This window comes from Sander lucioperca, chromosome 23 (assembly GCF_008315115.2).
Source record: "Sander lucioperca isolate FBNREF2018 chromosome 23, SLUC_FBN_1.2, whole genome shotgun sequence".
Classification (NCBI taxonomy): Eukaryota; Metazoa; Chordata; class Actinopteri; order Perciformes; family Percidae; genus Sander; species Sander lucioperca.
This window is the reverse complement of record NC_050195.1, coordinates 13840305-13963608: the sequence shown is the minus strand read 5'-3', so window position 1 is coordinate 13963608 and position 123304 is coordinate 13840305. Positions and strand designations below refer to the sequence as shown.

Genomic DNA, 123304 nt, shown 5'->3' with positions numbered 1-123304 from the left:
CATACCCTTAAAGCATAGGTAAATGTAAACTTTTGTAAAGCAATCTGAATCTGCATGACCAACCAGCTCCACTATGTATATGGACTCTGATACTCATAGTACACTGCATTTTTTTGCTTTAATTATTATAAGCACAGTCTCTTTAATTATCATGAGAGGACAGTTTAGATTGTGTTGGTTATGTTTTACCTGTTATCATTGTTATTCCTGTACATATTTATTTATTTATTGATGAGAAGTACTTTTTTGTTATTCAGCATTGCCCTTGGCTTTTCAAACACTGTCAGTGAGCTACTTGTTTTGTTATTATTATTATTATTATTATTATTATTATTATTATTATTATTATTATTATTATTATAACAAATAAATTGGAGTGGGAGTGTTAGGCTACAAATGTTACACTTTTATTTTATTGACAACCTTGGACAATTTCCGGTCTTTTTCTGTCTATCTTTGTGTCATTTGACGTAGCTTTTACCGCGCTCTCCTCCCCAGTTTAACCCTTCGGCTGCTGGAGAGAAATAATAACAATCACTCTAATATTCCTTCACTATCAGTGGTGGAATGCTACTACATTTACTCAAGTACTATACTTAAGTACAAATGTTGAGGTACTTGTTGTATCACAGTATAAAGTAAACTAGCCAACAATATAACGGCTACAAGTCCAGCTGAGATGATTAGACCATTAAACACACAACTGGTTGATCCTTTACACTTTCTACAACGGGAGGAGAGTTCTGCTTTGAGTACTTTGAGTACATTCTCCTGATGAAACTTACATACTTTGACTAAAGTAACATTTTCAATGCAGGACTTTTACTTATAGGCCTACTTCTTCCACTACTGCTTTTTATGATAGTTCAGGTGAAGTTAAAGTGCACTTGCTTTGCTTTATGTTATTTTTATCTCAGCATTTATGTGTTAATGTGTTGTAATATTGTTGTGTATATTTCCTTAAGGGAAAGTGACACTAGAGCCATTTTTTGTAAAGGTGCTATTTTAACATGAACCGTGGTTCCAGAAGTCCAAAAGAAACAGAATACAGCATAGAAAATCTGCTTAGAAATATAGGAAATATTGGACAGGATAGAACAACACAATGTAATTCTGCTAAATAAAACATTACATTCATTATTAGTTTGACTTGTTTTCATTTTAAACAAATTGTTTATCTGAATACAATACACATGTTCTATGGGCTCAGTCTGCCACTTTAAAAATCAAAACTATTCCAGTGCTGGTTCCATGGTATCAGAATTTTGGATAGTCGTCATGGGAACATGAATTGGTCATGTGACAAGGGCTGGGAAGATTGAAGATTGGCAGAACAGGCAGCCAAGTGACAGTACTCTGATCCAATGGAAATCACAGTTGTCAGATTGACAGCACTCTAGCCCAATGGATTGGGGGGTGGGGGTGCACCAGGGAGAGCCAATCATATTTCAGAGGGGCCGGTGCCACCCTGTGCCCCTCTTGTAACCCCGCCCCTGCACACATCATCTTCTGCTGCGTTTATAAAGCAGCCAACTCACACACTGGGGCCTCACTCAGGACTCTGCCACAGCAGTTGGTTTTATTACATATTGACCTGAAAATACTGCTACACATTTTTTTTTCTTATCTTTAAGTTGCATTGATATCACACAAAACATCCAAATGACAGCCTTTTGCCCGGCAGGACCTCTGCTGACCTACAGCTGATGGGATTATCAACAACATTTCAATGGATGGGGAAAAAAATGAGCGTCATAGCTGGAATCAATATGGGCACAAGCATACAACATGACACTGAAGTGCACACATCACGTAACTGTTATTTTTGTCCACAGTGCCGTGCTGCTGCTGAGAATCAATGAGGAAATGTCTTTGTGCCTTTCAGTCTTAGTCTCAGACACACATCTGTATGGTTTCAACACACATCAGGCCACACTGTCAACATCCAGCCTCTCCTATTGATTTGGTCAACAAAGCGTAGGACAAACAGACGAGAGAGACAGTAGCTTGCAGGCTGCAAGAGGTGAAAGGTTAGCAAAGACCAAAACTCAAGGGTGTTCTTGTCAGAGAATATTTGGCAGAATGTGTGACTGTGCATTTATTCTGCTTAAAATCAAAGGCCCCGGCTGCTGGCAGCTGAAGCCTTTTTGAACTCTGGATTATTTGGTAACAGGATTCAGGGTGTTGTTGCAATCAGCTATACGTAACTTCCTCCTCACGTTACACCAATACAACTTACGACAAGCCAGAGAGCAACTATTAGCTTTCAAAAGAAGTCAATACTTCTACCATACATCATGAATGCAAAAATGGTAATGGGACAGGCCAGCTGATGTAACTAACTTGTAAACATGAAAAGCATCATGTTCCAACACAGTCTCCCTCTTTTTTTTTTCTCTGTCACGCTCTAATTGAATCAGATGTTGGTATGGTTTGTTTGTGTGAGACAGATTGTGTCACCAGTCGGGGTCAGGCCTGTGGGCGCTGGATAGCTGATCATCCAGTTAGATAGAAGGGGAGGAGCAGGCTGACACCTCCCACAGCAGAGGGGCTGAAAGATAACCTGACAGCCTGCTGCAAAGAGAGATGATGCCAGTGAACTACAGGCCGGTAAACGTATCGCTGTGTCGACAAGCATTTGGAACTATCTCTCTGGACGTTGTCTGATACAAAAATGTGCCCATGCTTGATTTGACTCAGAGATAAACCTCTATATATCAGTGTCAGGCACGGAGCTGCAGATTGAAAGTGGTTTAAAGGGAAGGGAAGGCTTCCCTCTGCTGGATGAATGCTGTTCCACCAACGGGACTACGGGTCTGCATGTTCACCAGCTGTCCCTCACTTCAGTGGTGGAAGAAGAATTCTGATTATTTACTTAAGTAAAAGTACTAATACCACACTGTAGGAAATACTCTGTTACAAGTAACAGTCTAGCATCAGCAGGAAAATGTACTTGAAGTATTAAAAGTAAAAGTACTCAATGCAGATAAAATCCTCCCATTTTAGAAACTGCAAAACAAAAAAAAGCTTTGAAAGCGTCAAAAAAGCTTCAGAGGCGTCAATTAAAGCCTTAAAAACAACATCAAAAACATCGAAAACAAGCTTCAAAGGCGTCAAAAAAGGGTCAAAAGCATCAAAAAGAAGTTTCTGTGTTTAATGGTCTAATCATTTCAGCTGGACTTGAAGGCCGTTATATTGTTGGCTAGTTTACTTTAGAATAAAACATCAGATGTTATAAACTACATGTGTTTTGTGAGCAGGAATCTTAATGTGTAAAGTAACTAGTAACTAAAGCTGTCAGATGAATGTAGTGGAGTAAAAAGTACAATATTTCTCTCTGAAATGTAGCGGAGTAGAAGTAGAAAGTGGCATGAAAAGAAAAGACTCAAGTAAAGTATAAGTACCTCAAATTAAGTACAGTACTTGAGTAAATGTACTTATTTACATCCCACCAGTGACTCACTCAGTGTTTCTGAAAGACTCTGAGTTTGTTCAACTGGAATATACTGCAGTGTTATTTCCAACCTTTTTTTTGCATGTGACCCCTTAATCTAAGTTATATCTCCTTGTGACTACCTATCATATTTTGCATGTCTATGTGAGCAGTGCAATTGAAGAGTTATTTTCCCTTCTCAGATTGTTTCATATAAATCATTTTAGAGGTGTGAAAGGGTACAACTAGTGTTTCACAAGAAAGAAGCAATGATTTGAGAAAAGTCCAAATAAAAAAAAGCATAATTTTGTGTATTAAAATGTAGGTTTTTCTAAATCATCTCCTGACCCCTTGTAGGGTCCTGATCCCCAGGTTGGAAACCTCTCTGTATGAACAGTCTAATGTAAATGTGGCAATACGTTTGTCAGAAGTGGGAAGGAGGGAAAAGGGCACCCCAGATAGATTTCACAAATCCTAAAAAATCTGCAAGTAAGTCTAAACTATTCTATCTATCACTGGATTAATCTGCTACATGGCGCCCCATGTTTAAACACAATTTTTTTTAAAGGTATATTAATCAGTATTTTACTAAAAAAACAATGTATAGACTAATACAAATGCAATCCCTCTCAATCATAACTTATGACCCACTAGAAGTGTGTGGTGGGGTCTGTATCCTCAGAGACCCTGCCCTCTGCCTGGATTTTGTCTTTTCTTTCTTTTTTGCGGTGTGTGGGACGTTTATGAGCGTCAGCAAAGAGCCTTTGGGCCTCATGTGGGTGTGTCACCCCCAGCCAATGACAGGTGCAGGGTGTGCAAGCTGTTCTCATTCTCCATACTGTTTTACTGCTGCATCTTGCCCAATGGGAGACCTGCTGACATTTTAACTGGCCAAACAGAGTTAGAGACAACGAACCAAATGTTTTACTAAGGGACTGTTCGTTATTTAATTAAGGGGCCACCGGAGAGGTTTTGTGATCTCTAACCTAAAAATACGTGACCCTCCCCTCATCAGTAATAACTTTCCTATGACCCTCCAAAACGATTTGAAAAAGAGGCGTGACCCTCCCCTCACGTGCAAGTTTGCACTTAGCAAAGAAGAACAGATACCATGTAATTTTTACAGCCATGACATACATGAGTTAACCTCTGCATTCTCATCTTACACATCCCACTCCTCTGTTATGGTGTGGGGGCCATTTCAGTAGATTTACTCACTAACATTGTTGTGGAAACACCAATAAGCATGGAAACTAAATGCACACTTCATGCATTACTGCATTACTTCAAATACTAAGTTCCTCCTCTAGTAAACTAGTATTCATATGAAATAAAACAATAAAACATTGAGACCATTCAGCAAAGGACGCTGGGATATAACCAATTCAACACTGGCTGCTATGGACTTGTCACTAGGCTTCGTCATTGTATATTTTAGAACATAGGTAAAGCTGCCGAAGCTGAACATTATATTCCCAAACATATATCTTTATTTTTAAAGCAGATTTTAAGTTACATTGTAACAATTTAACAATTCGCCTTTCCAATCGCGGCACGGCTGTCTTGGAACGCGCCGATACTTAAATCTAACTAAAATGTAACAGTGAACACTCAGTGTTGGACCTACAGTCTGTTGAGATGCCTCTCCAAACTCACCATAAAACGTTAAGACACGTTGAGAAAAAAGATCCCTATTTTGCCGTAATCCAATGACACGAAAAAAAGTAATCCACAGCAATCAGTAGATCCACAAACAGAGTCACGGTGTATCCAGCAAGGCCGATACGGGCGTCACATTCACCAGCCAGCTCCAAACAGGTGAACGAGGCCTCTCCACTTCACCGTTTAAACAAAGTGGAATAAACGTATAAAAGTCCAAATCTACACAAAACCTGCAATCAATTAGTAAGCTGACATCACATGTATATAGATGGCATTTAGGAAACCTTTATTGCAAGGTTGGCACGGCAAGATGTCCAGACTAGAGCAACAGTAATTTCTTTTTTTGCGTCCTGCTGCTCCCATCATCAGCCAGGTAATATTTTTTTTACTAAAGCAGTATATGAAATCAGATGTATTACCTATCACCATTTAGTTGTTTTGTGTTATTTAAGATATTTATAAAATATCTGGTCATGCCAGATGTAATTATTCCACTCATTTTTTAAACAATGCAATTACCTGAGCCACCAGGGGGGCAGTGCTCCTCCTGCCCCCCCCCCAGCAAACTCCGCGTATGGGTCAGACCATCTGCTAGGGGGCCGAGACTGAGAGCTACATGGATAAATATGCACCAAACAAGCCACTTTGAAATTTTGCTCTTTTCATGAATAAAAAAAGTTGGGTGACCCCCCCACCCAGACTAAAAAATGTTGGATGACCCTCCCCTTAGCATAAAATAAAAAGACATGACCCTCCCCTATTTTCCTCCGGTGATCCATTCCATGAATACCGAACGGTCCCTAAATTCCTCAATATGCAAAAAGTTAAGACATTTTTTTTCACATTTTAATCTATTACTCACAGGGACGTTGTCACACCCCTCAGCGTTTCATACCGATACCGAAGTTTAACCGACACTAGAGTTTAGATTCTCGGCTGAGCCCGAGCCCGACCGGACCTCGGGTCGGGCTCGGGCCGTTATTTTCCGCCACATCCTCGGGCCGGGCCGGCCCGGCCGGACCCTTGATCAAGCAATCTTTTTTATTTTTTTTAATCCATTACCTTATTATCCTATTTGGGTGGGGAGAAAGCTATGCCATAATCAGAAATATTATAAATATATATATATAGGCTATATAAAAGTAACAAATGTGTACAAAAGTTAGGCTGCAGTTTCAAAATGCAGCACGTGTCATGCGCGGAGTCTCCTCCTCTCGCACGCATCACACCGGGAGTTAAGATGTAAAGAAAAAAAGAAAAACAGGAGAATTAACTTTGAGCAAGTGTGGAGGAAAGTCGGAGGTATGGAAGCAGTTTAAACAAGTCGTGGGCAGTGACAACAATATGTTGTTCATCATTGTTTCTGTTTTTTTTTACGTTTCTTCATTCGGATCCATTTGCGATCCGTTCCATTCTAAACAAACAGCGCAGTTTACAGGCTTCGTCCTTGTTGTATTATTCTAAACGTCAGCGGCCCACGTATTAAAAAATTGTCGGGTTTAAATCGGGCTCGGGCTCATAATTACAGTTAATGTGTCGGACCGGGCCGGGCTCGGACGCAACGTGCTCGGGCTCGGGCAGGTTCGGGCTTGATTTTTTGGGCCGATCTAAGCTCTAACCGACACACACAGAGACACAGACAGGATGAAGCTCTGCATTCACACAAAATCTGGCAATGTGGCACCTTCCAAATGAGGTGTGTTTAAATTTGGGCTTTAGAATATAACGGCTCTAAATCACGGCTTTGTTCTCAATAACGCTGCTCACTCTCTTCATTCACTCTCTACCTCACTCGACCACCGCTGCTCTCTCTCTCTCTCTCTCTCTCTCTCTCTCTCTCTCTCTCTCTCTCTCTCTCTCTCTCTGGCTGTTGAGGAGGGGCCAATTTTGAATGCTGTGAGTTTACAAACAGTAAGCATATATATATTATACATTTAAGGATATGTAGCATGTAAGCATAATATCAACTGAAATATTAAAAGTATTACACTTTGATGTAAACCAGGGCCTCGAGATCGGGAAAAAATGCAAGAGCCATCACTCATGGCCCTCGAAGGTCTGGAGTCCTGGGCAGATGCCCGGTTGCTAATCCAACCTTGGTCATAGTCTTTATGTACCTTTATGTACCGAAACCACACGCATGGACACACACACATTGTTTACAACAAGGCCAAGCAGGTGATAACCAGCATAAAAACAAGTGCCAGTGAGACAGTTAAGAAATGAATAAAGAAAACCCATCAAGAAAATACATTCACAAAAAAATGTGTGGTATCGTTCTATAGATTGCAATGTTGGTCCATCACTTTGGCTCGGATTGAAATAGTAGTAGTAGTAACAACGATTGGTTGGATTGCCATGAAATGGTGCTGGTTATTAGAATGAATCCTGATAACTTGGTGACTTTTCCTCTAGATTTAAATTGATTCAGTTGGGTACTTATTTGGTTTATGACCTGCAAAACTAATAACATGCCCATCAGTGTCAGATGTACTTGGTGTTTAGTGCTAGTTGGCTAATGTTAGCATGCTAACATGCTAAACTAAGATGGCGAACAAGCTAAACATACCTAGAGCACAAAGTACAGCCTCACAGAGCTGCTAGCATGACTGTAGACTCGTTCTAACATCCTAAGTTAAACCATGTCTTACATCACTGCAATGTGATATCAGTCATAGTGGCCACTAGCCCTTAATGGCTTAAATCCATAGTGTGTAGTTTCTGTCTCCCCCATGAGGAATTCTAAGTAATGACAACAACACTGTGCACATGATACAAGCCCCACTTCCTCCACACAGTTGCTAGTAGCCAAGGAGGACACGGAGGATTAAAAAACATGATGGACTCTTCAGAATATGGGTAGTTCTGGTGTGATGGAGAGCTTTTGTATGTCAGTATGTATGTATGTATGTTTGTGATGTATGATTTTCTTGAGGTCCCCTCAAGTTGTTTTGTTAACTGTCTTGTTGAATGGTGAATGTACTGTATAATTTTTCTTTTATGGACCCCCTCGAAAACGAGATGCTACATCTCAAAGGGTTATTCCTAATAAAGAATATGTGAATACGTGAAAGAGAAACTTGAGTTTCTGCGCGGGAAAGTCTCCTGACGCCACAATCTTCTGAACATAGTCATACTGAGAAATCCAGAGAGAGTTGTGTGGAGCTGATAGTCTTAATTAGCTTTGTAGCAACTCATCTGGCAATGGCTTGAATGTAACAGACGTTCATTAATATCAAAAAGTTACGCACTAAAGCTTTAAAATGAAATCATTAATAAAAATCCAAAAAGAATTCTTTGAGTAAATCATGATAAAACTAACATGCTCCTCGAATAATGAGGTTTTCCCTCAACCAGTGTGACTGAAGTGTGAATCAGGACGCAGACACATATTTGGTTTATTTCAGCACTTTTAATAATTACTCAGAGGCACAAATACAATTTACAGAGCTACCTTCCTCTATCTGTGCGCCCACAAGTGACTTCCTGTTCCAGCCTGAGGCCCGCCAGCTGAGAAAAAACAGCAGAAACACAAACAGCTTCACCTCACAACAGTGTGCACAGGGGGAACACACACACACACACACTTCTGCTGGTCCTCTCACATCACAGAGGCTTTTTCCCTTTCATGAATCCAGATGTAACATCAGCTCTGAAAGGGAGATGTGATCGAATAAGTTTTTTTATTTCTTCAGCCGAGCCTCAGTGACACCTTGAGGTAGATAATATTCTCCAGTCACCTCAAACATTAGAGCTGAGAAGCACACGCTGCTGACAATCCTATTTACCTCCAGAAACTTTTATTATTTAGCATCGTTCGTTTGGGGTTTCATGTATTTCATGTTCTCTTTAAGCACAGCTACTGCTATTCAGCTCAGTCACCAAATTCAAGAACAAAGAAACTTCTTTAATATTAAAGTTTATCTTTAAATTTATCTCTAATGTTTCAAACTTATTAAAACTAGACAATGTCAAGTTTTATTAATTTAAGTTATATTAAGTTATATTTATACAGGACTATGTTTTATCTTTGGCAGCTAAAAATATAAAAACTGAAATAGTTTGAACTTCATATAGTGAGAGTTATTTAAACCATTCATTTGTACCCTGGTTCCTTAATACTTGGAGTCCAGGGTTCCAGTCCTGTGTGTTATGTATGCTGTGTTTCTGATGGGTTGGAACAAAACACAAAAACTTGACATCTGCTGCCTTCTTCACACATACCGCCTCTCTCTGCCTCCTTCCATACAAATCACACTGAAAATTAACAACACAAAGTTACAGAGGATCAATTATAATGTAACAAACACTACATAGACCACAACTATATAGTTACACAGGCATACATGAAAAAATGGAACAAAACACAATAAAACACTGATGTTGCATAACTGACAATCAGAAGTCCTCATTTCCCTGCAAAGAAGTGCAGGATAATACAACTTTCTGCTTTACAAAATACTGCACAGCTAATTTGAAGGAAAAAAAAGAAACTGTGGAGATACACGAGAAAGAGTTGAATTTGCTTTTCCTCTTTACTCTTACACAAAATCTTTTTGCAGCATTTAGCCCATGTTAGATGGGTTTAAATGCACTATGAGTTCCATTGACTCAATTATTACTTTGCTGAATTTTAAAAGAATGCAGGCAGGGATGAGCACTATCAAAAGATTTAAAAAGAACTTGTGCTTTTCATTTTTTAACGATTGTCAAAGCTGTGGCTACTGCATAATACTCACACAGTTTCTTTTTTTTTTTTGTTGTTGTCATTTTGGCACTTTTAATCCTACACATGCTCATTACAATTAATCTACTCAGTCTGGGACTCAAAGCCTGAAGAGTGTTGTTCGGTAAAACATTATAAAAACAACATTTAAACACAAGTATTAGATAGAATGGAATTACTTGCTGTCTGCATCCTCTTTTCAGGAGCTCATTTATCAGTATCTCGCTCCACCTATGTAAGAAGAAAGTAGCGGCGTTTTGACCAGTGTCAAGTGTAGGCGATAGAACCAGGTGAGAGTACATGATGAATTAAATCCTAAATGATCGATAGTGCAAAGTCAACAGTGCTGTAACTACGCCGATAGGTGAAGAACTACACTAACTGACGTGTCAATTTGTGCTTTTACATTTAGCAATTTGTTAAATGCCAACAATAATTCTGAGGGCAAAATAAACATTTAATGTGCAAACCAATTAGCCAATCGACTATTTCATTAAGCTACTGCGTGCTGTCAAACAGCCCTTGGATTTAAAAACAAAAAAAAAAATCTATAGTTACTCCCAACTGAACACTACTTCAGTCACCATAAATATGTATACATGTGCGTTTAATATGTCATTCTATAAAGCTTACAAAGGGTCCTAGAATACTAACTATGGCTGTTTTCCCTAATAAAACAGTGTCCTTTGAGGGTGGGAGATGTTCAAGATCACATATCGGTACCAGATATCTAAAAATGCTCCCATCCACTTAACAGACGGTGATCCAACATGTGGTGCACGTTCAGCATCCTCCTGGACTCCTGGCCCTCATTGAAAAGGCGAACAACTACAGAACACTCCAACTACAAATGCTGCTTTATGGAGGACAACGTTGACGGCTCTGCAACCCCAACCAGGACGTTCTAGAAGCTTCTAAACAGACTGCCCGCCCTCTCTGTTAAGACTGAAGCCAGTTTCCTAATTATTTAAAATGAAAACATTCAGCACAAATGGTGATGCAGAACATATAGACCACCAAACTGTAATATTGATAATCCAGTACGAGTTGTTATGTAACTTGTTCTCTCTGTGCATGTTTTTTTCCTCAGGCCCAGTAAACGTCTCTGTGCACCAGACAACATAAAGACTACGAGGTTCATATCATCAGCACACACTTCTTTGCTTTTCTTTAAACAGTGAGTGCCAGTAGCATGACAACATCAACACAAGAGGGAAAGAATATGAACATGTAACAGGACATAATGTTTTTCAGAGTTAAAAGGAACAATATAAAGTGTCTCTATGCTCTATCTTCCACATGCAGGGCTGCTGTGGCCCAGCGTGTACACACACTGTGGCCGCTCTCTCAGACAGTCAACCGATTCAACGCTGTTTCCTTCATCCTGGGGTCCTACAAACCATCTGCCAATCACAAGTGGTCCCGCCTTCCAACAACCCCGCCCTTCATAAAAACGAAACAAATTAGGCTTCTGGCCTGGTGACCGGTATCCATGGCAGCAGCCCGTGTGCAGGGTGGGGCGTGAGAGGTTTTGTTTTTTGTTAAGAGTAGATGGTGATGACTTCGCGGCCGCCGCCTCGCACCAGGAGGACCCGGTTCAGACCCTCGAGGAGAACCTCCAGGAACTCCATGTCTGAGAAGAGCAGTCAAGAAATAAAACGTACAGAGAAGTTACAGTGAGCAACACAATTTCAGCCAATCTGGAATCTTCCCTTTATGAGGTCATAAGGGGAAAGGTTACCTCCCCTTTCTCTGCTTTGCCCGCCCAGAGAATTTGGCCCACCCATGAGAAAGAGAGAGACATCATGGCTTGAAAACAAGTGAAGCATGGCAGTTGGTCAAGGCCACACCCCCACCCTCCACCTTGCCCCCCCCCCCTCCTCCTCAATAGCATTTAAAGCTACAGACACAGAAATGGCACCTCCTAAGGAAAGCTCATTGTGGGACTGGCTCTAGTGGCTGGAATTCTGCACCAAGGCTGAATTTAGGGAAAGAGACTTCAGATACAGTATTAGGGGACCACTAAGACCTATATAAAAGAGACTTCAGATACAGTATTAGGGGACCACTAAGGTCTATATAAAAGAGACTTCAGATACAGTATTAGGGGACCACTAAGGTCTATATAAAAGAGACTTCAGATACAGTATTAGGGGACCACTAAGGTCTATATAAAAGAGACTTCAGATACAGTATTAGGGGACCACTGAGGCCTATATAAAATAGACTATAGATACAGTATTAGAGGACCACTAAGGCCTATATAAAATAGACTATAGATACAGTATTAGGGACCACTAAGGTCTATATAAAAGAGACTTCAGATACAGTATTAGGGACCACTAAGGCCTATATAAAATAGACTATAGATACAGTATTAGGGGACCACTAAGGCCTATATAAAAGCATCCAAATAGCAGCATGTCATAGGACCTTTAAGAAAAGATTTTCATTGCCGTAAACAGTAATGTTGTTGGCCCGACAGAAACTCACTATAAAGCTCTGTAAAGCTGAGGGGAGCTGCAGATTTAGTTGATAATTCGCAAGCCACGTTGCCATTTGATGCAGTTTTTATTGTAAAAGCATGTACTATAGCTGCTCTAAAGGATACAGTTTTCGTCTCCTCCTCTGTTCCTTGGCGGTCCAGGCATGTTGAGCAGAACCAGGTGAGCCCCCTGCGACTTGTTGACCACCACCTCGTTCATCTTGACAGCTGTGTGCATCCGGCGAACATTGGACTGGTTCCTAGTTTTGACGAGAATGTCACAGTGGGAAAGGAAAGCACTGAAGAACACTTTAATGACTAAACTTAACCCTACATTTCATTAGGGATAAGGTGGGAAACAGTGGTGATAGGTGTCTGCTGGGACTTCTCCAGTTCTCATGAGAAAGTGTACTACTGTACTATAGCCTTCAGGGGTTCATCAAAATGTGAAACTAGAGCTGCACTGTGCAAGACATTTCTCTCTGTGCACTGAAGGTTTGTAGAGATTTTGATTCAGGTAATCACGGAAATCGTATAAAACTACAAAAGGCCTTTTTCATGGCATACCTAGTTGTCCCATAGCTTTCTCAGTTCCATACTACATACTGATTAGATGGAGGGTTTGAGTATATTGTGTGTTGACAATAGAAAAGTGACAAAAGTCACTCTATCTTCAGTCTCTACTGTCTCTACTTTTTGGTGGTGGTGAAACGGCTCCAAAAACATCTTGAAATACTAAAAAATGACTATTAAGACTTCATATGATTGACATCCACTGTCACATACTGGATATTGTATCATTTACTGTTACTATGAACATAAAATGGTGTTCTAAAGTTATGCTTATTAACTGCTAAAATAGTATACAAACAAAGCAAGTATATATGATGACTGGTATGTAATACACATTGTATAGAAGTAGTATGTAGTATGGATTTGGGACACAGCTTTTGACTTGTCATAGTAGAAAAAGCACAGGTGATACTAATAACATTAGCTATGGCTCGGTTTTATTCAAGTGTCCCAGTAAGTCATGACAGTGCAGGAACCAAGGGTGTAACATTGGGGGGGGGTTGAGATCTCCAACTATCTGGGTAGGTCCTGGGACATGTATGCATGTATTTAAAAAAAAGTGACAAAAACTTTGAAAAATGCGCCAAAGACTTGGAAAAAAACTACAAAAAGGCAACAAAAATATCAAAAAAAAGTGTCCAAAAACTCTTGAAAAAAGCGACAAACATGTCGAAAAAAGCTGTCAAAAACATTGAGCTTGACCTCCACATCCTCCCCGTAAATTACGCGTATGGCAGGAACAATTACTCACCCATGTGTGCTTCTCTTTTTATACGTGTTGACTGCTGTCTGTGTTGTATTTTAAATTTGTATTAATGTCATTTTAAAACTTTGTGTGTCTGATGTACTTTATTTCCTAGCCCTCATTCCCTTCCCCTAAGTGGCTTTGCCACTTGTCAGGCTACCATCGTAAATAACCCTGGATTTCCACCGAATGCGGAACGTCTGCGGACCGGCTCCACTGCGTGTCGGCTCCGGGCTCCGTGCTCCGCTGTCCGTCAATACCCACTAGGTCCATATTAGTTGCAGTACGGCTGCGCCGTGACCACGGTGTATTTTATTTTGAAAATTAACCAGATTTTTATTTTGTTTCTGTGCTTGACTTCCTGTCCCGCACTATCTGCCGTGTGCTGAATTGCGGCAGAGCTCTCCGGCGTCCGGCAAAAATAGAAGCTCTGGTATCTGCTCCGGAGGGCTGTGACCGCCGGAGCTGTGCCGGAGTCGGAACGCAGCCGCTCTGCAGTCAGTGGAAATACACACACTGACTTTACTGGAAACCTAATGACTCCATCGCCGTTCCGGAGCAGATCCGCAGCCGTTCCGCAACTGGTGGAAATTGGAGGTAAGAACCTGTCCTTAATGAAAACAAAAAAGGTGAAATAAAAAAAAGAAAAATACCAGGATCCTGAAACTGAAGCAGCTAAATGGAATTCAGCCATGAATCATTTTATCATGTACACCTGTGCCTTCCCTACCGCAGCATGTCAAAATGTCTTCTGTGACAATAGCCTATTGTGGCAATATGGCAGCTTTCCTTGGGAAAAACAGGAGCTGCGCACTGGAAAACAATATTTTAAAAATCATAAACCTTTGAGCCAGCACTTGATTATACCTTCCTCTTTAAATGAATAATACCTTTATTTACCACGCTGCTGGAAAACTCAGCGAGAATGAGCTCTGCTTCTCAGGAGTCTTTCTATAACGGAAAAACTAATCTAACTAAATGTTTTTTCCGACTTGCTTATGAATTAAAACATCACCAACACAATGTGTACTTCTAGAGAAAACACCAGTATAACACATAACCACATTTTAGTTAAAGCATTCTGTATGTTAGCCAAAGACATAAATGAGAACACAAGGCACGGAGACTGAAGGGTATTGAATTCCAAATAAAGAGGCAGCATTTTAAGACAAAAGGGACACGCAGTATCACACCCTAAAGTCATTGGTGTTTATTATTGCTGAGTGTGTCATAGAGTCAATTATAAATGCTGTAGTCTTTCAAATGAATTGAATCCTGTTTATTAATGGTTACCATTGTCAAAAATAGCATCTCCCATCTCCTATCTCTTTAAACGTTGCCTCTTTATCGTCACCTTCACATTGTTAGATCAAAAGCGATAAAAGCACGACGTCGACTGCCAGAAGCCAACTTACATTAAGCAGAAAAACTAATTCACAAAATTCTGCTTTCCATGCTACTGAATGAGAAGAAAACATTTTAGATTTTCATGTCAACACCAAATTAAAAATGTTTTTTTGTATTTGCTCATGACTTTTAAAAAAGGTAACTGGAAAGCACAAAGTTGCTCATGAATACAAGCAATATCTTCAACAGTACATGCAAATTAAGTCAATGAAGGCTTTCCCGCCAACATACTGTTTGAACTGGAAGACCATGCATATTAGGACACACAAACAAGGACGCACGCACGTACGCACGCGCAAACACACACACACACACACACACACACACACACACACACACACACACACACACACAAGTGCGAGCACGAGCTGGAGGACACTGAACAAAGCTACAATCACCACAGCAGCAGCACACACATACGGCCTAGAGCAAAAACAAAAAAACTGCGACTTACAGACTCTCCCACTCTCTAGAAGGAGGAAAATGGGACAGAACAACAGAAACAGGCTTAGATGCTTCCTAGATCAGCTCTCCAGCTCTCTCCACCACACCACATGCTTCCACCTGTCCCAAGAGGCTCGTCGTGATACCAAAAGGTTACCCATTAGACCCCCCAAAAGTGACATGGAACCGTTTGATGTGTGTGGTGAGGCTTTATGAAAAAGTAGCCTCCATTTCTTTCTGTCCTGTGTTAGGCCTGTAACAAGTATTAATTCATAATAATTGTCTAATTGTCAATTTCTTTTTTACATAATGGCAGTTTCTTTGTTTAACCACAATTAATTGCTAACATTAGCTAAGGTCCTAAAGGGTATGACTGTTGATGGTAATTGATTTTGTTTAGATGTGCCAAATTGTAATTATATCAGTAATTATTGGTCGGAAAAAAATGTTTTATGATAATAAAGATTCTAAAGCTGTGTATTTGTGTTATTACATTATCTGGGTCACATAACAGTGATATACCCAAAAGAAGTATCTGGGATTCCTTCAAAACTTAATTCTTAAAAAAAAAGTAATAAATAAATGACTTTTTGACTGAATAAGACAATTATATTGTTAATTGCAATCATTTCTGAGACAATCGTACAGCAACATATGGAATTGTTACAGCTCTAGTCCTGTGAGATTCTCCGATGTGTTTACGATGGCTAATTTAAATTACAAACTTTATGAGCCAATATAAGTGGACCGGGACACACCTGATGAAGTCCACACATTGGTAGTATGGACAGTATGGGATGAGAAAGTGTTAGTCTGAACAGCAAAGGGGTGTGCATGTGGTCTGGCCATGCACTACGACTGAAATGGCTGAAAGTGTACGCACATGCACACCCACGCCAAATGCAGCCTGATTGCACACGGCATGCAGTGAGTCGTCCCATTTCACCCTGTCAGGCTCAGAAGCTTTGGCACCATCCTGAAGCATTGTCAGTACTCAATGTGATGTGGTTTACTCTGCACATTAGGGCAGTACTCGGCACTGTGCATTTAATCCAATTTTATTCGCGGGTACGATTTCCTAACGATCACAAAATACATGAGTAGTCAAGAAAGACAATTATTTTGCACATCACGTTTTGCATGTAAACTCTTATTTTGTCTTGTGTTTTGAATGAAAAAAAAAAAAAAGTTAAAACGGGAAAAGTATTAAGGGAAATTTCATAACTTAAGATGTCTTCATTGTTGATTTGTTTGACTGTTTCACTTGTTTTTTAAGGGGACTTTCACACCTGAAAGTCCGGACCAAAGTTCATGTGTTTGTTACATTGTATACATTTGATCCGGTAAGACTCATCCCTGATTGGCTCGCCCTGACATTCTTACCCTAACCATAACCAATCCCACTCCTCTTGCCTAAACCTAACCAACCCAACCAGAGCAGGCAACGAGTACTAGCCATTCAGGGATGAGTTCCCTAATGAATTTTCATGAGTCTTCCCCTACCATCCTGCAAAAAAATGTTTCTTATAACACGATGATATTCTGCCAGAGCTTCCTGTATTTGGTCCAAAAGTCTGAACCATCCAAAAAATGCTTTCTCACTAGAAACAAACTGCTCGATGGTTCAGCTTGATCCGGACCGAGACTACCTCTTTGGTCAGACCAAATTTCGGCCGTTTGGTGGTCCGGGGGAGGTTTCACACCTGGAATTTTGATTTGGAACAAATTGAAAACAAAATACCAAACAAAGTAGGTGTGAAAGCCCCCTAAGTTCAATAATTGCAACATCTTCCCAAAAGGCAATTAGTAATCATATTAAATAATTGTGATCTCAATTTTTATTTAATGACCAAAATGATTCGTGATTAGGATTTATTTTTCCATAATCAAGCATCCCTACTTTATCATCCTTTTAATACTTAAAGATACTAAATATTTTGACATTTTAAACTTGTGAAACGGTATTCAAAATGGTGCAAATGTCTCTCACAAGGCATATGCGATAACACATCCACAAGGCAAAACTTTCTCTTTTCCTTCTTTTTAGCCCCCTAAGCTATGAATGTACAGAGGTTGTCTTTTAAGTGGTGTTTAAACAAACAATATACTTACGGTTTCATGTTGAACATGTCGCGTACAGCCACATTGGCATTGTACTCGCGGTTACGATTACGCTCTGTGAAGAGCTTGTCCTTGGTCCAGGTCATGTGAACCCGATCGGGCCCAGCGTCGGCCTTGTCATTTATGGCAGCGTGAGATGCTGTGTTTCTGTCATGGATGAGCTGGGCCTAGAGAGAAGGATGAGGAAATCAAGTATTAACCAGGAGCTATTTCAGGGGAGAGACGACAGAATGGAAGAAGAGATATAAACAAGGAAAGGTGGTAACAAAAATATGGAAGAGGATTAGGGCCACATGTGAAAACTTTTATTGAGTTCTGAGTTTAAAGTCAGAATTCGAAGACTTCTTTTTTTAAAACTTCAAATATTTTTTTTTTAAGACTTTAAAAAAAGTCAGAATTACAGAACTGTTACAAGTAAAAGTCCTGCATTGAAAATGTTACCTAAGTAAAAGTATGTATGTATCATCAGGAAAATTATCTTAAAGTATTAAAAGTAAAAGTACTCAATGCAGAGTTTTAGAAACTGTAAACGATGAAAACAGTTCTGTCAATCAACTAAGTGTTTAATGGGCTAATCATTTCAGATGGACTTGTAGACCGTTACATTGCTTAATTTATAATATAATATCGTATTTTATAAACTACATGTGTTTTATGTGCAAACATCTTAATGTGTAAAGTAACTAGTAAATAAAGCTGTCAGATGAATGTAGTGGAGTAAAAAGTACAATATTTCTCTCTGAAATGTAGCGGAGTAGAAGCAGAAAGTGGCATGAAAAGAAAAGACTCAAGTAAAGTACAAGTACCTCAACATTTGTACTTTTTGTACAGTACTAGAGTAAATGTACTTAGTTACATTCCACCACTATGGTACAATATGATGTTATCCACGTGTTTAAAATGGATCCAGGGCTTCCAAAGATTACTACACATGCTTCAAATATGAAACTTCAACAAATATAAACAAGCCTATAATGCAGGGATAGTGCAGCGGTAATACAGCACAGCAGTAGCATGGCAGATTAGGATTAACATACTGTACATCATTATTATATAACGTATAATCTAGTTTCATTACACTGGTCACAACTTTCTTCTCTTCTGTTACTGTGTCTGTTACAGAGTACAATGTCAACATTTATACAGCCACAGCCAATGACAAAGGATAACAATAAATGATGGGGTTATTATTATCTGTCATCATAAAATATAAGGATTATGGCCTCTGTGCTCCTTGGTACCAGTTCACATTTGATAAAGGCATAATAAATCTTCATAAAACGCAGGCAGTGTTCGTAAAACAGCTGGCTGACTATGTAAACATAGGGCTTACTGATTCAAATACTCAGTTTTCAATGTCTTCATTGTCCTTCAATACATGTAGAAGGGAGGCTATGTGGTAGTTTCTGGAACAGAAAACATTTCCCATTATGCCAGCTGTGACTGTTACTGTACAGCATGGACATGGGTTACAGGTATGAGTGGCAGGAGGGTGGGAGATGACAGGGGGTTAAGCTAAAGTGCACAAAAGAGAGTACAGTATTGTCAAGTCAGAATGGTGAGTATAAACAGCCTGGGTCGCAGCCCTGTCAGGCTGTTATGCTCAAATAAAAAATCTAAGTTTTAAATGAATTCCTGGATCCATCGTTTGGTTATATCACTGTTATGTGACCCAGATAATGTCATAACACAAATACACAGCCTATAAAGTAAACTACGGCTCTTTATACATAAAAGAAACCATGAACGTGCCAACAACTAACAATTGAAATAATAATAAAAATAGTCTGACTAATAATCACTTATATAATAATTCATCGCGGTTAAAGAAAGAAACAGCGATTATGTAAACAAATTGACAATTAGACAATAATGTAATAATTGTTACAGGCTTATTTGAGACAATTCTGTCCACTCCTTCCTCTCTAACGTGGGGATGAGGTGGGATTATGGAGGTGATGGGAGGTCAGGCTGCAGTTTCAAGGTGCAATGGGCTGGTGTTCACAAAGCAGCTCTTAGTGACTATATAGCAGGTAGGACTGCTGTCGAGCCAGTCTGGACTTGTGGTTTTTTAATTGTCAGATGTACAAGATGGATGCTATCTGTAATCATGGAATAGTTTGGAGGACGAAATCAAATTGAGTAAAATGTCACACAGTGTAAAATGAAATACAAACTCATTTTTATTAGGAGTAGGAGTAGGAGTCCATAGCAGGACTCCTACTCCTCCATCCTTCCTTTACCCTCTGTGGGTTAATTATACTGTATCCATCACCGTCTGATGCACACACTAGAGTGTGTGATCTACTTTATGTATGACTGACCACTTGCACATCTATTTTGACATGTGCTAAATATGGGCGTACAAGTTTATATTCTTAGTCCAGATTTTAAACCATGATGATGATAAAAGTCATTAAAACTGTCAAAGGCCAAGCAAAAACTGTAGCCAGAGATCCAGCTTTGTGAAGACAGCTTTGGGTGTCTAACAGGGAGGGACAGTGGGGTTGACAACATTGGCTACCTCGTCCTCGTGAGTGTTCTCCACCGTTGAGGACTGCCTGCTGAGGTTCGTGCTCTGGGCAGCGCCCTGGTTCTTCCTCCGGATTGAGCTACGCGATTCGTCAGTGATACTCTGAATCTGAGCAGTGTGGCGTGGCCCAGACAGGTGATGGCAGATGTACAAGGAGAGGAGCCAATTGTCATGTAATGTAGCGGTAGGCCAGATTTACTAAAATACTGTTTGGATTTAACTGTGTTGTTATTTATGGAAAGAAAGAGCTCGTTTTACAGACTGTATTATCTGACCTGTATGATATTAAAGCTACGTACAGTAGATGTTTATGCTGTTACCACTAACACACTAAAGCCCAATTTATGGTCCTGCGTCAAACCTACGTCGTAGGTACGCGTAGATACGGACCCTACGGCGTAGCCTGACGTGCACCTCTCAAAAGATGTAACTACACGTCGCGGGTGACGCAGAACGCAACAACTGTGATTGGATCCGCTCGGCCATGGCTTGGTAGTGTTGCATTTCCTTTTACTCATATGCGGGTTGCCCTTCTCCGTAAACAACATGAAATCAAGGAGAGGGTTGACTTTTCCTGCTACAAATTTCCGACCGTGGTACCGACTATGCCTCCAAAGTTGGTACGCGTTTCGAAGCTAATCCCTGTCACTCTCTCACTCGCTCTACCTCACATTCCCCACGCATACACACATGCCGGCTCTGCTATTCCCTTAAAGAGATACACTAGAACGACGCAGACACCAGCGCACAGGTATAAACTTCAGGCCACTTACGTAGGCTACGGTGTAAACTCTGCGTAGAGCGAACCCGCAGAACCATAAATCAAGCTTAACAGGGAGCAAATTGCAAACAGCATTCAGTAACAATCAATGCCATCTTCTTGAAGATGTTTATGAGCTAATCGTATTAGTATCTAAGACACACAATACAAATCCTGCATTCACTTGTGTTGAATTAGAATGAAATGGAGACAAAGTGACTGTGAGTGCCGGGTTGTGTTCAGGTAGAGGAACATTACCTCTCTCTCCCTCTCAGTCCTGGAAAGTTGCATCTGTTTCAGCATCTGAGACCTCTGCTCCATCACCAGTGTCTTCTCATAGGTGAAGGCTGAGATGTCGTTATCATGCTGCACAGGAGAGGACAGAAAGTTGTCAATACAATTTGGAGCAACACCTCTGCTGATGCTGAACAGTTCTCCAATGTCAACGCCAACTCCTCACAGCAGTTTGTTACTGTTGTTTCTCTTTCAGGTTTCTCTTACTGTTTGGTATCCAAACTAAAGAATAAAGTCCCAGGTCTGGAATTAATAACATCTATTTACTGATCCTTGGTACAGGGTTGTCTTACAGTACCTCCAGATTGTATCCAAATCATAGATTTCTTGCAAACAAAGAGATGACAACATAAATAATAACTGTAAAAGAAATACTGTTCATTTATACAACAATCATGGATGGAACTTCCCGGACCTTTAAGAGTACAAAATAGGTGAGGTTTAACTTGTTCTGGCAGTGTTCAGCGCTATGTGACACACTCAGGTGCTCTCGTACTGAAACTGATAAATTACCTACTTCATGCTACAGCTCATGTAGTCTGGATCAACGGAAGTACATTTCCAGGATAAATGACTAAAATGGGGCGTGTGAGCCACACACCGGATGGTAGGCCTTGTCAGGCTCTGTCCCTCTCCTTCTGCTCTCTGTGTGTTGCCATTCTCAAAATCCCTTCACTTCAGGAAACAACAACAAACTTCGAGCTAGCGAGCTACACGCTGAAAATGGCAAGTTATGAAGAAAATTTGGATTGTGCAACAAGGCAGGCCTGCTTGGTTCTTCCGGTGAATGATTGTAAAGATTTACAAAGAATATGTTTACGGCATTTCCTCTCTAACTGGGACATTATTGTGGATTGCTGTGGACAAAGTACACTGATGAGAGCAAATGAGGTTTAACTATGTATCAGCTAATTTAAATAGCTCACAGTAGGGGTGGGAATCACCAGATGCCTCACGATGCGATCTCATCCCGATACTTATGTCACGATACGATATTATTGCGATTTTAACATATTGCAATATTCTGCGATATATTGCAATGTATTACCTTCTTCTTTTTTTACCAATTTCAAATGATGTCCCCAAAAGGAAACTTTGTCAACATCTGTTTTATCTAAAAAGATACATTTTTTACATTTGTTCATCTCACTTCAATTGTATTGCTGCAAAATGGGATTGTCAAGCAGACAAACTGACCAACACATATATAATAATAGATCGATACAGTATTGCCATGGAAAATATCGCGATACTATGCTGTATCGATTTTTTCCCCCCACCCCTAGCTCACTGTACTGTATTGTGTCAACAGTCAACTTCATTTAATATTGTATGTGGCAATTTTGAGGGGGGCAAATGTTCCACCAAAACAAGTTCCTTCCCGAGACCATTTAGCAGAGCTACTGTCGCTGCGTCTGGAGCTTAGCGCCGCCCAAGCCAATTGTGATTGGTTTAAAGAAATGTAAACAACCCAGAGCGTTTTTTTTTCTCCTATCCCAGAATGTATGTGTGGTTTAGCCAGACCTTACTCCACAGCGCTGTGGAGATAGGTCTGGCAATGCGAGACTACAGTTCACGCTACAGTTCTGTAGCATGAAGTCAAAGTAGTGTATTGGCAAACTGAATGCAGCTGATACAGAAACACCTTATTGATATAGATTTGTGTTATGAATTTTAAAAAAAACTACATCCTCAACATATGAAGCCACCGTATTAGAGGACTATGAGCCTGATTCCAATGTAGGGATGCATTATTACCATTACAGGATCTAATGCAGAGCTAATTTTATCAAACAAAGTCTCACCATCTCCACCACTTCCACTTCTGCATCCAGTCGCAGGTGGTAAAGGAACACCTGGAGATCTTTCTTCATTTGGATGCTGTTGTCATCCATCTGGGCCACGGTGAAGATACGCATCTTACATTTCCTCCACACCTAGAAGACGGAAAGACAGAAAACAAGATCGTCAGTCAGTCAGTTGTAGATGGAGAATTCTAGGATAGACAGATAGGTGAGTATGAAAGAGGAATTCTGGACATGGACATGAAAATAGGAATGAAAAAGATGTAAAAAGTATTTGTAGGGGTTAAATCTCAGAGATAAACACAACCTAAGACACACCAACCTTGTGCTGTCGCAGCAGGAAGGGCAGCAGCATCAGCATGCCTCCATCGTGAACCACCCACCACACGTCGATGGTGCCCTCCACTAAGCGCTCTTGGTTGGTGGGGAAACTGTCCACATTCTTGGCCACAAGCAAGGCATGATGGGTTGCTGTGGTCTCCCGCACCGTCTCTGGATGAATAGAAGGGGAGAGAGAGAGAGAGAGCGAGAGAGAGAGAGAGAGAGAGAGAGCGAGAGAGAGAGAGAGAGAGAGAGAGAGAGAGAGAGAGAGAGAGAGAGAATTGAAAATTGAAAGAGGTTGCCATTTTAAAATTGTGGAGACAAATATTTCCAACATTTTTAAAACGGGGCGCCCGGATAGCTCAGTTGGTAGAGCAGGCGCCCATACATAGAGGTTTACTCCTTGACGCAGCGGCCGCAGGTTTGACTCCGACCTGCGGCCCTTTGCTGCATGTCATTCATGTCAAAAGAAATTTGAAAAATGCATACCAGGCTTCACTACCTACACTGAGGACAAAAAAGCTTCCTTTTTTTATTAGGGGAGGATAAAAGCACGGCATGGCTAGCAGCGTAATATGTCTTGTCCTGCCACAATATAAGGCAAAATTATTAGAGACTTGTACATATTGGTGATGGCGCAATGGATACGACACATGCCTTTGGTGTGGGAGATCCGGGTTCAATTCCCACTGAGCTACATCCTCTGGTGGATTTCTGAGGACTATGGTTAACTGCTCCTCAGATCTCTGCAGGGTAAATCCAGACAGCTAGCTAGACTATCTGTCCAATCTGAGTTTTCTGTTGCACGACTGAAACTACTTTTGAACGTACACATGTTCCACCAAAACAAGTTCCTTCCTGAGGCTATTTTGCAGAGGCACCTTTGCTCCGCCCAAGATGATTGTGATTGGTTTAAAGAAATAATAAAATAATAAACCAGATCACATTTTTCTCCCATCCCATAATGCTGTGTGGACTAGCCAGACCTTCCTCCGCAGTGCTGTGGAGGAAGGTCTGGCAAAGCGAGACTAATCAATCAGTAACTGTTGTCTATGAGACATGATGTTATTGCCATCTCAATAGAAAGATTGCATAAGCAGCTGTGAAAATATGCAATGTAAGCTGTATTATCATTACTTTCTATGCATTTTTTTTTTTTTAAATCAATTCGGATGTCATTTTCTGTAATTACAATATTCGTCTGATTATGCATTTCTATACCTACATATGTACTTCAATTTATTTTGAACTGTCTACCGCTCTGTACCTATGAAATTCTTCCATGACTGCTGGTCATTGGACTGCCTCCAGTTCCCAGGCCAGGCCATTAGGACCGTGTTGTGCTTCATGCCTCCCAGCCCCGCTGACTGGATGAGGTGGGAGACACCATCTCTGAGGTTCGAAGACACCACGACATGGCAGAAACCCTTTGTTCGCTCTGCTGACATGGCAGACTTGATGTTCTGGACAGAGAAAGACAAAATGACAAGCAAACATGAAGTATGAAGGACATAGAAATTGATAGATGGATAGAATAAACTTTATTGTCCCTGAGGGGAAATTTATCTTGGGCATAGTGATACAATATGTTGCTTCACAACAAAAACATTCTTAAATCAACATAAAAACCTAAACATAAGACCAACAAAGCATCTTAGGACATAAAGGAAGGACACGTATGACTGTATAAACAATACGACATCATAATAAGTGACTGTAATAGTTAAAGCGCAAAATGCAAAAAGTGCTAGTGTATTAATGGCACTTTGCTTGTGTTGTGCTAAGATTTACTGTTGGAGTTCAGCAGCTACAGCATACATTATTGATACAGCACTGACTATTAAAAAAAAAAGATGCCAAAGCTACTCAATGGCAAAATATTCCCTGTTTAATTATGACCACTAACTCCAAATTAACCTCCAGCACTCTCATTAGTATCCTTCCAGGACAATTCATAATAGTGGGTCTCAACCATGCCCATGAATACAGCCGTTTGTGTAATATGGAAATCAGCTTCTGCACATGATTGATTTTGCAGAAAGAGTAATCCACTGATTAAAAATGCCTCTGAGGACAGTCATATCAGGTTGCAAAAAAAAGAAGAATCATCACATGACCTACTATATTTGGCCAGTAGATGGCAGAGTTCATCTGCAGTTCGGGTGTAAAATGCTTCCTAATTCTGTAAATCCTGACTGACACAACAGATTTGCTTGTGCGGCTCATTTGAAACCAAAAAAGAAATATACCATTCTGTTCATTTGACTGTAATGCTTAGCAATGGATGGACAGATAATAAATGAAGTAGCATAAAACACAATTGGTGTTTTATCAGCAACTGTGAAACCTGAAATCCCACTTTTGGTAGAACAGAGTTTTATGTGGAGTGCAGAGTTGTGGGCAAAGGCGATATTAACATAAATGACAATATCCTTGTGCCTGCATTTGCGTTTCGCATGTGTGCTTGTGCACTAAAATACACTGCATGCATACGCTGCATGCTGGTGTATGCTTTTCCAATATACCTGCTCAGCCTTCTTGGCCTCGGCATCTCTGGTGAGATAGGTTCCCTCTAAAACATTCCCCGCTATCGTGAGGCCTTTCCCCGCCTTCAGCTGAGTGGTGAGGGACAGCAGGCGGGGGTGTTTGACTCCTTGATCTGAGTCAACATTCAGGAGCACCAGCAACTGAGGCCTGGATACAAGAAGAGAAAAAGGAGGGGGGGGCAGGTGGTGAGGGACAGGAGAGATTGCTCGATCCTTACATCTCATAAGGTTCATAAACAGAAACACATTTTTTTATGTGTACAAATCAAAACAAATTTTGATTACTTTGTTGTCACACATTTTCGACGTCTGTCATAATTTAATACAACTACCTTGTAAAGTAACACCACTGTAAAGAAAAGGTGTGGCAACATTATTACAGTAGTCATGGTTCTCACCCAGCTATGCAGGGAGACCTTAATTGGATTTGAAGAGCAGCGGTGGAATGTAACTAAGTACATTTACTCAAGTACTGTACTTAAGTACAAATATTGCGGTACTTGTACTTTACCTTAGTATTTTCTTTTAATGCCACTACTTCTACTCCGCTACATTTCAGAGAGAAATATTGTACTTTTTACTCCACTACTGATAGCTTTACTTACTAGTTACTTTACAAATTCAGATTTTTGCACACAAAACACATGTACAGTAGTTTAGAAAATCTGATGTTTTATTATAAATTAAACTACCAAACAATATAACGGCCTACAAGTCCAACACACAACTGTTTGGATCCTTTACAATTTCTAAAATGGGAGGATGTTTCTGCATTGAGTACTTTTACTTTTAATACTTTTTTTTCCTGATGATACTCACATACTTTTACTTAAGTAACATTTTCAATGCAGGACTTTTAATTCTAACAGCATATTTTTACAGTGTGGTATTAGTACTTTTACTTAAGTAAAGGATGTGAATTCTTCTCCACCGCTGTTGAATAGGGACCTTACAATGCTCCAATACATACAAACGTGTTTGGCACAAGACTAACAGAAGAGGGGCAGAAAACAGTTGACTTCAATGAGAACCATCTGTACAACATCCAGTATCCACACTGAACCTGCCAAGAGAGTAAATTACAGTTTGGTTTTTGGACAGGCAGTCTACAAGGTCAGCCGGTGCGGGCCTCTGTACAGTATAAAGGCTCATCAACCTCTTCTGTCAGATTAGGTAGAGGACCAAGAGATTAATCAAAGTCTATTCCTGTCTCTCTTTTGTCCACCGCAACAGTGACTGGTGGCACTATGTCAACTGGGACCACATCCATATGAAACACACACACACACACACACACACACACACACACACACACACAGGCTGCATGATATTAAGGAAATATTCGATAACGCTGTTGAATATCGCAATAACAATATTACTTGAGATAATTAAACAGTACAATTGTACTCAGTTCACTATTTCTGCTGCTTTTAGTAATCTTAAAAAAAATTGCTTGTTGAATTTAAAACAAATAAAAGAAAATCATTTCTAACATTCTTTTTTGAACAAATTGAACATTGCACTAAAAAAGATTGAAAGTTACATTTTGAAGTGCAGATTTCTACTGAAATTTTTCTTTCAACTAACACAAAAGAATCTCTGAGTGTCGCGATATGTTGCAGCCTTTCGCGATATGTACAGCATATTGCTCCAGTTGATATTGCTATGACGATAAAAAAAACGATATATTGTGTGGCCCTAACACACACACACACACACACACACACACACACACACAGAGACAGACAGACAGACAGATAGACAGTACCTCCAGTTCTTTGTGTGTGGTGGAGCCTCCTCAAGGCGAATGAGGGCATAACGTGCAGCATTGAGAGACAGGCCCCGGATGCCATCTCCCCACTCCTTCTCTGCCCTAAAGCCAACAAATGATTGACCATGAATTATCAACATTACCAAGAAGCAAAAAAGATGAGAACACACAGTATGAAACTAAAGCCAGTGTGGGATTTCTTACAAAGTCTAACAATGTTTTCACACCTGTTGGGTGTGGTTTAAATGTGTGTTTTGCTGATCAAGTCTAGTTCCTTTAGATCTGTGAGAACATTTTGTGTTTCAACATATATCAGTACAAAAAGCATCTTCCTACAAGTACCTTTCTTGTTTAGCTTAGCAGGCCTTAATCTCACTGCTACATTTTCTTATTCTGAAGGAACACACTGTCCTCACTGGCTGAGAAAAACTGTACAACACATAGCTCATTTTAGAATCAGGTGAAGGATCCTAAAATGTATGCTCGCTTATGAAAGGAATTTACCCGCGACAGTAGCCATAAATGTCAAGATGTCTGATCACATACGTACCTTAAAGCATTTTATGTTCTATATATAATGTATCAGTTTGGTACATTGTACACTTTATTCCACTTTGATTCCGTTTATTTTCTGTAAGCACAGTTTCGCAGTCTAACTTCTGTCACATATGAACTTTCCTTGTAAAGGATTTACTGTACGCCTAGTCTATATCGACAACGTTTCATTTACAGGATTGCTCAGGTGCCGCTGGAAGATCCGCCAGATGTTCCTCATTTTCGGCCGGATGTCTGTCCCCTTCCTCTTTCTTTGTGTTGGCGTTCTAACCTCTGGTGGATTTGTGAGGACTATGGTTAACTGCTCCTCAGATCTCTGCAGGGTAAATCCAGACAGCTAGCTAGACTATCTGTCCAATCTGAGTTTTCTGTTGCACGACTAAAACTACTTTTGAACGTCCACATGTTCCACCAAAACAAGTTCCTTCCAGAGGCTATTTTGCAGCGGCACCGTCATTGTGTCCGGTGCTTAGTGCGGCCCAAGACTATTGTGATTGGTTTACAAAAATGCCAATAAACCAGAGCACGTTTTTCTCCCATCCTGGAATGCTGTGTGGACTAGCCAGACCTTCCTCCACAGGGCTGTGGAGGAAGGTCTGGACATGCAAGACTACTGAACTGACTAGAAAGAAATGATTGCAAACAAAGTAAATCTTACCCTCTGTATTCAATGTATTTGTAGATGCAGGTAGCGATCGCCATGGCCACAATAGCATAATACCAGGAACAGATGAACATGAGAGCAAGACACAAGCTCATTCCCAGGAAGGACAGAGCCCTGTAGGAGAAAACACACACTTTACAATTCCAGTTTATTAACTATATACCCAGCCATTTACAGAACTGTTGCAGTTTTTTTTGCATATTCATGGGAATGTCCTAATGAATGAAACCAGTTCAGATTGGACAGCTAGTGCTGTTCTGTATTGTGCTCAACCTTTGTCGTGGAACTGATCTCAGTAAAGGCTATTATCACACAAACCACACTAAACATGTGGGTCAGTGGTTGTGTTTATGTGTGATTATTGGCATGTGTCTTAAAATCTTCATAAGGAAAGCCGCAGTCATCTCGACAGTAGGTCCCTGACAGGTTAAATAAGCCTGACAAATTAGTAAAACTGTAGTGTTTTAAGACCCTCAGATGAACATTCAGATACTTTCAATATCTCCTTCTTTCACTGTGTTTGCTGCTACACTACTACTACTTACACTACGTACTACGTACTCTACTACCTTAATCTGAGCAAATTTTGATCTTGCACTGATACTCTGGCAGCCCTCCACCTGTGTGTTGCTGTTTTTCTTTTTCTTTTCTTCTCTTTTTTCCGTATGTTTCTGCTCACTTTTTTTGATTGCTGATTTGTCTAGGTAATTGTGTGACTGTTATGAGAAAATGTAACTAATAAAGTATATCAAAAAAATATATATATACAGTATATAGACTGAATAATTCATCACCCACCAGTGGTAGTATTTAAAGCGTGGTCTCCAGTTCGGCGTCCGTAGCAGGGTCTGAACTGCACAGGCCAGGTTGACAAACAAGTAGCACATGAGGAAAAACCTGTGGAAGAAAGAAAAATACTACTCACTTGTCATCTAAATCTCCACTTTATGACTGACCTTAAGTGGCTTTAAGGAGTCAAATACTTGAGGGATCATAGACTTTATCTAGTGATCCGATTTTATGGAAAGAGAGCACGTTATATTACTACGCAAACAGATACTGACATGGAGAGAATGGGAGCCACGGCGTCCAGGGAGGCGATGAGGATACCGATCTCACAGATCCCAGCAGTCAACAGCAGAGCCCATGTAGGTTCTCCATTAGCTTTCCCATGACCAAATACCTAACACACACAGTCAAATATGGAAGTTAGAAGCTAAGCAGATGATGATGAAGACAGCTTTGACGTGTGTGTATCTAACCTGCAGGAAAGGCACGATGCCATCTCGTGCGATGGCCTGCAGCAGGCGCGGGGCGCCAGTCAAACTCTGTAGCCCCGCCCCACAGCAGGAGAAGAACGAGCCAATCACAATAACCCAGGGTGAGGGCCATGATAGTGTGCCTATAACAAGGTTCCCTTTCACTGCGTCACCAAATCTGCAATGCAAAAACAATCATATACATTTATTTCACCATATATTTTTTAATAATATTGCATAGATAGAAGACAGACAGGCAGACAGAAAGACAGGCAGGCAGTCGGTTTCATGCACATGGCAATATACACGGGCATCATGTAGCTATGTTAACAGAATTTCAAATAGTTCATTTTAATTAACTTAAGAGTTCTAGAGATATTCTTCTTTTTTGTTGTTGTCAACAAATCTTATGAAAAGACCCAAACCAACAGTGTAGTATTGTGTGTGCATCCATGTAAGCATGTTTTACATCACCTGTGTACCAACTAAAAAGTGTGCATATTTTCTGTCTTCAACGGGTGAAGCTGGTGATTCTTTATTTTTGTTATTGTCAACAAATGACCAGAACCAACCATGCTTCAGTACATCTCTCAATACAATACGATCTATCCAGGCTATCCAGGGTTCTCAGCCCTGAGCCTGTTCGCTCCTATTGATGTAAATCTTAGAAAACGGGTTCATAAAAATACACTTTAATTTTTATAAGAGGCTGAATCTGTTGTCTTGAGCAAACAATCCAGCAAGAGTTTGTTGGGGAAACATTTCAGCCGCAGTTTTTTTGTTGAAATTGTGAGCAGCAGGACGGTGTATGTGGGATTAAGTTCAAATAAACCAAAGTGTGTGTGTGCGTCAGGAACATGTCACCCAGTGCAACAGTGTGGCTCATTGATGAGTTTATGGCCAACAAGGGCTCTTTTTCAAAATTTCATTTCATTAAATTACAAAAAATTATCTACTTTTCATGTCTCTGTGAAAATATGTTTGGAAGGGTACAGTGGTCTATTCACATCACATGAACGCAAAATATCTGTATCTATATCGAATCATGTGTGTGTGTATCTGTGTGTGTGTGTGTGTGTGTCTGTGTGTGTGTGTGTGTGTGTCTGTGTGTGTCTGTGTGTGTGTCTGTCTGTGTGTGTGTGTGTGTGTGTGTGTCTGTGTGTGTCTGTGTCTGTGTGTGTGTGTGTGTGTGTCTGTGTGTGTGTGTGTGTGTGTGTGTGTGTGTGGTGGGGGGGGTGATGGGGGCGACACGAATCATGGAAAGTGAAACTTAAATCTGTCATTGGGTGGTTGGATTATTTACTAACTTAAAAAATATGTAATAAAAATCTTCAAAGATTTGAGGCACAACAAAACTGATTTTATCTTTTTATTTTAAATTTTATTTTTTTTTAACAATGCAGGGATAAGTTGCAGCGGCCAGAACCGGCTTGGAGGTATATAGGTATATGGTCCAGTGACAGAGAGTGACTGAAGAGAGCGGAGTACAAAGAGTCATGCTATAAAGACGATACATTGTCTCATCTCGTCTCATTGGTGTAAACTGGCAGGTTTCAGAACGTTACAGACGGGCGCACTGCAAGTAGCTGCAAGTTTACACTCGTCTCAGCTAGAAGCTTTGGTCCGAGCTGGACTTTACGGCGTCGCGAGGATTCGAATCAGGCTCTTTCAACCGAAGCATCGTATATTCGACTATTCGGGGTCACCCCTAACAAACGCCAAATCTGAGCCTCTTGTGATGAGCCTCAGAGGGTAATACTAAAAGAGAAGAGGGGGAACAAAACCGGGTTACACTTTACTTGAAGGTATCTACATAAGAGTGATATGACACTGTCATGAACTTGTCATAAACATTATAAACAAGTCATAAACGTTTGACATAACGCTTCTTTTAGTAAGTGTCATTCGGTTCATGACAAGTTATGGTTAGGGTTAGAGTTCATGTGTCACGACTGTCATGACAGTGACATGTGTTTGCGACAGGGTCATGTCACTCTTATGTAGATACCTTCAAGTGTTATCCAAAACCCTTAATAATACAAAATGTGTACTGTTTTTCCTTCAATACCTTTATATAAAAACGTCTTTTATAAAAACATGTCCATGTGTACAGTATTTTACAATATGTGCTCTGTGTTGAAATCTTACTTGTCTCGTAGCAGAACTCCCTCAATGCAGCCACCGAATAGAATCACACAGGTGACGTCTGGAAAGCACTGTTCAGGAGGGTAAAGTGAATCCTTGGACAAAGTCTTCTCCTTTCCATGTTGCTGTAAAGCTTTAGACGCAGTGCACACACTACCCACAATCTAACTGGTGGTATCTGCTCTGTTGTGTTGGGCCTTTGGCAGGCTTGGATTATTGTTCCATTCCTGCCAACAACCTATACACTTAGCAACTTTGGCAACTGAAAGATAATCTTCCATCCATATTTGGCAACATTAGTTGTGATTTAGAAGCTATATACTAGTCCAGAGATATTCAACAGGGGGTCCGGGACCCCTAGGTGGTCAGAGTTACTGCAGGGGGGCCACTAAATTATTATTTTTTTAAAGTCTTTTCTAAATTTAATAGGTCTTAACATGTCTTAACGTGATGATAGTCTTACTGGCCCATAGTCACTAAGGTAGCCATCCACAGATACAGTTCATCCTAAGGATTCACTGTGCCACATGTATGTTTAACATTAAAATATTATTTATAAAATCATGCCAGCAATTAATGTTTTCATAGCTTAGTATTCTATGCACCATAAAAAGGTATGTATAAAGGCTTTAGGCCACCCTACACGTTATTGTAGGCCCAGTTTAATACGCAACTTAATTGTATACAATATATGTAGTAGGGGGTCCCTGCTCCGTCTCTCTCTTAGTTAAGGGGTCCTTGGCTTGGAAAACGTTGAAGACCCCTGTACTAGGCACCTGAACGGCCCAGCTGATTAAGCTAGAACAACATTTTTAAACCTAAAGCTCTAGCCTTGTGTTGGCTTCCCGCCCATCATGTCCTCACAGGTCAAAATAGAAAAATTAACACATTTTTGATGCTTTTTTCAGTGATTCAGACATTTTTTGTGACGTTTTTGTTCCTTTTTTTATTCCTTTAACACCAACCTACTACCAGTAGTTTTACACTTATTTTTTGGGAATTCATGGTCAATAAACCTCATTTAAATGAAATGATACCTAATTTTTGAGTTAAAAAAGCAGAAATTATGAATTATTTTGACTAATATTAGAGCGTATGTTGATGGATAAACAGAGACTTGTGTAAAAGTTTAGTTTCAGGATACTGTTATGAAACCATTTAAATGTTTTTGCTTTAAACATTAAACATACTATGAAATTGAATAAAACACTCAAAATTCAATGAAAATAGTGATCATTAATTGTACTTGCGAAGGGGATGTTGTAGGGAACTATCCATGTTATTTTTGGGGGTAATTTGCTTAAAAATTAACCCATATTTCTGTTTCATATTTCTGAAATCTGAAAACCCGAGGACAACATGAGGGGTTAAGGATACAGATGAAGGAGGTGGTAGCGATAGCCAGGATGGTCCCAATGGGGATAGACTTCTGGGCATCCCGCAAGTCACCTGACCGGTTTGAACCAGCCATGATACCTGGAAGGGGGTGGGGGTGGGGGTGGGGTGGGGGGGAGGGTCACAACAGAAGATCAAATCAAACATGGAATCTTAACAAAACACAACTATATTCTGTGGTTTTCTACCATACTGTGTGTGTGTGGGTGTGTCATAGTCTCACCAGTGACAGACGGGAAGTAGATGCCGACTAGCAGTGTGAAGAAGGTGGTGATGTCATTGACCACATAGGGCATGTAGATGTCCTGGGCAGAGTCACCTTCCCCAAGAGATAGCAACTTCTTGTTTTCTACCAACATACCCAGAGGGCCATACTCTGACCACAAATTTTCTACAATAGAGACAGGAACAGAGTAATTAGTAGCTGCGGAACAGCCAGTGACTCAAACATGTTTTGAAGAGGTTCATTCAGTTTTGTAGACCTGAGTCAATAAAGTACACTTGACTGGCAGTGAAGTGCCAGTCAGAAGTGATCCAACAGTTGGTGCTAAGAGAGCACTGGTAGTTAAAGGAGCCGACGGAGGCAAACTGATTACAGCTTATGTTTCCACTAGTCCAGACTTCTAAAGAGTCAAAAAGTAAAACTATTTTAAATCAGAAGAGGGGGGAATAATATTTCAGAGAAAGAGGATCAAGATACAGTATGGTCAAGGATACATTTGAGAGGGACTGTTGAGGAACAAAACTATAATTAATATAGTAAAATGAAAGCAAATGGAGATACAAGAGAGAGAGCACAGTAATCACATATGAAATCAGTCAGCACCTGCACACGCTTGCCGCAGATTCTTCACAAGAAATATGACAGGAATGCATTTGCACTGAAGGTTTGAAGTAAACCTAGTTCGTCATGGCCAACAGTTACATAACATGAGGAATGTTCGGAGTTTGCACTGTACTTAATAAACCATTGCAGTCCATGACGGGTACATTCCTACTGAGATGTTAGTATTTAACAAACATTGTCTGAGCCTCTCCATTTATCTCTTTTGTAATAATTTCAAAAGTTCAATTTGGCTGTCAGTATGATAGGTGAAAAACAAATTCTGGATAATTTTGACAAATATATACAAGTGAATTGTGTGTGATGCATTGGAAAAAGTTCAAAGTATTGTAGAGGAAATGGATCACTTTCCAATTTCACCACATTTGCCCACTGCTAGGCCTGTAACAATTAATACATCTTTTTTTTTTTTTTTTTTTTTTTTACATAATCGCGGTTTCTTTGTTTAACTGCAATTAATTGATAAGATTAGCTAAGGTCTTAAGGCAAATGCCAAACTGTAATTATATAAGTGATTATTAGTCTGACTATATATTTTTATTATTATTTTAATTGTTGGCACTTAAGCCTAAACACGTTCATAGCAACAGAAATGACAACAGTACAGTTAGATGTTCTATGATAATAAAGAGGCGTAGTTTACTTCGGTTGTGTATTTGTGTTTTTACTTTATCTGGGTCACATGACAGTGATATAACCAAAATATGTACTCTGGGGCACCAGGGTAGCTCAGCTGGTAGCAATTTCTTGCATGTCTTCCCCCTCTCTCCCCGTTCATATCTAAGCTGTCCTGATGCTTAAAGGCGGAAATGCCCAAAAAAATCTTTAAAAAAAAGATGTATCCTGGAACTCATTCAAAACTTTAATATGTTTAAAAAAAAGTAATAAATAAATAAATATTTTTAAATTTGACTGAAAGAGACAATTATATTGTTAATCTCATTTATTTCTGAGACAATTGTTTGTACAGCAACATTTGGAATTGTTACAGCTCTACCCACTGCTAGTCAAACCTCCAGAGGAAACACTGTGTTCCAACCTGAAATGACTCCGCTGGCCAGTCCTGGGATGCCCTGCACCTCGGTCACATTGTTTTGGACAAAATAGTCGTTGCAGGTGGCGTTGAGCTCAGGTCCGTCACAGAACAGCTTCCACAGCTTGGTAGTGACGGTCACGTTGTCTATAACCACTGTCTTGAGACAACTGTCAAAGTTGTGGTTCCGCAGAGTGCGATTCCCCAACATGCAAACACTGTGTGGAAGAAGAGAAGATAAGAGAAATACACACACTCTGAAGAAGGCTGTTTGTGTCGCTATGCATGGGCTGCTGCCCAGTTCTATTTTTTATTTGCTAAGATTTCGATATGAAATAGCCATTTAAATAAATGCTTTTTTTCAAGAAGAGTGCCTTGGACCTTTTTTCTCTTCCAAAGAGCACCTTCATGATTTGTTTGAACTTCTTAGCACTCGTGGGTTTCCTCCGGGTGCTCCGGTTTCTTCCCACCATAAAGACATGCATACTAGGACTACAGTTGAAAATTAGCCGACTGGCTAACACTGGCGCATTTACAGAAATGTTGATTAATGTGCATTGTCCTAATCAAATAAACTTACAAACACTCCTGACTTTTTCTTTTCTTCATAAAGCCGCCTACACATGATAGGCGGCAAAACAGCGCACCGCTCTGATTTGCCGCTTTGCGCTGTGCTTAAAGTTCAAATTATTTCAACTTTGACCCAGTTACTGATGACCTTTCGAAAGCGCTGCCAGTGAGATAACAGCTGCAGTTACCTAGCAACAGGAAGCTTCCTTGCCACCCTTGATGACGAATACCTGCGCTTTGCTCTGCGCCCTACCTAGCGGTGCACAGAGAGCAAATGGCTTATCATGTATAGGCGGTTTAAGAGTGATACATTTTAACCCTCCTGTTGTCCTCGGGTCAAATTTAACCCATTTTCAAAAGGTTTCTATATCAGAAATTAGTTTTTTCTTTCAAACAAATTGTCAAAAAGAAATAATGTGGATGGTTCCGTACAACGCTCTTCACAAGTAAAATAAATGATCAGTTCACTACTTTCATTGAATTTGGGTGTTTTATTCAATTTTATAGCATTTAAAGAAAATGATTGATGAAATAACATTACAAAAGGGCTTCAAAAACGTCGAAAAAGGGACAAAAACATCTGGAAAATCTTCAAAAACGTCGGGTATAGTGATAAAAGTGTCAAAAAGACGACCAAAACCCAGAAAACCCAGACCCAGAAAAACTGCAAACTAAAATGGCACGCTTATTAAACTGACAAAACATAACCGTAGCACATTGAAATGCCGTCTTTATTAGCCACTACGGCAGGCTGACAAATCTAATCTGATGCTATTTTTGCATCGTATGGTTCAACACAACATTGGAGGTTATTGTATGGACTCACGGAAAGTCTGGTGGCTCAAAGATGGTTTTGATGACTCCAGCATAGATGGCGAAGATGGAGAGAATGACACAGGCCAGAAAGACTAGAGCCAGCTTGTTGACATATTTCACCCCTACGAAGACGACCACGGACATCAGTGCTAGACAGCAGGTGCCGTAAACACGCATGTTATTCAGCAGGGCATCCACCTCGTCCTCCTTTCTCTCGGCCACAAAGATGGCTGCTTTAGGCACAATGTAGGTCTGAATGGGGAAGGGCGAGGGGAAGGACAAGACCAAAAAAAAAAAAAAAAAAAGAAGAAAAAGAATATGCACTTATTATTTTAGGTTTTTCTTCTTATAACTAGAGATGGTCCGATTACATTTTTTGCTTCTCGATACCGATACCTGAACTTGCGTATTGGCCAATACCGAGTACTGATCCGATTCCAGTGTGTCATATATTTTATTATGTTTTAACAGCTGTATACTACTATCCCTGTATGGATGGAGCAAGTTTTACCCCTGAGCCTGAATAACATTCATAAGTGATGGACACACAGTGAGTTGGAGCAAACGGTAGAGGATAGCCACTTTATAGAAGTAGCCGGCTCACAATGTTTACTCACCAGCAGAATCTCTATAGTACCAAGAATATACATGGAGCCAGCGAAGGTTGTGCCCAGGTAGAAACAGAGACCTACAGCTCCACCAAACTCTGGGCCCAGAGATCTGGAAATCATGTAGTAGGAGCCTCCAGCTGGCAGAGAAAGGAGGGAGCATAGTGGGAAAGGGTTTTATGAGAAAAAGAAAACAATCTTCTCTTAAGTCAGCTTCTCAGGAACTTGTGGAAAGAAATTGTGAATTTTGCAGGGTTTCTGCAGGTTTCACTAAGCCAAATTTAAGACTTTTTTTAAGACCATTATGAATGAAATTTAAGACCTTTATCACAACATCAACTAAGCCCTAAATTCAGTTTTATTCAAGCCAAGTATCTCTAAACTTGCACTTCCCCATAGCTGAAAAATAAAAACTGATTTATGTCTGTGGTACAGTCTAAAAGAGACTTGCACCAATAACATAAAAGCTGACTGGCTGCAATATAAGTAGCATGTTGGTCTCATTTGTAGTCGTAATTCAGTGAGATTATAATTGGAGTAGCGAAGGACACATAGACATAGAACACAATACTTCAGCAAATTTGAGACTTTTTAAGGCCTAACATTTTGATTTTGAATTTCTTAAGACTTCTTAAGACCCTGCGGAAACCCTGAAACAAGGTAAATTGTTGTCAAGGTTTTGGACAAGCTCGGGACTTAAAACATTTTCATGTGCCTGAAATTCTCAGCCAGCGATATCTGCTATCAATCACCATAAAACAAAGGTGGAAGGAGAAGGTGAATTTTATTAGATACAAATATCTTATCTATAATTCTATTTAGAAACCAATCAAATAGCAACACTCCAACTGCAGCTCGAGCACATCAGCCTATTCCTTTTATTCCCTTTCATCCCCATAACAATCTACAATAAAATAAAAAAAGGAAAGTGATTTGAGACATTTATATTCTTTTCTGGACATCCCTTGTTTAAGTTTGTGAATATCTGACTCAGAGTACCAAAGCGACTTACCTGGCACAACACCATTAGTAGCGATTGCACTCATGGATATGGCTGTCAGCATGGTCTGTGAAGAGAAGACCCGAATGAACGACATCAGAACAAAACTCAAATCTAAAGACCTTACACCTGATATTCCTTTGAAATGTTATTTTTTATAGCCAGTATTTACTGTTTAGTTCATTCTTCTTTCTTTATTTGTTGTGCATATAAAAAAAGAAGAAATATACAATAACATAATAAAATGCACTGGTGGGATAGAAAAAACCCCTGAGGGCTTGGAAAAGGAACCCGCCTAACATTGATATTAAAGACAGCTGTACATGCTTGCCACAAATGTACAAATAAAGACATATTTTAAAAAATATTTAAAGGAAAGAAAAGAATACAAATTCCAGACAAGGGGTACTGCAGATAAAAAAACAAGGAAGAAAAAGAAAAAATATTACAGTAACACATATCTGCACTGCGTTCATACACTGTATCATAACTAAATTTACACCATCAACAGAAGTTGTTTAAGATATATATATATATATAAATGAGGAGTGACTGCGAAGGGAAGCGGAAAAACTATTCCGTATAAGTGGACCTCTGTATCTGATTGACTATATAGAAGATCAACACATCTGGTGTGATGACAATGGATCTGAGACCTAGTTACAAAGAAATTGTGAAAGGAAACGGAAAGTGAATTGTTACAAATTTGAAACACAAAGGTACCTATCTGAAGTTTGTTGATGTCAAATATGTTTAACAACTCCAGGGTTTGAAATAAAGGGGCAGTGTGAGCTTTCCATCTAGAGTATACGACCGTTCTAACAAGTGTCTTTTTGTAACAAAAAGATGGGGTCTAGGCTGGATACTTGGAGGGCTTAAAGGAGAATTCCGGTCGATTCCAACCCGTAGCTCTGTTGTTTGTAAATTAGGAGTACTGTCAGTAGTGAGAAAAACGAAACCAATCGGTGCTGCCTACACCGAGTTATCCTCCTGCTAGAGTTAGCACTCAACAGGCTTAAACAGGGCTTAAACAGGGCAAGTTTTAAACGTGTTTTTAGCCTCTAAACATGCTCGAAATGCCATTACAAGTGCTTAGCCATGTGCAGTTATTCCTTCCAAGGGAACACAGCGAATTTGACTGCAGTAGATGTGACAGAAAGCCATAAAAGTTGTATTAATCCATACCTCTGTTTAATTTCTGGTTTATGGTGAAGCCCACACTAGTCGAATGCCGATCCCATACAAGCCAATATTCCAAAATGCATTTTTTCCACAAAAAAACGATTTGCCGAGGTTCTTTCCATAGTAACGCGTATGTATCAACAAGCTGTAACCTGACACCACAGTGGAGCGAGCAGAGCTGCAGTTCAAGAGTTCAACAGCTAGGTAACCTAGCAACGGCAGCAGGGGGAGGAGCTCACAGAGCTGACAGACGGAGCTTGGAGTTAGATCAGGACTAATATGAGAAAATGGTTCCAGTTTGTGCCTTTCCAAATTGCGGCAACCAAATGAAGAGATATTTGAGCTTGAGCTTTCACCGTCTACCCCTCCGCAACCGGGAGATTTTACAGTTGTGTGTAGCATGATTATGTATAAAACCACACACTGCACTGTACATACTTTACAGTGATTGTGTCTAGATTGTGATATTGTAATTTCCTTTTTGTTGTTGAAGTAAAGACACAAAAGCACAAATGTAATGTGTACTGTTATATTATAAACCACTGATAACAGACAGGTGCAGCAATATATTATAGAACTGTACAATGTACTTATTCTTACAATTTATTTATTCTTACAATTTACTTTACTTGTACAACACTTTTTCATAATAGAACTGTGCAATTGCTTTGTTTATTCCTAGTAATGGTAATACCAAGTATTACTAGAAATCATATTATTAGACTCAGAAAATGTCCTCTGCCTCTTTGAATCCCGTGTAACTTCCAGTGGGGGAGGGGCACTCTTGTCTGATCGCTGCTACAACACAGGTAGGCAAAGTTCTTCTGGTGCCACAGCCAAGGGTCTCTCCTCTCAGAACCCACTCCAGAATCACCCGGTAGGCCACGAGTCTGCATTGGCTGGGGGGGGGGGAAGGGCGAGCTTTGGTTATTTCACTAAAGAAGTGATGCATTTACTTATAATAAATAATACATTTCATTTATAGAGGGCTTTTCATCGTACTCAAAGACACTTTACAGTAAAAACCAGCACATATAGCACATTAAAAACAGATAAGTAATAAAACCAACACATACAACCAGCATATTTAGAAGCAATTAAAAACAATAAAAACAGTAACTATCAGGTGAGAAATGTAAGATTATTGTATGTGGAAAGCTAATCTGAAGAGGTGTGTTTTGATTAGTGTTTTGAATGTGTATTTACAACAAAAATCAAATGTATCTAAGCTAGGACAGAGTCACGACAGCCTGTTGTACTCACTCATTAGACAGCTGGCCATCAGGTCCGTCCGGTTTAGGCTGCTTCTTCCAATTTACTTTCAGGACAAACAAAAAAAACGCTTCCAGAACATCCTTAGAGATCAGATGGGGAAACCTCTCTGTATGGCCGAAACAATGCCCGTTATCTGGGGACCCATCCAGACCAGGCTGGATGAGATCCCATTCCTTACAGCACAGGCTTTCTTCCTCGGTGCTCATTGAGATACAGTATCCACACGAGCATCATGTACCCGCATCACGTGCAACCAGCCACAACTGTAAAATCTCCCGCTTGCGGAGGGGTAGACGGTGAAATCTCAAGCTCAAATATCTCTTCATTTGGTTGCCGCAATGTGGAAAGGCACAAACTGGAACCATTTTCTCATATTAGTCCTGATCTAACTCCGAGCTCCGTCTGTCAGCTCTGTGAGCTCCTCCCCCTGCTGCCGTTGCTAGGTTACCTAGCTGTTGAACTCTTGAACTGCAGCTCTGCTCGCTCCACTGTGGTGTCAGGTTACAGCTTGTTGATACATACGCGTTACTATGGAAAGAACCTCGGCAAATCGTTTTTTTGTGGAAAAAATGCATTTTGGAATATTGGCTTGTATGGGATCGGCATTCGACTAGTGTGGGCTTCACCATAAACCAGAAATTAAACAGAGGTATGGATTAATACAACTTTTATGGCTTTCTGTCACATCTACTGCAGTCAAATTCGCTGTGTTCCCTTGGAAGGAATAACTGCACATGGCTAAGCACTTGTAATGGCATTTCGAGCATGTTTAGAGGCTAAAAACACGTTTAAAACTTGCCCTGTTTAAGCCCTGTTTAAGCCTGTTGGGTGCTAACGCTAGCAGGAGGATAACTCGGTGTAGGCAGCACCGATTGGTTTCGTTTTTCTCGCTACTGACAGTACTCCTAATTTACAAACAACAGAGCTACGGGTTGGAATCGACCGGAATTCTCCTTTTAATGTGGCATTTTAGCCTGTTCAAATACTTCTTAGGGGCTTATGCTCTAAATCGTTCAGATTGGTAATGGATAGCAGCTTTTCCATGAATCATTCGGTGAAGTACAGGATATTTACATCAGCCTGTTACCTAATAGTGCTTAGTCTCTGGATGAGAGAAAAGGACAGAGCAGAGAGAAAGGAAGCGAGACAAGATAAGAGGTACAAAGAAAAGAAAAGAGAGAAAGACATGCTAAAAGAAGAAAGAGGGAGAGGAGAACGTGTGAAGGTGAGAGAATAGAAGACAAAGGCAAGAGGAGGAAAGAGGAGAAGGAAGAACAAGGACAAGACCAAGATAAACTTTGTGCTGGGCCCCCGGTTTAAAGTGGCAGACAAGCTGGAGTAAAGCCAATTAAGTGAAAATGTGACCTCCCGGTTTTGCTGAAACTGGAAGCAGCCAAACACTAGTTTGTGTTGACCACAAATAAATCAAAGATATTACAGCAAACGAAAGAACTGAGAGGCATGTCCTGACTGTTGAAAATAACCATACATTTTCTATAAGTCATATGGACACAATTCTAACAGTACTGATTTTCTTTTCTTTTTATGTCAAGGTTAAAGCTATAGTGCGTAGTTTCTGTCCCCCCCATGAGGAATTCTAAGTAATGACAACAAAACTGTTGTTGCATCCACATGACACAAGCCTTCCGTGATTGCGCCTAGTCCCCCCCCCACACAGTTGCTAGTAACCAAGGAGGACACGGAGGATTAAAAAAACATGACGTACTCTTCAGAAGAGGTCATTATCTTCACTTGAGTTTCTGCGCGGGAAAGTCACCGGACGCCACAATCTTCTGAACATAGTCATACTGAGAAATCCAGAGAGAGTTGTGTGGAGCTGATAGTCTTAATTAGCTTTGTAGCAACTCATTTGGCAATGGCTGGAATGTAACAGGCGTTTATTAATATCAAAAAGCTACGCACTAAAGCTTAAACAGTTATATGTAAATATTTGTTTCTGTATTTATTGTTTGGTTTTTTAATATGTTTATTTATAGTGGCTATATGTAACTTTTTAATGTTTCTAAAGCTCTGTCATTTTTCATACAATGATCATAAATTACCTGTAACAGCAAATGAGACTAACAGTGAAAAGAACACTATTTCTTTTTTTTTTTAACATTATTTATTGGGCTTTTCCGCCTTTATCTGACAGGACAGCTAGGTGAGAAAGGGGGGAAGACATGCAGGAAATCGTCACAGGTCGGAATCGAACCCTGGACCTCTGCGTCAAGGCATAAACCTCTCGTATATGTGTGCCTGCTCTACCACTGAGCCAACCTGATTTTTCCTGCGAAGTCAGAGCATGATTTACGGCAGGTAGACGGAGCTACAGTAACACATTCTGAAGGGTCACAGCATCGGTGTGTTTCATGAAATGCGCTATATTAATCTAAGTTATTATTAGGTTGGTTGCTACAACAATCTCTTAATGCTTTGGCTGGTGACCCAGTGACAGTGATACCTGGTTTAGCTCACGATTCATCCAAAGTAGACTAAGTTACCGTAGCAACACTGGAAATACAATGATGCTTCTGTTACGTATTATCTTATTGTAGATGAATGATTTTTTGTCTGAGCAAAATATTCATCGTGACTATATGACCTAATATACAGTGGCTAATACAGCACCGTAAAGAAAAGATCTTTATGACAGCAGGTGTGGTAAACACTAGCGCTTTAGTCCAAAGCGGCCGCTAGAAACAACACAAAGTGAAAGTTACATATAGCCCCTTTAATATGTTTGTTTAATATGTTTATGTATGCACCAACAACCAAGGGAAATTCCTTGTTGTAAGTGTTTCTTACTTGGCAATAAATCCCTTTCGCATTCAGATGTTCTGATATTACAGGACTTAGTGGAATGTAGAGGCCAATCCAAACAAGGTTCAACAACTGCATTAATCAAAAATCATCGTGATCCATGGACGTCAATCATTCACAGTACAAGTCATCACCAAAAAAAGCTAAATGAATTGGCTTTTGGTGTCTTTAATGGTCCAAATTAAAAAATGGGCACAACTGAAAAAATCAAATTGCTTGAAATGTCTAACTAAATATCTCAATATCAACTATGTGATTATCCTGATAAAGTTCCCTTGGCCTTTGGAATTAAAATAGCCCCACATCATCACATACCCTTCACCATACCCCACATCATCACATACCCTTCACCATACCCCCACATCATCACATACCCTTCACCATACCCCACATCATCACATACCCTTCACCATACCCCCACATCATCACATACCCTTCACCATACCCCCACATCATCACATACCCTTCACCATACCCCACATCATCACATACCCTTCACCATACCCCACATCATCACATACCCTTCACCATACCCCACATCATCACATACCCTTCACCATACCCCCACATCATCACATACCCTTCACCATACCCCACATCATCACATACCCTCCACCATACCCCACATCATCACATACCCTTCACCATACCCCCACATCATCACATACCCTTCACCATACCCCCACATCATCACATACCCTTCACCATACCCCACATCATCACATACCCTTCACCATACCCCCACATCATCACATACCCTTCACCATACCCCCACATCATCACTTACCCTTCACCATACCCCACATCATCACATACCCTTCACCATACCCCCACATCATCACATACCCTTCACCATACCCCACATCATCACATACCCTTCACCATACCCCACATCATCACATACCCTTCACCATACCCCCACATCATCACATACCCTTCACCATACCCCACATCATCACATACCCTCCACCATACCCCCACATCATCACATACCCTTCACCATACCCCACATCATCACATACCCTTCACCATACCCCCACATCATCACATACCCTTCACCATACCCCACATCATCACATACCCTTCACCATACCCCCACATCATCACATACCCTTCACCATACCCCCACATCATCACATACCCTTCACCATACCTAGAGATTGGCATGGGGTACTTTCCATAAAACCATCTCTCAATGCAAATCAAACCAGCTATTAGGTTAACTGAAATAAAACCATGCCAATCTCTAGGTATGGTGAAGGGTATGTGATGATGTGGGGGTATGGTGAAGGGTATGTGATGATGTGGGGGTATGGTGAAGGGTATGTGATGATGTGGGGGTATGGTGAAGGGGATGTGATGATGTGGGGGTATGGTGAAGGGTATGTGATGATGTGGGGGTATGGTGAAGGGGATGTGATGATGTGGGGGTATGGTGAAGGGGATGTGATGATGTGGGGGCCAAGGGAACTTTATCAGGATGCATAGTATCCTGGATCCATGAAATAACTGGCCTTTAAAAATAAAAGTCTGCCTGCCTCTATGGGAATTTAACATAGGGGTGTACTGACTTATGCCCCCTGTATTTTAAGGAAGAACATGTATTTATTTCCGATACATTATTCATTCACAAACAAAACTGGTGTCCTTAAAAGGTCGGATTTTCCTCATTTTTTTAATTAAGGCATTAAGATCAATTTCCAAAAGATGATTTTTTTATTCCTCTTTTTAGTCAACTTTAGCATGGGTGTCCTAATTTTTTCACATGACTGTATGTGTTAACATCATTACTGTGATTGGACGTAAAACTTCCTGCATCAAATGCAACCACTAACTTCACGCATTTCTTGACTGAAATTAACACACACTCCCAAAGCAAATGTAGACAGGAGAAGAAGCTCTGGCTGTCTGGGAGCTCAGTTAGCCAAATTGTCGGTAATAACATTGTATTTATTATATTTTTTTTAAAGAGTTTATTTGCAAAACATCTAAAAGAAAACACACAACAGTGTGTAAATTCTGCAATGTAGCGCTAACCGACACAGCTGGGACCACCTATATTTGTTATCTACACTAAGTAAGGAAGCATAAAGAAGGATAAGCTAAGTTAAGTGATGCTAGCGAAGCTAGCTAGCTAAAGTTATCAATCTGCCTCTGTACCAAAACTTTTCAGAAATCTCTTCACCTCTCACCCAAAGTGATTTAGTGAATATTAGCTAGTTGTGTATATACTGTATGTTTTAGTTGTTTTGGTCTTGACTCAGTCTCGAGACACTCTGGTCCTGGTAACTTTGTACATTTTGATCCGGCACTCATATCAATTTCTGTTCTCAATAAATTTTGGCCCATTTCCAAACTACGCAACACTCAATACGCTGATCGAGAATCAATGATCAACTTTGAATTAAATCATGACCTCAAGAATCAAAAACAAAATCATACAGTTCCTACCCCTATTCATTGAAAGCGTTTCTTTTGTTTGTGTTTTGCAGTGGATATCATGCTGATGTGGATACATTTTAGAAAACCAGGTGCTGCCAGTGACCTTTAAAACACAAAGCACCAAGTGTATACATGTTGTTGAGCAATACACCGCTCAAAGAACAGACTAATCATTACATGATGGAAAATATTTAGCATGCTGTGCTGTGTACTGGAGTAATGAAAACGGGTGTTTGTACTCTCAATATCAGTGTCATCCCTGGTCTCATCAGAGCCATTCTGACTCACTGAGCCTCTTTGTTTTCATCTGAAAAACCAAATTGATGTGTTGCTCCATTTGTAGCTCTTTAAGTTGCAATAAAACAGAAAACAGTTTGCAATGGCTTCCATGTCAACAGTAAAAGTAGGAAAGATGATTTAATCATGAGTGATGAATAATAAGGGATCATGAGAAAATTAAAAATACAGTAAACTGTTCTGAAGTGCACAGAGTAAATACTAACTGGTCTAAATTCAAGTCATCTGGATTTTTCTTTTAGAGTTATTTTTAGACATTTCTAGTGTTGGGTCTAGAGCACACAAAACATGACCTATAAACAGGTAGCTGATGTGGAACCATCAGTGCAAAGTCAGATGTGGTCTAAGCAGAGAAAACATTAATCTGTTTGACTAAGCTCTTATTATGTAACAGATGTGATGCAGTGGAGGGTAAACCCTCCAAACGCACTTTAGCCAGATTGTAATATATGAAATGGAGTCCCCATCTTTCTTGACAAACAGTTTGTACAGTTACAAAATCTGATTTTTTTAATTCATAGCTTTACAGATGCAGTGTACCGGGTTACAATTTTTCATTCATTCGTTTCATTAACTAAACACACAATGAACAGAGTTCTGGGTTTGATTGCTTCTTTCAGTTTACGGGAATTAACTTAAATCTCAGGTTTAATTCTTAACTTTGCATAGTCTGGAATGTGGTCGCTTTGCTAGCCTTGGCCATATTGAAAGTGAAATTGATGACGTTATACCATCAGAGCATTCCATTATCAAGCAAAAAGCATTCAACTGAGATAGTACTCAAGGTTTTTGTTTGTACTTTCCCTGATTAAGCTGAAGTAATCCATTGTCTGCCCTGGGATTGGCAAATATAGCCACTGTGTGGGTGTGCATGTCGCTATGTTTCTGACACTTTGGAAATGGAGGGATTACATGGCAAGCTGCCTGCCAGGTACCATTAGGAGCTAGGAGTGTATGGGAAATGGAGAGTCACAGTGACTAAATATAGGAGGGATCAGTGACCACTAAGTCAACTTGCCTGTCATTCATTACTGCTGTCAATCCAACATTTGCACCCGTCTGCCATTAAGAGTTGAGCTGACACTGTCCCCAGTGTCACCTCAACACTCAAGCACAAGGCCACATAGTCACTATTGTGTGCTAATGTATTCTTAATGCATTAAAGAGCTGGATGTGTACATTAAGTACACTTACATAATCGTGAATGCTCTAATGGCTTAAACTCTAAAACCTTGATATAGGACAAATCATCCTTTCACTTTGTACTGTTCATTTTCATTTTCATTTTTCAAAGCTAAGATGGATAAGAGTAAAAAAAAAAGACATGTAGGTCATAAGGGTTGAGTACTCACACAAGAGCAGCACAAGCAGACAATAGCCAGGGATTCCAAGATGCCGGCAGTGCCAACAATCCAGGTAAGACGCAGAAACAGGATGACCCCCAGTATATTCTGGAGGCAGGGGAGGTAGACACCCATGAAGGTCCCCATCTGAGGGCTCTGTAGAGGGGGTGGGATGTACAGTAGGGGAGGGGGTGGGAGGGGAAAAGACAGTAGAGTAGAAATGAGATTAATGAATGTGCATGAGTGTGTGTTTGGTGATTAGGGCTAAATAGGGGAGAGGAACATGAGGTGAGAATGACAGCAACAATAGGCAGCAAAAGATAAGACAGGAAAAATAAGACCAGAGAAGAAAAAAATGTGCAGACATGGTAATACATGGTATGAGTCAACTCAGTTATTAGTAAAAAAAAACCCCCACAAAAATCATGAAATCAAAATGTCTTTTCAGAATTGCAACAAAATGGACAATTGTTAGTGTTTTAATTTAAGATTAAATAAAAAAAAAAAAAATCTAAATACAATGCAGTCCATAACTTGAATCAACACTGCATCTGTTCTATATACATATATAGATAGTATTCTAATCTGAGAATCCGGATTTATTTTCCCATGCTTAATAATTTATAAGCTGTGGTTTTACTCAGGCAAAATCTTGTTTTAACATCTCTTTAATAGGGCAGCATCATAAGCATATGGGGAAATCCTCAGTTTGCAAAGCATAAGCTCCTACTCTTAGCAATATGAAGATTGCGCGATGTTCAGCAAAACATGAATGTTCGATGAAAATCAGCTGACATTTGATATGGATTTAAGACTTACATCTCAGTGACACAGGCATCATTTATATAAACCACTATACTATCCAGTAACCAGTGACAGAACGAGTGCAAAATCCTTCAATGCTTCCACCCCAAAAGAAAGCATTCCTTTCCCAACAGCATGTAAAAAGGCGCAGGCAACAGGAATATATTAAAATGTTTCTGACAAAAACACAACATTTTCAATCAATCCCCTGGTATTGACAAGCAGCTACCTTTTGAGCCATCTATCTCCAAATGTACAGCACTAGTCCCACTGGTCCAGAGAAAGAGGGGCGACAATTCTTTACCAAGATGTTCCTGCAAGCCAATGGGAGGTGCCCCAGGCCTATTTCCATGTAGGGTACAAGATGGAGCAACTGGCATGGGATTCAAGCTGCGGTTACACAGGCATCTATGTGCCGCATGGCAGCACTGTGGCTACTTTTAATATTTATTTTCAAAGAAACCACAACATGAGCATCGAAGGATCCTAAAGGAGAAACATCATGAATGTACTGTAGAGCAAGCGCAACACAAAGGCTGTGCTGACTCATAAATAGGAGAAAGTAGCTGCTGGACAGCCAGCGGTATATTTCTTATTACGTTTACTTTTACCATTGTTCAGTGACTCAATCAACAGGGTAAAAAAGACCTACAAGTATTTTGTAAAAATATATACTGTGCTCTATTTGAAATATAGTCTTTAAGATAAGATTGATGCCTCGAAGGCAGCTTGTTATTTTATATCTACAGATTGTATCTGTCCACTGGTAATACAGTAAAAAAAGCATTGTTTCTAAATAAAATTCTCTCTTAAGGGTCCAATTTTTCAAGTCTTACTTTCAAGCACAAAAAGCTTACTGACTGGACTTCGTAATAACTTCTTTGCAGTATTTAACTTGCAGAAAGTAACTGGATAACTATTATACACTTACAAATGGTAAAATTCTCATATTTCTATTTGTACAATGGTTTGACCTTTAGATTTTTTGCCAAACACTGATAAAGTTTCACGGTAAGCGCGAAGGGTGTGCAAGGACACCGAATGCTATGGAGAAGATAATAGGGTGCTTAGGTTTGCATAACCTCAGAAAGATTTGAGAATAAAACAAACGGCAGGGCTTCATTGGTCAAAGACCCTGTTATGTAATAGTTCTGGGGATTTAAAAGAACAATCGTTAATATTAAACTTTCCTTATGTTCTGGAGGCTTAGCTAACCGCCTGAGGTTCTCAAATTAAAGAGAAGTTGACAACTGTTGCAGATTTGGAAGTATTATTGTCCATCCCAAACCATGCTTTCTGCAGTGCAAGCAAAACATAATCCAAACTTAATTAAAGCTGCAAGCAGCGATGAACGGGCCCTCGCACCTCCGTGCACGTCAGGGGCGCTCAACGGCGGTCAGCGTGGCCATGCATTTCTGCGACCATTGGACACTGAGCAGAGTGCGAGGCGCTAAAGATGATGTATTATGATGAATCAAATTTTCAGATCACTTCCTGTGTCCATTATGTGGTGTTAAACAACACGCACTAAACATCCATATCAAGTGTAGACCACTCAATGCAAATTTCATATAAATCGGATGTTTGTCACGTACAGTAATTTACTTTGTCACATCATTTTACATGATTTACTACTATATATACATTGCCAGTGGCGCTATGACTATGACTCAATGCTAGCATGTAGATGTCTTCAGGCCGGGACTCTTATCAAGCATGAGACATTTGGAGACAATGTACATTCGAGTTACGACTTCCTGTTTCAATGGCCTCGCCTGTAAAGTGGACAGGAGTAGGCGGCAGCAGCCGGTGGCAGTGACAAAAATCTGCGGTCAAGTTGTACAGTTTACAGCCGTTACCAGCAGCCTTAATTCTGTACAGGAAGTCATAGAAACACTCACATCCTGTTAGGTCAGATTCCAATTATATCAGCTTGTACACAGTCTCCAGTTGTTTTTATTAAGACAGAGTAGCTGTTAAAATGCTCTACATGTGATCTGCTGCTGATGTTAATCAACAACAGACTGTAGATGATCCCTAATCTGAACAGATTTAGTCTCTCTGACTTCTAAACGTCACCATCAGCCACACTACATGTGCTCTGTACAGAATAAACCTTCAAATCAGACAAATATATATAAAAAATTAAACTGGTTTATATGAAACGTCATTGTGTTGAGTCGATTCCGAACCAATCAGCTGTTAGATCAGCTGAGAACTGCGCTGCCTGTGTCTCAAACCTGCAGCCGCCTTGATCTCGTGAGGTTACCGTTGCCCACGTGTGCATGACATCAGAGCAAGTCGGGATCAAGTCGGACACAAATCTAACCGGCATGCAATCGGCAGCGATCGATTCTGCGCGGACCTGGCTCATCTGGAACGAGCCTGTTTGGAGCAGATTGGACAATGAACATTCAAGTTACAACAACTTCCTGTTTCAATGGCGAATGCGCAAAATGGCCGACACAGCATTAGACAACGTGCTCTAAATATGATTTATGTTGCTCTATATATCAAGTTTAGATAACACAATGCAAATTTCAAGTAAATGGGATAATGTGTGTCACATCAGGCTGACTTCCTTTTGCCAGTAGGTGGTGATCACTTAATATTGGCATATCGATGTCTTCAGGCCCGGACACTTATCAAACTGTTCGAAAAGACATTTGGGGCGGGTTGGACAATGCACAGTCTAGTTACAAACCACTTCCTGTTTTGTGGAATTAAATTCGACGACACAATACAGCCACGCCGTTTCTACAAGGACTCAAAAGCTTCGCAATATAACTTTGCCAAGGTCTTTAGATTGTTTAAATTGCACAGTACATTCAAAATAGCTTACTGCCTCTTGGGTTTACGGTATGGCACCAAGAGACTTTTTTGTAATTCTGGACATGATACATATGCCCACAAATGTTTATACATCTAGGTAAAACATACTGTGAGCGCTACTTCTTTGAAATTTTGTAGGGGGCGCTATTGAGCCATTTTGTTACACCCAAGCACAATTACCCATAAAATATTTTTTAAAATGTATCGGTTCTGATGTGTGTGCAAGTTTTCAGGCGTTATAATGCATCTTTAGCCTCTCAAAAATGCAATTAGTTTGTAGAATAAAAAGAATCCTATCAAATTCAATAGGGCCTTCTCCAACCAACGTTGTCGGTGCTCGGTACCTAATAAGACAAACTTAATACTAATCAATCAAACAATCACCAGCTGGACTAAATTGCATCAATAATCAGCTTAAACTATTACAACAGATTAAGAAAGGGAATGTGAATAAATACAGATAAACCTAACATGCTTGCATTCTCAGAACACATGGAATGGAGGTTTGGTGGAAAGCAGAGAGATCTGCAGTTCTGAGAGCAGACCTTACAAAGTTACTTGAAATACACCTGTCTGCAATTGGCCATCAAGCAGAAGAATGATTGAGTTCACTTGTAACGCTTGTTCTGTCCATGAGGTTTACCATTTAGACAGCATGAGATAATTCCTAGTCGCGCATTGCCAGACCTATCTCCATAGCTCTGCAGGGGAGGGTCTGGCTAGTCCACACAACAACCCGGGATAGCCTCGTGAAGGAACTTGTTTTGGTGGAACATGTGCACATGGGGAGTCGAGGCCTGGAGTTAAAATGGCTGTCGAGTGTGGGATGAGAATTTTACTCAAAAAAAAAAAAAGAAGATACAAATAATTTGACTGTCGCTTCTAGCTCAGAGGATTGTTTTCCGAACCAACCGGAGTTTAGAACGCCAACACAAAGAAAGCGGAAGGTGATGGACACCCGGTGGAACTTCCAGCAGCACCGGAACAATCCCGTAAACGAAACGTCGTCGACATAGACTAGATAATTCACAACAGTTTATATGCAAATCTACAGTACCTTATTGTACTCCACCTTAGATCTCTGGTACAAACATTGCATTTAAAGAAGGCTCTCTGCTGTACCTTAACAGCTTTCTTCTTGGGCCCTTCATCATCATCAGCCTCCTCGTGCTCCTGGGCCCCCTGAGTGAGGTTGGTGTAGTTTGCCAGTTTATTGAGGAGAGATGACACCATGGGGTTGCTGTCCATCTCCTCCTGCAATGGAGAACATGTTTTGTTTTTTTTATATGCACAACAAGAGCAGGATCACACACTTCATTCTTTTCAACTTATCATTTTTTTTAAACTTCATGGTCCTCACTCAGGATAAAAATAAACTTGGATTTTTAAAAATCATATTTATAAACTTTAAAGTGCTCATATTATGCTCATTTTCGGGTTCATAATTATATTTAGAGGTTATATCAGAATAGGTTGACATGGTTTAATTTTCAGAAAACACCATATTTTTGTTGTACTGCACATTGCTGCAGCTCCTCTTTTCACCCTGTGTGTTGAGTGAGTGAGACCTCTCACTGCTGTAACATCTTTGTTGGGAGTCGCACATGCTCAGTAGCTAGGTAAGGACTACTAGCCAGTCAGAAGCAGAGTATGAGGGCGTGCCCTGACAGTACCTAGGTAAGGACTACTAGCCAGTCAGAAGCAGAGTATGAGGGCGTGTCATGCTAGCAGCTAGGCGAGCATTATAACGTGTGTTCCAAAGTGACCACGTTTGTCTCTGAAGTAAAGGCTGGACTACAATAGAGCTGTTTGGAGCAGTTGGTGAACAGTGTTTTCTGTTGGAGATGGTAAGTCCCTTTGGGGTGGACTTTGGGCTTTTTCACTTTGTAAACCTATAACATGCACAAAAAAGATATATAACACAATAAATGAAAGGGAAAAAGCCAAAAAGCAGAATATGAGCACTTTAATTTGGCCTTTGAGTGGTCAGTTACCATATGCTTAAAAAGGTACAAACTCTTCCAGGACAAAATTGAACAGTGCAATATTTAATTAACTGTTCAAAGCATTCTTAGAATAACATGGCTGGGTCAGCTTCATGCAGAGTGGGGAACACAGAAGCCGCAGTGCCTACTTGATTCTTTACAAGGGCCAGTGACCACTGAGTGGCAAGGTCTGCCAAATGGCAGAGCAAAGCACCTGGAAAGAGTTCAGCTGAATTTTCTTGAAGGAACGCACCAGCTTTTTATGGTAAATAAACTCTTTGACGCATTGTTGAGCTAAGAAAAGATTGTTACTTTTACCTCCTGGTGTATTTATTTAGTTCACCCACAGCTTACCCCGATGCTTTAGCATACTGTGTATTCATGAATGCTTTTGGGTCAGTTCTAATTTCAAATGCAGAAATAGTTCTGGCAGTGAATGTTTACTTGAAAAGGATATTGATGTATTTGCAACTTCTACCCCACAGTTTAATGGTTTCTCTTTCTATCATCTTGCCAAAACAAATCACACTGTCAGGTCCCCTTGTGCAATAAAACCTCTCCCTGCCCTGTGTATAAGGGCTATATCAAGCTAATGACAAAATTGTTACCTCAAAAAGGGCCATGTTGGTGCCATCGTAGCTGTTGCCTTTGTCATTGTCTGTGTTGTTGATAAAGGGACTGTTTTCCTTTGGGACACCATCACCTGTGGAAACACAACACAGTTGAGACTACAAATGTAGTGTAGGTTTAACATGTTGCAGGGCCAAAGCAAAATATGAGTGGTGGCTGGCAAAGAAATACACTCCACTGTTTCCACTGTCAGACATATTTGCAATAACCTGCTTCCTCAAAGGACAAGCCTTTTCATGGTCTCAAGTCTACAGGTCCTTTCGTTGTTTCACACTACTTATGAATCAAAGGCCCTGTTCTAACCTGAGTTGTGGGTTAGCGAGGTTTGTTGAGTCTAAAGCCAGGGTTATCCGTGTCTCAAAGGTGGCTCTCTTTTGACCTGGCTAGACTTAGTGCGCGGGCCTCCGTAGATGGCGCGTGCTACAAGCACGCACGGAGACTTTAATGCTCAACGCATCTTCGAAACACCAGAAGGCGTTCAGTCAAAATAAAAAAAATGAAAAAGAAGTATTAGAGAAGAAGAGAGCGGAAGTAAAGGAAAGCAGGCTGCCTGGCAACAGTAGTAAGCACATCCATGTTAAACACCGACGTACCGCCAAACATTACATTTTTCTACTCTAATCATTAACGTGACTGTCGTTTATCGCCAAATCTAAACTACTGTCTGCCTGTAGCACTGTTAAAGAACACTCTTTCCATGACGCCGTTTTTTTTAGCTCTCATGTTTTTCCACATTGTCCGGCAAAATGTTTCTTCTTTTCCCAGTGTGGTGTCTCTCTCTGACCACATATTTAAGGCTGTTTGACTCTCTGTGGTCTGTACACGATGTTTGTAGAGGCGAGCCTGCTCTTCCCAGAGCAAATCAAATGCCGATACTGCCCAAAAAACATCCGGGACAATCACACAGCACATTAACAAAAATAATGGAAATGAGGAGGTAACTTTTGAGCATGACATGAGCAACAATAGGACAAGGTGGATTTGAGAAATTACAGATCATTTCCATAACTGATTCAACTAACCTGCATGCCAAGCCACGCGCCGTCTAAAAGACGGTTAACAGAGCTACGCAAATAACCATCACTGTTGTGGCGCTTGGCTGTCATATTTCTAGCTTCGATGTGAAAGATGTGCTTTACTTTTTTTTAATTTATTTTCTCTCCCTAAAGAACCAAAAACTCCATATGACACGTAGAGCTGTAACAATTCCAAATTTTGCTGTACAATTAAATTCTGAGAAAAAAAATGTGATTAACAATATAATTGTCTCTTTCAGTCAGATTTAAAAATATATGTATTTATGTACATATAATATGTATTTATGTATTACTTTTTTAAACAAATTCCAGGATACATATTTTGGGTATATCACTGTCATGTGACCCAGATAATGTAATAACATAAATGCACAGCCTATGAAGTAAACTATGCCTCTTTATTACCATAAAACATATTCTCTAACTGTATCCCCACATGTCATTTTTGTTGCTATGAATGTGTTTAGGGTCAAGTCCCAACAACTAACAATTGAAATTGACTAATAATCACTTATATAATTACAATATGACATATCTAAACAAAATCATGTCATACGTCTCAAGACCTTAGCTAATGTTATGTAAAAAAATTGACAATTAGAAAATTATGTAATAATTGTTACAGGCCTAATGACACAATAAAGATTATTTCATGTATTTACACGGATGTTATAGCTTTGTTTTGAACCACACAGCCGACCTTCGTCACACAAAGCAACCGAGCCATCTTCAGAGACGACATTCTAGCACCAAACTGTGAACCACATTTGGTCTTTGCTGCTGGGGCCGGTAACCTACACAGCAACCGACTGAGCAAATGTTTTGAATGAACAGACAGCTTAGAGTGTAGGGGCTAAGTTACCCAACATGCTGCAGTCAAGTCCAAGTGTAAACAGGGAGGGATCTTATTTCCAGACGTATGTGTGAGCTAAAGATGATCTGTGGGCTTCCTTTTCCTCCATCATATGAAGGATGGAAAAGCTTCTCTTGGTTTTTAATTCACATGTGATATTACTTAGATTGAAAGCACAAATGCATTTACACATGTGACTAGGATTGGGCATCGAGAACCGGTTCCAACTTTAAATCGTTTCAAAAATTAAATTAAATTAAAAAATGTATTAGAATCGTTTGTAAAATCTGGTTTCGAATCTGACCATTGGTTCCAAATTTAACACACGCACATTTTGGTTTCCGTAGCGGTCGCCGTACATGCACTTGTTATGTTGCAGCCATGGAGCACAGTAACAAGCTCTAAAGTGTTGCTTTATTTAACATTGAAAAAGCTGTAAATCACCACTGAATCAAAATAAGATTTTCTTTTTATCTGTGAAATAAGCATGTGACCCGTTTCAACTCCACCCCTCAAAGAATCAGAATCGAGAATCGATAAGAAACGGAATCAAAAGGAAGAATCGGAATGTGAATGTGAATAACTATAATGCATTGTTTTCTATACACTAAAAAAAAGTAGTTTGTTTTAGGGAAGAAAAAAAATATCCAAATTAAGCAGGACGAAGATCCACTCATTTCCCATAATCATCTTCACCAGATTTTGCCGGTTCCATCTGAGGGTTCAAAATAAGTCAAAATAACATAATCTCCAGGCTGCTGTCTCAATGCCATAATTCTGAGTAGGAAGGAGTTAGAAAAAGTGTCAGCAGTTGAGGTAGATCCCATTTCTTTAATGCAACACGGGTGATAATAAAACTCTGCTGGAGCGAACATTAGAAAAACAGACGGAGCAGGGCGGTCGGAGAACACAGACCTCCGCCAAGGCCAAATGCCCTATGTTGCATTGTTAACCAAAGTGAAAAATAAATTGTGTATCTGCCCCTTGATTCGGATCCACTCCAAAAGATTATGGCTTCTTCCTTGGCCCATGCTACAACCTTTTGACCGAGTTTCATGACGTTGTTTCCGTAATCCTGCTGACAGACAAACGGAAAAACAAACCAAACCAAAGACCTAATCTCTTTCTCTCTGTGCTTCATAGACAAGAAAACACTAGAAATTAAAGCCAATAAGACAAACAATAAAACAATGAACATTATGTTCAAAAGGAATAAAAGAGTAAAAATATAACAGGAAACAAAACAGAGATGGTGAGTATAAATCTCTTAAACTGAATAGCAAAGCAGTCCATTGCCGGAGCACCAACAAAGAACTAACACCACACAAGAAAATTTAACTATTGTTGCATTCCATTTGCACTCGGAAGTCGGATTTTCCCAGGTCAAAGTCGGAAACACGCCCCCTGACCTCGGATTTCTCTGACAGCCTCGCAGTACCCCAAGATAAAAATCCAACATGGCTGCCTCGTACAGCAACAGTAGTAAAAGCTGTAGTAACATGCGGTTATTAGCATGTCTGTCTTATTTGTGTTTCACTAAATCGTAAGTTGTACACACAGACCTATCTAACTTCAATCAGCGGACATGTGTTAACATACATTTGTATGCACAAAAAAAACTACGTAATGCGTTGTTATCAACTGGTATTGCTAACAATCTGGGTCAATCTCGATCTGGGTTCCATTCCCACTGAGATACATCAACCAATGTGTCCCTGAGCAAGACACTTAACCCATCGTTGCTCCAGAGGCGTGCGACCTCTGACATATAGCAATTGTAAGTCGCTTTGGACAAAAGCATCAGCTGAATGTAATGTAATGTAACAATGGCTAACCTGGCTAGAGCTTACCCCACAATGAAAAAGCAACAAGGCTACTGACTTGAGTGAATGTGATGAATCATGTGTTTATCGATGGGAGCCGTCCTGCTCTTTGATTTTGACATTAACCACTCAAAGAGCATGTCTTCTTACTCTTGACACAAATCTCGCTCTATGCACTAAGGCTGCAAACAATTTGTTCCATTACGGCTTAATGTGTTGATTATTTTAAAGAATAATCCATCTGTAAAATGTCAGAAAAGAAAATCATCATCATTTCCCAGAGCAGGTTGACCTATTGGCTTATTCAAATTGATTTTTGTATGATGAACCGTTCAAACTCCAAAGATCAATGTACAAAGAAAACTGCCAGATCCTCACATTTGAGCATCTAAAACGGACATGATAAAATAACCATTTTAAGACTGAAGAGTCAAACAGTTATGTTTAAAGCTACTTGTTCCGTACAATTAAACACTGCAGTGCCTCAAGTAAGAAGCACTGACAACCATATACCAATATTTTTCTTAGTTTCCCACTATCTCACATTCTTGAGAGACCATTGTTGACCATGGCTCTCTGCCGGGTCTTCTTCATTCATCAGTGGAGCTGCCTACTGTGAACTCTGGCCGCAGTGGAGATTTCATGGGTAACTGTTACTGCTTGATCCAGCTGCAGAGGGAATAAGAGGCTTGCAGCATGGCTTAGCCCGGTGGTAATCACAGGGAAAGTCGCTATGTCCTTGTACTGTGTAGCTCTTTAAAACACAGTCTGATAGCAGAACATATTAGGTGAAGGCACAATGTTTCAATAAGCTGGGATAACGGGGAATGAATTAAAGATAATGGCCATTGTACTGCGAGGATGCAGCCAAGGGTAAAATCATCCCGTCAGTCATTGCTTAGCTTGGTAGGATCCTCCACACCACAGGTAATCATTGTCTTAAATGATACTAGCTAAATCCTCTTTGAGGTCCGGTGGCAGGATAAAACTGGCAGTACTGTTTCCAAATCAGGTGAGGTTTCTGCTTTTAGAATGTGCCGACATGTAAGGTGGTTTAGATGTCAATCAGGGAGTAAACAGAATCATTGAAATGTAATAGACTCAGGGTTTCCCGCAGCACTTTGCAGTTAAGGTGGCCGCCTTAACAACACACGCATGCCGCCTTAACTAAGTCTTCAAAAAAAAAAAAGAAATCTTACTCTGTCCTGTTTGAGTGGCTGTAATGTACTGTCGCATCAACACAGTCTGTAGGAAACAAGGTAACGGCCAGTTGTCAAGATACCACCAATCACAATGGAAAGAGCATTTGCTGGCGGTGAGTGTAACTGTCATTTATTCACATTTAAAGGGATAAATCGCCATTTCACCGTCGCGTGCGCGTCGTAGTTTGTCAACATGTGCGGCCAGCTGGGGCATGCCCGGGCAGAGACGGGGTGAGTGGACTTATCGGAGCGTTGGCATATGGCAGGCAGAGAGCATTTCTATATGTTTCTCTGTCCTGTTCTTCACATCAGTGAGGCTTTCTTCTCTTGTTTCAACAAAGTGAATACATGACGAAGTGACTGGAACTATCATCAGTTGCGAGTAGCGAGAGGTCGCGGTGGATTCTCAACGTCCCGGCTGTTGCCGGTCTTTGAGACACAGCTGTTATCGGTTTGTTTTAATCAATACATGCGGTTCACAACACACGGTTAGTTAGCGTAGTTAACACTACACACAGTGAAATGATGTGTCCTGTTTTTATTTCACGCATACTATCTGCTTGAGTGAGTGAAGCTATGGGCTGAGCTCTGTTATCTCACAGCTGTTGGTTTTAGAGAGCGTGTCACGGAGGAAATGGGAGCAATGCCAGTAAAACTGTTATAGCACATTTTTTTTTAAATAGTTTAATGAGCTTAACATTGCACATTGCAACTGTTATTTTAAAAAGCTGGTTATTTATTAATTATATATTATTATTTAAATTTAATATTAAGTGTAGTACTGTGGCAACCCTACCACCTTAACTAACAAATTTTCTGCGGGAAACCCTGAGACTTATTAGAATTATTGAGTGTGGACCTTGTTAGCGGTTAATCTTTACTCTTTGTCATATTTACAATTGTTTTTTTGCTTGGTACAATACCGAAAAGTTGCTGTGTGGCTTTCGGGGCCTCTAATAAATAAATAAAATTCCTGATCTTAAATTTTACATACTGCCAAAAAGACAAGAGGAAGCCAGTGTTAATTCCACTAACGTCGCTGCTACAGTCGAAACTGTAAGAGTTACATGGAATTTATTCATTTAACATGCCGAGCCATACTAGATAGCTTTAATATACAGTAGCTTTAATGAACGTGGGATAAAAGTAGACTGTTTGATGACCCTGGGATAACTTTACTGATAATACAGTCAGATTGAATAATCTAAGATTAGCAAGCTAACGACACCTCTGGCCATTCTGTTAGGTCGTTTGTCCAGTCACTTATAATTAGGGTTGGGTACCGTTTGGGTTTTTTCCGATACCGGTGCTAAAGCGATACTTTTAAAACGGTGCCAGTGGCTAAACCGGTACTTTTTAAGAAAGTTAAAAAAAAGAAGAAAAAAAAGAAGGGTACTTAACAACAGTCAGCGACATTAAAGAATGGCTTTATTGCTAAGGCCATATTGTCAAAATTAAATGATTTAATAATAATGTAATAACTATAACTTATAACAATAACGTATTTCACTAGTAAATTGCTGTTGAACGACAAAAACAACCACCAGATGGGAAAAGGGTATTTTACAATAACTTTGAATGCACCGCGAGGCTACCAGTTTCAAGTGAACGCACCGTCTGTGTTGTTTTTCAGACATGGCAGCTACAGACTGTTGTACGTCCCGCTGTTGGATCCTCTACAGTGAAATACAGTCATCCTTTACTCTGTTTAGCTGTCAGCATGTTAACCGTGTTTAATCTAGCTGCTAGCTAACGGTAGGCTAACGTTAGCTGCTGTCGAGTGTAGTGTTAAGTAGCGTGACATGCGCCGATGTTTCTGTTGCCTGTAACGTCCGTTTCGGAGCATCAGATAGCAGCGCAGGCATATCAGTGGCACCGAAATGAGGCACCGAAATCCACGTTGCTATTCGGTCTGGTAGATACCGGTCGTTAAGGCACCGGTGCCGTATTAGCACCGGGTCTCTGCACCCAACCCTACTTATAAGGTACGGACAATCCGACCCAATACTCAGTTTTTTGTTTTATGCATCTTGCTCTGTTAAGTGGCAAAAGTGCTTTTGAGTAGTCTATACTGGGTTAACGCTATGTTATCCGGTCAAGGGGAAAGGATTGTTTTCCCTCACGGCGACTCCGCCACAGCTCCAGCTATGACGAGTTACCGACCAAGTGTATGGGTTAGATTACACCTGCCATGGTAAGTCCAACAGTAAATTACAGTACTTACTGTACTCTTGAACACACAATGTCACGGTAGTACAAATTGTACTGGAGGTCTGCCTCTGGAACTCAAAGGCTCCCATTGTTTGACAAAAAAGTGATAAAAAAGACAATTCTGCATTGCCAAACATGATCTATAATGTTGTACATCACATGTGATTGTTTTTTTTTCTAAGGAACTTTTTAAGTTAAGTGTAATGCAGAACACGATAGATTCTCAAATGTAAGTATCTATGGTTATCTATGGGTTTTGGATTATTGGTCAGACAAAGATGTTAAAGATGTTATTTTGGGCTCTGAGAAATTGTTTTGGGCATTTTGGTTTACAAATGTCTAGTACTTTATAGACCCTTTCAATAGAATTCCATTGCTGGGCAACAGCCTGGCCCCTTGATAACTTCCTGTCAGTTGATGTCATTCACATACACTTCAACAGGAAGTCAACTTGGGGCCATTTAGAATGTGCATTTTTACAACTGTGAAATGGTCTATAGGCTAAATTATTAATTGATGAATCAAATGATTGATATATCGAGAATTAAAACAATTGTTAGTCGCAGCCCTAGCTTAATGTCTACTAAGTTATTTAACAAATGGGAAACTTCAACTTGAAAATCAAGGTCTACCTAGGGACCCACAGTTATTTCTTAACAACAAGTATTTACTATAAGGCATAGGAAATAAAAAAAAAATATAACAGGAGTTTCTGATTGTTGCAAATACATTAGCAAACTGAGACTTTTCATGGTCATTTATGACAACTGAAAAAACATCATAAGGGTATTATGCTTATATATTATTTTCTGCTTCATTTTATGCATCACTGTGTCTTGTTTTTGTTTGCCTAATGTGGAATTAAAATGTCATGGGATCTCATGCCCCTTTAAGCTAGAAAAGCCTAAAATCAAATGGTGATGTGTGGCAACAGATTGTGTCACACCTCCATGTCATTAAATCCTCCAGTGACCTCAAGTTGCACATCACCATTCTTAACAAAGGTGCCAGCCACCACAAAACCCTCCCAATAGATGCCAAATACTGCAACTCCTGCAGTCATTTTTGTAGATTGTGTCCAAAACAAAAAGCAAAAATGGAAAAAGAGCATTGGGGGATGCTATAGAAGATGAAGAAGGTGTCTGTACATGTCTGTCAGTCTGTCTACATATTATCCAAACTGTTGGTGTGTAAATGTCAACGTGTGTGTGTGTGTGTGTGTGTGTTTGTGTGTTTGTATGTGTGTGAGTGAGTGAGTGAGTGAGTGTGCTCCGGTGTGACGTCGAACAGTCCTGGGGGACATGGTCCAGATACATATACAGTAGCAATGACAAGACTCTGGCCTAGTTAACAGATGTTAACCTCTGTGCATATAACACATTTATCTTGGACTAATTCACTCTGCTACCTGGAAATTCATGTTTTTTTTTTTTACCAAAAATGAGACACACATATCTGGCCATTATCTTATGGGACAACACAAAGGTACAGGAGGACTGACCTTTATCTGAACAACCCGGAATAATTGCTACAGCATCACAAAATAATAACTGAATGATTAGAAGTATGGTTAAAGTTGCAAACTGGGAGAAAAAAGGGTACTGCAAAGATGTCAGCCTGCTGTTTGACATTATTAGCCATCCTGCATTGCATAAAAAAGTCCTAACATCAGCTGTTCTCATGTCAGTTCAGGAATGCTGAAAGTGCACTGCACAAGCAAAGTTGTTCATATAAAGAGCGAATGTAAACATAATCATGTAAATGTTCGTAAATATGAACCTGGTCTACAGGAAAGAATGAGAGTACCATTGAAGATGAAAGCTGCACGGAGTGTGTGTATGTGTGTGTTCAAGTGAAACCGAATGAATGCAAAGGATGTCCTATCTTTAAAGTCCAGCAATGTCTCCAGCTAAAGGGATCTTAGGGCAAACCTGTCTGGTTTAGTTTGGTTGAATCGAACCCTGGAGCATTTACCCCCTTGGTGCGGTTCGTTTGGGCAGGTGTGAACACAGCAATCACACGCGGGTGCGGACCAAAACAAGCAGTTACAAACAAACTCTGTTATGCTTCGGTACGGGTCCTTTGTGATGAGAACGTAATCTGACCTCGATCCAACCCAACCACCAGGTGTACTCTGCAAGTTTGAGCTAAACGGCTCCTAGTCAGGTGTGCTTTGCAAACTGCTATGCATCACAAGATGCAAACTGTAGCAGCTTGCAATGTTTCTGTCACAGAAATACACTGCTGAGCCAAGTCCTGGCGAGCAGAGCAGACGTAGTGACGTCCCTCGCGAGGCATGTAGACGCTTATATATTAATAAGTGGAACTGCATCAAAGAGAATATTCCATTACAACCCAAACAACTGCAAAGGTTGAATCACATCACACCTTAAAATGCCCATAGACCAGTCTGTATTTGCCTAAAGTTGACTAGACCTGAACTTTATGCAAATTTATGAGTCTGTCCAGTGCAACGCAGCTGGCACACGAAACTTGGACTAAGCTGTCAAACTAGGCGATGCAGTTCTACAATAAAACTGAAGGTGCATATACACCAATTCAAAGTTTTCAAAAAGTAGACTAGTCTACAACAACAGAGCAAGACTTCCTGGGGAACGTGTACTTCAGATTTAAACCTAATGCTAACAGGGAACCTGATAACGTTATTGAGGCAATCTGATTGATGGCGCCCGCCTGCATACGTGAACGGTACTGTCTTTATAAACTGTTTTTAATAAACTGTCTGTACACTTACAAAGTTCTCAATGCTTCGGTTTACATGTAGGGACCCTCATTATGCTACCGTGGAAGTGTGGTGCTATTTTGAGCCTTGTTAGTGGTATAGAAATAGCAATTTCTTTTTACTTTACCCTCTGCCCCAACGACTAGCTTTATAAGCTAATTAGCGGTTAGCGCTAAAACTGGTCACATTCGATTAGCATGAAAACATATCCCAGAGAACGGTTGACTTGGTACACACGTGTTATTAACCCCTCGGTTCATTTTGCGCCGGATTTGTCCTTTAACCGGTGGGGAAATGTCCTCACTGTGGCATCTCTAATGTAAGGTTACACTGCATGTCTTATTGCGTTTGCCCTCTTCTCCACACTTCCCCTTCTTATTCTGCATGTACAGTATATAAACATATTGGTGTCTGAACACAAAACTCCACTATCCACCTTGTCATCACTGTGGTCAGTAAAGCTAAAAGCCAACAATCCAGGCCTGCGCCAAACAAGGCCAACATTTGTGTTTTGTATCTAATTTACTGTCAGGACAGGTTACTCTCATCTCTTAACAACCTCTGACAAACCAAATGTACACTACCTACAGCTATGTAAGAGGTGATTCAGTCAGCTTTGTATGCTCCTGATTAGTGTCTCATTATATTATTGAGTATGTTACCTTGCTGTAATGATTTGTGCAATTTTGCAATTAATTCATGGCAACAGTATCAAACTTTAACGGTTCAAGCCAGAATGAATACAGAACCCAAGAAACCAACTGGTCTGTCATTAATAAAGAGGGAGAAAAGGAGAAGGGTGAAACCTCTTGTGTAATTGTTGCTGAATGAAAGCAGGTGTATTTTACGGTGAGAGCTGTGTGTGTGTGTGTGTGTGTGTGTACTTCTGCAGCTGGCGGGCAGAGTCTCCTGCTGTGCTATAGCGCATTAAGTGACCCCTAAAAATGCGACATTGCTAGAGGAGATACAGTATGTAAGTGGCAATGACAATACGCTAATTAAATCACCCCCTCTCTGGTTAAAAACATAGTCTCGCTTTGCCAGACCCTCCTCCACACGCTGCGGAGGAGGGTCTGGCTACACCACACAGCATTTCAGGGTGGGAGGAAAACGTACTCTGGTTTATTGGTATTTCTTTAAACCAATCACAATCATCATGGGCGGCACTAAGCTCCTCACGGAATCACTGCAAAATAGCCTTGGGAGAAACTTGTTTTGGTGGAACATGTGTACGTTCAAAGGTTTAAGTCGTGCAACAGAAAACTCTGATTGGACAGATAGTCTAGCTAGCTGTCTGGATTTACCCTGCAGAGATCTGAGGAGCAGTTAACCATAGTCCTCACAAATCCACCAGAGGTTAGAATGCTAACACAAAGAAAGCAGAAGGAAACGGACATTGGCGAAAATACATGCATCTGGTGGAATTTCCTGTGGCACCGGAGCAACCCCGGAAGTGGAACGTCGTGGATATAGACTAGTTAAAACATAAACATCCTCTTCTCCCATAAAACCAAAGGCTAGTGTGGTAGAACACCGTGATACGACAAAAAATATGTCAACTATGCAAACTGTCAAACAAAGTTTGTGTCAGTTCACTTGGAGACAATTCAGTTCAATCTTTTGTAGATTACATTCATTTAATTACGTTTGTTAGTTTTATCTTAAAAAATAAGATCCATTTAGGGCAGGCATTTCAAAGTAATTATTCACAAACATAACAAGCATAATTCTGCAGAGAAACAACAACGTGCAAGCCATTTTACAGGAACTAATTATGATGTGGCTCATCACTATGTATTCTATTTGAGTACTCTAGCGCTAATTGATTGCATAAATTATAATTAATGAAAGAGCTTGCTGCCAAAGACAGCACAAGCTTTGGCCAAGACTGTGTTATGCTCTGAGCATCGTCAGGAAATGAGTAAAACATTTAGAGTGAAGAATATTTTAGTAGGAGGTTATAGCTCTGTCATTTAAGCCAGGATCGGGTTTTAAGGACCATGCTGTTGTTTTAGTCAAATTACTACAAATTGCCTTTATTTTACAATACTGTTAGTAATTTTACAAAACATTTTAGACTGATTTCCTGCCTTTCAGGGGAACAACTGTTTTCAATTCATTCCAGCACACAACGCAAATCAACTTGTCTCAACTTAAATTTACTTCAAATAGGTACACACAAGTACATAAATAAGTACCAGAGTGAACCATTCCACACCATTACAACGTGTTTGGTCAAAGTCATGGTTTCATTGCAAGAGAAAGCAATTATGGGTGCAGAGGGTTTTGAAACTCCTCACTTCTGATGCATGCTAGACTGCCCCAACATCTGACTGATAAGTGCTGTCAGTGATGTTGCATAAGGGAGTGGGATTTCCTGCCCCTGCATAGTTGAAAGAAGTCATTAGTCAGGACAGTTGTCAAGCTGTCATTTGTTGTTAATGAAAGACTTTATGTTGCATGTCATGTCTGCCATGTCCGTTTTTCTCGGCGCTTTTTGTTTGTGATCACATCCCTGCCTAAAAGAAGCTGTGGAGATGCGTGGGCTGAGTCACACTTGATCAGGGCTCTGCCTACTGATTGGTACAGATTCACCAGCGGGTACAGAGGATGTGCTAACGGTTAGGCTCAGCCTCGCTGGTCACTGTGGTAATAAATGACCATGCATCCTATTTATAACCACTAAGCTGCACACTGTGACGACACTATAATCTGCCTAACACAGCCGGAGTTAGCCCATGGCTCATTGTACCAAGAAAAAAAAAAAAGGGTGGGAGGAAAAAAGAAGGTTAGCTTTAGAAGGCACTGGGAGTCTAGACAGTGCAAGTCAAAAATCAGTTTCTTTAGCTCACGGTTAACATAAAAAGGATACACTTTTCAGCTTAACGATAAAGCAGCAGCACAAAGCAGCAAACTAAATTCATGTGTATGCACTACTAAGTGACAGCACAGTGCATACATGTTTAGGATGAATTTCTCAACTCTTATTGGCAGAGTTAGTGCAATGCCTTGCCCGGTGATCCATACAGGACTACGGTTCATTCAAATATGATGGCTTTTGACTTAGTGAGCCCCTAACAACAGAAACACCCCTAACAACAGAAGCACTGCAAACCTACGTGCTGATCATACTTTTTATCAATTGAACAATTCACACCTAGTATCGGGACACAAAACTCACACACCAACAACAACTCATTTAAACCCAGATTTGTCTTTGGGGGAACAATTGATCTTGAGGAGAATCATAACACAAGACAAAAAAATATGTGCGCTACAGAGAGCCCAATAATTAAACAACAAGCTTTACAAATCAATCCTATAAAAAGAGAGAAACAAAAACAATAGAGAACAAAATCATTACACCGGGAACCAAATATCCCCGACAAAGTCTAAATATAGTGGTGCTACTAAAGGGCAACTGAAGGAGTGCTTTAGTTATGAAAAACTTACCCTTCCGTCGAGAGCCTCGCCTCTGCTCCATTCTGAGGAGCGGGGCTGAAAAAGGGGGCAGAAGGAAGGGGGGTTCTAGTAGTGGTCCCTGGGGAACTCCAGTTATGGGGGTCCAAAGTATAAAGATACTGCTAGTAAGGTGCAGAAGTCAGGAATACTGCCTGTGCTGTGTGGATAATGTGAGGATCAGCTATTTCTGTGACAGCGTGTGTGTGTGTGTGTGTGTGTGTGTGTGTGTGTGTGTGTGTGTGTGTGTGTGTGTGTGAAAAGTGGCCTGTGACGACGATGTCAGCGACATCAGCCATGCATCACAAAGTACCCTCGCGCACACACACACACACACACACACACACACACACACACACACACACACACCTCCCTTTCCTCAACATCCCTGAGCTTCTGATTCCTGCTACACATACAAGCACACATGCACGTGCATGTTGGAACACACACACACACAAAGAGGGAGGAGCAAAGTAAGCGAGGGAAGCAGAAAGCAGTAGTATAACAGACAGACATCCTTAAGGGAGTGTGGCAGGAGAGAGAAGGATGGATGGATGTGCACACACAATGCAATAATGTATTTTCTTTTCTATGGAAATCATTTTTGAGATTGTGGCACTGAGAAAGCAGAGAAGACGCTTGTCATTCAAAGTAAAAGCTGTGCAGTATATCTTTTGAATCAATAACCCTTTGCTGCCTCAGCGAGCGGTGTAATTTACAATCAGACTTCCTGAGTGACCTCCAGGGTGCCATGTGTGGAGTTGGCCAATCGATCAGCAAAGCACAGGGAGCGCACAGGACAATACAGCTGGAGGCTACGACAACATACTGTACTACCGACAGGGCAGTCACAGGAGTCTCTCTCTCTCTCTAGGAAAGGAATTAGAATTTTTTTTTTTTAAATGTAATTAAATAAAGAGAAAAGGGGCTCTGTTTGGACTTTTTTTTTCTAAAAAAGGCACTTTTTATTTATTTATTTGGAAAATTCTGTCTTCCTTTTTTTACTTGAAATATAGGCCTTATGTTTATTGTGCTCGGAATACTTGTATTTATGGTCAAAATTGCTAATTGTTTGCCATACAAATTCAATGTGTCTGTATGACCCACATTTGAAAATTGACAACGAATATTGTTGAAATGATATAGAAATGCACGTTGTTGATTTTGTTTAATAGACGTAGGAGTAGGCTTTAGAACGGAATTTAGACATTACAAGGTACGGACCTTTGCTGGGAGGACATTTTAATTGAATACCCCTGTTGTATACAGGATTTTATAGGATACTGGTATGGAGCCATGCAATCACAGGCATCTTTACAACCGTTTTAATGTCAACAGACGATAATTATATAGGCTATAATATAATTATAGTAAACTTAACTAGGCTAAGACTTATGACCCCATAAACATAGGTAGGGTTGCAACTAAGAATTCAATTCAATTCAATTTTATTTATAGTATCAAATCATAACAAGAGTTATCTCGAGACACTTTACAGATAGAGTAGGTCTAGACCAAACTCTGTACTTTACGAAGCCCCAACTATTACAGTGGTTGCCTCAAGAGCAAGCATTAGCAGAAGCTATTGCGACAGTGGCGAGGAAAAACTCCCTTTTTTGTTAGGAAGAAACCTCGGACAGACCCAGACTCTTGGTAGGCGGTGTCTGACGGCACCAGTTGGGGAAGTGGTGAATGGTGGCAATAATAGTCATAATAAAGATAGTGAAACAGTGATCACAATGGTAGTCATAGTAGTTCATGTCATAGTAGGGCACAGCAGGGCGTTACGGGGTGTAGTGTGGCACAGCAGCCTGGGTGGACGCGGTTGGACGCGGCAGGACGCAGTCGGACACTGCGGGGAAACGCAGAGCGTAGCAGGGTGTAGTAAGTCCATAGCGTCAGCTGCACCCAGGACCCCGGTGTAGGTGCCACCCAATTCCAAGGCGATGTTCTGGGTGAAGAAGAAGCAAAGGGACTCCGGGGAGAAAACTCCCCAGAGCTAGGTTAGTAACAGGCATTTCTGGGACTAAGATGCACACAAAAGGAGACAAGTGAAAAGAGAGAAGAGGGAGCGGCTCATTGTGTCCTTGGAAGGAGCTTCCCACAGCAGTCTAGAGTTATAATAGCATAACTAAGAGAGGCAGGCTAAAGAGAGGGGCCCTGGACCGGGCTCGTACTCTCCCCTGCCGGAACGGGCTTGTACTTCCTGCCTCCCTCTACTCTACTCTACTATGCTGCAACTCCTCACTCCCTAACTATAAGCTTTATCAAAGATGATGGTTTTCAGTTTATTCTTAAATGTGGCGACGGTGTCAGCCCCCCAAACCCAAGTTGGGAGCTGGTTCCACAGGAGAGGAGCCTGGTAGCTGAAGGCTCTGGCTCCCATTCTACTTTTAGAGACTCTAGGAACCACAAGTAGCTCTGAGTTCTGGGAGCGCAGTGCTCTAGTGGGACAATAAGGTACTAAGAGCTCTTCTATGTATGATGGTGCTTGACCATTTAGTGCTTTGTAGGTCAGGAGAAGGATTTTAAATTCAATCCTGGATTTTACAGGAAGCCAATGCAGGGAAGCTAATACAGGAGAAATGTGATCTCTTTTGTTAGTTCTTGTCAGAACACGAGCTGCAGCATTCTAGTTTTTCTGCATCGTTTTGAGACAGGATGTTCCTGATTTTGGCAATGTTACGAAGATGGAAAAAGGCTGTTCTTGAGGTTTGTTTTAAGTGGGCGTTAAAGGATATATCCTGATCAAAAATGACTCCTAGATTTCTGACAGTAGTGCTGGAGGCCAGGGCAATACCATCTAGGGTAGCTATATATTTAGATAATGAAGTTCGGTGGTGCTTGGGTCCCAGCACAATAACTTCCGTTTTGTTTGAGTTTAATATCAGAAAATTGTGGGTCATCCAGGATTTTATATCTTTAATGCACGCTTGAAGTTTAGCTAACTGACCGCTTTCGTCTGGCTGACCGCTTTCGTCTGGCTTAATTGACAGATATAATTGGGTGTCGTCTGCGTAACAGTGAAAGTTAATTGAGTGTTTCCTAATAATATTGCCTAGAGGAAGCATATATAAAGAGAATAGAATTGGTCCAAGCACTGAGCCTTGAGGAACGCCATGGCTAACTTTAGCGTATTTGGATGGTTTATCGTTAATAACAAATTGGGATCGCTCAGAAAAATAGGACTTAAACCAGCTTAGTGCGATTCCTTTAATGCCAACTAAATGTTCCAGTCTCTGTAAGAGGATGGTATGGTCAATAGTGTCGAATGCAGCACTAAGATCTAATAAGACAAGTACGGAGACAAGTCCTTTGTCAGCAGCAGTTAGAAGGTCGTTAGTGATTTTCACCAGTGCCGTCTCTGTGCTATGATGCATTCTAAATCCTGACTGAAAGTCTTCAAATAGACTATTTCTATGCAGAAAGTCACACAATTGATTAGCGACTACCTTCTCAAGGATTTTGGAGAGAAACGGGAGGTTAGATATAGGTCTATAGTTGGCTAAGACCTCAGGGTCGAGGGTGGGTTTTTTCAGAATAGGTTTTATCACAGCTACTTTAAAAGACTGCGGTACGTGACCCGTTAATAAGGACATATTGATCGTATCTAGTAATGTGGTATTGACCACGGGTAGTGCTTCTTTAAGTAGCCTCGTTGGAATGGGGTCTAAGAGACAGGTAGTTGGCTTAGCTGAAGAGGCCCTTAACATTAGTTGTTGGAGGTCTAAAGGATAAAAGCCGTCTAAATAAGTATCAGGTCTTATCGTTCTCTCTAGCCCTCCTGCGCCCAATGGTGAGCCGTTAGAAGCTGTGGGCAGAAGGTGATGAATTTTTTCTCTAATTGTTATAATTTTATCATTAAAAAAGGTCATGAAGTCATCACTGCTCAGAGCTATAGGAATAGATGGCTCAACAGAGCTATGACTCTTTGTCAGCCTGGCTACAGTGCTGAAAAGAAACCTTGGGTTGTTCTATTTTCTTCTATTAGTATTGAGTAATAGTCTGATCTGGCATTTCTGAGGGCCCTCCTATAATTTTTTAGACTATCTTGCCAATCCACACGAGATTCTTCCAGTTTGGTGGAACGCCATTTACTTTCAAGTTTTCGTGAGATTTGTTTTAATTTGCGAGTTTGGGAGTTATACCAAGGTGCTAGTTTCCTTTCCTTCATCATCTTCTTTTTGAGAGGAGCAACAGAGTCTAAAGTAGTCCGTAGGCAGGCCGTAGCAGCGTCTACAAAGTTATCAAGTTGAGAGGGACTAAAGTTAACATAAGGGTCCTCTGTTATATTAAGGCATGACATTGAGTTAAGTGCTGTTGGAATATCTTCCTTAAATTTAGCTATAGCACTGTCAGATAAGCATCTAGTGTAGAAACTTTTATTTAATTTCGTATAGTCTGGTAGTAGGAATTCGAAAGTTATTAAAGAATGGTCTGATAATAAAGGATTCTGCGGAAATACTATTAAATCGTCAATTTTGATGCCATATTCTAGCACAAGGTCGAGGGTGTGGTTAAAACAGTGCGTGGCCTTATGCACACTCTGACTGAAACCAATAGAATCTAGCAGTGAATTGAAAGCAGTACTAAGGCTATTGCTGTCAATGTCCACATGGATATTAAAATCACCTACAATAAGTACTTTGTCTGATTTAAGGACTACGCATGATAAAAACTCTGAGAATTCAGATAAAAACTCAGAATATGGACCTGGTGCTCGGTAAACAACAACAAATATAATAGGCTGTACTGTTTTCCATGTTGGGTGTTGAAGATTAAGAATGAGGCTTTCAAACGAGTTATAATTTAGTTTAGGTTTAGGATTAATTAACAGGCTCGAGTCAAATATGGCTGCAACTCCCCCTCCTCGGCCTGAGCCTCGTGGAATTTGGGTATTATTATGACTGGGAGGAGTGGCTTCGTTTAAACTAACATATTCGTCATGGCCCAGCCAGGTTTCGGTGAGGCAGAATAAATCAATGTGGTTATCTGATATCAATTCGTTTACCAATAATGCTTTCGATGACAGAGATCTAATATTTAATAGTCCACATTTGATTTTCCTATTCTGTTCTATCGTTGCAGTGGTTGTTTTAATTCCAATTAGGTTGTTTAGTATAGCACCTCTTTTGTTAGCGTTTGGTTTAAACGGTCTCAGTCGGGGGACAGACACGGTGGTTATGGGATTATGAATGGGTGATTGCTCTGAAGGGAGCACAGAGGGGCGTGTAGCGCTGTATCTCTGATTATTGACTTTGGGAGAGTGTGTCTGGTCAGTGTGCTTGTGGGAGTGTTTACGGGATGTAAACAGTCAATCAGAGGTCTGGGTATGCAGGGCGTGGTGCAAATTTCCACGTAGCATCTGGCTTCCGCGTGTATTGGGATGAATCCCATCCCTGCTGAACAGGGAGCCACGTTCCCAAAACAGATTGAAGTTGTCAATAAAACCTATCTTGTGAATGCTGCATGTGAGCTGGAGCCAGGTGTTAAGGGAGAGTAGTCTGCTAAAGAGGCATGATCCGCGACCTAGAGATGGAAGTGGGCCCGAAATAAAAACCGACTTCCCAGTGCTTTTTAAAGCCTCAATGAGAGTGGTAAAGTCTCGCCTTGTGCGCTCACACTCCTGAATCCGAGTGGACATGTCGTTATGTCCACAATGGACCACGATGCGTTTGATAGAGGTCGGAAATGAGGGTATCAGGTCCATAACTTTAGCCAGGATGTCTGCAACTTTGGCTCCGGGAAAACAGTGTGTGACAGCATTATGAAACCGTAGGTCTCTAGTGATGGAGTCCCCAATAATTACTGTGGTTAGGGGGAAGAGCGGACGAGGAGTGGGGGGGTGTGGATAGCCGGTGACGGGAGCAAAACAGTCAGTGTCGGTTTCAGATGGGCAGGGAAAAGAAGAGGAAGATTGCTTACCGTTCGGTTGTGGAGATTGTTTTTGAGGAACGTTGTCATTTGGCCGATCCAGGCAGTGTAGGCCACCGGACCATCTGACTACTGCATCCCTCAGAAGCTTTCGCCGCGCGGTAGCAATCGTCTTCCGTGACGACGGCTGGTCAGTCTGCTTTGAAGCGGGGCGAGCCCGGTGAGCCGCACTGGCCACCACCGGCTCCGACTCCGACAAAGCATTGAAGCGGTTGGAGAGGCTGAGGGCAGGAGGCGATGGAGCCCTACCCGAGGATCTCTTTCGGCCGCAAACCACCTCAGTCCAGGGTGGCTTGATAACCGGTGTCGAGCAGGACGATGGGCGTGGGCAGGCAGCTGGGTCCCATGGCGCGGTATCCTGGAAGGCCGCCGAGAGAGATGAGATCCGGAGCGACTGATTATGAGCCACGTCCAAGCAGGCGGTTAACAAAGCATCTTTGGTTTTTAAGTCCTCGGAAAGCCGACGAACATCTTCCCTGGGGTCAGCAATTTCTTTGTTTGTATTATTGAACAACGAGGAAATCCTGAGGGGGAGTGGGGACTCGCCAGGTGTAGAGGTTGCCATGAAGCTAGCGTTTTCATTATCCATAAGTCTGTGGACTATTTTTCAGATTAATCCTTTGGTCTAGGGCTGCAACTAACACTTATTTTCACAGTCAATAAACTGTCCATTATTTTCTCGATTAATCAATTATTTGTTTGGTCTATAAAATATCAGAAAAGGGGGAAAACTGTCGATCACTGTTTTTGCAAAGCCATGATGATGCCATCAAATGTCTTGTTTTGTCTAAAACTCAAATATATTCAGTTTACTGTGACATGTAAGCTGGAATCAAAGAATTTCTAATTCAAACTGATTTCTCCATTAATAAAATAGTGGTGATTGATTTAATAGTTGACAACTAATACATGAATCTTTGCAGCTCTGCTTTGGTCTGTATCGTGTATCCCTAATTAGAACGTATGTGAGACAGACTGAGCTAGAGGTTAGCTAAAAGGAGCCAAGGATGTGCCACAGCCCCACAAACTAGGCTAGGCAATGGCTGATCAACCTCTGCCCCAGCTATTACTCCAAAGCTTTGGTGAACCTAGCACTCTGATCTCTACCTTTGTCTTGGCTACCCATTGATCTTCCTGTCTAAAAGCATGTGAAGGGGGCAGTAATCACTTAACCAGATTAGGCTAATCCTGAACTTTTTATAAAACACAGAAGCCACGCCAAGGCTCCAGGGTTAAGGAAGTCACGGCTTTAAAGCCACGGACAGTTTCTGCAGCCGTCCTCTGGCCGACCGTCAGTCAGGTGCAGGGGTTGATACATAGATTGTAAAAGTGAAGCCAAAACGTCCCGATCACCCCCTGGTGGCTGGCTCCAGTATAGGTTATAACTAGTCAAGTCAACTTTCAAGTATCCCGCCCCCTCCATGTTAGCGGATGGAACGTGGTCCAAACTAAGGCTACACGTAAAATAATTTTTACCAATGATTTCTACTGTCTTTTTTGGTAGTTTCTTATCATGCTGATGTATGTTCAAGTGTTCATTTTTGTGATAGGGTTAGTTTCAATTTGTTATTTGATGCTATATAAAATGGAGTGAAAGGTCCTGATTGACAGCTGTGATTGACTCGCGATTGGTCAGGCGGGGGTGTATGGGCGGGACTTTGATACCGCAGCTCCACCACCCGATCACTATACTGTGCAGGCTCTGGCTCCAAAATTACAAGATGGCGCGCCCGTATGCGGGATATTTTGACATCACTTTTGGTACAGTGGGAGAAACTGGAGACGCGTCGTCCATTTTTATATACAGTCTATGGTCAGGTGAGTGTCCTTCACCAGGCTGAGACATAATAGCTGATGGTCATTCAGCAGAGACATGCAAATTATAGCCCTGGAGCAGCCTAGGTGGGGAGTTGTGACAGTGACCACAGACTCACTGGGGATTAGGGCTGGGTACAGAATTCAATATTTTTTAGACCGACCGAATTGCCTCCTTAGTATCGAGTATCGAAAAATGCCTCGTCATTCAATACCCAATTTCAATACCTAAAGGAGTAAATCTCATCAGTGTCAATGAGCCAATAAGCACGCAGCACGCTTCTACCAAGATCTAATAATGTTAGTGATTGGCTGTTTGACGTTACACGTCGAAGAGACACGCAGGAAAAACTTTACCTTACACAGAGAGACAGGGCTCACGTAGTAGCTGAAAAATGAAAAAGTCTGCCTTAAATTTGCAATTCATAAAATTGGTATCGAAAAAAGTATTGTTTAGGAACCGGTATCAGAATCCCAGTATTGGTATCGGCATTGAATATTTTTTAACGATACCCAGCCCTACTGCGGGATTAAAACAGTTTTGACAAAAGGTAGGACTCAGGAGAGCAATGTATTAATAATAATTCAATACATATTTATTTACTAAAGAAAACATTTGCTGACAAGTGGAAATTCAAAAAAATGTCCACCCAGCTTCCACTTGTCTGAACATCTGCAGCCTGCATCATTAATTTGACAGATGTGTAGAAAGCAGAGCTTAAAGAGGGACTATCAAATCACACAGTAAGAAGGATTTAGCAGTATCAAGTTCCACTTGGTCTGATGTCAGATAGGCTGCTGTCTGTTACTTTGTGTGTGTGTGTGTGTGTGTGTGTGTGTGTGTGTGCGCATGCGCACAAGTGTCTGTGTTGCACTTAATGACGTTCTAAGCCTTTAAACCCTTCAGGTAAACAACACTGTCTGTTATCTGTTATGCAATACACAGTATGGGCAGGAGTGAAGGGACAGAGAGACGAGGGTTACTGACAGTGTGTACTAGGGTCTAGGGTTATGGGTTTATTGCATACTTTAAAACATCCATACTGGGGAAATCATTGAAAATTGATCTGTTCTACCCACTCAACTGTTGAGTAAGAGAATCAGAAAGGGGTTTATTATTAACTTTTCACATACAAGGAATTTGCTTTGCTGTTTGGTGCATACAATACACATATTAAAATAAAGCAAATACTATTACAGATACTATAACCAAAGCCAACATGCCATAGTTGTTTTGAAATCGGAAGCTGTACAGTTTTTGTGCAGGATGTGCAAAAATATATTAGCAGGGGATGTGCAAAACTTTACAGAATCAGGACTATGTTCAAGTCAACTTTTCATCCTGGAGCGACTTTAAATTTAACTTATTGAACTTGTGCAGGTATATAAGAAGAGGAAACATTTGTGGACGCGGCTGAGACAGTGTGGGAGTGTGTCAGAAAGAAAAAAAGAGAGAGGGTCTGCCAGGGCTTGTAAGATCAATGTTACTTGGCGCCGCTTACACCTGAATCCTCGCTCCCTTGTGTAAACACTGCATGATATAGGTAGGACAATGATAGTGATTGCTGGCACAGATAAGGTGCTTTTAAAAATGTCTCTCCATGGTCACTGCTAAATACTTACAATCACAATGTCCTGTTTTTGAGCTGAGATGGATACAGAGCCTGAGACTTTGTGTTTCCTGTTCTGTCTTAATATAGAGCATCTGGGTTGTTGTCTGTGTTTCTCTTGCATTTCTATAGCTAGTTAATGACATACATATGTACTAAAGACATCAAATGGAAATTATACTTCCAAAATTCAAGGTACTACAAATCAAGAGCATCAAAGGCATTTAGAATATTATCAATGCAACAGAAACTAAAAAACATATTGGTTGGCACACAAGAGTAATTCTAGACAGTTGACATTCATCTGTACTTCTAAATTGCAAAGTCATCACAAGTGAGTGAAATAGCATCTGGTTGTATCACCGAGTCCTTCCCAATTGTTCTGGCCAAAAGTGCAAATGAATCATAGTCATGTGATAACAACAAAATCATCTGACTGCTGGACAAAAAATGGACCACAGAAATCACACGCAAACACACACACACACACACACACACACACACACACACACACACACAGAAAAATCCACTGCTCTCCAGATGGTGTCACTATTCTCACAATACATTTTAGGATTTCATCCTGAATCACACCAGGCCATTCTCTAACCCTTCTATAATTACTCCCAGTGTCCCCTTCAAGTGAAGCCTGCAACGCCCTGTGAAGGAGTCAACACCAAAGCTCAGCTATGTGATGATGTTGTCAGCTATAGTATAGCGTCTCTAATGTTCAAAGACACTTTAGCAGAGAACAGGTTTGCATCTGGCTCCGACATGGCTTTTTGGGCTCTTAACTATGATGCAAATCATGGGGAGACATCTAACCTGTATATCTGCTCTTCTAAAAGTCTTGGCTCCTCGCTAGCTTTGTGGCTGGTAAACCATTAGTACAAAAACAATCATGTCCTAGTAATTTGCTGAAGATTTACTCTTTGTAAAACAGACACACCATAAAAGCAAAGAACTCAGCGTCACATTAAACAACTGTCCAAAATCACCACTATAAATATATTGTTGTGTTGTAATGCCTTAACTAGTGTCCCCTCACATTTGATAATGGAAATGTAGGCACATCAATAGCATTGACCCAGCACTTAGCTGTGGAGAGTAAGACTGCTAATAGCTGTTGGTGACCACATTCAAGGGTGGGGACATTTAGTTCAAACCAGACTTTAACCAAATAGCTACTTTAAAGGGTAACTACTGTTTTTTCTACCCTATTTTCCTATGTTGTTGTGTGTAAGTGACTGAAAGGAAGAACAATCTTTGAAATTGGTCCAGTATTAAGTGTGAACACTGTAACCGGCAGCCACAGACCGGGCTGTAATGTAACCCTATAGGGCAAATGTTCATCGTCAGTTTTCACAGTTTTATTTTGTTTCTGTTGACTTTGAATGAAGTGTATTTTACGGTGTTGAAATTACTGTTTATTTACATGGAGTCTGGTGGGTTTAGCGAACGCAATTTCGCGGATGTTTTTATGTTTAAAAAAAAGGATCTTACTCTTTAACAGAAAGGTCGACCTCCTTAGAAATCCTTTCCATAATGTTGTCAGACACTTAGAATATTAATCTGAGTCTGTCAGAGGTAAAATGAGCACTTTTATGAAGGTAAATACAAGCTGGACAATTGTCCTATTAACTAACACTGTAGCTTGTTTCTCCGCTGCAGACTGCAGTGATCTTACTTAATACTGGACCAATGTCAAAGACTGTTGTTCCTATCAGTCACTTAGACACAAAAACATAGGGACATAAGGTCCAGGTTAAAAAAAAAACAAAAAAAAAAACGCTAGTTATCCTTTAATCATGTTTATTGGTTTGCTTCCGATTGGAGGAGCAATGTCACACCAGGTCTAAATGTAACAGACGTGAATTGTTCGGCTTGTTAACATAGCCTAGTCAAGAGAAAGGAACTGGAGTTTACCATGTTTGTACAGCCAATAAACACGGTAAACTACAATGGTAACGAAAGCCATATGACCCCTGAGGGCCTCACACAAACTACAGCCAGTAGTGAAAGAGTATATCTAGAGAAAAGATACAGCCACAAAAATGTGCTTATTGGTTGAGGGCTTATCAGAGACACCATATTGAGAGCAGGGAACCGGTGGGGAGGAGATCACTGAACAGGAAGCAGGAAGCAGCTGTCAGGTAGGACTGTCTGACTAAATTCAATTCAATTTTATGTTATTTATAGTGTCAAATCGGAAGTTATTTCAGGACAATTTTCATATAGAGCACACTATATCTTACAGAAACCCAACATTCCCCAATGAGCAAACGACGGTGGCGAGGAAAACGTCCTTTTAAAGGCAGAAATCTCGAAAAGAACCTGGCTCTAAACCATCCAATTAGCAGGAATTCAAATGTTCTCTTAGCTGAAGGGTTCAAGATTGTTAACTACTTTTTAGCATTACCTTGGAATGTATCCAGGTGAAGGCCTGAAAGAGATAATGGCTTTATGAAGGGATATCTCCAATACAAATTTTGACATCTGGACACAATTTGATGTATGTACATCAGGATTTTGTTTCCTAGGTACAGGCCAAGTGATGAGTCTCAACCTGAATATTTTGCCTGTCCTTATCTTTGCAAGCCTCAAAACAAAACCTCAAACCACGTGTTCATACTGGTTATGTAGCTTTGAGGACCTCCCATGTTTGGCCAAATCTCAGTTAAGTTTATATTTTAGTTGTATATAGTGTTAAGCAAATGCTTGAGGTTTAACAGAGGTGGCGGTTAACTGCTGTATTTCTTTTTATTTCAATTCAATTCAATTTTATTTATAGTATCAAATCATAACAAGAGTCAAGACACTTTACAGATAGAGTAGGTCTAGACCACACTCTATAATTTACAAAGACCCAACAATTCTAGTAATTCCCCCAAGAGCAAGCATTTAGTGCGACAGTGGCGAGGAAAAACTTCCTTTTAGGAAGAAACCTCGGGTGGTGAGAAAAACTTTCTTTAAGGGAGAAACCTGGGACAGACCCAGGCTCTTGGTAGGCGGTGTCTGACGGTGCCAGTTGGGGGTGTTATGAACAGTGGCAATAATAGTCACAATAAAGATAATGGAACAGTGACTAGAAATAGTAGTTGTAGTAGTTCATGGCATAGCAGGGCACTGCAGGGCGTTACAGGACGTAGCAGGGCATAGCAGAGCATAGCAGGGTGTAGCAGGACGTAGTAGGGCACAGCAGAGCGTAGCAGGACGTAGCAGGGCGTAGCAGGACGTAGCAGGGCACTGCAGAGCGTAGCAGGACTTTGCAGGGCGTAGCAGGACGTAGCAGGGCACTGCAGAGCGTAGCAGGACTTTGCAGGGCGTAGCAGGACGTAGCAGGGCATAGCAGGGCACAGCAGAGCGTAATATATATTATATATATATATTTTTTATTTTTTTTTAAATATGTAACACACACACTAAGTTTCAAGGCTGGCCTTGCTAAATCAAATATTCTGTGGGCTAATACGTCACGGCACATTGTGTCATGTCCCAGTCCTTGTCTCACACCCTACATTCCTAAAGTAATCTTCTCTCTCTCTTTTCTCTTCCCTGCATTCATTCTTCACTCACATACAATACACACCAATCAGCATACTACACCACAGAGACAAGCGGCAGCCTTGACTAATATTCTTATTCAACTTTTTGTTATTTGTTATTATTGTCATTGCACATGTCACAAGTACATAGCAACGAAATGTAGTTAGCGTCTAACCAGAAGTGCTTTAAGCAGTGATTAAATAACATATGCTACAGTATATACAGAGTACAAGGTATGCAATTATATATAAATATATGTGTCTATATGAGTGTCTATTACTACAGGTATATGCAGGCTATGAACAGGCTATGACTATGGCTATGGTAATACAGAATAAATAACTATACAGTACGTACAGTAGTGCAAAATTTTGAGTATTGGAGGGATTATACAATATGTAATATATCTATATAAAATACATTTGAATGTCTGAATTGAAGTGCATAAGGTATATTGATCTGACCTGACTGAAACCAACGTTACGTTAGGAACACCATCTTCACAGAGAAAAAAAGACATGGTATGCTTGCTGAGGACACAGGAAGACTCCCACACCCCTCAAACCAAACTGGGAACTTCAATAACATACATGGCTTATTATAGCTAATAAGCCATTCCTCATACATCCCATAATACATTTCCTTAACTGTCATTATCAACCTCAACTTAATCTCAAAGTTTCTTTCCCAACTTTACAGTTCAAACAGTCATACCAGTCATGGTCTATATCCACAACGTTCCACTTCCGGGATTGCTCCGGTGCCGCCGGATTTCCCTCATTTAGACCGGATGTCCGTCTCCTTCCTCTTTCTTTGTGTTGGCGTTCTAACCTCTGGTGGATTTGTGAGGACTATGGTTAACTGCTCCTCAGATCTCTGCAGGGTAAATCCAGACAGCTAGCTAGACTATCTGTCCAATCTGAGTTTTCTGTTGCATGACTAACGTACACATGTTCCACCAAAACAAGTTCCTTCCTGAGACTATTTTGCAGAGGCATGACGATTTTGTTTGGTTTAAAGAAATGCCAATAAACCAAAGCACGTTTTTCACCTATCCCAGAATGCTGTGTGGACTAGCCAGACTCTCCTCCGCAGCGCTGTGGAGGAAGGTCTGGCAATGTAAGACTATACCAGTCATAACCCAAAACAGAATGTAGAGGCATGAACTCAGGTCATTATGTTCCCACACTGAAGGAGCCCTCCCTGAATCGTTGGGGATTTTGAGAAGCTCCCCTTTGGCAACCTGTTGCTTTATTTCAACCACACTGATGGTAGCTTGGTAATTGCTTGCTAATGCACCGCAAAGGAACATTATTTGAAGGATTCAATGCAAGTTTTGATACAAAAAAAGACAACCACTGTCTAGGAAGAAAAATATACACATGGAAAATGATTAGGTTAGAGATTAAAGTATTAGTTATGGATAATCCAACGTGTGACTTTTGATACAATGGTACAAGGTTGAGAAAGCTGATGCTAATGAGTGAAATATTATTGGGTAAACTATTCGACTGAAAGGATAAGTCACCCAAACAAATTATCTAGGTTCTCGCAACACAGTTGAACATGTATTACTCACATAGATTGTAAGAAACTAGTTTAAGACATGTAATTCAAACCCCAACATCTGACTGCCATCATGATTGTATGGTAGCTTGCTGAAAACATATTGCATGTGACGCTTGTAAAATACAGCTAGTGACATGGGCAGTATGCAAAAGCATAGAGACTAAACAACATAATAGGGAGAGAAGGAGAAACAGAAAATACAAACAGCCACATACAGATGGCAGCTTTGAACAGAACCAGACCTGCCTGGGAAAAAAAACAGGAAACACATGTCTGGGACAGATGGGCAGACGGACCAACGGACAGAGGCAGCACCACCGCAGGCACTTGGTCCAATCACCTGCTTATTTTCAGCTTAAACACTACAATAAGGTTGCATTTTACTAAAGCAGTTTTGCATTTAGCTTTGTAAACAAGGGATTTATTAGGTCACAACCAACCACTATCAACACACATACTGCTACTGAAGCCATACGCTCCACATACTATGTGTCTAGGCCTGTCACGATAACAAATGTTGCTGGATGATAAATTGTCCCAGAAATGATTGCGATAAACGATAATGTTGTTGTTATGAGACCATTTCCATCTAATGATAATGGCATAATAATGCAGGTACATCTTTTCAAAGATCAATAAACTTTTATTTCTAAAGAATATTTAACACTGGAAGCCATTTTAAATATCCACAATAAATGAACAAAAACAAGAAATAAAATGGACTCTCAGTCTCTGTTAACAAAAAATGCACTGGAATAAGAAACAAACGCAATCAAAAACAATAAATAAAATAGGCCGCGATAATTTCAATTAAAAAATGACCGAGCTCATTTTTATTTATCATGCGATTAATTGATTTATTGCATATTGCGACAGGCCTATATGTGTCATTTATTCAAAAAGCGTGGCTTTGTGCAGCGTTGTGCATATATACCCTTTGTAACACAATGAACAGACTAAAGCTTGACTCATGGTTCTGCGTTAAATCTACGCCGTAGGTAGGCTACGTATGTAGGTACACGTAGATACGAACTCTCTGCCTATGCCGTAGCCTGACATGCACTTTCCCAGAACTGTAACTACACATCGCAGCGACGCAGACCACAACAACTGTCAGGGTTTTCAGCCAGTGCCAAAAGAAAATCCAGAGCGCCAAAACGTCAATTTTTTTAGCAGACAGCCTCCCTCTCATCCACAGCCACTATATACTCTTGCGGCTGGCGCTGATTTGACTGGATCTGAACGTTCCGCTGTGAAGCTAGCACTAATGGGACCTCCGTTTGCAGAGTCAGGCTGTACCGGACTCTCCCAGTGACCATGCTGGACGGGCGCATGGTGACTGCTGTCTGTCCGCACGGCGGGCTGCCCTGCCATCTATTAGTATTTAAATTATGACCGTTTCATAACCGGTTATAAACATCTCGTAGGCGCGTTAAATTGTAGTCCAATTACATGTTTAGGTACAGTTAGTTTTAACAGCTAATGCGAGCTGTACGATAGCAGGCATGAAAACCACATGTTCAAGCCTGTATCGGCATTGACTAATTCCCTTAACGAGCTGCAGAGGCAGCAGCGTCCCGCTCCGTCTCTCTGCTGAGCCCTGTTCACATAACAGCAGCAGTTAAACTGTATTTGACACTATGAAGGTTAAACTTTGCAATTAATCAGCAGTTCATATGCATGCCGAACAGTAGGGGCGGTCCTTTACACTACTACTGTATATTCAACATCACTAATAATTTATTGATCGAAAGAATGTATTTCAAAACAGAAAACATAACACTTCATCACATTTTGTATTCATAACACAATTGTATTATGGTACACATTAGCTACAACAGTAATGGCAGTCACCTTATGAAAGTCACTCAACTTTTTTAACTTAGGAGCAAAATGTGCTCCTTGGGGGAAAAAAGTTACCTTCATGGCCTGTTCATATTAATCAAATGAACTGGACTTTGTGGTCAAGTGTAGTCGGATGTGAAAGCTTCTTTACTGCATTATATTCTATTATTTTTATATTTTGATTTGTTACCTGCCACAATAAGTTTGTGTTTTCCTTGACATAAATAAAGTAGTTTTCAACTCAAATTTGTGCCTAAAAATGTATCAGAATACAGAAAAATACTCTTTTGACGTTCAACATTTCTTGGGGAAGGAGCCTCAGACCCCCCACTTAATATCTGTCCACCCAAAGGCACATTCTGAGCCAGGAAAAACCCTGACTGCGACTGGTTGCATTCCCCTCAACTCATTTCCTGGTTCTCCTTAAACAACTTGAAATCAAGGAGAGGGTTCACTTTTCCTGCTACAGATTTCTGACCGAAATCAATCAATCAATCAATCAACATTTATTTATATAGCACTTTACATTAACCAACAGGTATCCAAAGTGCTTAACATCAGAATCAAGACTAAAACACACATCGTGTAACATATACAATAAAAAGAATGACACAAAGAAACAAAGTCAGAAGAGGTTGCATATAAATAGGAGAAGGAAATTGTCACACCACTACTATGTATTAAAAGCCTTTCTAAACAGATAAGTTTTCAGTTTCGACCTAAAAAGTGCTACATCTGTAGTCGTCCGAATTTCAGGGGGTAATTTGTTCCAGAGTCTCGGGGCAGCAACTGCAAAAGCCTGATCACCCCAGCGTTTGTACTTTGACCTTGGGACTTCTAAAACCAGCTGATTTGAGGACCGCAAGGACCGGTTGTGCACACGCAGGGTTAAGATCTCGGACAAATAATCCGGGGCCAGGCCGTTTAAGGCCTTGAAAACAAACAATAAAATCTTAAAAACGATTCTAAAACGCACAGGGAGCCAATGAAGGGTGTAGAGAATAGGAGTGATGTGTGCATGTCTGGATGTGTTAGTTAAAAAGTGAGCAGCAGCATTTTGTACAAGTTGAAGTCGTGAGATGGAGGTCTGATTCAGACCAACATAGAGAGCATTACAGTAATCCAACCTTGAACTAATAAAAGCATGAATCGCCTTTTCTAGATCATGCCTGTTAAGGAAGGGTTTAACTTTAGCCAGGAGACGAAGCTGGAAAAAGCTCATTCTAACAACATTGCTGATTTGCTTATCAAATTTCAAGTTGCAATCAAAAGTAACCCCCAGATTTTTGACAGCTGGCTTAAGGTATGAAGCCAGGGCTCCCAAACTCACAGCTGGACAGTTTGGCATACCTGAAGTACTAAAGACGATACACTCAGTTTTAGCTTCATTCAAATGAAGAAAGTTTTGTGAAAGCCACAACTTAATATCATTAATACAGATAAGCAGGGAGTCTAGTGCGACACTGTCATTCGGTTTCATAGGCAAATAAATTTGTAAATCATCTGCATAACAATGAAAAGACAGGTTATGTTTTCCTATAATAGCCCCTAAAGGCAACATATATAAGGAAAACCGAATGGGGCCAATAATAGAACCATGGGGTACCCCACAGGAGAGAGGAGCAGTTGACGAGGATAAGTCACCAATCATGACCGAGAAGCTTCTATTTGTCAAATAGGATCTAAACCATGTAAGTACTGAGCCTCGGATGCCTACACACTGATCAAGGCGAGAGAGGAGGACTGCATGGTCCAAAAGCATTAAAACAGCCGGATTCCTGGCATCTACAGTCAAGGCAATATCATTGTGTACTCTAAGCAGTGCAGACTCAGTGCTATGACGTGATCTAAAACCAGATTGAAATTTTTCAAACACAAAGTTCAGTTGTAAAAAGGCTTGTAGCTGTATAAAAACAACTTTTTCCAAAACCTTTGACAGAAAAGGCAGATGTGAAACTGGTCTAAAATTGGACAATACTGTGGGGTCAAGCTGAGGCTTCTTAAGTAGGGGTCTGACCACAGCATGTTTAAAAGCAGCTGGGACAGAACCTAAGCTAAGACAGGAATTAAAAAAAGTAAGAAGACTTGACCCAATGGTGCTATTAAAAACCTCCTTCACTATCCTGGCAGGAACAATGTCTAAAGGACAGTTGGTCGGTTTCATGTGTTGCACTACCTCAGTTAGCAATGTCAGAGAAACTGGCTGAAATTCCCCAAACACAGCAGAGTGCGTAGGAGCAGCAGGTACAAACACATTGACATTAGCACTGGCGTTTTGCCTGACAGAAGCAATTTTGTCAATAAAATAACAGAGAAAATTCTCACAAGTACTGTTTGAAACATCTGTCGGAGCAGAGGTGCATGGATTCACAACAGAGATTATCACATTGAATAACACTCTAGGTTCATGGCAACTGCTAGCTATGAGAGATGAGAGATGCTGCATCTTCGCCACCTTCACAGCCTTCTGGTATGCTGCTAGACTGTCCCTTAATAAACCCAGAGATACATGCAAATTGTCCTTCTTCCACCTTCGTTCAGCTTTTCTGCAGTGTTGCCTAAGGGCCCTTGTGGTGTCATTTAGCCAGGGGTCCGCCTTAGGTATAATAGTTTTAGTCCGAACAGGGGCAATAGAGTCCAAAATGTCAGTACATGTGGAGTGGAACACAGAGAGAATGTTATCTGGGGAAGAGGGAGATACCAGACCATTCTTTGCATAAAACTGTGAGCCCACAAACGCAGAAGCAAACTCTCCAGCTAAAGAGGAGGTAATGCAGCGGCGCCTGGAAGTTGAGGATATAGGCCTACTAGCAGGTGGTGGAACACTGACACACCAGCGCACAAGTATAAATCCCACAGTGAAGGCTCTGCCTACGTACTACTATACCACACAGTCTCACGGCAGTTCGTGTAGGGCTGCAACTAACGATTATTTTCATAGTCGATTAATCTGTTGATTATTTTCTCGATTAATCGATTAGTTGTTTGATCTATAAAAATGTCAAAACATGGTGAAACATGTGGATTAGTGTTTCCCAAAGCCTAAGATGACGTCCTCAAATGTCTTGTTTTGTCCAAAACTCAAAGATATTCAGTTTATTGTCACAGAGGAGAGAAGAAACTAGAACAACATTCACATTTAACAAGCTGGAATCAGAGAAATCTCTTTTTTTTTAATAAAAAAATGACTCAAACGATTAATGTATTATCAAAATAGTTGGCGATTAATTTAATAGTTGACAACTAATCGATTAATTGATTCATCGTTGCACCTCTAAGTTCGTGAAATGGTCACGTCATTTTGAATCTATCGATTTGTGTACATGGATAGATTTATCTCGTTTTTTTCATGATGGTCAGCACGTTTTTTAAACTAATGTATTTCAATGGGAAGCATCTTTCGTGATCACGGCACGATTCTTTCTGTCAGTCGGGTTTCGTGATCACAGCGCGATTCTGTCTGTCAATCGGCCGTGAAATGAACACAATCGCCAAAGATTCCATGATGTGGGTGTGACGGTTGGATTTAGTAAAAGAAGAACGGGACGGTTGGGTTTAAGAAAAGAAGAACAGGACGGTTGGGTTTAGGAAAAGAAGAACGGGATGGTTGGGTTTAGGAAAAGAAGAACGGGACGGTTGGGTTTAGGTAAAGAAGAACAGGACAGTTGGGTTTAGGTAAAGAAGAACAGGACGGTTGGGTTTAGGTAAAGAAGAACAGGACAGTTGGGTTTAGGTAAAGAAGAACAGGACGGTTGGGTTTAGGTAAAGAAGAACAGGACAGTTGGGTTTAGGTAAAGAAGAACAGGACGGTTGGGTTTAGGTAAAGAAGAACAGGACAGTTGGGTTTAGGTAAAGAAGAACAGGACGGTTGGGTTTAGGTAAAGAAGAACAGGACAGTTGGGTTTAGGTAAAGAAGAACAGGACGGTTGGGTTTAGGTAAAAAAGAATGGGACGGTTGGGTTTAGGTAAAGAAGAATGGGACGGTTGGGTTTAGGTAAAGAAGAATGGGACGGTTGGGTTTAGGTAAAGAAGAACAGGACATTTGGGTTTAGGTAAAGAAGAACAGGACGGTTGGGTTTAGGAAACGTGACACGCGGGACACATCCCCGGTCTCCTGAGTGAAAGTCCTGTGTTTGTTGTACATTAAGTTAAAAAAATGCGCTGACCATCACAAAAAAAACAAGTTAAACGTGCCCGTGTACACAACTCAATAGATTAAATTACGTGACCATTTCACGAACTGCTGTGAGACTGGGCTGTACTATAACATACATTCACTCTTGGGGAGTCAATACTAGAGGTCTACACAGGGCTGTTATTTTAATCCCGCGCCAGCCACCTCCCACAGAATTTCTGACGATTATGTACGCTCCTGCTCACACACCGCCCCACTGCCATGGAGATTCTCATCACGCACCTATGCAACCCTGTGTTCTGTCAAAAATCTGTCTGCCCTATGCGGCAGAGAAAATAAGACAAATGGAGCCCTTATGGATTTTATTAATCTAAACAATTTCAAATACAGTTGCCTAATGTCAGCTTTAGATGACTGAAGATAAACTGAATATAAGCCTTTATAAAAGACTATAAAAGCAAAAAGAAACAACTTCAGCAAAAGGCACTGTGAACTTATACAGTAAATTCAGACCCTCAAATTAACAATAAGCTTGAGTCCAGTGGAATCCCCAATGAGAAGAGGGGTAACAATAAGGTGATGAAGGGATTTTTAAGCCAAAGAATTCTCAGGATAATAGAACCATCAACTCAGCAGTACATAGTCAAACAGAGACTTTCAGTTCAGTTACACACAGTGAAACCTACAGTGCACAGGCACTGTTAGGCCTCACCAACTGTGAGCTATGTCAACAATGAACTGGTTTTAAATGTTTTAAAAAGTGCAGTCAATAACACTGTTTATGTGTGTTTCATTGGCAAAACACAAGCCAAGCTCTTCTGTTGTGTTTCAAAGTGTTTTCATGTGGATACACATAGAAGAGAGGAACAAATAGCACTGAATTGGCCAAGATATCAAGTTGGCATTCAGTATACAGTCTTGTTTTGTTGTTTGAACACTTGTTACTTTTCCTTCCACCACAGATTCACACAGAACATATTTTTTAATTAACTTGTTGTGTTGTGGACATTTCTTGTTAGAAGAATGGCTAACTGTGTGAGATAAGGTAGAAGAGGGTGACACAAAAACACCCAAAAGGGATTGAAGTCTGACATTATTTGATCTATGCTTTTACTTTACCAGGATATTAAACAAATGTCTCAGAAGTCAAAACTGGACCTCCTAAATAGAGGGTTTCTGCAGGTTTTACCAAGTCAAATGTAAGACTTTACTTTTTTTTTATGAATTAAATTTAAGACCTATATCACGACATTAAAGTACAAAGAAATGCAGAGTCACAAAAGTACTTGCAAAGTAAATAAATGTATTCAAATTGAACTCACATTCAGATTTTGAAATTTTAGACTTTTCTAGATTTTTTAAGACCCCGGCGGAAACCCTGTAAATACTGGGTTCATGAGATGCGGAGTTAGCTAGGACACAAACCTCATTTTCAGAAGGAAAAAGGCAACAGGAATAGAGACAGAACTGAAAGGGAGGGTAAGACAAACAATGAATTCAGAGTGAATGAGAAGAACTGGACATTACATTACAGCACAGGGGTGGGGTCTCACCTCCCCCCACTCAGCCAACAGGAAGCAAGCCAGTGGGATAATCAATAACAGTGACTGCTATTTGACCCGGCCCTCCCTACACAACATGATCATGAGCAACATTTACCCTATTAAGGACCCTCCCTAGTAACCCTTCAACCATTCTCTTGAACTGCTGCTACTTCTACTCACACTGTACTTTATGTTCGTACTGTATTTATGTGGACACTGCATTTTTTTCATGTTCACATTGCACTACAATAGCATTTGTACAATCCATTGTTTTAGCAACATCATTTTTTTAACCTACTCTTACTTTTCAACCTAATCTCACTTTACTTCTACTTAAACATTTGTATTTCTTGCACTGTATCTATGTCTCATTATGTTGGTTATTATGGTTGCATGCGCACAAACATGCACTGGGGGGGAAACCAAAGCACGCCGCAGTATGATATCCTGCATTACTATCATAATAAAATGCCATTCTCTCTCCAACAGTCTGTAAAATCTTACCCAGCATGCAGCCGTAATTGCAGCTCCACGGCAGAAATTAAATACTGGGAACTGATTCGCTCTAGTGTGGAAGTGCTGTAAAAGCAGAGACTTCACTAACAACAGTCTGGCAAAACATGGAGTGTTAGAGAGGAGTTTGTTAAATATGCACTCCATGACCTCTCCCTGCTGAATATTCTGGGAAAAAAAGAGAGGGCTTTAAAACTTTGCCCTGGCTTTATGCCTTCAAACAGGTAAATATCAGGCTGATACTCTTGGCAGAAGCCAAAGAGAAGGGAAACAATTTTGTTCAAACACCAAATCTCTATTGTTACATTGATGTCAAGGTAGAATGAATTACGTGTCAAGAAAAAGGTATTCAGATTAGTGGGGCAAAGTTAAGCCAAGTGTTACCAAGTCCAGAAAGCTGGCCTTCTACTAACTGTTATTAAAAACAGGTACTATATCAGGCTTCACAAAGTTTTGAAAAGTTTTCAAATTGGGAACGGGGGCAGATTTGCTGAACTTCACATATACAGTAATACACCGACAAGTGCTATTCAAGTTAATGCATGTATTTTGTCTTGTCCAGCAGGGTTCACATGGGAATATGTATCATGCTTGAGACAATGGCACTTTGTTAAGGTTATCCTAGTCTCGCATTGCCAGAGCGCTGCGGAGGAGGAGGGTCTGGCTAGTCCACACAGCATTCTGGGACGGGAGCAAAACGTGCTCTGGTTTATTGGCATTTCTTTAAACCAATCACAATCGTCATGGGTGGCGCTAAGCGCCGGACACAGCAACGGTGCTGCTGCAAAACAGCCTCGGGAAGGAACTTGTTTTGGTGGAACGTGTACGTTCAAAAGAGAAAACTCAGATTGGACAGATAGTCTAGCTAGCTGTCTGGATTTACCCTGCAGAGATCTGAGGAGCAGTTAACCATAGTCCTCACAAATCCACCAGAGGTTAGAACGCCAACACAAACAAAGCGGAAAGTGATGGATATTCGGCCTAAAAAGAGGGACATTCGGCAGAATTTCCGGCGGCAACTGAACAATCCCGGAATTGGAATGTCATCGACATAGACTAGGGTTATCATGTTGTTTGTTGCACACTAAAGTTCACAGAAAGGTCTTCAGAGGGTGAGTCATGTCAGAGGTTGCATGTCAATGGTAATCAACACAGAGAGATGTTAGGATATGCAAAAGTCATGGGTGTCCCAATTAGAGCATCTGTGCTGGTCCTGTCTTTGTAACTACAACACTTGGAGACCTGGCAGTATATTGAAACAATACGAAATAGGAAAAAAAATAGAATAAAAATAAATGGTTTGTTGAGAAACACACTGTATACAAAAGAAAGGCAACCTATGGTATGGAATGGGGTAAATAAAGGGAATTAGGAAAGAGATTCAGGCCAAAGGGGAAACACTGGAATGGAACAAAAATTCAGGTGCAACTCCACTGAGCGGCAGTGGCGTGTGAGGGAAACCGTCATCTCACGCAGTTGCTGGAAAATGAACAAGCCTTCCCTGAAATACACTGTCTTCCCTACACATTATCCACCCACACACAGCCCATAAACAGTTCTTTCTAAAAAACATAGGAAACAGTAACCCTTGCAATTAAGCCAAATTATCAGCGTCCACTGGATACTCTCTGCAAAGTCTGGAACTTGCTGGGACTACTTCTATATCTACTGTCACAGAAAAGTAAAGATGCGTTTCAAACTTTAAAAAGGTGCTAAGGCTGGTAAAGTCTCACTTCAGAATAGAGATCTGTGAATTAGTGGAGCTTAAAAAGTTGTGAACTTTGAATTAGCATTAAATATCTCATTTGCGTTAATCAACCACCTGATGGAGCTAAAAAAACAACATCTGATCTCACCTGTGGCGTCCTCCTCTTCCTCTTTCAGCACATTGTTGTCATCCACATCGTCCTCCTCGTTCCCCTTTTTTGCCTTTTTAGTGTTGTCCTTCACTGGGACAACAGTGAAGTTGGTAGGCATTTTTACACCATGTGCTTCCTCTCTGTCTCCTGTTTGCCGCACTCTTATCTCTTTCTCCTCTCTCCTCCCTCTCCCTCCCTCTCGGCTCTGCTGCACCTCTCTCTCTTCCTCCGTCCAACAGCTGTCACTCCTCTCTTGCTCTCCCCTCAGTTGTTTGCTTTATCATCGAGACTTACTGCCCTGGTTTACTTTACTCTCATGCGCAGACGTCAGGGCGTACATCTGAGTTTTTGTCCCTATCGCCAGGATTCTGCTATTCACCCATGTGACCCCAAGCCCCCCGACGCACCAACTATCCAAATAAGGAAGAGCACGACTGTCCCGCCCAATGGGGGCAGTACTCACAAACACACAGACTAGAAAAAAAACATGACATGCATTTGTGCTCGTGAGCGTGTGAGAGCATACATGTTGCTCTTTCTGTGCCTGAGAGCAGAGCCTCTGCCTTTGTTCAAAGAGAGGAGGAACTCCAGAGTTGTTCCAACGAGGAAGGTTTGCGCACCCACAAACACATTTATATTTCCTCACTTCCTATGCAGTGTTATTTGAGCCCATGTGCATAGTCAGAAGTGGGCAGGGCTGATTTAAAGACGCATACCATTTAAACACATACCCCTGAAGAGGGTTAGCACACATGCATGCACATGCTAACACACACATTCAACCTCTGCATTGCATGTACATGTCATTATAAGTGTAATGTATGTTACTGTGAAAAGACACTTAAATACACAGGGAGAGGGAGGGGGAACTGAGGGAGTCAAAGAGTTGGGAGGGAAGTAAATAAATGCATGTGTCAACTTCATGCTCTTATCTCTTCAGAGCAACCTCTGAAATAGGAGGTGCAGTGTTGACAACAGAGACAAACACAAGCCTGACAATTATGGGTCTGCGGTTAGATTCAAAACCTGAGAAAATGTGTGCAGTGGCAAAACAAATGTTTTGGGACAGTGTTAAAAAATTTTCCTCGAGTTTCTCTCAGTCTCCTCCCTCTGACACAGTGTCAGAGGGAGGAGACTGAGAGAAACTCGAGGTTTCTTCTCTCTCATTTCCTCATTCATTCATTCAGTCTGTATCAGGTGCATTTTAATGCAGTTTGTTATCTGCATGAATAAAAACTTAATACATAAAACTTATTGTTAGGCAGATTATAAAACGTTTTTTTCTCAAACATGTCATGTCCTTTTATCAACGATCCCGTTGATGAAAAAGCTGTATTACTTCACAGAGAGTTTACGTCGGGAGATGATATGCGTCCCGACTAGATGTATTTTCATTTCCACATAACCGATTTGAGAGGTATTTTCTTCACAGTCCATCAGATATGTAGATACCTTATCCGTCCTCATATCACTAACATCCACCATCGTGGACATGCTTTAACATCCCAGCAGATTCTTTGTGTCGCATTACGTTTTTTGCAAACGGCAGTTTTCTTTATTGGTGATCAGATCATACTGTAGGCTAATAGTAAAGCCACTCGTCAGAAAAGTGTGACCCGCTCTGAAACGTTTTTTAAAAGTTTTTTGTATTGTTCCCTGGACACAAACCAGTGAGAGACATAAAAAAGAAATAAATGATTATAAATTATAGTTCTGTTAATGATCATGGTGCTGCAGCCTCAGAATGGGATATAGTAGTAGCCTAGTAGTTTACTTTTTCGCCAGTAGGATTGCACCCAAATGAAATTATAGGTGTAATACAATTCCAGTTTTCACTAGTAGGCTAATATTATAAGTTAACTGTGATTAAATATGAAATTAATACACTTTTAATGCTTACGCATTGACTCGAGCAGCAATTTTCTCCCACACCAATTATCTCTCTTTTGCAGCAGCAGCCGCCGTCTTACTTTTTTAACTAAATACATGTTCAAACTCGCTGTTTGTGCGCATGAGTATTTCCGCCGACCCGTTTGTTTGTGGTTGTTACCATGGTGAATCGTAGAATCATGGCTCCATTCATGCTGCCTTTTTATTGTGGTGGTGCACGCGCGTGAACCTACTCTGAGTTGATTGAACCAACTCATATCAGCTGTTCTGGAACCGAAAACTCTTCCCATCTCAGGGTAAATCAACTCAGACATCAGGGTTAGACTCAGAGTTTGTTAAACCTTCTACCTGAAACTGACCCCCGAAGTCTAGACATCATTGCTGTGTGAAGACTGCTGAAGAGAAGTTACAAGTAGGACTTTCTTAGAAAAATAAGGATTGACAAAAGGGGGGAAACATGAGATGTAGAGGGCCCCATGTCTGCGTTTGCCTTGGGCCCCAAAATGACTAAATCCGCCCCTGACCTGAACCATTACAGGCCCATCTCCAAACTTCCCTTCATCTTTAAAGGGTAGTTGCGAGGGTAGTTGCCAGTCAGCTTCAGTCCCACCTTGACTCAAACAACCTCCATGAACCCTTCCAATCTGGTTTCCGCCCTAAACTCAGTACTGAAACTGCCCTGGTTAAAATCACTGACTCCTCCGCTCAGCTGAAATCATAACAGAGGTTATCTCAGGACACTTTACAGACAGAGTAGGTCTACACTCTATAATTTACACAGACCCAACAATTCCCACAAGAGCATGCATTTGGTGTGACAGCGGCTAGGAAAGACTTCCTTTTAACAGTCGAAACACACCGGGTGTGTATAGCAGAGTAGCACAGCTCTTTTTATTTCGGCGCCCATGTTATCCAATCTGTCCGTTCATACCGGGCGCGTAGCATGCACGTCGTGCGCTGCAGCAATAGTTTCGGCGTCTCCTCCATTTCTTGCGCGAGATGCGAGAGTATGTGTCAAGCCAGACAGGTAATCACATACAGGAAGACCACAGTGCAGCCGGATACTTTACAAAAATAAAACATTTCAAAATAAAACATCTAGGTTCATGGTGATTTTGGCTGTCTTGACTTCTCACAGCGAGACACATGATCAGGCACACGGAGAGAGAGAGACCGACTGACAGAAAGAGTGACACACACACACACACACACACACACACACACACAATTACCACAGTTTCCCCACTCATCCTGTCTCTTTCTATTTTTTTTTTTATTAGTTTATTTGTCAGGGACAATGCAGCGCACATTATTACATACATAACTATCACAGTCAAAGCCATAACACTATGTGTAGATGTGTTGCATATAAGGTTTCTAGCCAATATTCTAGCTAATTATTATATATATATATATATATATATATATTTTTTTTTTTTTTTTTTAAAAGAACTACATAGTGTGAGTTACACAATCATGCAGCAGATACATATTACATCAACATTTCACAGATTCATGACCACATTAAACAATACAGCACATACACACACGTAACAACACAAACCCCAAGCACCCAGCCACTCAGAGAGAGAGAGAGAGAGAGAGAGAGAGAGAGAGAGAGACAGAGAGAGACAGAGAGAGACAGAGAGAGAGAGAGAGAGAGAGAGAGAGAGAGAGAGAGAGTGAATGAATGGCCAGGCACACGATCAGGCACCTATCTACGCAAAGTGACGCCCGGTGTGTTCCAGCTGTAAGAAGCAGAAACCTCGGACAAAACCTGGCTCCTGATGGGCGGCCATCTGACGCGACCGGTTGGTGAAAGAGAGGGAGAGAAATAGAGAGGCACTAAACTTCTTTCCTCTGTCTACAAACAGGTGTAATTAAGTAACTAAGAACAAAAAGGGAACATTTTGGGGGTTTGAGGGATTCATCTGAAATCTGTACTTCACTATAGAGGAAGAACACGGGGGAATTCAATTTACCAGAACACTTGTCACATACCATCCAATCGTGTATTTCAGAAATACTTTGTCCAAACCTTCTGCTATGGAGATGGCAGGTCAGGTTTCAATGAAACATTTCCAGTAAGTTGGTGTGGTTGCAAATATGGGACTGGCTCCATGCTACAGGCAAATCGAGAAGCCTGAGAGCTAATATACTGTCCAAAGTAGCTCCTAGAATCATAGGGAATGTTTCTGTGCATAGTGAATGGAGGGCATTAATCAATACTGTGATCTGACAACTCAATGTTCACAAAGTATTATGGTGCTACTAAGGTAACAAAGAGAGCACTTATCTACTTCCTGCTCAGTGGATGAACAGTGATGTAAATGGCATCCGTTGATTAAGTGGCCAGACAGTCAGACTGCTTCTCAGGGACAGTCAGTGCATCCAGGCCAGGAGGACAATGCCCCTTTTATGAGAGAGTTTACAATGATCCACAGTGGAGACTGAAAACTAGGCTCAAATGTTGTGATATAAGCAGTTCTCAGACAGTTTTTCACCATGCCATGCTTGATGCAATGTTTCCCAGCCAAAGCACAACATAAAAACACAGGAACACAAGGGTATTTATTACATAACTTCATTATAGACTCGTCTGTTGCTCCAAAATATAGGAGGAGGAAATAATCAATTTATAAAATCAAAACAAAAAAAAACAGCTGATCACTATATCATGGAAAAACACAGGTTAATGGAAATTCTGTACAGGGGGGGTAGGAGACATACATATTATGTGTGTCTATGGTTTGAACTAGCTCCAAAGTAGGGTTGGGCGAACATTTCTATTTTCATATTGTCCAATGGTGATTACTCAAGATTGATATATATATATATATATATATATATATATATATATATATATATATATTTTTTTTTTTTTTTTTGTATGCCCTTATAAACACTGATATTTAAGATGGGTGTAATATGATAATACTGTTTAAGTTACAAAAATATACTTTGTACAAGTAAAAAATAAAACTTCTGATACTCACATGACCATACACGACACACACGCTACTGCCTAAACAGAGACTACTGATTGGTCATATCTTTTGTGGACGAGGGTAGTGTAAGTGAGAGCGAGAATGGCAGGCGCGTTGAGTGAGTACTGCAGGTAAAGTGAAGGGTGTTGCCCCCAAAAGTGTTGCATATAAGGTTTTCTAGCCTGGAGGGAATGTCTCACCTGTGCTACCGACCACAATCAGGGAGCCTAATACAGGACTGCATTCAAGGCAGCCGTTGCTTGGATCTCCGTGGACAAATCAGCCGACGCTCTAATTATAGTGCACCCATGTACTGACACTTACGGTAAATGCGTTCAAACAGCATCTGAGCGACGGCTGCTTGACCGCAGTGAAACAGGAAAGGTGTAACAACGTGGAGACTGCAGTGCAACCAGAGACTAGAGTGCACAGCACACCTTTTTGTTTAATTTAATCACATTTTTTTTGTGGTTATGTAATCGCACAGAGCAACATCGCGATTGCAATTGCGATTACATTAATGGCGCAGCCCTAGAAAAAACAATCAACCCTTAAATCATCGGCAATCAGCCCATCCTACTTCACAGACAGTGATGGATTTATGTGCTCAGAAAATAAAGTTCAACTGAGCTGAACCTTTTCTCAGTAGGCTCAGATTTCTAATCCCAAAATATATGTATTGATTGATTCTACAAGGGAAGATGGGAGGAGACTGGATCTGTAACAGATACACCAAGTACAACTCAAGGACACAGCTCTTTTTTTCTCATGGACACTTCCTTTCTTTCTAACCAAAAGGTAATTCCACCGTTTTTTTCCTCAACTCCCTGATTTCTATCCACTTTAATGACCTTTCATCTAGCGATATTTCTTTCCATTGCTCCTTTTTTCTGTCATGGTTTTGACGCTTTATGATCAATTAGACTGTGAAGAGATGTTCGAGAGGTTTTGTTGCTGTTATTCGCACAGGACTAGTATTACCTGGGGACCTAGAGGTTTGTAATAATTGCAGAGGTCGACTGTAATCTTAATCCCGTGCGAATCTGCCAGGTCTGTAATTTGTCAAGTAAATATTCCACCGTAAATTACCTACCATATTTCGCCAAACACAGAGATTGTGTGATAATATTAGTCCCGTGCGAATCAACATCTCAGTGATTTAGAGTTGTATTGGCTGTGTTGGCAATTATACTGTATATGAAAGTTTTAACAGAGCCTTGACATCATATGGGTGGGATAATGTCAGTAAATTCAGGTAAAATACAGACTATCCTGTACTGATAGTATACAGACGTGACGGGATCCCTGGTAATACCAGTCCTGTGCAAATAGCGCTAAAGATTTGTTTGCTTTAGTAAATACAGGAGTAAAAGGAGCCATACTATCAGTTTCAAAAAATGTGGTACACATGGTTCTGCAAGGCTAGGACAAAGCTAAAGTTAAAACTACCTGTTTGACAGCAGCAAGGTAACACAATCAGAAAACGCCACTCCATATGTCTGTGACATTATCATCTGCCCTACTCAAGAGCTGTTAAGTGATACACTAAATCCCCACCAGGTATGAGATAGCGCCCTCTGGAGTTTGCATGAGGAAGGTCAACCTTCCTTTGAGATCATCTATCTATAAATTGCAGGAACGTCTGTCTGTCTGTCTGTCTGTCAGTCAAACGACAATTCCTGAATTTAAGGACGTTTCAGAATCCCACACATGCAAAGCACAGCCAGCTACAGACAAGCAGCAGCGAGACGTTATCTGTATATGTGTGTCCGTGTTTGGGGGGAAAGTAACCTGCACATCACACGCAGACGCCACATGCAGAACGTTTTACAACAGCGGGAGGGGGGCTCTTTTCCTGCTATTATATTAAATTGCTGTGAGCTGGCAGAACATAACGTAATCTCGGAGATTATTCCTTCACAGCGCTGTGCAATGCGAGAAAATCTCAGAAAACCCCTGCAATTAAATCCATACTTCACAGTTAACCGTCAAGCCACTAAACCTGTATGGAAATGAACACCTCTGCTGAAATGTTAAATTCGTTAACGATCATATGACACGAGACAACGTCTCTCTCTCTCTCTCTCTCTGTCTCTCTCTGTCTCTCTCTCTCTCTCTCTGTCTCTCTCTCTCTCTCTCTCTGTCTGTCTCTCTGTCTTCTCTGTCTCTCTCTGTCTCTCTCTCTCTCTCTCTCTCTCTGTCTGTCTCTCTCTCTCTCAAATTCAAAGAGGCTTTATTAGCATGACCATATTGACATACAGTATTGCTAAAGCACATAAACAGGGAAACATGTTACACATTTACATCCAGTTGTACAGTAGGATGCAGACTATAGAGCATTAGGTTAACATTCATATTAAAGCAACAATCATCTCAACATAATGTAACAATATGAACAAAACTGATGGGTATCAGCAACAACATGAAAACAAGAATATTACCGTTTTGTGTGTGTGTAGGGGGGTGTCACTCACTGTTCCTCAAAGTGTGGCAGGTAAAGATCTCTCTCTCTCTCTCTCTCTCTCTCTCTCTCTCTCCGCAGATAGGTGCTGATTAGCTCTCATAACAGGGTAGCACACTGCCATGAGTCCATGATGCTAATGTCTGATTACTCCACATTTCCATTGTGATATTTTGTGATAACATTCTGAATCTGCAGCGTTCTCTGTCAGGTAAATACAGTAGTACAACGTCTTCCTCTGATGTAGACGTAGCCTACACTGTAAGTCAGTAGTAGGCTATACAGTGGAGTTGCATATTAACTGATTTGGGGTCCTTCTGTAAGTAATTTTAGGGTACAATTTGGTTCTGAAGAATTCTACAAGCAGCACTACCATAGGCCAAGCAATCGCCCGTTCCAAACAGGCACATTTTCAACGGGCGCTGCACTAGTTATACTGAATGACTCATCGTAAAACACAAAAGGAAATCATGGGGTTAAACAAGCTAGAATATCATCTCTTTATCATATCATGTGAGTTTGGGTCATAGCCTTCGTCACTTGGCATCTACTCGTCTCTCTATTACTTCCTCCTGCTCTTAAAATGTTTTTCTAAGAGAGGAAAACGAAAACCCTCAATATACTATACTGTACTACATTATAAGCTGTTATGGCTCAATTGTTAACAGAAAATGACCATCATTTATACATCCAACAGAACAACACTAGTAGTTTTTCTTGCCACTTGATGGATGTAAAACTAATATTCTGCAGTATTTTAGCTCAGGATTGGTCCACTAACTCCAATAACTTCTGAGAACATGTTCTGGGTCGTCTGACTCTCTGTTTACTTCATTTCTAAGCTTTTTGGAGCAGGGCCGATGGTGTACAATTGGTCTGTGTGAGATTGTGTGCTTATAGAAGTCATTTGAATAGAACTTACAGTACGTGTAAATTAGATAACACAGGAGTTGGAAAGCTGGAACAGTCAGATACATGTCTGTTGCAGTAACTGTCGGCAGTTGGAGTAGAGAAAAATAAAATCTCACACTTTTGCAAGGGCTCATCTTTGACTGCCGTGTCTTTTGAATTTGACTAGACTCCCCTCATTATGCAACACATAGCTGAAGACTACTAATGACACTCTGTTGCCCCCATTTGATCACATACGGAAATACACCCACCAGTTAACACCATCATGACATAATATGGAAGGACAAACTATTTGTTCTATAATTTGTACACATAGACCAACATTTCACAGCAGTGTTAACAGTAACCTGTGTAATCAGGTAAACTGGAAAATGCAAAGGTTATTTTCTTTTACAAGCACTGACTCAAGTGAAACTGAGGGGAAACAATGCTAGCCATCATAGTCAGTCAGATTTTCCTAATGTTTGACTGTAAAATGGTGACTGAAACCTTTTAGTTTCCTTTCTGAAACATTTCCATGGCTTGTCTTTATTGGTCTGTAAAGGAGACCTCAGCTGAACTGCAGTCTGCAGTGAGACATACATTCTATGATGATCCAATGATGGAAAAATCCCACTACTCACAATCAGCTATTCAAAGTCAAGGTAAACTACAGTGAATTAGCTGGGGAAAGGTAAACGCCACTCACTGCATGATATGAGGCAACGTGAAGTCTGTAACGACTTTACTGCACACATGGGCAGCCCCACCTCAACCATCTCAGGTAACAACACTCTTGCCTGCCAGTCATCCATTAAACTGTATTTGACACAACAGGCTCAGGTGACACTCCTTTGTAGACGAAGGCATACACCCTGTATACTTTTTTAAACCTTTTTCTATGGATGCTGGGTCTTCTGTGATCAGGGCTAATTTCAAACTATGATTCCATTTCTAGTTTAGAGTTACTTGAAAATAGATAATAGTGCTTAGTGCTTACATTATGGATGAAACTTGAGTTTCATGTTTTGGCTCCAGGAATTGTCTTAAGAGCAAGTAAGGTGATCTTCTTCTGTAATTATTCGCCATAAACGGATGTAGAAAGGCCCCTAATCACCCTTTTGCATGTCGATCCTTCTGCCTGTCAATGAATAGAGGGCTAAAGAAGTACATTTTACATATTGTTTCGCATCAGTGTGGTTCCTACAGTAGGCATATTATGGCAATCTATCGCCAGTTCAGCTTAGTCTTTCATCTCTCTTGATATGGCAGGTAGCTGAACATTGTCAGCCCGTGGGTACGTTTAGCAAAAACAGAAGTTGGCTCAGGTGTTTTGTGAGCTCAGTTCCTTTTTGGGTGGACAGCTCAGTAGAAGTCATGAGAGATGCTGGAAATGATTGAAGCTTCCACTGTATCAGTTTCATTTCTGGCTTTTGACGGAGTCATTTAGGCTGCTTGTAGTCTGACTCACATGATGTAGACTGTGCGTATAAGCCCGCCATTGGCCGCCTATTTCAGATGGAATTCTCCTCTCCTTCCGCTATCTGCACGTTACTGTTTTCAAAATCCATGTCGCTACGTGAAAAAAACCCAAGTCCATAATTTATTACATTACTTTAGGTGCTACAGTTTTTTTCCAGCACTGCAAAAATATATTCTCAATTTTCAAAGTGTCAAAGTGCATGCCATGCACGCTGGGCTTACTTAAAAAAAATCCATCCATGCATTTCCTATTGTTAAACAACTGTATTACCTCTGTCTCAGCAACACACAGACAGAATGTGTGGCCTATGTACGTCGATACAGCTACTGCTATTAATACTTAGTCAGTGTTATTGGGATGTGCACCAAGTGGTCGGCACACTGTCAAAAATGATTGTGGAATTTTCTAGTCCAGAGCTAAAAAGTATACGCAGGCTTCACCTCTCTAGGGCATCAATGATCAAATTATGTTTGTCTTTTTTATCAGTAAACGTTATCACATAGTCGACATGGTCTTTTATGACTACGGTTTTATGTGGCATTTTCTTCTGCAGGAATTGAGCCATTTTAATGCCAGGGCTCACCTCCTCGCGTGCAAATTTTCCACCAAAACAAGATATCTCTCGACACAATTTTACAAGGGCGCCGTCACTGCACCCTGGGCTTAGCGCCCAGCCACCCAAAACGACTGTGTCTTTTCCTCTTGCATATATCTAGGGTGGACACAAAAACATGAATACCTACACAATCTAAGGCAGATATTAAACATATAATGAATGCCTAATTTCGGTTGAGACAGTAACAGAGACGTTGGTTCAACTCTATTTAATTACAAAATTTTTAGAGGTAGCATTTATTGCAGGGCTATTGTACTGGAAGGCATAATATAATCTGTTCATGTTCATGTGTTCAATCCCTGCATGTGCTTGTTGATTTGAACAATTCCTCGCCAGCTCCTGATGTAATTTCAAAGGTAGATTTTGCACTCCACATGCCTCATTTGGCATTGTTTTTGTCCTACAAGAGTATTTATTGCAGTAGCAAAGGTAATAAGGCCAAAATGACTCACTGTAAATGCCTTACTTAGCCATACACATTCTGCTGACCAAGAGCTGGAAAACCCCAAGACTACCAACAGCAAATATAGAGAACGTCCAGGGGAAAAACATGTTAAGTAGCTTTTTCCCCACAACGTCTGGTCAATGTCTATTCAGTAGCAGTGGCTTTCAGCTGCTGGAAAATGTTTACTGTTATCAGTCTGACCACATGCATTGTGTGTCTGAAATAAACACCAGCTTCACTTTTATGTAAAGAGCATGAGAAGAGATAGCAACAGGATTTCAGGTTGACTACAGTAGTGTTTCCATATCCAGTAAGTCTGGCACATTGATTAGCAGATATTGTGCACAATAATAGTATTTAGGGATGGCCCAATCAAGTTAGTTTGGCCCTGATCTCCACTCGAGCCCTTTAATATTAGGTATCGGCCGATACTGAGTCCAACAATCTGATACTTGTATTTCCCTACCTTTAGATTAAGTATCTGACACAGCTGTAGCTTCTAAATGTCACACACCTTATTTTTTACAAGCTATTAGAGTTTAGATTCTCTGCCCGAGCCGGGCCGACATTTTACGCCACTATGATTGGGCCGGGCCGTCGAGACAAGAAAGTCTCCTATATGGTTCCAGGGCTTTCATTATGTTGCTGCCTTGATCTGGTACCCACCCTATTTGGCTGAGGGAGCTAGGGTAGAGTTTTTTTTTTTTTTTTCGTTTCTTCATTCGGATCCATTTGCGATCCGTTCCATTCTGAATAAACTAACAGCAGTTTACATGCTTCGTCCTTGTTGCATTACTGGTATTTATTAAGATAATTCTAAACAGATTTCTGTAGTTCAAACTAGGGCTGAACGATTAATTGCATTTGCGATAATATCGCGATATGTTAAAACGCGATTTCCTAATCGCAAAGGCTGCGATTTGGTCACATGACTCGCGACTTCAAATCAGTCTGCACTCCGCAGAAAAAGCATCAACTTAGCACGCTAACGCTACGTCGTACCTGGAGCAATTTCTGTCATTCAAACAACTCTGAGTTGTAGTTTAAAACTTTTACAGCCATTTTAATAAAATGAAGGGTTTTATTCGGGCTTGAGTCCATATATACAGTTAATGGATACAGGCACGCAGAACTCAAGGCTCGGTTGGCAACGATTAGCTCTGATTAGCGCTTAGCTCCAGTTAGCGGTTAGCTCCGTTATAAAGATATGAGTGGAGGAGCTGCCACTGAGAGGGGAAACAACCAGACTGATAAATGATGTTTGGGGAGCTTTCACAGCAGCGTGGCCGCGGGGTTTCAACGGTTTTATTAGTACAGTTAATCCCACGGCAAGAACACCAGCAACTAGCTAACGTAACGATAGCCTCTCTGAACAAGAACACACGGCAGCACGCAACTTCACGAGGGGGAGGGGCTGGAGGCAGCTCCTCTCTGTGCACTGTAAAAAATGACACTGTTGTGTGTGTGTATATAGACATATACTATATTTTTACTTATTTAACTGTCTATTGTGTAATTGTGTGTTCATACTATAAATTATTATATTATTCTTTGTTGAATAATACAGAAGACAAAGCTTAAAAAAAGAATCGAATCGCAATCGCAATATTTGGGAAAAAAATCGCAATTAGATTATTTTCAAAAATCGTTCAGCCCTAGTTCAAACAACTCTGAATTGTAGTCGAGAACGTCAGTTATAACGGCCCACGTATTAAAAAATTGTCGGGTTAAAATCGGGTTCGGGCTCATAATTCCAGTTAATGTGTCGGGCCAGGCCGGGCTCGGACACAATGTGCACGGGCTCGGGCAGGGTCGGGCTTCATTTTTTGGGCCCGATCTAAGCTCTACAAGCTATCTGATCCAAATACTGAGGGTCCTTGTTCAAAACTATTCAATAAGCTATTCATAAGCTTCAATTATTGATGGGAATACAAGTTTGACTGGGAAATGTGACTGAAACGTGACACAATTAGCTAGGAAGAAGACAAATCACATTGAACTACAGAAACACTGCTCTTTGGCCATACAGACACCAGAGCAAGTTTCATATGGAATTAACAATAATAATAATAATAATAATAATAATAATAATAATAACGCCATTTTAACCGCCAGACGTGATGGTCAGTGCCGGCTAAAAATGAGAAGCTGCTTCCTCAATGCTTAAAAAAAGAAATGTAGCCAATAAATATTCAAGCTAGAGCTAGATGAAAATAATTAGCCAGGCCAATATTAGCTTAATTACAGATATATCATATTAGTGTATGTCGGCCAATAAGTAACAAGAAATTACAGTACAGAAATGCAATAGGTAATTTGTGTCACCGTTACATTTAGCAAAGAGCACTGACAAGTTCATTTTTACACTGTCAAATGTCTCGCTATGTAAATCCATATCAAAACTGTTGTTTGTTAATTATTGTTCATTATATTAGAGCTGCAAAGATTAATCGATTAGTTGTCAACTCTTAAATTAATCGCCAACTATTTTGATAATCGATTCACCTCTGTGACAGGAAACTGAATATCTTTGAGTTGTGGACAAAACAAGACATTTGAGGACGTCATCTTGGGCTTTTTGGGAAACACTGATCCACATTTGTTAACCATTTTCTGACATGGTATAGACCAAACAACTAAACGAACAATCGAGAAAATAATCAACAGATTAATCGACTATGAAAATAATCGTTAGTTGCAGCCCTACATTATATATTATAAATATTTCCAACTCCCAAATATAGATATCAGTATCTGCCTCAGAAATCCAGTAATGGCCATCCTATTCTTCAAGCTGACCTTTAACACACACACACACACACACACACACACGCCAACCATATCTTGTTGATAGCTGTGGCACTGATTCACAGTGACAGCACAGTGAAGCTCTGTTACACCGTACCTGGATCTCAGATTATGATATACGTATGCATTGTGTAGCATGTCATGAGTTCCCAATGACAACACAGGGTTATCTCTGGGTTCACAAAGTTACGGAAAACAGTCTCTGAAGAGCCATGGCGGCAGTTGGCAATACAGATCCTGTGCAGTTCTCTACTAGTTTAGCAGTCGTAATTTATATGTGGTACTTGGATGTAACGTTTATCTGCTTAACGCAATAAATGTGGCAAACAAAATTAAATAAACTTAATAATGGAGCCAGTAAAATGGTCAAAGGGTTTATGACTTGCAGGCAAAAAAAAGGCCTGCCAAAGGCTAGATAGGATGATGCAGGATTGTGTAGTGATCCATAAGATAAGAAAGATGTGTCCCTGCATGCCTTCGGGTCAGGAATGACTGAAGGTGCATTTGCAGCTGTAATTGACACTGACAGACTCCCTCTCTTGTGTGTTTCACATTTGAGAGGTTAAACTTGCATTAAGTAAAAGAAAAAAAAAATTGTCTGTCCAAATTAAATCGATTTTCATTTGAATAATCCGATCCAGAATCGATCTGTGTCTGTATCATAAGCAAGTGGAAAACCTAAGGAATCCATTTGCACCAACTATGCCATGCTAGCTTGTTGGGAAGGGGGTTAAATAACCCTCCAAATATAGGCTACATTTTGGCGGGGGAAAAACTGGCATGGCCGTTTTAAAAGGGGTCCCTTGATCTCTCACCTCAAGATATCTGAATGAAATGTCACTCATTACTCACTGACTGGACTGACTGTAGAGCTGTACTTTGTTGTGTGTTTATGTTAAACTAGTACAGTGCCCGTTCAAAATGTGCCTGTTTGGAGGCACATTGCAGATTGCTTGGCCTGTGGTATTGCTGCTTGTAGCTTTCTCCAGAACCAAACTGTACCCCAAAATTACTTACAGAAGGACCCCAAACCACTTCATATGCATATGTGTTCATGAAATGTTTCCAAACAGGCTAGTGGCTTGACGGTTAATGTTGAAGTAAGAATTTAATTGCGGGGGTAATTTGGTGACGGTAATGTTATTAGTGTTATAAGTTAGCAGTAGACTAGAATTAACCCGACCCAGGGTGAGTCTGATGAAAACTGCTGTCCTTGCCCGGTCAGCTCCGAGACAGTCTCACATAGCCAGACCTATCTGCACAGCGCTGCAGAGGAAACTCCCAGATAAAGTTATGTTCTGGCTCTGGTTAGAAGTGGTGAATGTACAGCTCACAGCAACTTAATACGATGTAGTGTCTGGCTTTTGTTTGATATTTAGTGTCGGCAAAATGGCTTTTTATTGAGTTTCCTCTTAGCGAAATGCTCTAAATGAGAAAATAAATAAGAACCAGCGTTATGGTAGCGCCTTTTTTTTTTTTTTTTCTTCCAACCTTTCAACAGTTGCGATGTTCCTTTCAGCTATCCGCTCATGCTCCAGGTTTGCTCTTGGTTTTGCAACTGAAATCGACGATAGACTAATCGACAATGAATCGGAAATGTAGTCAAAAATGTAATTGAATCAGGACCTTTTGAATCAGAATCGAATCAGGAAATCCGTGGCGATACCCAGCCCTCATTAGTAGGTATACTGTAACTGGTATAATGCCCTTGATAAAAAAAAGGCCATTTCGAGAACTGGGCTAAACTGTGCCTGTTTGCATTTCCCAAAAGAGAAGAAAGTTCTCTGAAAACCCTTCTGTTTGACTGGAAAGGGACGCACCCCTTCTCCTGAGTGTTGTGTGTAAATGAGGAGCAACTGGAACAAACATCCCATGCAGGATTGGCCGGGAAGCCAGCGCAGTGGACTGGGAGGCCACACAGCAGCAGGAGCACATATAGTGGAAGCCAGGGCCCAGTTGGTGTCCATGTGCTGACTGCCGGGCTCCAAAAAAAGCAGAGGGCAGCACATGATAGCCCAAGGTGCATGCCTTTTTAAACATGAATGCACACACACACGCAAACATATTGCTGTGTAGTGAGGACATTCTGAAGACTCGCATTCATTTACCAAACCTAACCCATTTATACTGCACCCTCCTCAAATCATTAACAATATCTATGCTTTATGTTACCTCAGGCTCCACCTGAAAAATAGTCCCATTTTCTTTTTGCAATACATCTGGAACAAAACGGTGGTAAAACACATAAAACAATCACAGACATTCACAAACCCAAATCTGTATGTCTTAACCTCAAGGAGACCTTAAGACCTTGACATACCTGTCACTCTAACAGACGGTCTAGGTATAACACAACTTATTACAGTAAAAAAAATATTTTAAACAGATGTCAGAGGTTTTGCATTTTAATAAACTTAATCTACCAAATTAGTATGTGTAAAGCAGAACATAAGTAGGCCTAGCTTTTGGTTTGATTGGTTTTGTACAGCTTGTAAGTAGTTCATCAGTGATCCCCAATGTTATAGGGCTACTCTGGCAATTACACTTCGATAAAGGTGGGGGACTTGCAAGAGACCCATTTTTAAAAGTTAAAATCAAAGCAGACATTCTTACTTGCACTCCCTAATATGGTTAAAGCTCCAGAAACTCTGGCTCCTACACTTCCTATTATGCAGTTAAAAGACCCGTCTTGCCTGTCAAACGGCAACATCTTTCAAATTCCACACCCCCAGTTTGTAACACAGGCTTTCTATTTAAAATGTGCAGTCTCCAAGCCCAAGCCATAATAACCCTCATGACATCGTCAGGGTCATTTCTATATGACAAAGCTTCTTCACAGCAACAGAAGACAAAATTCAACTGTTGAGCTGTGCTGCACATGAGAAGTAAACTAATTGTGATGAGTAAAAGCCGTGATAGTCAGTTCAAGTCTTTCTGGGTCTGGCATCACTGTGTTCATTCACACAAATAATTCATATATGCATCTCTTTCCCTGAATTTCCCAGTCCAAGATAAGGAAAATTAGTGAAAATAGTATGAAACCTACTGTGCAACTGTTCTGCAACAAGCCTCAATAGTGTTTCCCAACCCCAAACATTTGCCAGTGTGTGAACTGCCAGAGCGATAGATTGACAGTCTGTCTCTGTCGAGTGTTTAAATCCATTTACTCCTTTTGGAGACTCTTATCCCTGTAGAACCTCATTTATCTTTCACTGCCTGCTTAATCTCTCATAAATCCAAATGTAATCTTAGTCATCCTACGTATCTGAGGCATCTGTTGTACCCTGAAACCTCTTCATGTGATTTCACCTATTAATATATATATTAGGGCTGTCAAAATAACGCGTTAATTTCGATTAATTAATCTGAGAAAAAAATAACGCAGATTAATCTATTCCATATTGACGTTTGACCCGGAGCCGTTCTAGCCACCATTGGACTGTAAAATGAAGGAGGGAGACGAGAATGTGCTGTCTGGATCATTAACTGGAACATTTACTTGTAAAAATCTTCTTCCTGCCAACCCTGGCTACCGAAATCTGGTGCCACTGATATGTCTGCTCTTCTCTCTGATGCTCTGAAACAGACGATACAGGAAACACAAACATCGCTGCACGGGACGCTAATTAACACTATACTCAACAGCAGCTAACGTTAGCCTACCGCTAGCTAGTTAACACTATATTCAACAGCAGCTAACGTTAGTCTACCGCTAGCTAGTTAACACTATACTCAACAGCAGCTAACGTTAGCCTACCGCTAGCTAGTTAATACTATACTCAACAGCAGCTAACGTTAGCCTACCGCTAGCTAGTTAACACTGTACTCGACAGCAGCTAACATTAGCGTACCGCTAGCTAGTTAACCCTATACTCAACAGCAGCTAACGTTAGCCTACTGCTAGCTAGTAGCTGGATTAAAAACGGTTACAATGCTGACAGCTAACTCTAAACGGTGTAAAGTGTGACTGTGTTTTACTGTAGAGGATTCAACACCAGGATGTAACAATCTGTAGCTGCTGTCGGAGAAACAAAACAGACGGTGCGCTTAATGAAACTGGTAAACTACAGCCTCATGGTGCATTTGAAGTTATTGTAAATGTCCTTTTCCCATCTGGTGGTTGTTTTTGTCGTTCAACAGCAATTTACTAGTGAAATAAGTTATTGTTATACATTATTATTAAATCATTTCATTTTGACCATATGGCCTTAGCAATAAACAAGCCGTTCTTTAATGTCACTGACTGCTGTTAGTACCCTTTTTTTTCTCTTTTCTTTTTTTACTTTCTTAAAAAGTATCGGTTCAGGCACCATTAATTATGTATGCGATTAATTTCGATTAATTAATCACAGAGTCTGTAATTAATTAGATTCAATTTTTTAATCGATTGACAGCCCTAATATATATTCATTACATCGCTTGTTAAGACTGTGTTTACAGAGCATACTTGTTTGAACATATAGAACACATTCTTAGAATATGTATAATAAAATTCATACATTTAGGCATGTTTGTATATACACATCACGTACTTCACTCACAGCTTTGCCTCTGCTTCACACAGACTGAACAAGGAACAGGAATAACATACATTTATAGATGGCCTGCAAGGCTTTAATAGGACGAGCCAGTGAAACAAACAGCCACTATGATTCACACAGCTGTCTTCTTTTCTGTAATTGACACTTCTTCATTAACCACTACTTCCTCTTTACACTATGTTACTTAATCTTCCATGTTGTGTAACCTCAACGACAAGCATAACAGTTTCCCAGTCCAGTCAGAAAAAAAGAATAACTCTACACTCACACAAGAAAACCTTAAATTGTTTATCAGTGACCTACGAATGTCAAGAAACCTGTCTTTCTGTATGTTTTAGATAACTGGCATCACTCAGTCTGCTTTATCAAGAACCTTTAGGTGCTTCATTCAACACAATCTACCACTGGATAATAATCTGTCACGAGCCAGAGAGTAAACAATCAAAGAACAATGTTTTGGAACAGCCTACTTGGACGTAGAAGTGGATCTGTGTTGCTAAAAACAGGTGGTGCCTCTGTAAAGGAAAATGCCTGACCATCCAGTATCTAATCTTAACATTATCTAGACTCATTATCTGCTATGGTCAACTTCATCATCCAGGAATTCAATTTATTCAGTAACTAGATTACAGCAAAACAATAGGCATCCCCTGCTATAAATCATGTGCTGATTGCAGTACAATGACTGCAGTAGAGGGAGGAACTGAGGACATTGAAATCCAGGATAACTCACAAAACAAAGGGTCAATCAACAGTCAATAAGGTGCTTAAGTGATACATGACTCCTGATGTCCAGTTTTCATTATCCAGTGATAATACAGTCCAGGTTTCTTTTAATGCCAGCACTTCCCATGACAGTCAAGAGTTGCCGACAGCCTTGAAACGATCCTCCATCCAAAATCTATCTGTTAAGTATCAAATTTACTGTCTAACATCCAAATCTTTACAACATTATCCAGTTTAACCAGGACTAAAATGTGTTAAAAAAGTTCAAGTGCAAGTAGAGGATGGTTTCGTCTTCGTCACATTTTCTTCTTCAGTCCATTAAATGTCAAAAGTAGTCAAATACCCAACACAACTTCCAAGTGACAGCTTCAACAGTCCAAGACCCAAAGATAAAAATAGCAAAAAGAGCAAATTATCATCCTTTGAAAAGGGCATAATGTCTTCTCCACCTGTATAGTGAGGCTAGGTTGGGTCCAAGGAAGAGGCCAAATTTCCCAGCAGGGTTGAATTAGCTTAACTTAGCCTAATTAACACAAATGATACCACGACACCATTATTCTAATCATATGACAAAGCCACATTCTTTCATTGTGCCTCCACCTACTTAAGTTTGTGTCCACAGAGGGGATAAAATATTCTTCAGAGTCATGTAACAAGTACTCCGAAGATTATTGTTGCTATGTTTCCTTCCATATGTCAATCGAATTATCTGAAGTTCGCTAAAAACATTCATGTGAATAAAGCCGGTGAAAGTGTGTTTCCATCCAACGGCATTAAAGCGAATAAAAATCTGTGTGTGATGACGTCACATGCTGTTTTGCTGTCAGATTGGTATATCGAATTGATTTGAGACATCTTAAGGTGTTTCCATTCATTTTCACACTGAATCGCACAACACTCAAGCCAACATGGGAACAAAGTTTGCTATCCAAAATGGATCGCGCCATCAACCTACAAACGATTCATGTCTTCGTGTTAATAAAAAGACTTAAAACGTAATTGTAATTCATCATTTATTCTGCAAATAACTTTTCCACAGTGTTTCCTCTATGTTGAAAATTTCTGCCACCACAGTATCAGAAATAGGACAGACGCACAACAGGGTTTCCACTATGTACACCGCACACCGCCGCTCCTTCAGCTGTTTATGAAAAGTCATGAAGTCGTAATTACACGACTCAGCAGAGCCGTCTGCTCTACTGAACTCAAACAAACTGTCATCCACTCTCTCTCCCCTTAAGGCCCGGACACACCGAGCCGATAATCGGCCGTTGGACAGTCTAGCAAGGTCGGTGACTCGAGTCTGTTCGGTGTGTTCCGTGCCGTCGTCCGTCTGAGGGGCCGGGCACTGCCAGCAGTCAGACTCAAATGACCCATCTGATTGGTGGAGAGCTAACCAGGAAACGGGGAGTGGGATGAGCGTGACTAGAGTCTCTCAAAAATCTGACGAAAATCTTTTAAACTGACCTTTGTTGATCTGAAATAAAGACAGATTTAGCAACTGCACGGCCTATTTCTCGCTTAAAATGTTTTCAGAAACACGTTTTGGTGAACTATTTTAGTAAAATATGAGATTGTATTCTGAACAAGCCGCCATGACAGTCTGTCTTTGAATTTCCAGAGAAACCAGACCCACGTGACGCGTTCATCCAATCAGCTGCCGGTTTTCATTTTTGGGCAACAATACAGATTAGCGCCGCCTGCTGTTATGGAGACGTATTCGAAGTCATGGCAACCAAATAAACAACAGAGCGAGTACTAATTGTCACTCAATCTTAGGCAAAGTGACGAAAGCCGGGATATGAAATCCGCACTCACACGGGTCCTGCGAAATATGACAGCTACGGTTTATTGGAAAATAGCATTGTGGACACTGAATTTGATGAATTTACTGTTGATCAGACCGCAGATGAGACAAGAAGCTAACGTTAGCCAACCCTGCGGTCCCTCTGGCTCTGACTCCCCGCTGCAGGAGACGCTGTATTCCTCCGACACGCTGTATTAACGTTACTGTTTTAAAACTGTTTTCCAGGTTAGTGGGGGTGCATACCGCTCAAAACCAACATGAAAAACGTAGCTAATAATGTTCACTCAGCGTCTTGTTTTGTTGTTAAACTGTGTGTAAAATGAGTAGATGCTAAAAAGAAACTGCACGCTGTTTCCAGGTAACGTTACTTTTTGACATTCGCATAAAAACGTGTGGATGGAAACATGCCTAATGTTTGCTGATGAAATCTCACAAACAATATACTCAATAGTCATTGTGTAGCTGAGAGAAATGCAAAGCAAAGGCCATAACAAGCCCAAGCACTGCAGACACAAGCTGCTCACAGTGCATGGTGCACGTGCACACCCACCTTCTTCTTAGTAACTTAATCTGATTTAGAATTAAATTCAATCCATGCATTAAAGCTGAATAGACAGCCAAGCCGTCCTTGTATCATAGAAGAGGAAATCATGTGGAAATTATTCTTCTCCTCTGAGGTGGAGGTATTGATTTGATTTAAGACATTTCTACACTCTAAATTAAGCTACAGATGAGAATCAAGCCGTGTTAATACCCATGCTGGATAATATACTGTAAAAGCAGTGTCTGAATTATTTCCTTAATCCTGAAATCCACAATCACAAGAAATGGAGGTCTGAATTCAAAGCGGCTTTTTGCACAATCAATAGCGTTGTACTTTACTTGGCACAATATGACCTAAAATCAAAATAACGATAAATGAATGATAATTAATCACGTTCTAAATCATCGTTTCTGAAGCCAAAATGTTTCCAGACAATGGACACTGTGTTTTTTTTGGGCACAAGTTGCTCAGTTGACTCGGTGTTTGAGTTATCCTTCATCATGCTTTCCATGCGGCTGACTGGTCTGGGCCAAGTCACATGACTACACACACGGTTGAATGTTTTTAAGGAGAAAGTAGGCCTATCGACAGGAATACATTATCAAAATTATTGTCATGGGAAAAATACGTCGATAACAGCTTCAGAATTTTTATGTCAATACATTTTCGATTAATCGTCCAGCCCTAGTGCTTTACATGTCAAATAAACAGAAGCATTAAAATATAATCTGTTTTTCGTGTAGTCTAATGTTGTCAAATACATTAGCACTCTTATAGGACTCTAAATCACCATCACTGTAGTTGGGCCAGAAACTGACTTGTTAGCCACCCAGCATCTTGTACTGGCCCTGGGCCAGTGAGACATTTTTAATTGAACCTCAAATACAACACCATGATACTGTCAATAGCAACAATCTGTTCTGTTGCCATGATTAAGCAGCAGTACAACATAATCACCAGAGTGATCTTTCTCATTTTTCCATGCAGATTTTTTTATTGCTCAAAACCTCCGTTTGTTTCGTGATAACTGTCTTCCTTTTTTATCTTTATTATTGTTATTTTTTTATTATTAATATTACTGTGACATTTAAAGGCCTGTGTGAATCCAAATATAAGTGGAAAGAAGGGACCCATGTTCATCAAAGCAAACAATATTCAAATGAAACCACATCTAAAAAGAGACCCATTTCAGCACTCTCAGTACAGTTTGACGATCAACAATCATCAATCATTACACACAACAGATGTGCGCACACTTAGCCACTGTGAACACTGTGCTGTGACTGTAAGTCAGCATGCTTGCTTGGCTTGTGTGCCAGACAATTATTCCAGCACCTTCTAGCCCTCAACCTGTTGCTATAGAAGCACCTTGTTTGTGAGCAACTGGTCGAACAAGGCTTGAGAATAAAGACTGCAGCCAAATTATGGTTCAGAGCAAAAGACATATTCAATATGATAATATTCGACTGTATAATAAATACAGTGGAGATAAAATGGAAATATCTTGTCATATATCAAGTTAAAATTTCCTTTTGAAATAAAAACCCATGGTGAGCTAATAATACCATTTTGAATGACAAGGTACCACAGGCACACCTAACCTTTCTGGAGGAACATTATTTGAGCACTATAGTGAGTTTAAATAACAGCATACTGGACAAAAGATTTGTTAAGCCTACCTCAAGTTTCTTTTGTGTTCAATCTTTTAAGACTCAAATTGGTTAGCTACATTTAAAAAAGGTACAACAAGTGCCAAACCTCTACTCACTCTTATGATAAGAAGAAGAAACTGTCGTTCGTTGCAGAAAGGGAATGTACAACACAGACTGCTCATTAAGGTGAAGCAAAATTTGAGCTGGCAAAATCTTCGACCGTTTGGTGACAAATGACATTTTTACAATAACCTAACCAAATAATGTTTTACAGCAGTGTTCATAACTTGTTGTGTCTCTATTAACACTAGGTGTAACGTTATCTTCTTTTTTTGCCAAAGCTTCGGTTTCGGGGTACTGACGCCCCGGCTTCATTACATAAACGGGAGGACAAACAGCCAGACAACAAGTGAAATGTGACGGCTAAAGTTAATCCTCTGTTAGATAGATGAGATAAGAAGTGGAACACGGAGTTTGTAATGGTCAGCTGTCTTACCGTACTTGTTTGGCTCCCTGTTGTACTCTAAGATAGGCACCACAGCGTTGGGGTCCTGCGGCTCGAACACGCTGTCCTCCCCCGCCTCTTTTTCCTCCACTGTTCCACCGCCGCTGCTGCTGCTGCTGCTGCTGCTGCTGCCGCCGCCGCCGGTGTCTGGTGCCGGGTCAGCGACAACCGCGTCCAAGTGCTCCCCGTCCCTGGCGACTCCAACTCCTCCGTCAACGGGGACTACCACAAATCTTTCGCCCATGTCCGTCTTCTCCCCTCTTGTCGCACTTTTAATGGAGGAAAAACACACCCTGCGGCTTAGCTACCTCTGCGGTTCACACTCTGTGAGAGCGAACACACAGGACAGCTACAACGGAACACAAACACACGCAGACGCTCACGGGCTGATCAGAGGATTGATTACAGTATAGACGTTCCCGCCCTCGACAGTCCCTCATTGGTTGAAGGAGCCATGGAGCGCTGTCAATCACCCCCAGAAGCAAATCACAGTGCTTGAAATGTGTTATTGTGGGGAGTTCTAAAATTTGCTACTTCATGACCATGTGTCATACCGGTACACATGATTTTTATTTAGTATGTTTTGGAGTATATCTCTAAACACAAAACATAAAAAGTATATATGAAATATATTCATTTTTGCTTTATGCCCTTGAAATTAAGGTAGGACAACTAGCTACTCCTTAAAATACATACACATGTGCATGTCACACTAAACTTATTACAAGCTTCTTTAATGGTGTCAAAATGATGGAGTAATTAACACTCACTCTGCACATCCTCCACTATCAATAGCCTGCCACGGAAACTCAATAAAGCATTCTAATTTAAAAATCAGTGATGGTTTAGTCATTTGACATCACCTCGCCATAACAACTTTGGTATGTTACAGCTTAGAATAAATTGGTGGTCAATACCTCGGCATAGGATGACCTCTCATGTTTCCAGGCTGATTTTACTGTAGTCTACAGCTCTCAAAACTAACCCAAAGAACAACATTTTTTTTTTCAGTTTTTTACCAGTTGACACATTTAAAAGCATAGGGCACTTCATCAAACATTCTTAAAATTACTGAGATACACAACAGCAACATATCTCTTGTATTTAAGCTTTTTCTGCTTCAAATTTGGATGCTTTGAATCAAGTTTCTATCCCTATTGGTTTCATTAAAAAAAACACATTATCATCTAGTGCTGGAAATCCCAGATCAAGATCACCACCCCAATTTAATTTATTGTTCCTTGAGCAAAGACCCATCTGTTTGTCAAATTCAAGGCGAATTTGTTCACACGTCACTCTGATACAAACAAAGTACGAGTGTCCTTTACAGAAATGACATAAGCAGCTGCCTTGTAAAAAGCAACAGGTTGTCAACTTGTTTCACTTAAAATATCTATAGCACATCTATAGCATACATCAGACAGAAATCACAATTGTAACATATCCCTCGTGCATTCGTTACAGCCATTGTTGCTTCAGTACCATGGTCAGCTCATGAGCAGCAAATGCGCAGCAGTAAAAGGAAATGGAAAATTGAAAATACCCACTCCAGCATTGTTTGAATTAGGAAAGATATAATGGAAAGTAGCCCGCACAGCGTATCAGGTGCATGGAAGTGACAAGGGTCAAAGAAAACAAAAACTCTGGCAATCTCAAATATTAGTGTTCGTGATTTAATCTAATTAAATTAGATTAGAGTTTCTATTTTCTTGGAATTAAGAAACAACAACACACCCAAAAATTCCTTTTGCAAATGGGCTTTCAGCTTTGCTGGTGAAATGTCTGCACCTTTAAACAAGGCCACGCCCATTTAGGAGACAGGAAGAGTGTATCTTTCCGGAGGCTTCACAAATTAGCGTCCCTAGCGGTGGCAGTAAATACGACCTCATATCTAAACCAGAGAACGTCGGTCGCTGTTTTGAAAGTAAAGAGAGCGATTTTAAACGCGTCTTTAACGTTATGAAATGGTCGCGGTTTGGTTATGTCTAGGCACTAAAACAACTTGGTTATGTCTAGGCACTAAACTAAGAAAAAGATTGTGGTTTGCGTTAAAATCAGACGTTAGTTCACTCCCCGGAGGTTTTGCACGTGACGCTAGCAAACAATAACACAAACAAGTCCGAACAGTCTTCAGTGTTTTCTCCAGCTATTTATTGATATAGTTTCATATTCAAATATTGAAAGTATTGGCATGTATTACAGTAAATAAACAATGTAACTATTAATAATGTAAAATGAATTATTGCCAAGAACCTGGGCTTTAAACTTGAGTGTTGACACATTTCTACTCCTTTACAAATGTGCCCCCCTTCTTTAAAACTAAACCCACCCTTGGTTGTCGGCTACTGCAGAGATATTCCACAGGGGGTCCGGGACCATTAGGTGGTCCTCAGAGTTACTGCAGGGGGGCCACTAAATTATTATTTTTTTAAAGTCTTTTCTAAATTTAAAAGGTCTTAACATGTCTTAACGTGATGATAGTCTTACTGGCCCATAGGTAAGGTAGTCACTAAGGTAGCCATCCACAGATACAGTTCATCCTAAGGATTCACTGTGCCACATGTATGTTTAACATTAAAATGTTATTTATAAAATCATGCCAACAATTATTATTTTCATAGCTTAGTATTCTATGCACCATAAAAATGGAAGGTATAAATGCTTTAAGCTGCCCTACACATTATTGTAGGCCCAGTTTAATATGCAACTTCATTTTATTCAATATACTGTATGTATATTGGGGTTGAACTCCAGGAGACTACTCAGGCAGTAATTGCTTGAAGGGTATTACGTGGACATCTAAAATAGACAGCTGGCAGGGCAGTTGGATGGCCGAGGGGTGGGAGGGTAAGTGTGAGCAACGTGATATCATGACTTCGCGTAAACATACACGCCACTTTCTAAAGCCAAGTGGCGCGTGTTATCTGTACGCATTATGAGCTATCCGCGTGTATGTCTTCGCAGAAGCATGGGACATTGCATTTGGAGCTTTCCACGTGTATGTCTACACCAGAATGGGATGTTGCATTTGGAGCTTGGGTTGGGTTTAGGAAAAGAAGAACAGGACGATTGGATTTAGGAAAACAATAATGGGACGCGGGGCAACCATGGCACGGTTGGGTTTAGAAAAAGTAGAACGGGGGTTGGGTTTAGGAAAAGAAGAATGGGGTTGGCTTTAGGAAAAGAAGAACGGGGTTGGGTTTAGGAAAAGAAGAATGGCGGTTGGGTTTAGGAAAAGAAGAATGGGGTTGGCTTTAGGAAAAGAAGAAAGCAACGGTTGGGTTTAGGAAACGGCACATGTGGGACATGAACCCCGGTCTCCTGGGTGAAAGTCCAGTGTTTGACCCATCCACCACCCTGACCATCCTATGCGGATTTTCGGGCTTCCATACTACTCGCCACGGCGTAAATTGACATGCAATCGCAAGGTAATGTAAGTCAATGGAGGCCAAACCGCGTTGATAAACACACTAAAAAGCGATTATGAGTCTTGATAACACGCCAAAATGGCATACGAATTGGCGTGTCATACATACACCACTTCATGAGATCAGTCTGGTGTGGTAGGAGTGGTGGAGTGGCTCTGCTCAGTAAAGTCAATTCAATTCAGCCCCTGATAAAAATGACAGGAGAGTCAATGTAAAGTGCTTTACTACACAAAATTGTATCTACAAATGTCATAACAAATAAGGGTCTTTGCCTTTTTTTATGTGTGTAATGTATTTTTCTCTGTGTAGATATTCTTGCCTTTTTTAATCTGACTGGATAAAGGGTGGATGCGTAACACTCAGGGTGTGAGACTAAAATGCAGGGCTGACAATAACTTGTAATCCTCCATGTCCATGTTGTTTTACTTATCCGCAGCTAAACTCGTCACCCCAGGTCAGGGTGACTTGCAGACACAATTAAATGCAGATTACTTCTTTTTTTTTAAGCTGGGTGAAAACAGATTGCCTTTACAGCACAACCACAGCTGCAAGTGTTCAGGATGACAAATGTCAGCCTTCATCTTTGTGCCATCCTCATCTTTTCTTCAATAAAAGAGATGACGGAGATCCAATTCTGTAAAAAAAAAATGTAATGCGTTTTTTCAGTCATTGTACATTTATGTGTTGTGTATCTTAGTGTGTAGTGCTCTTGAAAAGCACTGTGACATTAAACTGATTTCTTACAGCAAATTAAAGACTTGGCCTGAAGTCATCAATGTATTCATGATTCCTATAGAGTATGAATGTGTCAAGGGGAAAACATTTTTTGAGACTATTCTAATAAAGTTAGGAAGAGAAAAAGTATGAAAATGTATGCATGATAAAAAAGTAATAATAAAAATTTACCTTAATATTTCTCGTAAATTTGACTTAGTAAGCCAAATTTCTATATTTTTTATCATCTCAAAAATGTTTTTATTCTTATCTCATAATTTTGATTTATTTAATCCAACTTTTTGATATATAATCTCCATTAATGCAAATTGGTCAGAGGTGAAAAAGGTGACAAAGATGCGATATAATCAGTTAACAAAAACAAATGTGGTTTTTGCTCTTTGCAGCTATTGCAACTGCTGTTTGGTCAATTAAAAGAAAGGGCTTAGATATGACATTTATACATTGATTTCAAAACCACTTAAACTAAAAGAAAAACACAAGGTAATTTCAATTTAGCTTCTGTCATTTTCAGTGAGCTTGGCATTTGCCCCGTTCTCAGGCAACATATTAAGGGTACTGCAACAAACGTTCTGTTTAACTATCATAAGTCATGTAGGTCCATGTTAGCTAAATGTCTATACCGTTATCTCATAATTTAATCTCATGTTCCAAAGCCAATTTCAAAGGCTAATTGTTTAATAACATTGTGGTTATTAAAGCATTGCTAATATTATGTTAGCATAAAGAAAATGGAACCATCAGGGTTAAAAATGTTAGTTGGCACTTTGGCTGAAAAACGTTAAACGAGTAGTCCCAGAGCACTAACTTCAGTGACATTATAACGTTACAAGTGGAATTTGGAATAACAAGTACGTTAGCTAACATTAGACTCCATGGTAATAACATTAACACCTAACGTTAAATCAAAACAACTCTTGTAACCTTATCAGGCTAATTAACAGTCCCATGCTTGTCATATGGTTATATAAGCCAATTAATAATATTATAATCTCATTAATTCGGCTATTATATCAACTATTTCAAAATGTTGACTTATTATTTCACAACCTTGACTTAGTAATTCAAAGCCTTGACTTATGATGAGAATTTTTATGTTTAAAGTTCCATTTATTATTATTATTATTATTATTATTATTATTATTATTATTATTATTATTATGTCTGTTCTTGGCAGAAATGGGCTTCCGTAGAATCCTGTACAGCAACAGGGCATTGTTATTGCATTCATGGAGCGGACAGCCTATTTAAGCTATCTTCTTTGTGACAATATTATTTCTTTCATTTCTTTCTTTTTCTAAATAAAGTAATATTGTTGTACATTTGGTGAATTACATCAGCTATGAAAAGAACAGGAATGTTGTATTCATACTGACAGAAAAGAGCAGGTTTGACTGGATTTTGCATGATGAGTCTTGGCTCATTAGAAATAAAGATCAGCATACAAACAGTCTCCTCTCATCCTTTTCTGTTGTCACAGAGACTGTCCTCTGGGAGGGAACTGAATAAACTGGCTGCTGAGGTGGAGCTGTTGTCAGGGTGCTTGAGTGAGACACATTTAGCCCTCTTGACCTAGCTTTTTGTTTTCAATGTCAAAACCGAACAAAATTAAGATTGTGACACGGTTGAGTGTGTTATCCTATTTATTGTAATTATCTGGAAGTTGCCGTTCTAGTGATACCAACTTTGTATTTTTGTATCATTTTAGTTTTTTAACTGTAAAAAAAATAAAAAAATGTTTAAGCTGAATCTACTCTCAGCATTGTTCATAGTCTGTTTTTATTAGTATTATGTCATACATCAGTGCTCATGTTAATGTCAATACTTCACTGCTTTCCTCCAGATTTCTAAATCCAGAGTGGGTAGGCAGTTACACTCAGTGCTCCATGGCAGCAACCAGGTCATTTACGCTTTTAGGCTAGTGGGAAGGCACTGAAAATCTAGAGAAAAAGAGAAAGCGCACCTGTGAAGCTCGACAAAAAACATATGTGTGAATATGCAATTATAGTCTTAGTAACATAACACCCTGTCAAAATAACAGTGTGTGTTTGTGTGTGCGTGTGTGTGTGTGTGTGTGCGTGCGTGCGTGCGTGCGTGCGTGCGTGAGAGAGAGAGAGAGAGAGAGAGAGAGAGAGAGAGAGAGAGAGACAGAGAAAGAAAGCCCTTTTTAATATTCAAATAAACTAATGTTAATACAGGGGTAGAAGAAGTACTCTGATTTTTTTTTTACTTAAGTAAAAGTATCAATACTACAGTAATACTACAGTATTCCCATTTCAGAATTATATATAGATAGATAGATAGATATGCATATATATTGAGAGATTCTTTATTTATTTATCAAGATATTCACATTGTGTTTGATCACTTCTTTTATTTATGGGGTGTGTCACAATATCTGTAACCCCTTTTGCATTACAATATCTTTATACAAGAATCAATTTAATATGAGGGAGATCTAAGAGCATATGAAAAACAGGGTTATCTCAAAAACTAAAGCACTTTTATGGGTCTTCCCTCCAGCCTATTGAGCTGTGTTGGGGAAATTACTGGACCCAATGATGCGTGCCTGGAGTGTATGTAGGTCAGCGCTATAGCATGAAAGGAAGCTTTTATCATGAAAAGGGTCCCCCACTACTGTGTCATTGTGCTCCCCCTGTCACAACAGACAGTGGTGGGTCATCAGCAGCACATCCGGGGCTCTGTAGTCTGAGCAAATCTCAGAGGGGAACATGATGTAAGAGTGTACAGAGATGCTGTGAGGAGCAGAGGCCCAGCTGCCACACCTACATGTGGTTGGTAGAGCACCTCCGTACCCAAGACTCAAAGGCTTCATACTAGGGATCAGCGTTTTATTTTCCTGATAACTGATAAAGTGAATGAATTAAAAAGTGTTGTACTTTGGCTCTGCTACAGCTCTGTGTCTGTCCCTCTGCTTCAGTTTATCTCACCACTGAGTCTGACTTCATGTCCCTCCCACAACACTATCTGACTCTCTGTTACTGGGGATTATGGTGAACGTTTCTCATTTATTAAATAATTGCTTAAAGCATTTAAACAAAGTTTTTGTTGGAATATGTAACATTCCAAAGTTAATTTTCACTGTAAATGCATATTGGTTCCAAATATCGGTTATCGGCTTCATTAACTGATCGGTATCGGCCCTGAAAAAAAGGTCTGTTGATCTATCTGGTTGTTTTATATTTTAAAATTAAAATGTCTGCGCTTTCACACAAATCAGGTGAAGATTTACAAAGTCACACATGCTAACACTGCATAGTTTAGATGATACACATTATATAGCTGCATAATCATTGCTTTTGTGTATCATAAAATAGATCCAAATATTTTGGTAAAAACTCAAATTGAATGATCTTCATTTCTTAACTTAGGTGTGTGTGTGTGTGTGTGTGTGTGTGTGAGGAGGAAATTCTAGGCTACATCTTTCATTCATGAAAGCTATTGGTAACTTTCATAAAAATAGCTTTTTGTCATATATGCTCACACTTTCACTATATTTTGACAGTACTACATGAATCAGATAATTGGTGAAAAATTAGGAGTGTCAATGACTGCTTGTGAACTGTGGTCAAACTGTCAAAGCGGCAGCGCTGATCAAATATGAATCAAGAAACATTTGGGGCGAGAAATAGGCAATGCAGTAACACAATCTTGATTGGAGATTGATTAGCGCTGCCTAGTTTGACAGTTTGATCGCAGTTCACTAGCTCTCAGTGACGTGCGTTAGAGACTCCTCGGCTCTGATTGGTTGTTAATCTACGGTCGTGGTGGAAACTTGCAAATGCCGTTAAGGGCACTAGGGGGAGGCAGAAGAACCTGATTCTTTCACGGATTATCTGTCATATGTGCTACTGTCAGGATATAGTGACAGTTTCAGCAAATATTACAGATGAAAGATATTTTCATAAAAGTTACCTAGTGAACCTTTAAGCTTTTATAAT

The 123304-nt window shown here is 40.4% G+C and overlaps 1 protein-coding gene across 6 annotated transcripts; it reads right to left on the bottom strand.

Moving 5' to 3' along the window:
* Positions 1-9829: 9829 nt before the first annotated feature.
* Positions 9830-115562, bottom strand: slc12a7b (solute carrier family 12 member 7b). 6 transcript variants are annotated; one of them, XM_031298264.2, is made up of 26 exons: positions 115171-115562; positions 54107-54201; positions 52636-52767; positions 47887-48033; positions 38528-38582; positions 37525-37655; positions 36918-37159; positions 35528-35739; positions 33868-34035; positions 33627-33725; positions 32253-32310; positions 30108-30282; positions 29910-30028; positions 29644-29742; positions 28840-28959; positions 27624-27728; positions 25835-26003; positions 24577-24772; positions 23311-23480; positions 22989-23120; positions 21148-21255; positions 20121-20237; positions 17588-17763; positions 15486-15500; positions 12433-12566; positions 9830-11454 (listed from the first exon to the last, which is right to left on the bottom strand). In XM_031298264.2, the coding sequence occupies exons 1-26, from the start codon at positions 115421-115423 to the stop codon at positions 11363-11365; spliced, it is 3519 nt and encodes a 1172-aa protein (XP_031154124.1). In that variant the 5' UTR covers positions 115424-115562; the 3' UTR covers positions 9830-11362. The 6 variants fall into 6 exon arrangements, with proteins under 6 accessions (XP_031154124.1, XP_031154128.1, XP_031154130.1 ...); XM_031298268.2 differs by lacking the exon at positions 115171-115562 and adding an exon at positions 91821-92219; XM_031298270.2 differs by lacking the exon at positions 115171-115562 and adding an exon at positions 67451-67709.
* Positions 115563-123304: the final 7742 nt, after the last annotated feature.

What these genes read in the sequence shown, in the direction of transcription:
- slc12a7b (XM_031298264.2), bottom strand. Translation starts at nt 115,423, where the DNA reads ATGGGCGAAAGATTTGTGGTAGTCCCCGTTGACGGAGGAGTTGGAGTC. An exon ending in TCTGCTTGTGCTGCTCTTGT is followed by an intron (nt 38,583 to 47,886) that starts GTGAGTACTCAA and finishes TTCTCTTCACAG; the next exon opens with ACCATGCTGACAGCCATATC. An exon ending in AGAACACTCACGAGGACGAG is followed by an intron (nt 17,764 to 20,120) that starts GTAGCCAATGTT and finishes CCTTCTCTCTAG; the next exon opens with GCCCAGCTCATCCATGACAG.